Below are 101,298 nucleotides of genomic sequence, written 5' to 3' on the forward strand. Positions count from 1 at the left end.
GCATCAGTGTACATATATTGACTCTTTGTTAATGTTTTTAAAAGCTTGATTTAAGAAAACAAAAATACCCTTGTGCACTTTTTTTGTGCGCAGTTTTTTCCGTTGCGCAGTTTTCCGTAGCACATCTTTCCGGTCACCCACAAAAATACGGACTTATTTACTATCACAGACACTTAACATATTTTCGTAAAACTTTTACTTTAACAAAATAACACAATGCACCTTTACACCTGCTAATGAGTCAAGCTTTAATGGAGATTAGGTAGGAGGAGCCAACTTACAAGGCACAATGAGGAAACACGCGAACATAAAGAGCAGCTTCATGACGCCATGTTGCTTGTTGTTTCTGAAAATTAAAAACAAGCGACAGACTCTAAAACGTTAGGAATTGAATAGAGTTTGTAGTGGGATGGCTAACACACGAGAGGCATTGTGTTACTCCATCTGCCGCTTATTTAAAACAAAAAAAAACTAGATTATTATGTTTGCCTTTCACAAGATGAGTCTCAAGTTCGGATCCCAGACTCAAGTCCGTAGGACGTTGCTTAGATCCCCCATCTATGACCGGTATCTGATTTAAATTTGGGAAAATATAGTTGTATAGATCTCTCTCGCTCGCTCTTCGAACATGCACGTGAGTTTATCGTTCAATTAGAAACCGGACAATATTGTGTTAAGGGGTCGTCCATAAATGACGTCACATTCGTAGGGGAGGGGGGTCCGTAATTTTGTGACGGTGTGTGATTAGGGGGAGGGGGGTTCATATGGTGTGACGTCACACTTTTGTATTATAATTAAGAAATTAAGAAAAATTTCAACTGCAATTTGAGGGGGTTCGGCAGAGGTCAAGACACACATCTGACTTATATGACTTGCGATCGGATTTTGTCAGTGCGGACAATAGAACTAGCGGCCGCGGACAATGATAGTTCAAATAGGACAGCAGGACATGGTATCAAAGTGCGCGTGAGCCTGATAACATGTATCGGTATCGTGATATTTCTATATCGTGGAATCATACACGTCACAATACACATACGTCACTTCAGGGGGCGCCAAAATGGGTTGGAAAAATAAATTGAAAGCTTGAGGGGGGGGGGGGTGCAAATCGAAAGTTTGTCCCCGGGCGCCAGGAAGGGTCGCTACGCCTCTGTATACCTATGTTTTGAATTAAGATTGAAAAGCATAATATTTTATCGTTCATATTATGAAGGGTATAGTAAAGGCGCATATGAAGCTGATGGGTCTCGGTGCCCCTAAAAAAGGTTAAGAACCACGTTTGACTAGGGTCTAAAAGTTTTTTGATTTTTGTATTAATATGATGGAAATAAAATTTTTAACGAGATTTTCGTATAGCTTTATTAATTATTTTAACGAAATAATTAGTTAACTATACCTTATAAAATCATCACTCGGCATACATTTTATTTACCAGTAGGCCTGTTTATAAATTGATATTAAAGTAACTTGTGTTGCTTTTAAATAAATACAGAAGATAGCTAAAGTAACCCGATTTGTTCTTCTTCAAATGTCAATATTTATGTCAATATTTATAAGAAAACAGGAAATGAATTTTTTTATAATAGCTCAAATTACGTTTAATAGTAGTGTTATTCCCGATGCTAAATAGATGCGCATTTTAACCATACACTATGATTATACCACACCCCCCCCCCCCTTCGCCGCAAAATTGCAATTTTTGTATATTAATTAAACAGCGTTTTCTTTCTCAACTTATAGTATCGAGCTCGATCATATTACAAATGTTTTGAAAACTCGAAATAACGGCTTAACTTAATTTTATTTTCAAAAAAATTTAAAAGTGTGTCTTCATCTTTTGTAAACACAACTCCCCCTCGTCAAGCCCCCCCCCCAACACCCCTATGAGTATGACGTAATTTATGAATGACCCCCCCCCCCCCCCCCCCCCCCCCCCATAAGAAGATGCCTACATAACCGCAAAGAAAGGTGCATTTAAGTAAGCGCTTTGGTTTAGAATAGACAGAGGCAAGTTGGCCAGAAGATAATGCCTGCATGTGATATTTGTTGTAATGCTAGCTAGATAAGTTCTAAAAGAAAATCCCCAACAAAATAAAAAAAAAACAATAAAATAACATCCGGGTTGGGTTTTTATACAGTGTAGTGTAGGCCACAGATTATTTTATGGGGAGAGAAAAAAGAGACGAAAATTCCCTAAACTATAAATAGATCATTTTGTTACTTATACTTACAGTAGTTCCTAGCAGTTTTATTTTCAAAATTATCATAATTATGTACTTTTCTTTATATGCCTATTTGCATTTTACTAAATTTTAATTTAAAATTATAAAGAAATGTAAGATATCAATCAAGATATTTGATCATTTAAGAATTCAGTTTTACATTTTCACAGTAGAATTTAGTTGCTAATATTTTTATTACATATTTAATTAAAAAGATAGGCCTGGATGAGTAGTCTGTTATTTTTTAGCACTACTTGTTTGTAAAACAGCCCACTCTATTGCAATGAAAACAAAAGTTAGCAATATTGTCATAATTTATCTAACCAAAACTTATCAATGATTCTGCGATTGAGGTAAGAGACTTTTCAATAGCCTGTCTAGATTTATATAATATTTAGAAAGACGACAAATCGATTTAGATTGCTCGTCTCCTATGACGAACATTGAATGAAATGGGCGAACTTCGAGATTTTTAATAGATCGAATAACTCAATGGTCGTCAAATGACAAATTACAAGAAATTAGGCCTAGATAATTGTAAATATAAATCTCGGTCATGTGACTCATTTTTTAAAATAGCACTGTCAAAACGATAATCATAATGCAGTCCTAACTAAACCACAGGACCATAGGCCTAGGACCCTACGGCATAGGGCTATAATATCTAGAATAGGTCTAGACTCCTGGGTCCTAAACTCCTAGCTGCTAGAGTAAATCTAGAATTCTAGATAATGTAGATATCAGATAGTAGATCTAGCTAGAGTCTAGATCTAGAGATCTAGACTCTATCTACTTTCTACTTCTAGATTAGATTCTATATCCCATGCCATATTGATATTTCTCCTAATTACTTTTTTCTTAACTAGGCCTCATCTTAATATTATAAAATTATAGGGCCTAACCCTTAATAAGTAAGAGGCTAAGCCATAATATTAATAAAATAGTAATAATACCCCTAGCTAGGCCCTAGGTCTAACCTACTACTAAATAGGCCTACCTGCTATTAGGCCTAATTATTAATAGTAGTTATTAGCCTAATACTAAAATACTAATAAAAGACTAAGGAAGACAGAGCTAGGCCTAAAGTTAGACTAACTAAGGGGTCGTCCATAAATGATGTCACACTTGTTTGGGGAGGGGGTCCATAATTGGGCTGTAGTTTTGAGGGGGGTTGTAGGCTGAGGTGTGACGTTATTTAGAGGGGGGGGGGGTCTGGCTTTTTGTGATGATGTGTGATGGAGGGGAGGGGGGAGGTAAAAATCGTCACAAAAGCGTGACGTTGTTTATGGATGACCCCTAATCACTAATCGAGTATAAAGTAATAATCAAGACTAGCTTAAATAACAAAGTATTAGATCTAGTCAGTATTAGCTTTTTAAGACTTAATATTAAGCCTTAATAAAAAATAATGAGTAATTAAATTATAGGAGGCTGAGAATAGTGCTTACCACTTTATCCCTTTCCCTTCGTGTGCCGAGGTTACAGAAACAGTTGAATTCTACTTCTCTTACCCCATGGACCATCAGGTTCACTTTTTGATGGGGCTTAGCTGGACAAGGTCTGACATTTTTAGATATGAATCTAGATCTGTTTAAATTGTGACTAGGCCTAAATAGTAAATAAAGAGTTTTTAAATTAGCCTCTTAACTATATAAGGGCCAAACTAAATCGTTTTTATTTTTACTTTTAGTGTTTAAGTTTTAGCCTACAGACTAGTAACTAGCTTAGGAAACTTCTAGATAGTAAAAAGTCTAGTAGCTAGTCGGCCTATCACTAACTAAATTAAATTTCTTACAGTTAGACCCACTTAATTCTTTCACCATATCAATGCAATCACAGATGACAGTTCATTTAATAATAAATAATATGCTAACATAGCACACAGTGTACTGGCACTATAACCATTGGCACAGTACAGTTGCAATCCTTTAGTTTATTTAAAAAAGCTATTGGTAAGCACAGATACAATGGGCCTACTGATGTTTTAAAATAAGATAAATCATGGTAGTCTTACAAGTTTAATTGATTATAAATCTTATTATGTAAACACCAAGGGGGTAGTGGTTGTTATATCGATACATGAATTCTTTGTTCTTAATGTAATGTTGGAAGGGATCTCCTCCCAACTGTCCCAACACAATTACGTAATTAAGTGTCAACTTGTTATGAACCAATTAGGCCGTTGATTCCAGCGTTGATTGCAATGTCAACCTGCTTTTCTTCCTCTATTTGCTTCCATAGCCTTTATCCAACCAAGAACAAACAATAAGGTAGCAGTTTGATTTTTTTTTCTCTCCTAGATTGGTTGCTGCCCCCAGCTATTGAGCTTCATCTGCCCGGGGGTTCGAACTTGGGACTTTTCTGTTTATCAACCTTAACATTTTACCAACCTGACAATAATATTTCACATCTGTTAATAGTTTGCTTTATAGTAAAGCTCTAGTTGGTCTTACTAACTTTCAAGTTTTTAGCAAATTTCAGAAGTTATTTTATAGACCTAAGTGCTTTTGATATTTCTGTGTTAAAGACGAAAAGTTTACTTAAAATATTTTTTCCATCTAGCTTTTAAGATTCTGAATTTGTTCACAATATCGTTCACCTTATTTCTGCTAGTGTATGTACTGTTCAGTTTTTTATTGCACCTACAATTTTCCATTAGTATTTGTTAATATAGTTCACTGTTTTCGTCATTCTCAGAAAACTGTTTCATTCTGAAGTCACTGCCATGAAGTTTTAACAAAATAAAGAAACAAGTTACCTGCACATGAGGGTAAGTGGCCATTTAAAAATGTATTTCTTTCTAAAAGTATTGTGTCAAGAATGTATTTCACAAAATTGCATCTACTTTAGATATCTTTGTATTATTTTATATTTTGTAGTTGATTTAGGTAGACAAAATATCTTTATCATACCTCACATGGTAACAACATAGAATTACAAATAATGTGGCCAGGCATTTACTTTTCTACGTAATAAAGGTGGGATGTTGTGTTAAATGAGACTTCCCTCAATGAAGTGAGGCGCTTTGTGCCTTGTACATATAAAGAATTACAAGTAATCATATACATGTACATATGTTCTCAGCAACTAAAGCTGCTATATTATGCTGCACTGCAGGGGTATTTTTTGACTAAGATGGTTCCACACTGTTTTTATTCCATACGCTCAGTAAAAGATATAATTCTTTTTCAGTTTCAAGAATTTTATACTTTACATTAGAAATAAACATTGAACTTATTTGAAATACTAACAAAAAATAAAAAACACACTAGTGTAGTTTAAAAATAAAATAGCTGCAATAACTAAACATAGTGCGTGTTTGTACAGTCACTATTTTTCTTTAGCGTGTTACCTTATAGATCTATTTAAAACATTACTTCTATGTTGTATCAAGCTAGTTAGTGTTCAACACAATGTTAATCCTAACTGATACAGGCAGAATAATCTGATGATAAAATAATGTACTGTCATGCTGGCAATGTATTCAGATATTAGTATCAATGTTTCCTCACCTATTTGTACTCCAGTAGGAAGGGAATTCCCATGAAAGTTTTATCACAGGAATTGGTAGTTTTACATTATACCAGAAAGGATGATTATGAATTAGTTGTACAGAATGATGGAGATGAAGAGTAGGTGAATGTCTGGAAGAGCTTTGCTGCTCAGTTAAAGTTAAAGGTACCAATTGATCATGTGGTGCAGCGTCTTCTGTATTTTACTTAACTTCTATTGCTACAGCTAATTGTACAGGTGTAACAGATCTCTTAGTGTGATTTATGACCTTAGTTATAGTAAAGGAAGCTGCAGACACTTCTTCTTTGCCTGGGTGAACAATTTTTGTATGCTGACATTAAATTGTCAGTTGAATTTTTAAACTGTGGAGAAAAAAAAAACACATTAGAGTTCCAATATTCAGCAAGTTTCTGGAGTTCTGCGCCTTTCACACCAAATTGGCAAGATGTTCAAGTGTTAGACCAAACTCCTTCTCTTCCTCATCCAGTTGTTCCTCATCCTTATCCTCTTCTAACTTGGTCAGCTCTTCTAGGACTTCACCCATCCAAGTTTGAATATGGATGTCATTCACGTCTTCAGGTGTCACATCACTAAAACCCTCTCCACCAAGTTTTTATACTAGCCTCACCTGCAGAATAATGAATTTCATCAGTATAGTATTGCTTGTAATTCTGCATTACATTGAGTCTGTAGGGGTTGGCATGGATGAGTTGGTAAAGCCTGTGGTTGCCTAACTGAAAAAGTCTCAAGTTCAAACCCTCCGACATCTGGGGATAGAAAATCTTCTAGGAGAGACAACTGCAAAATCAAACAAATGTTGTTCTGTAGTTTGTTCTTGGGTGGACAAAGGCTATGGAAGCAAATCCAGAAAGAAAAGCAGACTGAAATCGTAATACTCAGTTGTGTTGCAGGAAATCCCTTCCAATACTAGAAACTAATAAGGAAGAAGAAGTGAGTCTGTAATGAAAAAAATACTGCAAAGTAATGATTGGAAAATTTGATTCATATACTTTTTGTGTGTGCACAATCTTTGTGATTCTGTATAAAGTTCCTTTTTTTGTTTTCTGTATTGTATACCTCTTATGTAGTTTTGGGGATAGGTTTTGTTTCCTGATATAAGAAAAGAATTACTGGTGAAAATTTGTAGATAAATGTTTAAGTGATTGTGATGGCCATAAATATAATATAGTACACTGAATAGTGTGTGAAGATTCACTTGTCTTGCTCGACCATGTAATACTTTATTTTGATATTCTATGGTGTGGTGGAGTTTTTAAATTGTGCTGTACTGTAATACTTTGTTTTGCTATTCTAGATGGTTTAATAGAAGGTTAAATTGTGCTGCACTGTGTGTACTGTACTAAAAAGTTTAATATGGTCCTATTGTATGATGTTTACTGTATTTGATATTATCTTTGCTGTTTTCTTTTCTTTTAATTTATAAAACTTGCATATCAAAATGAATATATCTAATGTTATTTATTTAATTAAATTTATTTTAAAGTTGATTTTTGCTAGAAAATTAATGATACCAATCTATTAATCAACTGACAATACAATACGTTTTAATTTGATAGTAATCACTCATTACTTAACTGCTATATCTTTACATAAATCTGTTATTTAAGCTCTCATGAAATGACATTGCAAGTATTTATAATATTTTACTTGACAAAAACAGCTCTTTATTCAGCTGTTTTTTTTTAAAATTTGAATCAGTTGCATATTGTTAAGAAAAATAATTAATGATTCAGTGCCATGAACTGACTGACATGACAAATTCACTTCACCACCTGCAGCCGTTCGTAAAATGCCAAAGTCGTCTAGTACAATTATCTTCTTTACAACAAATGTCAGAGCAAAGGTTCCTGTGTTTTGTGTAAGGAGAATAGGAGGACACTTGCTGGATGATTGTAATTATCTTACTAAAAGCTTAACATTGCTGCTAGCTTGGAGACAAGCGCCTGGTGCACGTTCTGTAAAAAAGAAATTGGATTGGCTGTACTCAATTAATTGCCTTAATTACTTCTAAATTTTTTGTGGACAAAATGGTACCTGTTTAGTTTTAGTAGGTTAACAATCTACAATCCACAATATGACACAGACTGCTGATTAATACAGAAAATAAACCGGGAGTGATCTCCCCTAAACTTTCTCTAATCTATATATATAATTCTCTTCTGGGAGACGCTAGAAAACAAGCTGTAAACGCGCTCCCTACCAGCCCCACCCCTACATGGTCTGGTGAGATGTGTTCACTCTAAATGTCTATAAACAGAGCCGGGTTTAGTGACGACTATTAGGGGCAGATAATTTAGTTTGAAACGATTTTAAACTGGGGGGGGGGGTAACTAAGTGGGAGTTTACTTTAGCGGAGGGGAGGGGGAGGAGGGGGGGGGGGTTTGTCCTTAACAAGCTACTTATAGTGTTTTAAAGAAATATTTTCAGTGGCAGCATTGGTAGTGTCGAATTCACAAATTATGAATAACTGAAAAGTAGAAAAAACAACAACTAAATAGCGGCGTATGATATGCCGTGGGTATACTTATATAACACTACAGGGGATGGCAACTCGGGATCTAGACATGATTTTTAATAGATTACTCAAACTTTTAAAAATAGAATAGAATCTTGTAGAAAAAAGAATTGCGCACCAAGTGAACAGCAAACAACATGTGTGTAACTGTGCTGAAGATTAGTACTTTATAAATTCAAATACTTTTTAAGAAATAAGAAATAGCAAAAAATTACTCCTTCCGGTCAACGGAAATTACTCAAAATTTGATAGAAGTATTAGAAAGCAGACGATTAGATCTTTTAGTTATAAGTGAATTTTCATTTATCTATCTAAAACAATACTAAAGTAATAAGCTTTTAAAAAAACAAAATTAGAATAAGTTCCATTTCTGGTTATCAGAAATGTCTGATAAGTTGAAACAGAACCACAAATTTGATATAATACTTATTTCATCAACCTAGCTATAATGGTGCTCACATACACACATAAATACACACACACAGACATACAGACATAATAGCAAAACTATGTTTTTCTGACTCAGGGAGGTGTAAAATGCAAGATTTGTGTAAATCTTGATTTAGACTTTTTGCACGATTAAAATACTTCCTCCATACTTCGTATATGAGAAAAAAAACATTACTATCTAAACCATATAGGCTCTATTTGAAGCTCGAATCATCTATTGTGATCTATTGTTTTGTGTTAAGTTAATAATTGACTGTCTTAACCAGTGTTCTTACTCTCTTCACTTCAAGAATCTAGTTTTGATCAGTGTTAGGTTTAGGTTTTTGGGCTATGCTAGTTAGCACATCACATTTTTAGGGTAGGTAACATAGTGTTTTCAGGTTACACATGTGGTTTAAAGTTAGGCTACGCAAAAGGGTTTTGAGTTAGGTAATACAAATGGTTTTGGGTTAGGTAACAGACATTTGGGGTTAGATACAAAACAAGGATAAGAGTTAGTGAGTTTCACTTGAGGTTTTCCACTGATGTTTTTCTCTTATATGTCTCTTATTTAGTTTAATGCATTGTTATTTTCATCCATTCAAGCTAGTAATCCTGTTGTTTTTTTATTTGTATTAGTTGTAGGGAACTGTTTTCAAATTTACAGGACTTGAATAGACATTTGTGTTATAGATGAGACACTGTTAAATGTTAATGTTGATTAGGGCACTGTCTTTTCTTGTGTTTAATGGCAGTGTTATTTTCATCTGTTTAAGACCAGGACAGTGTTATTTCCATTTGTTAAGACCAAGGCAGTATTATTTCCTTCTGTTTAAGGGCAGGACAGTGTTATTTTCGTCTTTTCAGACCAGGACAGTATTTTCTTTTGTTTAACAGCAGAGCAGTGTTATCTGCATCTGTTAAGACCAGGGTACTGTCCTTTTCTTCTGTAAAAGTCAGGGTACTGTTGATTTTCTCTGTAAAAACTAATTTGTTATTAAATTGTTGTTAAGCCAGAACTACCAGCCAAGTTGTTTGTAGATTATGCAGCTCAAGAGGCTGAGCCCAGTGAATTGTGTAAAGGTTCCAGCATCTATAATTCATGCTAATGTTATTGAAAGCAATTCACACTTGCAACCTAAGACAGCTGTTGGGGAAATGTGCTGCTATCTTCTCCACATTAATCAATCTTTCTATTCTGCATGCTGCTTTGCTTGTGTATTTCTTAAATATTTAATGCCCTGTCTTTTTTCAAATTAAAAAGCATAAACAAAAATTCCCAATTTTGAAAATTGATTTTATTTCAAATTACGATGAAAGGGTAATTTTTAATGACATCTCCCCTGTTTTTATTGACAGTGTACGTCCTCCCTTGTAACCAGACATTTTATTGCTGTCAGAGTGATCCCCCCCTTGCTCCTGTCTCTGAGCCTCCTTTGCATGCACAGGGTGAGCGGAGCCAGGAAGAAATCAATACTTAGCAAGCCACCCCTAAGCCTTGAATGACGTCAGCCACATATTATTATCATTTTTTATCCGGCCTCTGCTCTTTCCACATTCTGAAGCCCCCAACGGTTGATATCTGTTGCATTCTCATCCTTGTTTTCTTGTCGGGCAGCCACACTGCTGAGCTATACTTTGATGGTTAGTAAGATTTGGATTTTTAAAATTTGTTTAATTCTATTCCTATGATTCGTTAACAAGAGGAGTGAGTTATTGATTAATCTATTCAAGCTGAATAATTTCAACTCTTTTATGTGATCTTTAGTCAGCTGGGTTGATCTTTCAAGAAGTCCTGCTGTTTTGCTGATCTTTCCGAGATATTTTTAGTATAAATTCATAACGTTCTGTACAGGATTATTAATAAAAATATTTTAAAATCTCTAAATGACTCAGCTAAATTGTTGTCAGTGAGTGAAGTCTGTGTTTATTTTTAAATCCGTTGAATCAATTTCTTGTGGGTTCAGTGGTTTTGTTGAACAAAGTTTGTAATTCCTGAACCAGTTTGAGGCTGATCAATATGACGTCACTAGTTGATGTAACCTGGTGTTACCACGCTAGAGATTTCTTCATCACAAATTGTGTTGGGAAAACAAGCTCATAGTTTGTGTTAGATCTTCTCCTTTTTTGGTTGTGCTGACAAACAAATGCTTCAATTTTCATACAGATTTAATATTTTATTGTGGGATTTGAACTACAAGAAAATATTCACATTTTAATCACTTAATAATGGAAAGAAAGACATATAATGTTAATTTACAGATTTTCTTGTATCTGATTGTGTTTTCCTTTTTACTTAAGTTATGCTCATTACATAAAATTAAAGATAAATTATATGAATTGTGTTTCAAGTGTTTGAGATAATTTATTTTACAGCTAATGACTAAATAGCTGTTTTCTAGCTTTGAGTGAAATAGGGCTTCTTGATTTCTATTTACAAAGATGATGAAGAGCATATTTATTTCTAGTTAAATTCAAAGAAATGTATTTACTTTCTATTTTTTTAAATTTTTACTGCCTTACTATGAATCTAAAAAGTGTTTCTTTTCTTTCTGCTTTCAGATAGTTAAACTACTTAAGGACCACGTTACTGTGGTCTCTCGTGTGATATGTTAACACAATGGACTTCCATCAAAATCTATGATACTTAATTTTAAACACTAGTTTCTGTTCAATAACTTTTTCATTTGGTGCTGTATTCACTAGTCAACAAGTAAGTAGCCTACAATTTTCATATTTTAAAACATTTCTTGAAAAAATTGTTTGTAAAAAGAATGCTTAATTTAAAATATTTTTTATGACTTGTCTACTACTTTTAACTGACTTGTAATGAATAGTGCTATGCTTAACATTGTAATGTGGACTTAATATAACATGGGTGGGGTATTGTATTGTTATACAACTTTTATAAAGAACAGTACTATATTAACTATGTAATGAATATATCATGGATACTGTAGACATAAGTCTTGTACTAAGTATGACAAAAGTACTCTATTAACCTTATATTTACTAAGACAAGTTTACTCTATTAGTATTGTACTATGCATGACAAGTTTACTGTATAAACCTTTTACTGAATATGACAAGTTTACTGTGTTAACCTTGATCTGAATATGATACGTTATTATTAAGCTGATACTAAATTTGACAAGTTTACTGTTTAAACCTTTTACTGAATATGATAAGTTAACTGTATTAAGCTTGTACTAAGTATGACAAATTTAATATGTTAACCTTGTACTGTATATGGAAGGTTTACTGTGTTCACCTTTTACTGAATATGATGCATACTGTTTATTTCTGTATGTTGTATGACATGGCATGCTTGAGCCTACACAGCTTGACATACACTAGATAACATGACATATTTAACATTAACTTGTTAATATGGCTAGTCTATTATATTCTTTGTCACTGTATAGTCCATACACATTTTCAAATGTTACTCATTATTTATGTACAAATAACAAAACAAAAAACAAAACATTTTTAATGTCATGCTTCACCAGCTATGACATGTTTGATGGAAATGTTATTCCAATATTATGCATTATTGATGGATAATCCATTTCTTGCCAGGGATAATTATTATAAAACAAAATTGGTTTTTGTTAGTTGTCATAAAAATGCTTGTATGGGCTTAGTTTAGATTTCGTTATATTTTTTTATTTTTCCTGGGGCTTGATCCAACATTTAATTGACTGTCTTTTCTTACACTTTCCATTTATCTTAATGTGCGTTTTGAATATTGTTTAACTTACATTTTTTTCTTGACACTGACTTAAAGCTGCTGTTTGTATTGATACATAACACTGTTACGTCTGCCTTGTGCTTGCACTTGACATCAGATGTCATCTGTTTGCAGTAAACATGTCATCTGTGAAAGTAGCTGTGAGGGTCCGACCCTTCAACAACAGGGAGATGAGCAGGGACGCTGAGTGTATAATAGACATGAGTGGCAACACAACTAGTGAGTTGGTTCTTTAAATACTTGTTGTAAATTGTGTGTAGCTTGTAGATGAGCAGGGACGCTGAGTGTATAATAGACATGAGTGGCAACACAACTAGTGAGTTGGTTCTTTACATACTTGTTTGTAAATTGTGTGTAGCTTGTAGATGAGCAGGGACGCTGAGTGTATAATAGACATGAGTGGCAACACAACTAGTGAGTTGGTTCTTTAAATACTTGTTTGTAAATTATGTGTAGCTGAGTGTATAATAGACATGAGTGGCAACACAACTAGTGAGTTGATTCTTTAAATACTTGTTGTAAATTGTGTGTATAATAGACATGAGTGGCAACACAACCAGTGAGTTGGTTCTTTACATACTTGTTTGTAAATTATGTGTAGCTTGTAGATGAGCAGGGATGCTGAGTGTATAATAGACATGAGTGGCAACACAACTAGTGAGTTGGTTCTTTACATACTTGTTGTAAATTGTGTGTATAATAGACATGAGTGGCAACACAACCAGTGAGTTGGTTCTTTACATACTTGTTTGTAAATTATGTGTAGCTTGTAGATGAGCAGGGATGCTGAGTGTATAATAGACATGAGTGGCAACACAACTAGTGAGTTGGTTCTTTACATACTTGTTGTAAATTGTGTGTATAATAGACATGAGTGGCAACACAACCAGTGAGTTGGTTTTTACATACTTGTTTGTAAATTATGTGTAGCTTGTAGATGAGCAGGGATGCTGAGTGTATAATAGACATGAGTGGCAACACAACTAGTGAGTTGGTTCTTTACATACTTGTTGTAAATTGTGTGTATAATAGACATGAGTGGCAACACAACCAGTGAGTTGGTTCTTTACATACTTGTTGTAAATTATGTGTAGTATGATGATATATACACGCAACACATAAAGTAATCTGAATCATCAGTTCAGATATTTGTAAATAAATTGTGTGTAGATGGTAAAAAAAAATGCATAAAATACGTTTTAATAACAAGCTTTTATGTAATAATGCACTAAAAAAGTGAAAATAAATTATTTTCTTTAAATATATAAAAAAAACCATCTACATTAGTGCAGTGATAGTAAATTTAAAACCACTTGGGGGTCAAACTGATAATGGGAAATCCTTACAACAACAAGTTACTATGTGATTACCTATTTAAAGCTAAAGTTCCTACCATGTGATTACCTATTTAAAGCTAAAGTTCCTACCATGTGATTACCTATTTAAAGCTAAAGTTCCTACCATGTGATTACCCATTTAAAGCTAAAGTTCCTACCATGTGATTACCTACTTAAGTTCCTACCATGTGATTACATATTTAAAGCTAAAGTTCCTACTATGTGATTACCTATTTAAAGCTAAAGTTCCTACCATGTGATTACCTAAAGCTAAAGTTACCCTAGCAAGACTCCCTGGTGCAGCAGCAGCTGATATGTGCAGCACTAGCTGTTAAATTATTATTGATTATCCTGATGCAGGCATAGCATAAGCATTTGAATAATTAATTTTCACAATGACTCAGAACCAAATCCTGGTCAGGGCTTAGAAGCCTGTTGCAGAAAACTGATGGCACTCTGTGTAAATAGCTATTGACATTAGTGATCATATTATTTTCTATTATCCACCAGGGCAGCTTTATGTTATTCTGGCACTTATCTTAACCTAAAGCAGACAATTTACTTTTGATGTACTACTAGCTCACTCTAGAGAAAACAAAAGTGGTTAGGCACTATCCCTTCATATGCAGAGGTAATTGAAACAGATGAACTCTGCTTCATCTGCTTCATGTGTCATGGATACTAACGAGAAAAGATGATAATGACAGATTATGGGAATGGTTGATTGGATTAGTCTGGGACTTTATAATTAGAGGTCCAAATTGTCTTATTGCTATGACTGGACATGTGTTTTAATAGACACAGGTGTAAGATAACTTAGCTCAAGCTTCATCTACCATGTGTACTGCAGTAGTAAAAAACACTCTGAGAAAATTTTTTTGTATTTGTTGTAGTATTACATACTAAAATTACACACCAGAAACAAAATGTCATAAATCATATGTAGCAAACCTTGTAAAAATAAGAATTTCTCACACTGAATGTTGTACTACATCAGCCACAACTACAGAGAAAATAAAATTTCTGATATTTAATGTTGTACTGGGGTGATAGCATGGTTGTATGGTAGAGCTTACAACTTTTTGTAAGGTGTCCCTAAGTCCACCCAGCTCTGATGAGTACCTGACTCACATTAGGGAAACTAAGATGGCTGGGCAGAATGCTGACCACTCTACCACCTGTATGCCAAGGTCACTAAAACAGATGAACTCTACTTCATGTGCCTAAAGTGTCCAGGGTTCAAAAAGGGAAAATATGATGATGATAGATGTTGTGCTACATTCACAACAAACCCAGTGAAAAGAAAAGTTCTAACACTATGGTTGAATGGTTGAGCTCTTTTGGGTACCTCACATACCAAAGCCACTGGGCAGAGTGCTAACCCATGTGTCTTGGGTTCTAGAAGTGAACAGATGATGATGATGAATGTTATGCTAGATCAGTGGCTAACCCTGTGAAAACATTGTATTTCAGCAATAACCAACCCTAAGGCCGGCCCTAAAGATGCTCAAACTAAAAGCTACAACTTTGATTATTCCTACTGGTCTCACACTACGGTAGGTCCACCTTGTTTTATCCATAATCTTCTGTATTTGACACTATGGTAGGTCCACCTTGTTTTAGACGTATTTTTCTTCTTTTGACCCAATATGTCCTTTATTTTCTGTGTTTAAAGCATCTTTTGATGCTTACACTTGATGGGGTCCCTGCAGCTAAAATTATTTTTGTTGAGGAATTACTGTTCAGCAACCATGTCTTTAGTTTTTATTCTATTACACAAAAAACAATATTTTTTTATATTTCAAATGTTGATTTTAAAATCAGTTCATTCAACTCATGTGCATTAATAAGCTAAACAAGCATTTTTTTAAATTTAAAAGTTTTTTATTCATATTTTTCTGTGATATAAGCTACGCTTATTCCGTTATTATTCTATTATTAAATAATTTAATTTTTAGTAAAATTGTTTACTGTTTGACATTGACCACTCATTGATGTTCATGTTTCATGTTTAGCCTGAAGATCCGAAGTTCGCCGACCAGAAGAAAGTGTATGAAGATATAGGACTTGAGATGTTAGACCATGCATTTGAAGGCTATAATGTCTGTATATTTGCTTACGGCCAGACTGGTTCTGGCAAAAGTTATACCATGATGGGCAAGAATGAGCCTGGGCAGGAAGGCATTATTCCACAGGTGAGTTGCATGTTTGACCAAAGGCATAATTCCACAGGTCCACATATTTGACCAAAGGCATATTTCTGCAGGTGAGTTCAATAACAAAAGTGCCAACTCACCAATAAAGTGTTAATAATAGAACATTGCCTGGACATAGAAGAGGTTTTAAAATTTTTTTTTAACAATATCACCTTTGGCTTTGTGTCTTAAGGTTTTTGAAAATATTTCCACATTTAAAATTTAATGTGCAGTTATAAAAATGAGTTACAGTAAATGAATATTTTATAACATAATCATTTAGTATGATGAGTTTTTAAAAGATACTTTAAGCTTTAATGGCGCATACATTGGTTTTAATTATATATTCTATCACAATATAATTTACTTGCATTTGTATATATTGTTTAGATCAGTATAGTAGCAAAGTAAAATAAGTATGCTTTATTTTGGAAATGTATGAAAGTTTTTTTTAACATAGATAATCACTCTGTCTAATATTGGTTAGTTAAAAAAAATTGTAATTATAATCTTTTACTTTCAGCTGTGTGAGGATTTATTTCACAGAATTTCAGCCAAGAAAAACAATGTAGACTGCACATTTTCTGTTGAGGTGAGGGATTTCATATTTTCTTTTTTAATTTTATATGATAAAACACTCACTAGTATTCACAAGCTACACTGAATAGGCTAATACCAGATACACTGAGTTGGCTAATACCTGATAGAGTAGGTTAATGCCTGATAGAGTAGGTTAATGCCTGATAGAGTAGGTTAATGCCTGATAGAGTAGGTTAATGCCTGATAGAGTAGGTTAATGCCTGATAGAGTAGGCTAATACCTGATAGAGTAGGTTAATGCCTGATAGAGTAGGTTAATGCCTGATAGAGTAGGTTAATGCCTGATAGAGTAGGCTAATACCTGATAGAGTAGGCTAATGCCAGATAGATTGAGTAGGTTAATGCCAGATAGAGTAGGCTAATGTCTGATAGAGTAGGCTAATGCCTGATAGAGTAGGCTAATACCTGGAGTAGGCTAATGCCAGCCAGATACACTGAGTATTCTAATGCCTGATAGAGTAGGCTAATGCCTGATAGAGTAGGCTAATGCCTGGAGTAGGCTAATGCCAGATACACTGAGTATTCTAATGCCTGATAGAGTAGGCTAATGCCTGATAGAGTAGGCTAATGCCTGAAAGAGTAGGCTAATGCCTGAAAGAGTAGGCTAATGCCTGATACAGTAGGCTAATGCCTGATACAGTAGGCTAATGCATGATACAGTAGGCTAATGCCTGATAGAGTAGGCTAATGCGAGATACACTGAGTAGGTTAATGCCAGAGCAGGCAATTTGAAGTTAACAACAATTTTCTTTTAGCTTTGGGATATTTTAAATAAATGTCTTACAGATGCTGTAAATCTCTTATCAATACACTCTTAGGATCCCATGTATGTTGTACATAATTTCAGCCCTCATTTTTTAAATGTAGAATCAAATCTATGTGCAAGTTTTCCCACTTTGAAAACTGTACATAGTATACTATGTTAATAAATTTGTTTCATGGTAAGTGATCCATACTTTACATAATGCTTGGGAAAGGGTAGTCCCAGGGTCTTACATGAAGGTTGTTACTACGGTGTGGCATAGGTAGGTGGCCTCACAATTTAAGGACTATCCCAACTACAGCTGTGTATGAGAATAGTGTTTTAATATTTTTTTTTGCAGTTCTTATACAAGCTTGTTATAAATGTAATGCTCGTTGATCACCTTGTTTCATCTTGAAGAAACTTAATTATTTTACAATGATATAATATCAAATTGTGATTTCAAGATAAGGATACTTGCTATTTAGGTGTTTGTGGGGGAGGGGGGAGTTAGCTGAAGTTTGACATGACATTAGGTGAATGTGAAGATTGGGGAGGGGGGTTTCTTTTAAAAACATTAAAACATTTATAGACGACGCCGGAAGGGGGGGGGGTGTCAACAAAAATTCACTCACTAATTTTACTACTCAGTAGACCTATATATGCCTTTTGTTTCAATACTTGCATCGTCTGCCTGCTATTCTGCCAGGCACGCTCCTTAGTTTTTACACCGAAACTCATAAATAGAGCCAAAGGTTTGGGGGAGGGGGTGGGGTCATCTCCCTCATTAGGTTAGTGAGATGTGTAGAGGGGGCTGTAAGTGCCACCTGACGGACCCGCCTCTCCCCCAGGGGCTGTCGTCACAGTCTGCGACTACTAATTGGGTATTTACAGCTGATCCATCATGTCTGACAGCCACACAGTGACCCACCAGATTGTGAAAATATTACAGTTAAGGATTTATTTTCTGATAAATAAAAAAACATAACATTTCAGTTAAAAATACGAAGCTAATTTCAAGTGTGCTTTTTAATTTTAGACCTGATTGGGGTTTTATAGGTCTATATTTTACCACATCTATAAATTTCACTTATTCCCCTAAACGTACTAACAGTAAATTTCTTACCCCTCCCTCCCCCCCCCCCCCCCCGAGCATGTCCACCATCTGTTTGACGCAATAGAAACAATATATATTTTACATACTAAGTATATACTTTATCTAGTGTCCGCCATCCAGGAAATTTTAAGTCCGCCTCCCGAAAGTTTAAATCTTTTCCTCCACCCTCGGAGAAAAAAATTCTGAAAGAAACCATCGATAATATCAAACCAATCAATAGATTTGGGTTCACCCTTTACTGAGCTTAATTTGGCCTTTCCACGTAATGAATTACCCATCACATTCCGAGCATTCAACCCAACCCCTTGTAGCCTAACAAACCGCGGCCCTGCTCACTCATTCATTTTCATACTCCCTACCCACAATGCCTTTTACTTGACGCCGACACCGGAAGCCGCTTCCGACCCCTGCTCTGCGCTCGAGTATATTTACACCGCGCACACACAGCCCCGATCTGGGTAACCTATGCTCCGTTTCCTATCGGTAATCGATTACAGAAACGGACGATATTAGCAATAGCACCCTGGTCGTTTTTTTGAACGAATTCGAAATCGCTGTAATGTTGACAGTGAAAACAGTATCGGCCGTAGCAACTATTATTTGGTCCGATCGGCGTTATAGTCGACGGAGGAGGTTTCTAAGCTAGGCAGTGCATGAATCACAGAGTTGCCTAGGACTAAATGACCGACGATTTAAACCGACGTCCCTAATTGTAATATTGGAGATTGCTAGGCTATGCAGTGTATGAATCACAGAGTTGCCTAGAACTAAATGACCGACGATTTAAACCGACGTCCTTAATTGTAATATTGGAGGTTTCTACCAACATAATTAAGTATCATGGGTCAACGCTCCCTCCACCCCCCCCCCTCCCCTAAAAGTTTCTTCTTCTTTGTCCTTAATTGTAATATTGGAGGTTTCTACCAACATAATTAAGTATCATGGGTCAACGCTCCCACCATCCCCCCTCCCCTAAAAGTTTCTTCTTCTTTGTCCTTAATTGTAATATTGGAGGAGGCTTCCACCAACATAATTAAGTAATATGGATTAACGCTCTCCCTCCCGTCCCCCCCCCCCCCCTAAAAGTTTCTTCTTCTTTATCCTTAATTGTAATATTCGAGGTTTCTACCAACACTACTAAGTAATATGGTTCAAGCCCCCCCCCCCCCCCCAATCGGACTACGCGACCATTAAAAGTTTCTGAACAATTTTCTAATCCCATATCAGTTTACAGTTACAGACCAATTTAACCAGGAATGAGCATATGTTGTTAAAATGTTAATAACTATGGAAACTAAACTACTTTGAAACTAAACTACTCAGTCTTGGAAAGGGTTAGGGGGTATCTACAGAGATCTCCTGGTAAAGAAGAAAGGTTTACTTGATTATATTCAGAACGGGACCTTATGCTGCCTTGATGTTTAGTTACAATAAACGGTGAAAACAGGGATATTTAAACGTCAACAATAGACCCCCACAATAAATGACGTCAAAGAAATATTTTGTTTGGCATGAATTCATGGTCAGCGACTAAATATTTTAAAAGTTAGATCATGTTGTACAATCAGATGCCGAATTAAAATTGAAATTTTATTGTTGTATTTCGTCTTGTTCTGAAAAACAAAATTTAAAAAAAGCTTCTGGTTAAGAATATCCGTCATCTTAATCGTAGAAATGAGTTCTGCATTGTTAACATCGTTTGCATAAGTTTTACTAGTCAATTCTATAGAGTCTAGTCTATAATATTGGCTCTCTAGTTCAACTGCTGATTTAAAACTTTTCAAAGTTCGATACTAATTATTGTTGTTCGATACTGTTGTTCGTAGTTCGATACAGCTGATTTCGTTATTCGGTACACGTGATTTCTTTGTTCAATACATCGATATATTTCGTTGTTCGATATTGACATTACCCGTGCCGCAAAGTTTGGCGAAAGACCTCGCGCTTTGAGACGTGTGTACCTGGTCGTTGAACTTTGAACTTGGCAATGTGTACTTTCGGTGTGAGAAACTTGTACACATTGATTGTGTGAGCACGTGTACACACATAGGTATGCTTTACACAATGTCAGGGATCGTGCACATATTATGTTACACGAGCATGATATATTGTTGACCGCCCTACTTCATATTAATGTATACTATCTGTATAAACATATTTTTATCATAGTCACATTGCGTATTTCTCTCATAGTCACATTGCCTATTTCCCTATCCCAACCCGCTTACTATGGACTTTTAAAACTCTGTGATTTTTAAAATACATAATAATATTGACATCATTTTAGATAAACAAAAAACACGTTATATATTTGTTAGAAAAAAAATCCTTAAATTGAAGCACTGTTTTCGAATCTTGTCTCTTTTTCCGTTACTCTTTGTTGACTTGAGGCCGAGCTCTTTAACTCGACCAGTCAAACTCTATGGTAAAACTTTAAGAACTGGTCTGGTACTTCTGAGTAATTCTCCATCATATCCTGTCGTAGAACTACAATAATTTCTCCTAAGTGGGAGAGTTTCTCTAACTCAGGTTAATATTCTATTTAATATTGCTATATACCATTACTATCTTTATAACATTTTATGACAAAAAATAGCAAACCACCCCATACCCCATTCATGTTATGTTGACCTACTATGCGCGTACTCCCTAAGTATAGTTCGTGTTAAAAAAAAAGAGAACCAGATTATGCTCGTGTAGTTCGATAGTATAATATCTTGACATGCAATTTTTAGTTGTTGAATAACATTTGGCAACGTTATGTTATGTATGATTGTATGGTTTAGAATTAGGTTCCCACAATCACGTCTTGTTTAGGGCTACGGGCTATATGGTTAAACTTTGTGAACTCACTGTACAGGACCTCATAGGGTTCGTTGCAAGACACACAAACAAACAAACACACAAATAAACTCACACAGAGTTTTAATCAGTAATCAATGGCTGACAGCCGCCCGGACCAAAATAGCGATGACGTCACGAGCGCTCCCCCAATGTGACATTTGCCAGTAGATAACCTAATCGAGCTGGGTATCGATTTCTTCCCTCGGAGTGCTGTCCCTTGGCTTTTGTAACGCAATTTCTCCCCTACTAAGCCAGTTTGATCGTATTTTAGAAGGAAAAAAGTCTGTCTATTGTTTTTTTTTTATTTAAAAGGCTGGGTAGGATGTGTAGCAATAAGTAATCGGTACCCGTTTATTTACAACACATTCATGCATATAACTAGCTGGTATCGTTATCCGCGATACCAGCTAAACAAATATACGATCCAGACAATCCGATAAGAAACACTCTTATGATGCTATTTTTGTCCTCTAGCCGTACCAAAATCGTCAGCTGAAAGAGCACATAACTCAAGGTCTTTAACTCAACCCCCTTCTACGTTCCCAGTCTCAGTATCTCAAATTTCAATCTACAATACTTTTTCCCTTCTCAAATTAAAATGAGGTTTGAGTATAATTTGTATATTTTTATTTAAAAATTATTTTATAATCCAAAATATTAGCTACCATGAACTGTCCTCGCCTATCTACTACCCCCCCCCCCCCCCCTTCTTCTGTTTCTCCAGTTCTGTTTCCCAGTGTTGAATATTTTACACGTTACTCCTAATTTGTTAAATATTTGATTTCCAACAGAGTTACTCCCTATTAATGTCATAGCCTATCTATAACAAAAAATCTAATAGTTTAACGAGGCTTCGCTTGATGACACAATATAACTCTATTATTTTTATGGGAGGGGGGGGCATCGATAAGGACCGGTCGATGCATGGCGTTTAACTAGGGCCATATATCATATTATCAATAACGCCATCTGGCTTTACCTGAATCAGTTGATGTTTATTTTTTCAATACTTGTATTCACGTCGAGCTGCCTGATGTACGATATTTTACCGTAATTATGCCGTTTTCTGGTATGTGGAATAGGGAATCCATACACATTGTCCTTTTCTCTGGGTGTGTATTCAACAATATTGTAGATGTCGTGTTTCTTCACGGGGCACTATTTTAATTGTCCTGTTCTTCTGCGGGTGAAAACATTATTTGAATCACTCTACTTCCTCTGGGGAGGAAAACAATATTTCAATCACTCTACTTCCTCTGGACAATAAGAAAATATTTGAATTGTACTATTTCTTTTTTATACTACTGCTAACCCGAAAGTCCCGAGTTCGAATCTGGGTTAAAATTCGTAGAACGTCATTGAGTCCACCCAGCTGATGGGTACCTGACTAACGTTAGGGAAAGTTAAGGTGACGACCTGGCATACTGCCGACCACACTATCCGAGCTCACAGAAACAGGCGAAATCTGATACACCTGCCCCATGGACTTGACTGGTTTCTCTGCGTGGGGTCGTGCAATTATATTACGCGTTACTGCAATTGTTAGCCGGTGATTTATTTCACGCTAAAAAAGGTGCTACAACTGTCAAACATTGTTCGAGTAATGAACCAGTTTATCGGAAATATAAGCATGGCGATTATGACAGTTAGGCTATTGTTTTGATTATCTTAATGACTTAGTTTGATTGAGCCTTGTATCTATTGAAGGGGTTGGGATGGGGGGTGGGGTCCATGCAACATTCGACTAGCCACCCAAAAACTCTCCTGTGGTCAATGGCTGGTTAACGGCTTGACCATCGTGTCTTGAATCATGTCTATGAAGGAACGATGTGTGTATAAATTGTATCTTCTCCTTTATCTCTTAAGTTTCCCATAAAGCCCATTTTCACGGTCAATATTGTCTTGTTAACTTTATACTTTATACTGATGTACTGAAAACTACAAACATACTACCTTCTATATTCTATACGGTGCTCAGATTTTTTTTTCCGCGTCCTATCTCTTTATCCATTGCTCTTCGTTTGGAGTCCAACTCCATAATAAAACTTTAATAGTAATGGACTGGCACTTCTGAGTAATTTTCCATTACATCCTATTGGAGAACTACAAAAATTTCTCCTAAATGGGAGAGTTTCTCTAACTAAACATAATGTGTTACCATTTCATCATAGTCACACTCTACCCTCACTATAGTGCCAATCGGTAACCAATCACGCCATTAAAAGCAATTAATTAAGTAGTTTATAACAATCCGTTAATTTATCTCTCTATTTCCGGAAAGAGTTGACGCACGCAGAACACGTGGGTTGTTGTATAATTAGAACCACGTCATCGGTCACCTTGTTAGCATCGATCGTTAAATCACTCACCAGGTCGAGTGTTACGGTCAGGCGGGTAGTTACAGGTGTGTTCACGTGATGTAATAATGCTACCAATGAGGGCGTGATTGTTGGGAATTAGGAGTTCCTGGAGACTGGAGATGCTTTAATTACAGGTGTAGACCAGGGGTTGTAGTCAAGGCAGCCTACTGTCAGAGGCGTAGCGACCCTTCCCGGCGCCCGGGGCGAACTTTCAATTTGGCGCCCCCCCCACCCCCGCTTATATATATATATATATATATATATATATATATATATATATATATATATATATATATATATATATATATATATATATATATATATATATATATATATATATATATATACATGTGTGTGTGTGTATAATTATGTGTGTGTGATAGTGTGTTTATATATAAGCTTGTGTGTGGGTAAGAGTGTATTTGTGTGTGTAAGCGTGTGTGTAAGCGTGTATGCTACAGTCCGGACAAGGTTTAATAATTACATTGTATGATTTTCATTCCTTAAAACTTTACGACAATTTAATTCCCATTAAGATGCGTTTAATTTTTTTTTTGCGAAAGATTAGTAATGTCAGTAAAAAAAAATAAGCCTGATCTGTGTTAGAGGGTAGTTTGTAGCTAACGCTAATATGTTTAGACCAGCCTTTTATGTTCTAGTTTTGGAACGATCTCTGTTGTGATATCATATGGTACATAGTTGGATTCGAAGTTTGTTAGAGTAAGGACACACAAGTGACATACAAGAAGAAGTTATCAGAAATATTTATTGTTCACATTGGAATACGATATGGGTATTTCGTTGATTGGTTGATGGCATGACAAAACAAGCTAGAGAAAACAAACTGGAATCCAACGGATGTTAACAACTTGTAGTCTTGGATTTCGCAGATTTGCCCTGCCTTCTCTCACACAGAGTTTCTTCCAGGCATCTCTTCGGGGGGGGGGGGGGGGGGGAGCGAAGCCCCCCGAAAAATTTTTACCGCCCCCCCCCCTCGAACGAAATGAAATTTATATAATTTATATATAGAAAATATATACGTTTAACAGTGTCCGCCCCCCCCCCCCCGAAGAAAGTCTACCGCCCCCCCCCCCCCCTCAAAAATTTCAAGTGCCCCCCCGGAGAAAAAGTCTGGAAGAAACACTGCTCGCACAACGTCAACAACAAATGCAGAACTAATTGTATTGATTGAAGAAGCAGTAACAATCAATTTAATGATAGCCCATGACGTTCTGATTATAATCAGCAGCAATAAAACGCGTTTTAACACTCTAAGAAAATGTAGAATTCAAATGCATTGTCAAAAAAATTCAATCAGGATCTATAACTAAATGTGGTCTCTTTTACTGTATGGCTTGGAGCTAGATTACAGACAGTGGAGAATGAAATAAGAGCATGGAAAAAAGTGGTAGTTAGTGGCTTAGGGATTCAAGAATCCGTGATATTTAGTTCTCTTTAATATAGTTCAGTGATCCAGGTAAGATGTAATGCAATCAATCAAAAGTATCTGATCTCTCACGTTGAAGTTGAGAAAATCGTAAGAATCTTACAAAGAACTAGTCGCGTCTTTTTTTTTAAACAAAACTGGCTATTGAAATTGTACATTACGCGTTAATACACTTGGTTTCTTTACTAAGTGTTAAGAGAGTTATCTACTCACCAATCCAGTACAAATACTTGCGATTTTTGTTAGCGAAAAAAGCGCCCCCCAAACACACACTCATCACAACCATCTTGGACAAAGTTTGTAGAGCGGTTTTTAACGTAACTAACTTTTTTTAAAAATGTTACACAATTATACAATGCACAGTACAATTCGTTTCTTTCTGAGAGCTAAAGGTTGTTTACTTAGAATCCTGTGTAATTTTGCTATTTTATTTAGCCTAAAAGCGCCCCCCTGCACCATCTTGATAAAAGTCACTAACGTATTTTATAGTTCAACAATCGCACAATACGTTTTAATACAATTGGTTTCTTTTAATAGCGGTAACGTTTATCGACTCAACAATCTAGTGTAAATTCTTCCGTTTTAAGTCTCGAAAAAGCGCCCCCCCCCCCCATCTAGGAAAAGCTTCAAAGCGGTTTTGCCGGTCACTGTTTCTTAAGAGTATATGTTTTACATTAAGAAATCAAGGTAGAAAACAGTTAAATCAGTATGTAAAGGCGTGTAGCCATTACATTTCTTAACTTAGACAGTTTATAATTCAAAACTGCAGCATAAAATCAGCTTTAAAAAAATTTTCCCACCCCTTTTGGCGCCCCCATAGGGTCGGCGCCCGGGGCGGCCGCCCCCCCCCCCCCCGCCCCCCCCCCCCCTCGCTACGCCTCTGCCTGCTGTATCACTAGGATTATGATATAGACCGCAGACAGAGGCTTTCCGGGCAACTCACACTTGGGGCTATTTTCTTAAGCTGCTTCCAGATAACCCATCTTTCTTGTGCTAGTTTCTCAAACTGCCCTAACTGCATGTTTTTGTTGGCCGCCTCTTTTTCTTTGAGCAGTCAACGTGATGGCTTCTCTTGATATCAGGTCGTTGGCTTCCTTTTTCTTTTGAAGATGTCACAAGAAAAGAAAAACTAGGTGTTAATATTCTCCAGCAAACGGAAAACGTATCATAGTTTGGGTTAGACATACGGTTTAGGCTAGGGTTAATATTTAGTTTGTGATTAGGGATACGGTTTAGATTAAAACCGAGGTTACGTTAGCGCTATCAGAGAAAAAAAAAACGGCTTCTGCGTCCTGTCGACGTTCATTGAATTCCCGTGCTACGCCGTGGCAATAATATTTTTGAAAACATGTTCGCACTGAATGAACCCCGTATCGTGTAAATAAAGCCACACAACTCGGGCTGGCTTTTGAAGCTTTTAACCGACACCTCTCTACCCAATGACAATCAACCTAACAAAATATGAAATATTTTTTTTATTTAACTTTCTTGACCTTGGGCACACTTCCGGTGCAGGAGAAAGTGTTTTATCCTTCTGTGGATATCCCAAGCGAGGCTGGAATGAGGTGCCCACGATTTGAGAAACCTCCCGTCTGTCACGAACAGTTCCAGGGCGGTCCCTTGATAAAGGCTCGTGACGAGATTTACATTTTTTGGGGCTCGTTTTGTTTAAGCCAGGGGAAAACTCGTTACATTTTATATTATGAATTGACGGTCACGAGTAGTATTTGTAAAGTAATTACTAGTTATTACTTAATCAAAAGGTCGTTAAATAATACTTTTCTCCTTTAGTACGTAGAATAAAAAATTAAATTACAATTATCCAAAATAAGATTATTTTTCTACAGTTTTCTTTTGTCTCTTTGTACTTCAAGAAATTTAATTATTTACAATTATTTTTAGGTATTTTGAAGACATAAGTAATTAAGCCTCTTGCGTGTAATGAGTCTTCTAAAATATTTGCGGGGATTAGCCAAGCTCGGCACTATTCAGCATATTCCCCTGATCGTAGGAGCTGTATTCCCCTGATCGTAGAAACTGTATTCCCATGATCGTAGAAACAGTATTCCCCTGATCGTATAAACTCTATTCCCCTGATCGTATAAACTCTATTCCCCTGATCGTATAAACTCTATTCCCCTGATCGTATAAACTCTATTCCACTGATCGTATTCCCCTGATCGTATAAACTCTATTCCCCTGATCGTATAAACTCTATTCCCCTGATCGTATAAACTCTATTCCGCTGATCGTATTCCCCTGATCGTATAAACTCTATTCCCCTGATCGTATAAACTGTATTCCCCTGATCGTAGAAACTGTATTCCCCTGATCGTAGAAACTATATTCCCCTGATCGTAGAAACTGTATTCCCCTGATCGTAGAAACTATATTCCCCTGATCGTAGAAACTGTATTCCCCTGATCGTAGAAACTGTATTCCCCTGATCGTAGAAACTGTATTCCCCTGATCGTAGAAACTGTTGGATTGACCAACTACCACCTCCTAACACTTCGCCTTCTTTCGATTTTTTGTTTTTGTTTCTCTGTCCGGGTGATTGTGGTTCTAGCTCGTCTTTCAGTGACGCAATCTTCAACTTTCTACCATCTCTACACTCAAATTTAACTAACGTCATTATCCACTTTTAAAGTCAGTTTACTATATTTGTTTATTATATTAAAGAGTAACGTCTCACTTTACGATTGTTTAAAGTGATGTCTCAAGTTATTTTTTTAGTAACAGTTAAGGGAACTCGTCTGAGATCAGTTATCACATTATTAGTTTCGCATTTGAAAGTCTCAAATCGACATACGCTGTTAGTTTATGTAAGGAATTGTCAATTCACTTGTCTGTTATTTGTTATAATAAAAAAATAAAAGTCAATTTTTTAAATTAGTTTTGCACTGGGTAGTCCCTAGTCAATTTTTTATTTAAATATATCACAAGACGGTCTCAAATCGAGTTTCTCTAGGTTTACCTTAAGGAAGACCCAAGTCTATTAGTTTAGCATAATGAAGTCTTCAGTCAGTTTTCTATATTAGTTTAACATAATGAAGTCTCAAGTCAATATTCTATATTAGTTTAGAATAATGAAATATCAAGTCGAATTTCTTTATTTAGCATAATGAAGTCTCAAGTCAATTTTCTTTATTAGTTTAGCATAATGAAGTCTCAAGTCAATTTTCTTTATTTAGCATAATGAAGTATGAAGCCGAATTTCTTTATAAGGTTAGCATAGAGAAGTCTCAAGTCAATTTCTATATTAGTTTAGTTTAGCATAATGTAGTCTCAAGTCAAAATTTTATATTAGTTTAACTTTAAGGAAGTCACACTATTGATTTCCACTTTAGCATAAGAAAGTCTCAAGTGAATATGTCATTATTAGTTTAGCAATAGGAAGTCACACGTGTATTTTCCACTTTAGCATAAGCAAGTCTAAAGCGACTATCCCTATCCTAGCTCAGCACACGGAAGCATCAAGCGGGCCCTCCGCTTCCTGCCCAGTACGCCCAGCGCCGGCCACCGATGACTCACACAATGTTTCCCCCGTCCATCCGGGCCAGCTGATATCAAGTGTATTTTTATCCCCTGCCCGAACGTGCCCCGCGTGCGAATTATCCTCGCCCGAGCTAGCTGTCAAGTGCCTGTATTCACCCATCCACATGTGGAGGGACGCGACAGTGCCATGTTTACATTCTAACACTCCTGGACCCACTTTTGGGCATTCCTCATCAAATTTTGCGCATGATTTTTGTACAGCTGAGGTTGTCTACTGTCTGTTCAGTGATGGATTCTTTAGTTTTTCAAGCATTTTAGTTACCAGTTATTCCAATGCATCTATATTTATATGCTGAAGATTGGGATACATGCAGCACCATGACTGATAGTGATTAATGTCCCTAAGCCCACAACTGAAACAAGTACCCAATTCAATAAAGAAAGATCTAGCATTTGCGAATTTTTTGGTGTCGACACAGCCTCGTTAATTAAAAACCACTGAAACGTTTTCATGGTGGTTTATTTGTCAGCTGTCTAACCACCTGTTCTATTGTATTTAGGAGACGGCGTGGCCTATTGGTAGAGCGCTATACTGCTAACTCGAAAATCACGAGTTCAAATCCGGGTTCAAGTCCGTATAACTTCCCCGAGTCCACCCAGCTGTGATAAGTACATAACTTACGTTAGGGAAAGTAAAGGCGACTGGGCATAGTGGTGACGACACTATCACTTCATATGCCTAGTTTGCGGAAACAGGTGAACTCTACTTCACTTGCCCCATAAACCGTCTTATTCGGAAAAAAAATAATACTTACTAATGTATTTTATCTACTTTAAGATATGTTGTTATGCTTCAAGAGCACTGGCATAAACCCTCTAAAAACACCCCTTAGTTACTGTAAAGAAGCGTGCTGATGTTTTCTAAAAGCTTTGATATTGAACGCTGCCATAACTACGCTATAATCCAGAACTTCCGTCTTATTTATTTAGTAACATCACGCCAAACACCGCCCGCCCAGTGTCGTTTTCTGTTATCATAGTGCGGCATGCACAGCTAACAAACAATTAGCCACGCTAGCGTCAATTTGACATAAACAACACCACCCCCACCCCTTCGCTAGAACAACACCAACAACCCTGGCACTGGGTAAAAAATAAACCCTGACGTCTGCAACCAAATCGATGAACTCTCCCCAAACCATAATACACCCTCTTCCGAAAACACAAGCGCGGAGTGATACCGCCAGCAGAATAGCAACAAAACAAACGCGTTACTCATCCTCTGTGAGTTGTATCTCACCGCGCTCATATAAAGTCCATTCATTCACTGTAACATTTAGAAAAAAAAAAAGAAAAAAAAAAGAAACGCCACTAATTCCTGCAGACCCCTTATAGAGAAATCAATATCTCCCGTCTTGTTGGCGTGCATAGAAAACCAAGGTAAAAAAAAAAAGTTCTCTGATAGAAGATCGATACAGCTTTATAGCCGAGGAGAATAAGGGACGTTTTGGTCTCCTGTTGGCTTTCTAGTGCCCTTCTTCCCTGCCTTGAAATGCCCCTCCCTGACTACAATACGGAGATTGTGTGTTCATTTGTTGCCCATCTAACCACTAATTTATCCCCCCCCCCCGTCTTTATTTTGTCTCTGTTAACAAGTCTGGTCAGTTCTGGTCTCTCCTTGGTCAGCTAGAACTGGTGCACTTGAGTTGAGACGAACTTACGTCATTCCCTTAGGTCTTCATCAAGGACTACACTCCCACGCTAACAAGAGATCTAAATAAAGCTGACAATACGATCTGCTTAGCTATTAATAATATACAGTGTCGTTTAATAGCATTTGAACTTTCTAAATATATACGACTCGTTTTTCTTTTATATGTAGAATAGATTAAAATGTAAAAATAAACGGAGGGAATATTGTGAAATGTTGCGTGTAGTTTAAAGAATATGTTGTGAAAGACTTAAATTTTTTAAAAATGTATATTATAGAACAGGCAGGCTTTGTTTTGGTAAGGGATTTGGGTATACATACGGTTGCCAGCGAATGGTATGTGGTTTGGTTATACATACGGTTACTAGCGAGTGGTATGGGGTTCGGGTATACATACGGTTACCCGAGAAGTGTGTGGTAACACCAATCTTAAATTCCTAGAATACGTGATATGGGGTTTTGGGTACCCACCCGTCTACCAGCGAGGAGCATGATAACACTCATCTTAGATTCCATAGAACCTGTTGTGATATGGGGTTTGGGTACCCGGGTACCCACGAGTGTGTGATAACACAGCTTAGATTCCATAGATCTTGTTGTGATATGGGGTTTGGGTACCCGGGTACCCACGAGTGTGTGATAACACAGCTTAGATTCCATAGATCTTGTTGTGATATGGGGTTTGGGTACCCGGGTACCCACGAGTGTGTGATAACACAGCTTAGATTCCATAGATCTTGTTGTGATATGGGGTTTGGGTACCCGGGTACCCACGAGTGTGTGATAACACTCATCTTAGATTCCATAGATCTTGTTGTGGTATGGGGTTTGGGTACTCAAGCGGCTACCCGCAAGGTGTGTGATAATACCCAGTAGAAAAAGTTATAAAGACCAGCCAAGCCTTGTTGTGTTATCGGGCCGAGGTACCCCACCCCCACACCCGGTTACCCGCAAGGTGTGTGGTAACACCCAGTAGAAAAAGTTCTATAGACCAGCCAAGCCTTGTTGTATTATCAGGCCGGGGTAACCCCCCCCCCCCACACCCGGTTACCCGCGAGCTGTGTGATAACACCCAGACTGAAGGAATTTCACAATGTCCGTAAGCTCGCGCCTTTTCCCTCGCGATTATGTTGACGTGAGCCTCCACGCGCGGGTCGACTGCTGGTGGGCGTTGGGAGTTTCACGTTCCCCGTGGCCGGGGAGAGTCTTGGAGGAGTGAGTGGTTTCCTCCGAGTGAGTGGTTTCCTCCCATCGATTGGAATTTTTCTCCATCCATTGAACATTTTTCAGGATGTATTCATACGCGACCGGTTCACTCCCCTTTAATCGGATCTGTCCTCATTACGACCTGGAGAAAATAGAAGACGATAAATTGTGTACTGCGTCACTGAACGTTGAATCTGAATTTAGACGTTTAAATAAATTGAGTAATAAAACCGAATAATAGAACAGATTTGTCAACGAGATTTATTTTTGCAAAACAAAAAATAAAGCAGATTGGCTTCTTTCTATGGGTTTGTTTTTGCGAATAAAATTAAACATAACATTTTTCTTATGTACTAACTCACAAACACATCTTCCTTCTCTCAAAGACAACACACCTTTCTCGTCTAAATACCAACACACCTTCGTCATTTAAATACCAACACACCTTCGTCATTTAAATACCAACACACCTTCGTCATTTAAATACCAACACACCTTCGTCATTTAAATACCAACACACCTTCGTCATCTAAATACCAACACACCTTCGTCATCTAAATACCAACACACCTTCGTCATCTAAATACCAACACACCTTCGTCATCTAAATACCAACACACCTTCGTCATCTAAATACCAACACACCTTCGTCATCTAAATACCAACACACCTTCGTCATCTAAATACCAACACACCTTCGTCATCTAAATACCAACACACCTTCGTCATCTAAATACCAACACACCTTCGTCATCTAAATACCAACACACCTTCGTCATCTAAATACCAACACACAGCCCATGTTCCTTATCTAAATACCAACACACAACCCATGTTCCTTATCTAAATACCAACACACAGCCCATGTTCCTTATCTAAATACCAACACACAGCCCATCTTCCTTATCTAAATACCAACACACAGCCCATCTTCATTATCTAAATATCAACACACAGCCCATGTTCCTTATCTAAATACCAACACACAGCCCATGTTCCTTATCTAAATACCAACACACAACAACACACAACAACACACAATTCACTTTCCTCATCTAAATACCATCTCACAAGACATCTTCCTCATCTAATTACCATCTGACAAGACATCAACCTCATCTAAACACCATCCGACAACACACTTTCCTAATCTGAACACAATCGTCTCCTGACCGTTAAATTATTCCTTCTGTCTGCCACGTCTTGTCTACGTGTTGCTGCGTCTTGGCCGTTTTCACAGCTCTGTTGCTTTCTTTAACCCTCTGGCGTCCAAATCAGAATTCTCCTGTGTGTGAGTCAATTCAACCATCAATGGACAGCCCTTATTTTACTGCACAGTCCAAGCTCCCAAGTATTGAGATATATTTACCCAGCATTCCCCATATTTTTTTACCGTATATAACCTCCAGTTGCAATTCGATTTTAACCAATAAATAGCTTGCTTCATATGTCCGTCTTTTCCATTATCTAATGTAGCTGTTCGTTTTGTTTTAAATACTATAAAATGTGTGTTGATTCTTTAGTGGGATTAGTTTGAGCATCCCGTCTATTGAAACTCAGCATTTTGCGTCCCATTTCGTATTCCCTTGCATCAATATTTCTCCACAAAAGACAACCAGCGCCATGCCTGCAGTTACCTAAATACCTATGCATATTGCCGGATCCGTTATATCGATTAGCTCCCCTTCCTTTATTTTTTTTCTTCCAAGACCATAAATCGTTTGACCCCCCTCCACCCCTCTAACGAGCCCTAATCACGTGACCCCCATCCAACCCCATTCACGGGTTGATAGTGGAAACTTGGGCTGATTATTCCACAGCCAATAAGGGCCGAGGGTCTGCGTGGTGCTGACCAGTCTAGCATAGCGATCATTGATCCGTGTCGTCACGTAACTGTTGTAGGCTAGCGCGGTGACGAGTACACAATCTTGGCAGGTGCGTGCTGAGTGAGTAAACACGTGACGCGCAGGAAACGTGGATATTAATACAACTAATTAATTAGCTAATCACATGTTTTAATTACTTTTTATTTTCCGCGTTGAATTAGGAAAAGTATCTTCAAGTCGGGAGTTAAAAAAAAAACACAGTCCAGATAACAAAACGATGCGAAACACTGTCGCTTTAACTGTGCTTCTTTCAGGTGTATCCACAAGAACGTTCATCCCACCCCTTCCCCCTTGACGAACAAAACAGAAAATATAGATAATAGATACACTAACCAGTGTCCGCCCCCGGAACTTTACATTGGCCCTGCCCCAGAAGTTTTAAGTTCGTCACCCCTGGAGAAAATGTCTAAAAGAAATTTGCTTGTAACAAAATAATAGGTAAAGATAAAGAAATAAAGTGAAAAAGGCTAGATCAATATGTCTTTCCTTACACAGTGATATATTGAAGTTTGTCTTCATCTCGTTGTTAACATTGCTAGGCCGCTACTGTTTACATGGGATAATCCATAGTAACTTCTTTGGCTAAGATTATTTTTTTAGATAATTAAAATACTACTTGAACTTGATGGCGATAGAAAAGTAGTTGAAGTTAGTGGGAGAGGGTCGAACTCAGAGTGGGACGGACATGACGTGAATAGTTTACGATAAATCTGTGAATGCTAGCTCAAGAAAAAACAACAACTTTGTAGTTGCTTGCGTGATGTGCGTGATAACGATGGAGGAAGATGAACATATTCTATTAATTGGTATTATTCGCTTGTCGTATCTATTTGTCCCTTCCTCTTCTTTTATTTTACTTTGGTCTAATACCACGACAAATCAGTTCTAGAATCGGATTCACTCGCTTGAATTATTACTTGGCTAATGGGTGTTGATCATCATAGTTCTATGCGCTAGCAGTTGTTAATTTTAGTGCAGTAGTGTCAGACGTAGTATCTGGTTCCTTTTACAAAGTGCTAGTGAACGGAGCGTCCTCCTCGTACCTTTAACAATAAAACTACAAACAAAATGGCCGTGTTTTTGTGACATTCGCGCCTTATGAAAGAAAACATTATTAGTAGATTTGCTCCCAGGGTTTCTTTTAGACATTTTGCTCCCCCGGGAGTGAGGCTTGCTGGGGGGGGGGGGGGGGGGAGTGTCAGTGGTTGGATTATATATTTTATTTTAGAGTTCAATTTTTTTTACTGTTTCGCCCCGGGAGGGCGGTGGACATGGTCTGGGGTAATGCCCCCCCCCCCCTCCTCCCTCCATCCCCGAAAAATCACCTCCTCACTGAATCAAATGCCTATTAGATTGTCTTGATTCCGACTCCACACTCAGCTTCTCTTATAACAGAATCCCCGCGTATCGAATCACATCATCCTCTCGCAACCTCCTTTGTTGTTACCCTCAGCCCCTAAAAAAGCCTCTCTCATCCTATCCCCTACAGACCCTCACTCTTGCACTATACTTGCTACAATCCTTTTATCCACCCGACCATCTTATCTTACTTTCCAGCTAATCCGATCACGTCCACGTTTTAAGCTACTCTCGGGGCTTGTTGTATTGATCCCTCGGCCAATCCCTCGGCTATTGAGGTAGCAACAGTTCTAAAATTAGCTGTCTTTATGAAGGTGATACCTCACGTTTTATCGTGTAATTGATGGCGGATGATTTCGTATCATTCCAGCTTAAATGGTTTTCACAATGGCTGGCACAATAAAAGAAGTATAACAAACTTTCAGTACATGACAGTCGATGAAGTAGTGAAGTAGAGTTTGACTGTTTATATACCTTCATTAGATAGAATGATATTGTGCCTTGCATCGCCATCTACTTTCACCCACCTAGATTATCCCATCAGCTTACATGTTAATGTAGCCAACGAAAACAAAGAGTGAGAAAATGCCTTTTTATGACGCCTTTTAGTATGCTAATCACTAGAATTTAACTATTAAAGTATCACATGAAATAAAAATAACAATGTACCTGTTAAGGCCTTAGAAAAATTAAATGATTGTATATTGTACCATGTGCAATGCAAAAAAAATGTTGAATGACAGTGTGCCCTGTACAATTTCCTTTGGTTTCTGCGACCTAGAAGCACACTCCCAGTATATAAAGCTTGGATGGAATTCGAGAGTCTCGAGTTCGAATCCGGGTTCAAATTATTGGAACGTCCCTGATGAACGTACCCCAACTCTGGTGGGTACCTAACTTACGTTATGGAAACAAAGGCGGCTGGGCATAGTGCTGACCACATTATCCCTTCATATGCCGAGGTCCATGAATCAGATGAACTCTACTTCATCTGCCCCATGTGTCTTGGGCACGAACGGGATTAAGAAGAAGAGAGATCCATGCAAAAATTGGTTGAATGAGTCAGGCTGTATACAATAACCCCAAACATCCGGTACCCTCATGTCTTTGCGTCAGTCTCGTCGCAATGTCCTCTGTTTCCCCCTCTTATAGTACCACCCGAAGGTCGCAGCCACAGGAACACTAAATTCACTCGGTCACGAAGTTGGTCGAGGCACGCGAGCGTGTAATCTCCCCTGTTTGGTTATTCACTTCTTTACCTCCCCTGTACCGGGCTCTCAGTAATGGCTTTCCATTTCCCCGTCCGTCTCTACGGGTAGCGAAGTAGGAGCTGTCACTGTTCTGTCAGGTGAACATTAGCTCCAACTGCGTGACAGGGGGGGAGGGGGTGGGGGGGGGGTGGCGACTCAGGGGTGGGAGGGGGGGGGGGGGGGTGGCGCGATGCCAGTGCTTTAGGTTGGTCACATTCATTAACAGTTTGTATTGTGAGCATTAGTTCCAGCATCGGGGCATTGGGGTTTGGTGGAGGGGGGTGGCGACATTAGGGAGGGAGGTATGGCGACGTGGGGGTGGGGATGGTGGCGACATGGGGAGGGGGGGAACGGCGACATGAGGGTAAGTGGAGGGGGGTGGCAACATGGGAGTGGGAGGGGTGGCGACATGGGGGTGGGGGGGTTGGCGATACGACATTTTAACACGTTTTTATTAACTCAGCTTCGCGTGGATGTGTTTGTTGTTAAAATTGACATCGAAAATTAGCCCACTTCTGATTGCTCTATAGATCTGAAATTTGGCATGCAGGTTACTTTCGCCTAACAATTTCAGATGCAATCATAAAAACTAGCAATTAGAGACCGTAATTAGCTTAATTTAATTACGCCCAAAGGACCATAAAATTGAGGACATGATTTGTAAAGATACCGACAAGACTGGAGGCTTGTTGACAGTTACTTCGGCCCCAATCGATGTGAGCGCGCTGGCCGTGATCGTATAGTGGTTAGTACTTCGCGTTGTGGCCGCGACAACCCAGGTTCGAATCCTGGTCGCTCAAGATTTTTTTAGTCCGTGTATTTATAAACACTTAGTCAATTCATACTTAATCAAGTCATTAGATAAAGTAGAAAATAAACTATATAAAAAACTTTTTAAAAAAACACGTTTTTCATGTGTAGCAACGGACTAAAAAGGAGAAAATAAAATACTTAAAAAAAACTTTTTAAAAAACCACGTTTTTCTTGTGGACTAAAAAGTAGAAAATAACTATTTACATACATTTGATGACAAAAAACGTGGGTCGGGCAGATGGGTCGGGAAATTTGATGGTGAACGTACCCACGTTTTTTGTCATCAAATGTATGTAAATAGTTATTTTCTACTTTTTAGTCCACAAGAAAAACGTGGTTTTTTAAAAAGTTTTTTTTAAGTATTTTATTCTTTAGGTTGGAAGTAGCAGTTAACCATTTGTATTGATGCCATTAGTCCCAGCAACGTGAAAGGAAAGGGGGTGTAACGTTTACCTATCTATCAGCCAGATAGATGGTGAACGTCCCCGGATTCTTTTTTCGGGGTTACATGCAAATGACTTACAGCCTAAATGGATGAACACTAACACAACGACACACTAGGGCTCGAATTCGATGTCTAGGGAAAACTAGTGATACTATTGAAATTAACACTCATCCAATCTGCATACAACCTTTAATAAGCGAACACAGTTGTGGCAGAACACAAGGTTAAACTGGATAAAATATTTAATTTATAAAATATCAAAACCCAACTTACAAAGTGTAAGAAAAAACACTATCACAGATTTCAACACTGTATAAAAATAGCCACAGGTCACACAACACTGCTATAGCTTCAAGAATCACTTGGCGACAAGTAATATTATACTAGAAGACTAAATCAACTTAAGAAAGCATAGCACACACAGGACTTAAGTTCTCTCACGTTCAAATGGTCAGAATCTATTGCCGGACAATATGGACGGCTTGGTCCTAATAGACCGCTTAATCAAGGAAGACTGCCACGTGTGGCGAGTGTGCGGTGCAGTTAAAGACTTCTGCAACAGGGGAGGTTATCCTCAACTCATGTAGCCATTGGTTGGGATGGTCATCTGATCAGAATCATTCAATCATATCTTAATGGAAAATTTCTACGTCTTAGACACCCTTGGTAAGACAGTGGAAAAACCCCAGGAGTTGCACCATCACTCCCTATAAGGAATTATACAATGTCAAAATAAAAATGGAACCTGACTCGACCTAAGTAGGTCACAGGGGGGGGGGGGGGGAGACACATGACAGTTATCTAGATCCACAGCGGTGTGAGGGGGGGGGTCCACTTACCGGGATCGGGTGCTTTATCTCACATGTTCGATGGGTTGTCTTCCTCCATGTTATCGCCCTTCAGCTCTCGACTTCAATTGACAATTTTGCTACAACAATCCCTTGTTTTTGGAAAGAATAGCTACACAAATTATATCCCTTTAAAACTAAACAATGCAATTTTATTGAGACGCGCTTAGAAAAAAAAAAAAAAAAAACAGACCTGTGTACTTTAAAATTAATATAAACGTCTTGGTCTGTTTACCTTTATTAATTAAGATTAGCTAATTACGTTTGGGAACCACTTAAAGAAAGCTGACGTGTTTGTCAACAATAGTTTGTGAGCTCTTGGTAAATGAGCAGATGTATCATATTATAGATAACTAAATCATTAAGACTTTTTAAAAGATTAAAAACAAACCTGTAGCTATTCTACTCGCATTAAATTTAGTTAAAAAAAAACAAACAAATTCTTTGCTTTTGCTAATTATGTTATCGGCCATTATATTGGTAACTATGGCAACATGTTAACAAGAGTACTTTATTTTTTTTTAATGTAAAAAAAAATCTTTTCAAATGGATGAAAACACCGCAAGTATCCACCGTTACGACATTGTTCTCATACTAAACTAAGCACATTCTGTATTGAACGGCAGCTACCCCCAGTATTGTTCTTATACTAAACTAAGCACACTCTGTATTGAAAGGCAGCATGTGCCCAGTACTGTTCTTATACTAAACTAAGCACATTCTGTAATGAACGGCAGCTACCCCCAGTATTGTTCTTATACTAAACTAAGCACATTCTGTATTGAAAGGCAGCATGTGCCCATTACTGTTCTTATACTAAACTAAGCACATTCTGTATTGAAAGGCAGCATGTGCCCAGTACTGTTCTTAAACTATAATAAGCACATTCTGTATTGAAAGGCAGCATGTGCCCAGTACTGTTCTTATACTAAACCAAGCACATTCTGTATTGAACCGCAGCAACCCCCCCCCTTCACCACTACTACTCTCACAAACTATTCTCTACGACTCCGACAAAGTTAGTTGACATCCCGTCATACACCACAGGCCCCTCCCCCAGAGGATCCCAAAGACTTTAACCAGAGTCTTTTACCCAGTTTTACATTTCTGAACAACTTTGTGTGGGCTGGCTAAGACAACTAATTAAAAATGTATCAGCTTTCTTTGCATAATTAATGTGGGGGTATTTGACGTCGGAGAGTTCACGTAGTTTGCATTGTTTAGACTAGTGGATGAAGCAAACTATCAAATACCCTCTGGCTGAAATACTTTTGGTGTGAAAGGCTTGATAGATAGCATACCGGATCAAATACGGATGATATACCTTGTAGCGCGGTACTAAAATAATAAGTTATAGATTAAAAATACGAATGATTATGTTAAATGTAGGGGTGAGGTGCTAAGATAGAGATATAAAATGGATTAAAATGTTAGTGATAATGTTTACTTTAGAGGTGAGGTTCTAAGTTGATGAGTTTATGATTAGAATACGAGAGATACAGTTTTCGGGCGACGTACTAGGTGGATGAAATAACGGCTTAAAATACAAGTGATGTTTTTTTGTGGGTGAGGTACTAAGTTGATAACTTGTGGGTGAGGTACTAAGGTAATTAAATAAAGGCTTAAAATACGAGTGATGTTTACTTTGGGAGTGAGGTACTAAGTATGACTATATGTACTTTGAACGTAGAAGTTTTATTGTCAACCCGAAGACTGCTGCATTGTTATTTGACGAAGACCTTGTATTCCAACTTCGTTTTACTCAAGCTTATTACAACTATTAATTCATCGCGTTATTGTGGAGGTTCATACACTTTGTCCAAAATCGCAGGAGAACTGCGCAGTCGTCTTTAACTCAACAAGCACCCCGTACACATTTGCACATCATCAAATGAATTCTCGTTATTTGTTTTGTTTCTCGGACTTTTAAATTTTTTTAACCATTGACAGCCCATAGAACACGGTTGCAATCACTTTCCTTTTTTTCAAATACCAAGTTCCGGCGTTGAAAACCAGGCAGTTTCCGTAATAATGGCGGCTCTTTGTTTTGTTGTTAAACGGGAGGCTATTTTTGGTTCCACTTATCGATTACTTTATACTCTTGCTGAGGGCTTACAGTATAGAAAATGGTCTTTGATGGCATAGTGATGATAGTGGGTTATCTTTAAATACTATTAAATTTAATTTGTTTTCTAATAGCAAGATTGCAAAACAGCGGTTTTTTTTTTCTACTCAGTAAGGTGTAAAAATCTTGAGTTTCGATTTTCTCCACTATAACATTACTTCCCCTATACTTCACTTACGACAAAGTAGAAACAATAACGTTGAAACCTATACTGATGAGATCATACATGCTGATGTCAAGGAAAAAATACGTAGGTCCTACCTGTATTTGATGGGTTTGTGTTCAAACCCCTGGTTCTAGTCTTGTAGTGTCCTGTGTCATTAGTATTTGAGAATGGGGAGATAGGAATGTATTGTAAAATAAATGATCTAGCGAGAAAACATTCGCTAAACTAACCATACATGAAGTACTCCCGTGTTTAATTCTGCAAGAACACCACTGGTATCTGCACCCTTCCCAACCTCATCACGTGATCACGGGGTACAACACTACATGTTTGAATGCTGTTCAATTTGGATATTTAATGTGTCTTCTCACGCACCACATACTTACACTGTTTGAAAGCTTGTCTTTGCTTTGTCTTCATAATGTTTAATTTTTACAATCTTACTGTTAGCCTAGTGTAGACGTGGTTCCCCCCCCCCTCTCCCTTATTTTACGAACCTCCGCTGCTATTGTTTTTACGTGGAGTAAAATCCCTTATTTTAAGAGCCTCGCGTTATATTACAGACACCCTCGGTGGTATAGTTTATTCAAGTAAGTCTTATCTATTATTATACGAACCCTATGCTATAGTCTTATCATAGACCAATTAAGCCCCGTATTCTAATCAACACCCCCTGACCCCTTATTTTAAGAACCCCTGTTGTAATGTCAGCGGATTTAATTAATGGAAAACAAAGGCAGTTGGCTGCACAGTCCGCTTGCATGATTTGACCACATAAACAGACGGCCCTCCCCCCCCACCCCATTTTCCGAGCTGTCTTAAAATTGTACTCAATCCTTTTTTCCCCAACTTGACTCTCCTCCAGTGTAAAATAAAAACAACAATCTGTGGTGGAACAATACATGTTTTTCCCATTTCGACTCGACTTAAGTCATGTTAGTTCCTCGACATCGAATAATTAAAGATGATTTGTTTCGTCCGGCCGGCCGGAAAATTAATTCCAGTTTATAAATAAATAAATAAAAAGTTAGTTAACGCTGAGCCAAATTGAATATCTTGCGCATGTTCGATGAAGAAACTGACTACGGCATTGGATATTTATGTGTCGGCTGTTCGTAAGATGAAATACTCTCCAGAAAGATACTTACAAGATACTCTTTAGACCTAGCGATCCATTGGGCAGAGCTGAAATGTTTCTTGACCTCCGCATATGAAGGGAAGGTGTGGTCAGCACTTTGCCCAGCCGCCTTTACTCGAGTTAGATTTGAACTCGAGACTTTCTGATTACCAGCCTAGCGCTCTACCGCTTAGGCCACGCCGTCCCATAGAAAGATAGTTGCTGTTGTTTCATTGATACTTTTTCGTCTCTTTTCGCCTTGCAGTTGAGGCAGTTCAATTTTGTCCGTTGATTCCCCCCCCCCCCCTCCTATTACTTCATGACCTGACATGTCGGTCGTTGACCTCTAGATAAGACAACAGACCTACTTAAACCCCGTGCTCTAGATCAGGGGTCTCCAAACTTTTCAGTCCGAGGGCCGCATTAACTATCAAATTTCAGTTCGGGGGCCAGAATCTTCCAGGCATGTCTTTGATTTTTCTGGGAAAAGTTCCTCAGCCATCACCAACAAACGTTTTTTCCGTGGACAAAAAGATCTCCGCGGGCCGGATGAGAGGACCTCGCGGGCCGCATCCGGCCCGCGGGCCATAGTTTGGAGACCCCTGCTCTAGATGTATTTATTTGACGCGCACGTCCATTAGTACGTGTCAACTGTGGGGACAGTTTTTGTGAAGGGTTAGTCAGAGGGTCGGCGTGGACAAGGGTAGCCCACAAGACAGCTAACCCAAATAGTGTTTCTTTCAGACATCGGGGGTGGTGGGTGGAAAGCACGTCCAATACCCCCTCCCCCGCGGACGAAATAGAAAAAAAATTAAATTTAAATATTAAATATATATTTTAAACATTCTCTCTCTCTCCCTCCCTCTCTCTCATTCTCTCGCTGCCCCCCCCCCCCCCCCGTCCCGTCCGGAGGTTTTAAGTGTCATGTGAACCGCAATGTCTTAAAGAAACTCTGAAACCGATGAAACAGAGTTCGGTTTTAGTTGAGTCTACCCAGCCCTGCTCAAAACATGCATCGATATTTTTTTACCAGACACACACCACATAAAATTAAAACTTATGACATTTCTAATATAAGTTTTTTTTGTTAGCGCTCTTAACGCCACACATAAAAGCACTACATAATAATCATAAAGTGCGTTTACCTTATAACTGCTATTTCTATTTATGCATTGATTTGTTTTTAAAACGTTAAAAGACGTTTTCTTTTTTCACTGAATTTCGAAACTCTTTGGAGATTAACGTTCTAAAATTAGGGGTCACGTGACAATATCTTCAAAGAAATGGTGTATAAAGTGAAAGAGCTCACAACAAAACTGAACGCGGTACCCGCACATGCGTATCAACGGGGAGAGAGATTTCGAGACATTTCCGGCGATGGCTTTTGCACGAATGTCAGTACAGAGCAATCGATAAAGCCTGGTTATAAATGCAATGGGTGTAGTTAAGTGACACTGAGGGATGAGAAAGTTGGAGTGGTCGATTTTTTTCTTTTTTTTTCTGCTTGTCGGCTTTAAGCCCGCTACCACTGGGCACTAATCTCAGCCGTTAGGCGTTTGCTTTTGATGTCACACATGTGCTGAAGTTGACACAGTGTGTGAATGAAACTTTTGATTTGAAGAAACCTTTTTTTAACCCCCCCCTCCCCCACCCCATTCAACCTGTTAGTAAGGAGATTCAGACTGAATATCAACAAAGATTCAATAAGGGAAGTCCATACGTCTTTTAAGTTATGTGACGGTTATGTTATGTAGGGGGGGGTAGGGTGGTATGAGGGGGAAAAAGTGGAAAAAAAAATGTTTTACCTCATTTACTGACGACCTCGTATAAGTACTATCACTTTCTTCAAAACCTTGCTACAACATTCCCGAGTCTACCCAGTTCTAATGGATACCTTACTCACATTAGGGAAAATAAAAGCTGCTGGGTATAATGCTAACCACACTATCCCTTCTACTTTTGAGGTCGCAGAAACAGGTGAACTCTACTTCACTTCCCAAGGGACCATCAGGCTCAAAAATACAACTTATCTTTTACAACATTTGAGCTTTTTAACTTCCACCTAAGTGACTTTTCTCAACAATCTTTACAATTTTGTGTAAATTATCGTTGCTTGAACATGAGTTTTCTACAAGTCTTAGAACTAATGAACTGACCAGGTATTTGGTTTGCTGTACTTGCAGGTGAGCTACTTTGAAATTTACTGTGAGCGTGTCCGAGATCTCCTGAACCCCAGCAACAAGAACGCCCTGAGGGTGAGGGAGCACCCCCTGCTGGGTCCTTATGTGGAGGACTTGTCCAAGCTGGCGGTCCAGTCCTTCGAGGACATCAACAACCTCATTGATGAGGGCAACAAGGCCAGGACGGTGGCTGCCACCAACATGAACGAGACCAGTAGCCGCTCCCACGCTGTGTTCACCATCATCTTCAGCCAGAGGCGCTACGACCCAGACACCAAGATGGTGGGGGAGAAGGTGAGTTGTCTTTCCATAGGTTAATGTCCTTATATGGGATGTGGTGGTAAAGGGGTAGAAAGTATGGCCGCTGAACTGAAAGTCTTGAGGTCAGTTCTCATTGGCTTCCATGCTGTGTTCACCTAAATACCAAATTGGTAAATAGTATACTGCCCTTATATAGGGTGTGGTGGTAAAGGGGTAGAGAGCTAGACTGTTGAGCTGATATTCTTGAGGTCAGATCCCAGGGAGCTTGTTTACTTCTGTGGGTAACCAGTTCTCAAGGGTACCCTGAGTCTCCCAAGGAAAATAAAGATGGTTTGACATAGTACTTACCACATAACCTCTGAGCTCATCCAGCTCCTGATGGGTTCTTTATAACTTGATGAGGAAAAGTAAAGGTGGTCTAGGTCACATAAATAGGGTATCTCTGCTTCATCTTCCCTAGAAAGCTTCAGATCCAAACTCTTAAGGTGTTTTCCTATAACTTGGACCTATTTGCTTGTAAGAAGGAGGGTTATTTTAAGTCTCCATGGAAACTGTTTAATGTACATTTCATTTGAGGAGACGATGGTTCAACCCTGTTTTTTTGTTCTTACTTGTAGAATTTGATGGGATTTTCTTCTACACAATGAAGTTAAAGTATTGTGTGTCAACATGTTATGTGTCCAGTTGACTCAGCCTTCAACCTTCTTTTCTTTCTGGATCTGCTTCCTTATCCTTTGTCCTGCCAAGAGCAATCTGCAAGGCAGCAGTTGTATGATTTTGGATTTTTCTCTCCTAGATGGGCTGCTGTCTCCAGCTAACGAGCTCATATGCTCATGGTCGAACTCAAAAGACTTTTGGATGATAGTTCACCCAGAACTGTTTGTTGTGATAAAAAAGTATTTCCCTCTCTTTAGGTCAGTAAAATTAGTCTGGTGGATCTGGCTGGCAGTGAGAGAGCTGACTCTACTGGCGCCAAGGGCACACGACTCAAGGAGGGTGCCAACATCAACAAGTCTCTAACTACCCTTGGGAAAGTTATTTCAGCACTGGCTGAAATGGTGAGTCATATTTTCACTGTTTCGTTTCTTCACATACTTTAAGCTGTCTACAACTTAAGACAAACATTTAATTTGTTTTCTTTAATAACACCAACACAGTCGACTACGAAGTTGGAAGTGCTGTTGAAAAGGATTTTAAAAGTTTGAAAATGTTATGCATAAAGTCATGTCTAGCACTCTAGTTTCATGACTTTTAGATATTTGAATCTACACACTTCTTTTGAGTCAAAGACGTTAAAGTCTCAAAGTGTGGCATTGGGTGTGTCCGCTGGGTTATATCATTTAGGGGGTGACAACAGTTAGAAAAATTTTAAACTATACAGTTAAAACAGTGTTTTATCGAGTTGGAATAATAAAATAGTTGGGGAAAGTAGTGACACCTAACTAAAAATTGATAATTATTTGAGAAGGGTGGGGTGGGGTGACACCCTCAATTATCATGTGGGTGACACCCCACCTAGTGACACCATTGTGTGTAACTAAAAACAACTCATTGGATTCAAGCCAAGTGAATATGATGACTACTTTAGGGCTATGATGATTATTTATGCTTTATAAAAGAATAAAATTAAAACAGTTTTATGACATTTAAATGATCATAACATGTCACATATTACAGGAGATGAACTATTGAGGGAATGACGTTATTTAGGTCTAGCTACTTTTTAATTTTAAATGCTTTGAAACTAATATACATAAGCTTCACAGCTTTTGATAATTACCAAAGTATAGCTTTGTCTTTATAATTTGTATGCTAATCTGGGTTTTCAGAGTGCTATGGACCCAAAAGTAAGGGGAGTTAATAAGTTTTCTTTGTTGTCATTCATTTTCTTGTTTGAGCTACCAAGGCTTTTAGATGATTTGTTTTGTTTCATTATTGCATGTGAAGGTTTTGTAGTCTCTGCTTCCGTTTTATGTATGCACTATTTTTGTGAGTTCCATATTTTAAGAAAATAGAGATGGGGGGTATGCAGTTTAAATTTATATTTCGATGTTGTTAAGCTGGTGCGTTATTTTAATCTACGTAGTTGCCCAAATTCTAAATGTAACCCTGATCCAGATCTAAAAGCTAGTCCTGATGCTAATTCCAAGTTTGACCTGTTTGCCTGTCACTCTGGTCCCAACCCTAGTCTCTAATTTAATATTCAGACATTAATCCTGACCCTAGTCCTAATGCAGACCATAGTCCTAATCCTGACCTTAGTCCTATTCCTGGACAGTCCTAATCTGGGCCCTAGTCCTTATCCGGACCCTAGTCCTAATCTGACCCTAGTCCTAATCTGATCCTAGTCCTAATCCTGACCCTAGTCCCAATCCTAACCCTAGTCCTAATCATGACCCTAGTAAAAATCCTGACCCTAGCTCTAATCCTGACCTTCGATATAGCACCAATGAAGGTTGTACTTACTCCTCAATTCAGTACTATTTTGTCTTATTGACATCTGTACATGTTTGATTCCTTGAGTTAAGAAGTTGGTTGAGTGGTAGAGCACTTGATTGCCAACCTGAAGGACTCTAGTTCACAGCCTAACTCAGGTTTTGGCTTGTCCAATGCTCCAGAATCAATCCATTACAGATGAGCTCAGGCAACAAGTTAGGGATACTTTTTGCATTTTTTAAAGGCAAAAGAAGAACATAGCTTCTTACTCTTCAAAGGGGGCTTTGCTTGATTTTTCAGCCTTTTTAATGAGGAACCCAATTGTATGAGCATGCCCTCAGCTTTCAAATGAGATAGGAGACTTTATGTTTATGGCACAGTTTCAGATGTTGCTTTCTTTGTTTCTCTCAGTTAAAATATGGGTCTAGTTTACAAGATTCTTTGACAACAACTGAGAAGATTCATTAAAAAAATGTTTTTTAGGCAGCCTCCATTTTTAAAGCGAAACTAAGTTAAAAACAAGAAAATGCAAGCTAAACTAAGTTAAAAACAAGAAAATGCAATAAAAGATCCACTAAATTTATTTAAATAAAGATAAAATTTCAAATTAAAGTGAGTTGGATATTACTAAATACTTTATTACGGTGAATAACATCTTCTGAAGACTAGGTTACATTAAAATATAATACTTAACTTGTTTAGTTAACGATAAAATAATTTGAGTCACTGTATATTTTAGTAAAATAATTTGGAAGTACAATTTTATTCAAAGTATAGAAGTTCAGATTTTACATATAAAAATTTATAGAAATATTTGTACACAATATAGAAGTGTACATTCTTTTATACAATAAAGACATGTAGGCCTACATTTGTGTACAAAATATAAATACTGTCTAACTAAATGTCTTAAGTTTATATAAAAACTTAACATTTCACTTACATATGAGTATAGATGGAATTGATTTTAATATTTGCTGTTTTATTTTTTATTTTATTAGTTGTGCATGAAGATGCAGACATTTATCTCTAACGTAGCCACAAGATAACTGGAATTATCTCAATGGTTAACTCTAGTCTCAGATAATGAATTTTTATAGGCCCACATGAATAATGTTAAAATACTTAAATTGCTTACGCATTCATTTTTATAATTGTTAACAGGGATTAAATGCAAAATGTAAACATAATAATTATGATACAGGGAGACATGCATTTTAAAAATGAAAATGTTATTATGTTGTTTTCTGTAAATAAAAGAGGTCAAAATTTATTTTTCTTTTTAAAATAATTAGATATTCCTTTTTAATTTCAAAATTAATGTAAAGCTATATAAAATTGTTATTATTTAAACATTTTTTAAAAAGTAAACATCTATTATGTCTGCCTAGAAACAAATTGTTGTAAGCTCATAGCTGCTGTTGACTGTGTTTGAAGTTAGTTTTGGTGGTTACAAAGCTGACACCGCATGCTTTGAACTCTCCACAGGCCAAAAACAAAAAGAAGAAAGCTGATTTCATTCCATACAGAGATTCAGTGCTCACCTGGCTACTCAGAGAGAATTTGGGTAAAGTTTTTTTTATTTTACTGTTGAACATAATTACCTTAGGATATTTTTCAATTTGTTTTCAATTAAAACATCACGCGTTGTAAATGGATTTTGGATCTAAAGTATTTAATGTTGAGAGGGAGAGAGAAAATAGAGAGTATAAATGTTATTTTTGTCATGGTGTTTCGGAAAGAAAACTTGGTGAAGATTGGTTTTTCAAGAAGTTTAAATTATCTATTTTAAAATATAGATTTGCTTTGATTTTATAGTAAAATAAATTTTAAAACTCATTAACAGATACATTTAAAAAAAATTTTGTTTTGTTTTTCAAATGAAAACAATTTTTTAAGTAATAGTTACTATAATATAGATTTAAGAAAAAAACAACTTTTTAAAAAGTGAATGACTAAATTTGTTTTTCAATGCAGGAGGTAACTCTAAAACAGCTATGGTTGCTGCCCTTAGTCCTGCTGACATCAACTATGATGAAACCCTGAGCACACTGAGGTAGGTTCCATTTGCTCCACACTTATTGAACTTATTGATTGCCCTGGCTGTGACTCACCCCCTGATCCCTGTAAATAATCAATCACCAGCTATAGGGATTGGCTCTTCACATTTGAATAAAGCTTTGACCTTGAACTTTGTCTCGCATGGCATCACTCTTTTTTTTTTTTTTGAAATACTAAAAACAGTTATATAAGGGGCAATAACAATTGTTAAAAATTTAAATTGATTACGTCTATGGTTTATCTGCTTTTATTTTTATTAAGCCCAAATGGAATAGAAAAAAAAAAAGGAATAGTTCCACTAAGGCAAATACAAAGTGATGGTACTTTGTTATGTATATAAGAGATTTGGATGGTCAAATTGTGTTATTCGTTGTGTAATGTCTAAACATTCCACTACCTTTTTTTTTCTTCAAATGGTAGGCAAATGTTAATTTTGTTCATTCAAGCTGATGATACCTTTAGTTTTTCTACTAGGATCTTTATTTAGTGCACATAGAGTAGATAAAGTTAACTAAGATCCAGCACTATTTTTTTTCCAACCTTGTTTTCACACTAAATACACTTCTGACCATAGAATTAACACACTGATTTTGATTCCTTGTATTGTTAACCCTCTTCCTTGTCACTAACAACCCTAATCCCTAGCATATCTTATTGTATAGCAGGTTTAGTTTAAACCTCGCCTAAACCATATTTTTGTGCTTTCAGTTACACAACATTTAAACAATTGAAGCATTGTTTTGTTAAAACATACATGTTTTAGCCATATAGTGTTAATACTGTATCTTTGTTTCTTAAAAAAAAAAAGCTAAAACTTTTGAAAAAAATTGTGCTGGTCTTTGCTCCACTAACACATTTTCTGGATCTATAGTCTGTACTGCCAGAGGTGTGAGTCACTCCTGAGTCACACAGATAAGAAAAATAGTGAGAGAAACTGTAGGGGGGGGATGAGATCAATAGTGTGTGTTAGATAATGATTCATCTAGCTGTGTACAAAGACAGGCAGATAGTATGCAGCTAACTGGGTACAAATACATGCAGCTGATATATAGCTAGCTGTGTGCAGACAGACAGCTAAAATGTAGCCAGCTGTGTATAAAGACAACATGCAGCTAAATTGGTACAAATATTTGCAGCTGACATGTAGCTGTGTACAAAGACAGCTGACATGTAGCTAGCTGGGTGCAGATAGCTAAAATGTAGCTAGCTGTGTACAAAGACAACATGCAGCTCACTGTGTACACAGACAGCTGACATGTAGCTGTGTACAAAGACAGCTGACAGGTAGCTAGCTGTGTACAAAGACAGCTGACATGTAGCTAGCTGTGTACAAAGACAGCTGACATGTAGCTGTGTACAAAGACAGCTGACAGGTAGCTAGCTGTGTACAAAGACAGCTGACATGTAGCTGTGTACAAAGACAGCTGACATGGAGCTAGCTGTGTACAAAGACAGCTGACATGTAGCTAGCTGTGTACAAAGACAGCTGACATGTAGCTGTGTACAAAGACAGCTGACATGGAGCTAGCTGTGTACAAAGACAGCTGACATGGAGCTAGCTGTGTACAAAGACAGCTGACATGTAGCTGTGTACAAAGACAGCTGAAATGTAGCTAGCTGTGTACAAAGACAGCTGACAGGTAGCTAGCTGTGTACAAAGACAGCTGACAGGTAGCTAGCTGTGTACAAAGACAGCTGACATGGAGCTAGCTGTGTACAAAGACAGCTGACAGGTAGCTAGCTGTGTACAAAGACAGCTGACATGGAGCTAGCTGTGTACAAAGACAGCTGACAGGTAGCTAGCTGTGTACAAAGACAGCTGACATGTAGCTGTGTACAAAGACAGCTGACAGGTAGCTAGCTGTGTACAAAGACAGCTGACATGTAGCTGTGTACAAAGACAGCTGACAGGTAGCTAGCTGTGTACATAGACAGCTGACATGTAGCTAGCTGTGTACAAAGACAGCTGACATGTAGCTAGCTGTGTACTCAGACAGATCTGATAGCTAGATTGTTCAAAGACCAGCAGCTTATATAGCTGTACTAGACAGACAGCTTACATGACTCTAATCTAGATAAAGATATACCCTTGTTGAAATAAGTTGTGCAACTGTGTTTATAGAAGCCTCACTCATGCTTCATGTACTGTAATGAAAATACTGTAATGACCAAAAACATCATCCCTTATAAAGTACATTTTCTTTAGTAGAAGTAAAGTCCAATATTGATTTAGTTCCACAGTTGCTGGCAGAAGCCTTGTTGATCAGTTGTTTTTTATTTGTTTATTGATTAGTCGCCCTTGCATCATTAGTGGATGAAAATAAATATTTAATAATAGCTCCTTGCATTATTAAATTACACAGCATACACATAACATTAGGGTGGGTTATGCTCTGTAATAAAATATGGTGCAATAGCTAGATGATTTAAAAGTTTATGTAATACGTTGAGAACATGTTATTAAGATATAGCCGATGTGATTTAGTCATTAAAATTTTGTTTCGGAAGAAAAGTAAAATAATATTTTAAACAATTATTTGTTAAATAGACAACTAGGCTTGCACCCAGGGGTAGATATAGCTGCTGGAACATGAAGAGAATTCCTGGTGGGCCACTGAGACATTGGTCCTGTGGGCCGCTGAGACATTGGTCCTGTGGGCCACTGAGACATTGGTCCTGTGGGCAGCTGAGACATTGGTCCTGTGGGCCGCTGAGACATTGGTCCTGTGGGCCGCTGAGACATTGGTCCTGTGGGCCGCTGAGACATTGGTCCTGTGGGCCACTGAGACATTGGTCCTGTGGGCCGCTGAGACATTGGTCCTGTGGGCCGCTGAGACATTGGTCCTGTGGGCAGCTGAGACATTGGTCCTGTGGGCCGCTGAGACATTGGTCCTGTGGGCCACTGAGACATTGGTCCTGTGGGCCGCTGAGACATTGGTCATGTGGGCCACTGAGACATTGGTCCTGTGGGCCGTCAGAGACTTCTGTAGTAATCCTATTATTGCTTGACTTGACTTAATCCTTTGTGGCCCCTGGGGAGGAAAGGGCTACAATCATACCTTTCTAACAGACTCAGTTTTGGGCAGCTCTCCTTATCTCTGCACCTACTTGAGGCAAGTGGCCTTTTCCTCATCTTCTACCATTTCTCTTAAGCTGTCCCACTTTCTTTCTTCCCTGGGGATTCCAGTCCCTAGCTGTCTTTGCAATAATCTCTGCTTCTCATCTAAGGGAATGTCCAATCCATCCCAGTATTCCTATTAGTGGTTTGATTAAAACACATTTTTTTTTAACTAGCCCCAGTACTAGGTGCGTACTTATCTATGTTACCATTTCCCTTAATTCAAGCCCAGTTGTGTAAAGTTCATGGATGAAAACGTGATATGAAAATATTATAATTTAGTCTGACTGGCAGATTTCTTTCTTGACACAACCGGCCCACCCCTGCTTGTACCCTGTTTTCAAGCACCTTGCCATCTGTGTGGAACCTCAGCAAAACCCAGCGAGGTGGTTTTATGCTGAGCATCAGGAAGGGCAAATTGAATGAGATGTTTCAGCCTGCATGGCTTGCCTGAGATGTTTCAACCTAGAGCTTGCCCCACTGATAAAAATTAACATCAGGGAAGGGCAAATTGAATGAGATGTTTCAGCCTGCATGGCTTGCCTGAGATGTTTCAACCTAGAGCTTGCCCCTCTGATAAAAATGAACATCAGGGAAGGGCAAATTGAATGAGATGTTTCAACCTAGAACTTGCCCCTCTGATAAAAATGAACATCAGGGAAGGGCAAATTGAATGAGATGTTTCAACCTAGAACTTGCCCCTCTGATAAAAATGAACATCAGGGAAGGGCAAATTGAATGAGATGTTTCAACCTAGAGCTTGCCCCACTGATAAAAATGAACACCAGGGAAGGGTAAATTGAATGAGATGTTTTAGCCTGCAGGACTTGCCCCTCCCCCACAGAAAGCAGCTGATGAAAATGTTTAACAGCTCAATTTTTAGCCTGATAAATTAATTTTCTTGATTGGTTTTTCTCCTGTTTCCTGCTTGTAATCCCTGGTGTATTAAGGGAAGGGGGGAGAAGTCAGGTTGACATGGAAAACAGATTAATGTAAAAAAAAAATGAAAGATTTGTTGTTAGCCTGTAAAGCTGGCTTTTCGGTTATTTTTGTCTATATGGTTTGAGCTTAGATTATGGGTGTTTTCTATAGTTGTTTTGCAATATAATCCCTGTAACTCTATTCTAGTGAAAAACTATTGTGTATTTTATATCGCATTCCCAGTCAATAAATTCTCCATTTAGAATAGCTTTGTATAGTGTTCATATATAACTCTTTTCAAGTAAAATTGTTTAAACCCATCAGTTAGGAGAGGAGGACATTGTTTAAAGTAGATATTTTCAATTTAAATTTTTATATTTTCTGTATGTTTTTTTTAAGGGGGGGTGGGGGGAAGTATGCTTTGGTGGGGGGGGGGGGTGGGGGAGGGGGGGGGGGGCAGTGACCTGTCCTCTCAAGAAAGATGCCTGTTTGACCAATTGTTGTGTGGGAAATCCTCCTAAGCCTGCTTGTGATTTGATCCAGGTACGCAGACAGGGCTAAACAGATCATGTGCAAGGCTGTGGTCAATGAAGATCCTAATGCTAAACTTATTAGGGAGCTGAAGGAGGAGGTGGCTCGTCTCAGGGAGATACTGACCAGTGAGGGCATTGACCTTGGCGAAGGTGAGGGACGCTAGACTGTCTATACATTATGATCAATTAAATTAAAAGTTTAAAGCTATTGCTCAGTTGTTGAATTGTTAGAAAATTTTTAGTTATTTGTTGCATAGCTATTTAAGCATGAAATTTCATATTTTTAAAACATAAGTTTAGCTTTTAAATTAATAAGATTGAAATATTTTGGATTAAAAAAATATAAGAAATATTTTGGATTAAAAAAATTGTACAAAATATTTTGGATTCAAATAATTATACAGTGAGACTAACGTTTTTATGTTCCAAAACTTAAAAAAATATTCTTTTTTCATTATAAATATGTAAATTAATGGTCAATTAGTTTTTGTGTGCATATTTTTGCAGGACAAAGCATGCAAGAGTTTTTAGAACAGCGTGGTAGGTCAAGGTCAAGAAAAGAGTCCGTGACCCTGGAAGGTGGGGATGATGCCCTAGAAAGGCTGAAGGAGTCAGAGAAACTTATAGCAGAGCTGAACTTGTCGTGGGAGGAGAAACTTAGGAAGACAGAATCTATCAGGAAGGAAAGGTAAGGGAGAAATGTTATTTGTTTTGCAACAAGTTGCTTGATTAGATTTGTATTGCAACAAGTTGCTTGGCTAGATTTGTATTGCTGATGGAAATTTGTTTTTCTTTGTTCTTGTATTGCTAATTTAGCACATTTTGTGATTGTTCTTGTGATGCTAATAGAACAATTATTTCCTCAAACTCAAAAATAATTGGAACAAATTTTAGTTTTTTTTCCTTTTTGTGTGTGTTATATTTGTTAAATATTACTGTTAGAATAGAGCTGAATCTAAAATAAGCATTTGAATTTTTTTTTTAACAGAGAAGCAATTCTAGCTGAAATGGGTGTTGCTCTTAAAGAAGATGGTGGAACTATTGGTGTCTTCTCTCCAAAGAAGGTGTGGTTTCAGTTTTTTTCTTGAGAAGTCTTCAGCTTATAATTAATGTCAAGGTTACTACTCAACAAATGATGGAAAAAATTCACAGAGTTCCCAAGTAGATAAAAGATTCAAAGTTCAAAGGTTGATAAAGAGAACACATGATATATCCAAAAGTCTATATTTTGACATCAACATCAATTGTAACAAACACACATGTTCGATTTAATTATTTTAATAGTGGTTTTAGAAAATTGTTTTACAATATGCCATTTAAAAAAAAATAATCTGCCCATATATCCAGCGTTAGTTAAACTTCAAAATAAATAAATCAACATATCAGCAACTGTAATGCCACGGCATGTCTTGGCGAAATTTTGATGGGTTCCATAGAAAAATATACTGATGACGATTAGTAATATACTTTAGTACAATGATATATAAGTCTAAAAATATGTTTGTTTATCAAAATTGAAGTCATTTGACTCTTCTGTTATTGTTTATAGTCCCCACACTTGGTGAACTTGAATGAAGATCCTCTCATGTCTGAGTGCCTGCTGTATTACATCAAGGAAGGAACTACCAGGTCAGTGGGGATTGTAGAACAAATGTTAGGCTAGTCTTTCAAGTAGAGCTTTCATGGGTTCTAATCAAACACTGGCAAGATAATATAGTATCAACTCAGGTCCTCTGTAACGATTAAGGTGGTGGTTAGGGTACAGGGTTAGGTTAAGTATTATAGTTAGGGCTAGGTTATGGTAATGTTACTAGCTTCAATACGACCTGCCATTAATGTTACTGATGATGGGATGGTGTGGCCTAGCTAACCCCAGAGTCTCGAGTTCAAATCTAGATTCAAATCAGTGGAACATCCCTGAGTCTACCCAGCTCTGATAAGTACCTAACTAAACAAATTCCACTGGGCATAGTGCTGACCACACTATCGCTTCATATACCAAAGTCTCTGAAGCAGATGAACTCTACCCTTGTGTTAATGATGATGTTACCAGCTTTGATATGACCTTGCTGTTTGGGTTAGGGCTACATAATGTTAGGGATAATGTCACCATGTTGGATCCACCTTGCTATTAATGTAAAGGCTAGTGTATGATAATACTACTAACTTTGAATCTATCTGCCTAGTTTTTTATAAGCACAAATTACTTTCATCTAGCTGATAGAAAAGTTATTCTGAACACTTGATGAAAAAACTGGTTAATTAAATACTTGATTTTTTGTTATTTAGGGTTGGACTTCATGATTCAGATAAATCCAATGATGTTCAGCTGAGTGGCTCAAATATTTTGGAGGAACATTGTGTTTTTGAGAACCAGGATGGTAAGAATTGGATGCTTTAAATAGTTTAAAAAATGCCTCTGGATACTCATAGGGCTTCTGGATGGGCATTTGTGTGTGTGTGTGTGTGTATGTGTGTGCTCTCAGACTCAAGCTTTAAAATTATGTATGTGCATTTATGTGTGTAATCAACAAGTCAAGGCTTTGAACAATGGTTACACAAATTTCCTGACATTCTTGAGATTATCCAGCAGTAAATAACATAATGGGGTAAACCAAAACTGGTTAGATATTGTGTTGCCAGTGTATTTTTCTTGTATGCAGCGGATGCAGTTAAAGATGTTTGACTTTCCACTTTCATTGCCATAATTGCTGATCTTAAAAAAAAAATAAACACACCTTATTATAAATTTTGTGTAGTAACATATCCAATTTATTCATAAAAATATGTTTTTAAAAGCATACTTTTTTCTACGTTAACTTTAAAATAAAGCAGTTTTGTGTTAAGATTTTAAAATGAAGTTGATGAAACTAATTTCTTTTTACCTATCTGAAGGCAATGTTACACTGATACCATGTGAGGGGGCTTTGTGCTATGTGAATGGGAGACAAGTGACAGAGCCAGTCAAGATGAGAACAGGCGCCCGTGTTATTCTGGGCAAGCATCACGTCTTCAGGTTTAACCACCCCCAGCAAGGTTTGTCTGCTGTTTAAACATTTAGTTTACATTTTTGACATTCTGAGCAAGTATCATGTGTTTAGGTTTAACCACACTCAGCAAGGTTTGTTAGCTATTTACACAATATGTTTTTTGACAATGCTAACTCCCTTCAGAATCTTGTGTTTTTTAACAGCATCTATTTCCACAATAATTATGTTTTAAAGTTGTGCACCTGTCTCTCTGGGCATGTCAAATATATTTCATACAAATATTCTTAATAGATCTTAAAAAGTCCTTATGTTAATCATATTTTTAAATTTATCTGCTTTTCTCTTTTAAATAAAAGTACATTATGAAGTATTATATTGTATTATTGAATAGATCTAAAATTTAATTAATTTTTTATTGTTCACTTTCCTCCAGCTCGTGCCAGTAGAGCCATGATGAGTGAATCAATGATTGAGTCCACAGATAATCCAATAAGTAAGTCATTCACATTTTATCTGTGAATTTTTTTTTGTATTACTAGGATCTATGTTTTAAATTTGTAAAAATAATTTGTTCTTACAAACAGCATGTGTACTTAAAAAATTTAACTGATTAAATATTTACATTTTGAATTTAAAAACTTAATTTTTATTAAAACTTGAATAAAATGCTGGTTTAACAAATAATATAAGTCTTATTCATGGGAGAAGATGGTTGAATGTAGAGCTCACCAATGCTAACCCTTAAGTCATGAGTATGGATTATGGGCTTGAGTCAGTAGGATGTCCCTGAATCCCCCCAGCTCTGATGGGTACCTGACTCACGTTATAGAAACAAACATGGCAGGGCATAGTGCTAACCATACTATCCCCCTGTTTGGTGAGGTTATTGAATTAGAACTCTTCTTCCCCTGCTTCATGTCTTGGGCACAGACAGGAAAACATGAAAATTTGTTCATTAAACTGATTGTGTTCAATACGTTATGTTTGGCTAATTATGTCAAATGTTGTTGATTGTGTTTCCCCCAGCTGAGCCAGTGGACTGGACATTTGCCCAGCTTGAGCTGCTAGAGAAACAGGGCATTGACCTCAGGAAGGAGATGGAGAGCCGTCTGGTGCTCCTGGAGGAGCAATACAGAAAGGAGAAAGAGGAGGCGGACTTACTCTTTGAACAACAGAGACAGGTATGTTGTTACACTAGTCAACACATCCTTTTCTTATTTAAATGAGAAATGCTTGAATGAAGTCTGCAGTTTTTAAAAGTCATAGGCAAACACTGATAAATAAACCGGGAGTGATCTCCCCTAAACTTTCTCGAATATTCTAATATAACACTACGGGGGATGGCAACTCGGGATATAGACTTCTAGACATGATTTTTAATCCATTTTAAATACTCAAACTTTTGAAAATAGAATATAATCTCGTAGAAAAAAGAATTGCACACCAAGTGAACGCTAAATAAAGATGTGCATAATAGTGCGCAATATTATTAGTACTCCATAAATTTACATGCGTTTTTTGAGAAATCGGAAATAGCGTAAATAAGTACTTCCGGTCAACAGAAATTACTCAAAATTTGACAGACGGTAAAGAATTAGATCTTTTACTTACATGTGAAATTTCATTTATCTATCTGAAATAGTACTCAAGTTATAGGCTTTTGAAAAATTTAAAGTAGAAAAAGTACCACTTCCGGTTATTGGAAATCGCTCAAAAGTTGATACGAATCTACGATTTTGATAAAATACTTATATATGAAATTTCATCAACCTAGCTGTAACGGTACTCAAGTTATCGTGTTTACACACACACACACACACACACACACAGACAGACACACAGACATACGGACAAGATTGCAAAATTATGTTTTTCCGTATCAGTGAGATGTAAAACGTCGAGATTTGTAAAAATCTCGATTTTTTTTTTGCATGATTACAAGACTTTCTCTATACTTCGTATATACGAGAAAGTAACAAAAAACGAGAAAAAAAAATTTTCTTTGTAAGTAATTCTGCAACAGTCACCCCAGTCCATTCCATGATTTCCTAATGTACTGTTTCAAATAAGCAGCTAAATTAAAACAAGTTATGTTGTAGTAAAATACATAATTCAAAATGACCATATCATATGTTGCTTTCTCTGACCACATATGTTGTTGTTCGTAACCATAGCATAAGTTTCTCTCTGTGACCACAGGACTATGAGAACCGCATCCAGTCCTTACAAGAGCAGGTAGAACGTCACTCCATGATCTCCAGCGTGGCCACCACAAATATCTTTGATGAAGAGGAACAAGAGGAAGGTAAAAGATTATTTATAGGGCAGCCTGGTCAAGTGGTTGGGCATTCACTGACTAACCCTGTTGTCCAGAGTTTGATACCTGGGTTTGAGCTGTTTCAATGACTTCGTCATTAAAAGGTTTAGTGTTCCTGGCCATGTTTACTTTCATGGGCTAGGAATTCACCAGAGCTGAGTTGATCTACCACCCAACCACACCATCCCACACCATCTAACCACACCATCCGACACCATCTAACCACACCATCCGACACCATCTAACCACACCATCCGACACCATCTAACCACACCATCAAACCACACCATCCGACACCATCTAACCACACCATCTGACACCATCTAACCACACCATCTAACCACACCATCCGACACCATCTAACCACACCATCTGACCACACCATCCCACACCACCCAACCACACCATCCCACACCATCTAACCACACCATCCCACCACACCATCCCACACCATCTGACCACACTTCCCACACCATCTGACCACACCATCCCACACCATCTGACCACACCATCCCACACCATCTAACCACACCATCCCACACCATCTGACCACACCATCCCACACCATCTAACCACACCATCCCACACCATCTAACCACACCATCCCACCACACCATCCCACACCATCTGACCACACTTCCCACACCATCTGACCACACCATCCCACACCATCTGACCACACCATCCCACACCATCTAACCACACCATCCCACACCATCTGACCACACCATCTGACCAAGTCATCCCACACCATCTGACCAAGTCATCCCAACCATCTGACCACGTCATCCCAACCATCTTATCATGCCATCCCACACCATCTGACCACACCATCCCACGCCATCCATAAACCATTATTTAACTGACAGACCAAAAACCTTTCCATGTTTATCTAACCAGAGGTCCAGTGGAGTGACAGGGAGAAAGATTTAGCAGCCTGGGCCTTCAGGAAGTGGAAGTACCACCAGTTTACCTCCCTTAGGGTTAGTCTCATTTCTTCTTTCCAGTGCTAGTTTTTGTTTATTCTTCACACAAGATGAGATATTTTGCTCACATTTTTTCAGATTTTATTGTAAGACCAATTTTTTAATTCACAATATGAAATATTTATTTTCTTGTTTTTTGTGAAATATTAACTGAATTAAAATAAATTAAAATGTCTTCATATTAAAAATATTATAAGAATATAAACAAATTATCTTACAAATTATTTTAGTTAAATTATATGGGTACATTTGTATATTTTTAAATTTAGGAGGTCTATTTTATATATATTATACATTTTACATATTTTACATATACATAAATATATCTATGTATATATAAATATACTTCACTATCTTTTTCTTTATTCTATGTATGTTAAAACTACACTGGTGTTTACAATTAGTAAATGATTGATCATGATGTGAACATTTCTACAACTTTCATCTTATTCAACTTTTCTAGGATGATTTATGGGGAAATGCAATTTTCCTGAAAGAAGCTAACGCCATCAGTGTAGAGCTGAACAAAAAGGTCAGTCACTGCATGAGTATGAAAAAGTAGCATGGTGGTAAAGTGGGCTAATGGCAGTAATTTTGGTCTAAGAGGCTGGATCTGTTGAGTACAAAGTGTTAAAAACAATAGCTGTGTGGTGAAGTGGGATAATTTCTGTAATTTGGGCTAAGAATCTGGATCTGTTGAGTTTAAACTGCCATGAAAGTACTATATCTAAGTGTGTAGGTAAAGTTAAAAATTATTTGATCTGGTATAATTGAAGATTTTAATACCATAAGAAGAACATAAGAATGCAGCCAAGAAAGTATAGATGAGGAATTTCAAAAAATGTCTCTCTTAATAAATAGCATAATGTATTAAAGTATTTTTTATAACCTACAAAAAAACATCAACAGAAATTATGATTCTAATGCTGTTTTAATATGACGTTATAATTTTAATCATTCGGCATTGTCCCTTTACATTTTTCAAACCATTTTGACTTATTTTAACTTGTCCTCCGCTAGGTCCAGTTCCAGTTTGTCCTGTTGACCGACACCCTCTACTCCCCACTCCCTGCTGACCTACTATCTGCTGAAGACCGAGACGACTCTCGCCCGTTCCCCAAGACCATTGTAGCAGTGGAGGTTCAGGACACCAAAAATGGTGCCACCCACTACTGGAGCTTGGAGAAGCTCAGGTAAGATTGATATTCAACCTAGCAAGCCAATTTTTCTAACTGTATAATCATTAGATTTTTTGTTTGTTTTAGTTCTGACCTCATGGCTTCATATTATTTTGTAAAAAAAAAAAATTATAATTAGCTCAATAATATCATTGATTTTTTATAAAATTTAGCTACAATATGAAAAAAAAAATGACCATCTGAGTTTTACAAAAAAATGATTAAAATAAAATATTTAAAATTTTAAAAAGTAAATATTTTTTCTTTACACAACTACTTGGCAAGAAAATTTAGAGCTAAACCTCATGTCATGTGCAGAGCATTTATTCTTTGTCTTCTGTTGTCTGTTGATTTTTAAATCCCTTCCTTGGTCATTAACTTCCCTAGACTTTTTAGGAATGATCAAAGGGTTGCATTCTTTATAGGCGTTAATTCATTTGTGGCATACGTGTTAAGTTTTTTAAGTTCTGGTTCCTGCACATTTTATTTTTTTTACATTTAAACGGTGAATCAATTTTAAACACTAATATTTGTGTATTAATTTATTAGAAAATGCATCTGTAATAAATCATTATCTAAAGTTATATTTTGTTTTGTTAGTTTTATTGCAAATTATTTAGATAAAACATTTTTAGCATTTTGTTTTGTTTCGTATGCTGTAATATTTATAAAAAAAAAAGATAGCTGTTTTGTATTTAGCTGAGCATGAGAGTTAGAGTTGTCATGAGCAAAAAACTTCACAAGGTTGCTGGTCATTTTTTTGTGTATGTTTATTTTTTATTTTCAAAAGTGCACAAAACATAAACAGTTTTCAAAGAATATTTTATGGTCCCCACTTCCTGTTCATTTTTTTTTTATTACTGGCTCAATTCAGGGAGAGGTCAGTCTGACTTTACCTTTGCTTGGCATCTCAGTGTTTTTTCCTTTAGTTGAGTCAACTTTTTAGTTTGGAAATCTTATTTATTTTAGTCATATAAATGTATGTTGACAACCATATTAAATCCAACATGGCTTCCCTATTTTTTTTTTAAGCAAACTTATTTACTATAGATTCTCAATACTTTTAAAAACTTGAATTATAATCAAATAGATGTTTTTTTTTATAGAATAAAATATAAAATTGATTTTGTGATTTATAAAAAGAAAAATTTTAAAGATGTAGAACTGTTGTCTCAGTTTGAGAGGATAGAGTATTCGTGTGGTCACACCTGACGCAAATCAGACGTGAAATTAGCTAGCACAATGTGTGTTCTTCGTTACATGTTCTCTCATAGGACTACATCTCTTCCAATTCAAAGTTAAAATTCAAAATTTTTCTAAAATTTAGAAAAAAAAAAATTTAATTTGTTCTGTTTAAATGGCTTCACATTTTAGCTTAGTCTCTTTCTGAATTTAAGTGATCTCCTTTTGACTGATCAGAGAGTTTTTTTTTTTATTTCTTTAAATGCTGCCTACTCGGACCTTCCCATACCTCCATCACTGCCCCTTTCCTACACCTCAATCTAATTTTAAATAAATTAATTCCTCTTAAAATCTTCCCGGATTTAATAAAAAAATAATTTAAAACTACTTCACATCCATCTATCCTTGGTGTTTGGAATCCATTCCTTCAATCCTATTTTCCCTACCAATCCCTCAATCCCTTTGAATTAAAATCAATCCCTGGTGTATGATGGATGGATGGGTAACATAGACACCGTCTAACCATGATGCGAGAAATTTACAATGAAGATCTCTCCCCGGACACTCCTGAGGCTAAGCAGGACATATTCCACTGCCTCTCTGCCTGTGGCCAACAAAACGTATTTAATTTTCGCACCCTCATTCCTTCAAGGTCAGGGAACTTTATATATTATTTGTGTTTAGCTGTGTACACTTTGTTGTTCTATTTCAGTTTTTGTTCCATATATTGAATCCATATTTTTAATTTCTGTTTTCTTTTTGTATTGTTTATTTTTGTGTTCTATATTATTTATTCAGTGGTTTTTGTATGCTTTTTTGTATTTAGTTTATTAATAGCTTTTGTTTGTATATATCATTATATATGTATTATTAAATGCTTTAACTGTGGATGCTTCTATTAAGTAATATCTATTTAAATATTTTCATTATAAAGATTGTTTTTTTTTAAATTATGAAATAAAACTAATTGTCTAGTTAAGTACTTGGTACATGAGTATGGTAGTCTATGATCAGTACACACAAACTATGGCTTTCAATTTAAATCTTTTTTGTTTGAAAACTGGCCAAACTGTAATTTCTACACTCTCTCTTTTCCCAAACTATTGAAAAAAGTTATGGTTCCTGGACAAGACCTTGGTGAATTAATCTTATTTAAAGCAGTGTTTATAGCTACATAATGCTACTCTCTAGGTTTTATTAAACTGCCAGTTCATCTAAAAAAAATGTGAGGTCGTGTAATTTTTATAAATAAAAATTTATAACAGCTTTTCTTTGTAATGACTCAATTTAAAAAAAAAATTCTTTTATTTGATGTTTTTTGTGTAAGCAATGTTTATATGTTTTCTAAAGCTAGATATGTATATACTTTTTGTATTTCCATTGTTCCATGTTTTTTTTTAATAGATACTTTTGTAAAATGTGCTCAGAAATAAGATCATTTCAAATTAATTTTAAAAAAATCATCACTCTGCTGACAAACATTTTCTAAGCAACATTAATATCAGTTTTTTTTTATGTTTAAACAATTAAAATAAAAGATAGAAAATCTGCAACACAGTTAAAATAAATAATGGTTAAATTGCTTTTTAAAAAATCTGTAATGAAATTTGGCAACATTATTTAAACAAACAGTGGTTTTTAAAGAAGGAAAATTCTCGAAGTAGATTGGCATAACCCATCCAGTACTTGGAAGGCTTGTTTGTCTTTGTCAAAATACTTAAGATAACTCTATATTTTTTATTTTGGTTAATAATTTTTTGGAAGAATGTTGAGAAAATTGTTTAAACCTTCTTCTATAAGTTACAAATTTTTACTACGTTAATAAAGTCTTATGTAAACAAGAATATTTTAAAATAATATTTACTGTCAAAAAAGTAAGAAAAATCTTAGCTTTAAATGTTTTATTTCGTAATGTAGCATGCATGTGTATAAGTTCATGGACATTTTTTGTGGTATTCTGTCTGAATGTTTGTCTTGTCAGTATTTGCTTGTACTTTGTCTTGTCAGTATTTGCTTGTACATGCTCTGTCCATGGAATGTATTACATATTTTTGTTTGTCAGCGTTTTGCTTGACATGCTATGTCTATTGAATGTATCACAAACTCGTGTTTAAATGTTTGTCAGTGGTTGCCTGTATGTAATATGTATGTTCTATGTATGTATTACAAATTAATGTTTGAATGCTTGTGATTGTTTGTACTTGATATTTCCATGGAATATGCCTCAGATTCCTGTCTGTTTGTCTGTCTGTTTGCTTGTACATGGCTTGTCCACTAAAACCTTGCTGATGTTAATTGCCCATTGGAACTCTAGATAAATAAGGAGTTTGTGACTAAACTCAGAATAGCACATAGTGCAAGAAGTGGAATTGCACAAAGGTTCTTGCAAGAAACAAATGAGCTGCTCGCCTCTAGAGATTACCTCACATATCACTTTTTACTTTTGTGATTTAATTAAAATCCAACTTTTTTAGATTCTGTTTTTAAAATAAACCGGGAGTGATCTCCCCTAAACTTTCTCGAATATTTTTATATAAAATAACAGGGGATGGGAACTCGGGCTATAGACATGATTTTTAATCCATTTTAAATACTTAAAGTTTTAAAAATAGAATAAAATCTCGTAGACAAATTAATTGCACACCAAGTGAACGCGAAATAAAAAAGCGCATAATAGTGCGCAATATTATTAGTACTTTTAAAATTTACATTAGTTTTTTGAGAAATCGGAAGTGGCGTAAATTACTACTTCCAGTCAACGGAAATTACTCAAAATTTAACAGAAGGTAGAGAATTAGATCTTTTACTTACATGTGAAATTTCATTTATCTATCTGAAATAGTACTCAAGTTATAGGCTTTAAAAAAATTCAAAGTAGGAAAAGTACCACTTCCGGTTATCGGAAATCGCTCAAAAGTTGATACGGATCTACGATTTTGATGAAATACTTATATATGAAATTTCATCAACCTAGCTGTAACGGTACTCAAGTTATCGTGTTTACACACGGACAGACAGACAGACACACACACACACAGACATACGGACAGAATTGCAACGCCCAGTTTTTCAAACTGGATTACGCATAAAACCTCTTAATTTTGATAAATCTGGATTGATAATTTTTGCCCGATTAAAATAAGTCCTCTATACTTCGGATGTGATGAAGGACTGAGGTGTAATACGGTAAAAATTGTTAAAATTTCAATTGATTTTTGTGCACGATTACAATACTTTCTCTATACTTCGTATATACGAGAAAGTAAAAAAAAGAGAGCAGCTGATTTGTTTCTTTGATAATGTGTTATGAGTTTTTAGTTTTTCTCCCCTTTTCATATTTGAAATTCTGCATTATTTAGCACACTCAGTTTTTGTTGCTACCATTTTGCTTGAAGAAGAAAGAAACATGATAAAGGGGCAGTTTCTATTTTATTAGAAATATTTAAAAAATCTAATTCTATCATTTTTAACCATACAGCCATTTTCGGTTATTTTTTTTTTTCATAGTCAGTAAAAAAGCAATATTCTCATCCTTCATTTAGCTTAATTAAAATTCTTTTTTTTTTCTTCGCTCAGTCATTTTTTTTTATCATTGTGTATCATATTTGCTTTTTTTTTCAAGCATCCATATCTTTTAAAATCATTTTCATTGAGTGTTTTTTAATTTTTAACTCTTGAAGAGTTCTACTGTTATTTATAAATAAAATCTGTAAGCTTATTATAGATTAAATGTAGAGTACCCCTATCTTGGTGAAACTTTTATTCTACAATAAAATATCAATTTAAAAAAAATTTAAGATAACGTTTTTTATTACTTCAAAAAATAAATAATAACTCCTAATAATAATGTTTTGGAATAAAATACATAAATGTAAAGCCATGTTAGTTAGCTACAGTTTTTAAATACTATATTTTTAAGTTGTACGTTGCATTGTATGCACATTGCTTAGCATACAAATATAACTTTGAATCATATTAACTAAATCTGTATTCCATAACTGTTCTAACTGTAGACAAAGGCTGGAGCTGATGAGAGAAATGTACCACAATGAGGCAGAGTTATCTCCTACTTCTCCTGAGCCAAACATAGACAGTATGACTGGTGGTGACCCCTTCTATGATCGCTTCCCTTGGTTCAGATTGGTTGGGAGGTAAAACATTTTGTAAATGTCAAAAACAACACATTTAAAATTAAATAAATATTTTACACATTGTGCTAAAACTATTGAGACATTTTTAATTTGCAGAATAAATTCTAGCCTGAAGTTAAAATGTTACATATTTAAAAATGAAATTAATTCTATTCAGTTTATCAACTATTACAATAAAAAAAAGAAATACAGTCAAATATACTCATTTTAAAATGTAATAGAAAATTTAAATACAACCAACAAAATTATGTTTTTACTCCTATTTATTCCTGTTTGCGAATGTGCTTTGTTTTATTCATGTGTGTGAATGTGCTTGCATTTTTATGCATTTTATGACTGTGACCTAATGAAGAAACCATTTTGTTTCCCAGAGCATTTGTCTACCTCAGCAACCTGTTCTACCCAGTACCCCTGGTACATCGTGTAGCCATTGTCAACGACAAAGGTGATGTCAAAGGTTACCTGAGAATTGGTGTTCAAGCCATTACAGGTGAGCTGTCTTTACCCCAACTTCAAACCTAGATGTCATAATATGATAGTCATAATTCACACAGTCAAAGATCACAGTATTTTATGAAAATAAGCTAAGTAGTCTATTCCTATAAAGGGAACAAAGAAAAAAATACCAAACACGGGACAAACCCAGAAAAGTTAAAAAATGAAAAGGAGAGAAAATAAAATGATTATTCAGAATTAAACATTTATTTTTTATGCCTATTGCCTGATACGTTTTTTGAGGTTTTTGAATAATAAAAGAAATGAAAAAGATGTCAACGCACAAAGAATATGTTCACTTACACTGGCAAACGAAAAAAATTTAAATTCACACCTTGTTAAAATTAGGTAAATTTTGCCTATCTGCAGATAAAGATGACATGCAGGAATTCTCACCTGGCATCAAACAGTCTGGAAATGCCAAGATCACTTTCAGTGATGAAGAATACTTCAACAAGGTAAGCACAACTGCAGTTGTTATCCTGCTGTCTAGCCAGATTTTTGTCAGAAATAAACTTACGAAATGCTAAACATTCTTGTTAACGATTCTTTGGAAGAGTATATCCAAACAGAATTCTGAGGGAAATGAACATCCAGCACTGGTGATCAGAGACTAAATGGATGGGAAAATTTGATTGTATAATGCCTAAATATTTTGGTTAATCTGTTTATAAAAATAAAATTTAAACAAATATTTAACATACTTGAATAAGTTAAAATACAATAAAAAGTAAAAAAAAATATTCACCTCAAACAGAAATGTATACTCTTCACCAATACCCATTCAGTTAGCTGGAACACCTGTTTATTGCATATTTCTTTTATTTGGCTTTAGAAAACATGTCAAAATTTTTCTCCCATAATGCATCTTAAATTTTTTTTTAGAAACAGGTGCATGCTCATAAGCTTCACTACACTGTTTTATACTTACTTTTAGAAGCAGGTAGAAACCATAAGCTTCCATACATTTATCTGCAATATGTGTTATTTGCTTTTATGAATGTTTAAGCTAAGAGCTTCCTTAAGCTTTAATAGACTATTTTATTCTTAATTTTAGAAGCAAGTCGGAACCACAAACTTCCATACATTGAACTGCAATGTGTGTTAAATTTACTTTTAAAAAGAGGTCCATGCTACAAACTTCCATAAGCTTTTTTTTTCAATACACTCTATTTTATACTTGCTATTAGAACCAGGTTGAAACCAAAAACTTCTATATATTGAACTGCAATATGTGTTATACTTTCTTTTAGAAACAGGTTCAAGCTACAACCTTCCATACATTGAACTGTAGTGTGTTATACTTTCTTTTAGAAACAGGTTCAAGCTACAACCTTCCCACTACCACCAGGGGTAGATAAGCCTGTAGACACCATGGTGTCATCACTGGAGGAGCTTAGAATTGTGGAAGGGGAAGGGCAGACAATTGACAATGCACTGCTTGCCTCAGGTATAGATTTCACATGGTGGCTTTAAAAGTAAAAATTTTTTGCGGGATATTTGATGTTTCATAACAAAACAATAAATACAAACTTATTTGTTTTGTAATCTATTTTTGTCAAATTTCAATAGTAAATGTTCCCAAAAAAAATTAGTACGAAAGAAATTTTTAAAATGTTTTAAATGATTAAACACATTTTTTAACAAATAGAAGCCTATATGATTTATTTATTTTTTCCTTCACAAAATGAATGTTTGTAAATTGATTAGCTCAGCTACATGTTTTAAAATGTACACAGTGATGAGTTTGAGTTATGCATTTAAAACGCCTACCTCAAAAATATGAGAATAGCACACAAAAACATTTTTAGTTAAAAAAAAAAAACCAATGAATTACCAAGAACTAAATATCTGACCAGAAAACCATCACATGGATTCAGACAACAAGACCAACAGTCAGTATGGAAAGTTTGATTACTGTCCAGAGATGAGCACCACTGACCTTCCGGAACATCTGACCATTGGGAGCCAGTTCCAGTTTAGGGTCACCATCCTGCAGGCTTCCAACATATCTCCGGAATACGCGGACATATTCTGTCAGTTCAAGTAAGTACTGACATATGGTACTGACATATTCTGTCAGTTCAAGTAAGTACGGACATATGGTACTGACATATTCTGTCAGTTCAAGTAAGTACTGACATATAGAGCTGACATATTCTGTCAGTTCAAGTAAGTACTGACATATAGAGCTGACATATTCTGTCAGTTCAAGTAAGTACTGACATATGGTACTGACATATTCTGTCAGTTCAAATAAGTACTGACATATTCTGTTAGTTCAAGTAAGTACTGACATATGGTACTGACATGTTCTGTCAGTTTAAGTATGTACTGACATATTTTGTCCTGTTCTGTTTGATGCTAGCATAATTAGTTCACTCTTAGAAAAGGAAGATTATACCTTAACATATTTTATAGTTAAAAGAAAACTAAGGTAAATATTAATTGTGAAAATTTAATTGCATAAAAAATTTATCTAATAAATTATCTCAAAATGTCATTGTGAAATTGTAACCGGATATAAAATTAACTTTAATAAACCGGGAGTGATCTCCCCTAAACTTTCTCGAATATTCTAATATAACATTACGTGGGATGTCAACTCGGAATATAGACATGATTTTTGTTTACTTAAACTTTTAAAAATAGAATAAAATCTAGTTGAAAAAAAAATTGCGCACCAAGCGAGCACCAAAACCAAATGTGCGTAATAGTACGCAATATTATTAGTACTTTATAAATTTACATGCGTTTTTTGAGAAATCGGAAATAGTGTAAATTAGTACTTCCGGTCAACGGAAATTACTCAAAATTTGATAGAAGGTAGAGAATTAGATCTTTTACTTTCATGTGAAATTTCATTTATCTATCTGAATTAGTACTCAAGTTATAGGCTTTTGAAAAATTCAAAGTAGAAAAAGTACCACTTCCGGTTATCGGAAATCGCTCAAAAGTTGATACGGATCTACGATTTTGATATAATACTTATATATGAAATTTCATCAACCTAGCTGTGACGGTACTCAAGTAATTGTGTTTACACACAGACAGACACACAGACACACACCCACACACACACACAGACATACGGACAAGATTGCAAAATTATGTTTTTCCGTATCAGTGAGGTGTAAAACATCGAGATTTGTAAAAATCTCGATTTTTTTTTTGCATGATTACAATACTTTCTCTATACTACGTATAATATACGAGAAAGTAAAAATGTTAATGTATTTGAAAAAATTTCATTTGATATTTCAGCTTCTTACATCGTCACGATGAAGCTTTCTCCACTGAACCACTGAAAAACACAGGGAAAGGCCCTCCATTAGGATTCTACCATGTGCAGAATGTAAGCAAAATATTCAACTTTTTCTCCTTATTCTCATACATTTGATTTTTTGTTGAAATAAACAAGAATTCTTGAATTTCTCCAAAGAAATCAAACAAAGCACTAAAAAAATTTTCAACAAAGGAACATTTATTTTCCTTACACAATTAAATATTTTGAATTTTTTAAAGAAAAACAGAAATCACTAAACAAAATAAAACTTAAATTTTTGATGTTTCAGAACAATCTTGTACTGTGATTTTTACCACACGTATCTTAGAATCTTTATATTATATGCTAGCATTTACATACAGCTACAAAAAACATAATAAATCAAGTTATTCTATATTATAAAATTAAAGTTGATTTATTGATTTATATAATACATTTTCCTTAGTGATAATTTCTTTTATTTATTTTTTTCAGTTCACTGTGACAGTGACCAAATCTTTCATTGACTACATCAAGACCCAGCCCCTAGTGTTTGAAGTTCTGGGACATTATCAACAGCATCCACTGCATGAACAGGCCAAGGACTGTCCATAGTTAGTGATGTTTTTTTTTCTTCACTTGACTGCTTACTTTATTTTTTAATCTAACGCTCAAAGGGATTAAAATTACAATCAGCTATATCTTGATGTTGAGGGGACAATGTGCCCTAGTGGTTGAACGCTAGACAGCTAATCAGAAAGTCTTAAGTTCGCATCTGGGTTCAAGAATGTCCCTGAGCCCTCCCAGCTATGATGGGTACCTAACTTACGTTAGTGCTGACCACACTATCCCTTTATATGCCCAGGTAACAGGAACAGGTGAACTCTACTTCACTTGCCCCATTGACTGTGAGGTTCAAAAAGGGAACTAACTACTACTTCTACCATATCTTGATGTTACAGTTAAATTGTATTTTCCCCACGTTGTGAAGACTACATTACAGTATAATGTTGATTATGCAGCAATTTCATGTACATGCAATCCAACAACAGTTAACACACTTTCCTAATGATGATTTTTGCAATGATGTTTTAAGTAAGTTTACATTTCCCATCTTTATGGGAACCCCACAGTAAGGGTGAAAATATTTTCTTAGTTTATTGATGGTGCATTTCTTACTTTTGCAAAATATTAATATTATATTCTTATTACTTTGTTGGCATAGAAGTGATCTAACAGGATGATAACTGAATTCATTTTCTAATCATCACTTGTATTTCCTATTGCAGAATTTCCTATTAGAGTGTCTTACAATCCCTTGTATTTGTCTTACCATCACTTGTATTTATCTTACCATTACTTGTATTTGTCTAATCATCACTTGTATTTGTCTTACCATCACTTGTATTTGTCTTACCGTCCCTTGTATTTCCTATTACAGTGTAAGACCCCCACTTGTATTTGTCTTACCGTCCCTTGTATTTCCTATTACAGTGTAAGACCCCCACTTGTATTTGTCTTATCATCCCTTGTATTTCCTATTACAGTGTAAGACCTCCACCAAGCCGAAGCTTCCCAACAATGCCAGTATCAAAACCAGTCCCCTCTCCAAAGTATGGCATCATCGCCCCATCCAGGTAGGGCACCAAACACTTTATGTTGTAAAACTCCAGGGTAAATTTGCGATAAGTGTGTCAATGTTTTTATTTGAGCTTGTCAAAACAAGGCAGAACAAGTACTGTTGTGTTGTTGTTAGTCTTCACAATAAAAGTGCTGCAAATTTCTCAACTGATGCATTAATGCACTATTTAAATTTTCAAACAAATTTTCTAGTACGGTTGTGTTGTGTTGGTGATAGTCTTCACAATAAAACTGCTGCGAGTTTTTGCAACTGATTCATTAGTGCACTATTTAAATTTTCAAACAAATCGTCAAGTCTTTAGTCAAAAACCAAATCATAAATTAAATCACTGGTTGTATAAAATTAGCACTAGGTTTAATGATGTGTAGTAATGAATATTTTAAAAATAATTTTAAAAAGTAATTGAAAGTAATACATTAATGTGTAGTTGAAAATATTACACTTGCAGCATTTTATGTGAGCCTAACAAAAAAATACATCACAAGTACTTTTTTTAGCTTGTCTTATTTTACTTTTGTTAAAGTTTAAAAGTTTTGCTCTGTGATTGATCTTATACTTTTACAGTTTACTTCTTGGTGTGTTTTTAATAAAAGTCATTTATTATTTTTTAAATTAAGTTATTATTGAAAATTATGAATGTAATTAAGGCTGATTAAAGAATTGTAAGCTGACAGAAATACCTGGCAACTGTTTCTATTGCCTGTCTGTCTTTGCTCAATTTTCTGACAAAATCCCAACTTTGTGGGTGATTTTTTTTCCTGCCCCCTTGACCATTTAAAAACTACAATAGACTGTTCTATTTAAGCCACCACTGACCTGTTTGAAAGAATTAATGGTTAGGATTAGGGTCTTTAGCCATGAAATTATTTCTGTTGGTAAATGTTGTTTGGTAAAACACTTATATATCATTGAAAAAACTAGGCATGGGTGTACATAATCTATTCATATGTGGTCGCAAATGGTTCATGATTGTATTTAAGAGTTTAGATTTAATTATAACGCAGGGAAATTTTAAAAAATGTTGTAATTGTATTTGTATGTGTGAATAGCTTGCAGCCTTAAAGATTGCAGCTTGAGCATGTTGATTCCACATTATTTTTACATTTGCTTTAAATATATTCCCCTTTTAAAATTGATGATCTATAGTCTGTCAAAAACAGGAGTGAATTAAGCACAAGAAAAACATGCATGTGTGTTGTTAAAACTTTTCTTGTTTTTGAAATTTGGTTGCATTTGTTTACATACAAATCACCTGAATGTGTGCTAGCTGTTGTAGTAGGCTTGCAGTTTTTTTTTGTTAATTCGCTGTTTGTCTAGTTGTGCCCCCTACATGTTGTTTTGCAGTAAAACAGAAGATAGTAAAGAAGAGAATGTAGATGAGGAGAAAAAGAGAAAAAGGAAAGAACAAGACAGGTATTATCTCCCTTGGTCATTTTAAACTAGATTTATTCCCCCTGGATCACTTTTTAAAACTTTAGCTCTGAAGTTTAGTAGAATGATATCATAAACTGTTTTAAAAGAACTTAATTTCGAAGTACAAAAAAAAAGAATGAAGAAGTAAGCTACTTACTTATATTAAAAATTATTTCATGTTCAGATTTAAACACAATTTTTTTATTACTTTACTTATTTCATCAAACTGATTATTAAAAAAATCCAAAAAAAAAAAGTTACCACCTTGATGCAACATTTTTAAAATTTAATTTTCATTGTTGGCAAGTAAAAGATCAAACTATTTTTGCTGATGAAAAGTTGATGAAAAAGCAAATTATTTCTTACTTTTGCCAAATGTTTTTTATTTACACCCCCTGCATGTCAGAAGCTATTTCTTACTAATTTTGTATTCTACAAGTTAAATGAATGAAATAAATATCCTAAATTTCCCCTTTTAGCATTTATCTCAGCATTAAGAAATCCCTTGCATTTTCCTATTTTCACCAAGAATGTTTCAAACCAATTTTAACCAATTAAAGGAGTATATTTTTTTACTTAAAAGCCCAAAACAAATTGTTAACTTTTTTCACCATTAATATCTAGGTCATTAATACTGAAAGTGAAATCACCAGTAAGAGAAGGGTAAGGCTCATGCTAACAAACTTTGCCTACTCATAATTTGGGCTTACCAGCATGGTGCGCATGGGAATGGTGCGCTTTGCTATTTTTTTTAACTTTGGTGCTGTTTATTCTTCATTACAAAATGGCTACTCTGTAGTTAAAGCTAGGAACAGGTGTTGCTTTTTTCTTCAGACACATTAAAACTTATTAACTTCTAATAATATACCCTGTAATACAATTAAATTAACACCTTAGTATGAATCAAATATATTTCCTTGTGAAAGTAGGATTATTTGTATTAAAAAAAGACTGAAATATTTTGTTTGCTAAGAAAGCAAATAATATATTACTAATATATATATGTATATATATATATATATGTATATATATATATATATATATATATATATATATATATATATATATATATATATATATATATATATACACACATTAACCCCTTCGCTGTACATGACTGTAATGATGAATTGTTGTACAACAATCAAAAAATGTTTTTAAATGTTCATGACAAATAACATAGGTAAAAGTGTTAATTTGTTCATGTTTTTTTAACATGTTAAAGCTACCAACTGTACTGTATTGTACCAGTGCTCTGGTACTTTATATACAAAATGTGTACTCTAAACTTAGACCATCTCATTCAAGTGTTTGTCTTATGAAAACACATGAAGGTGTTTTATATTTTATTTTACTTATATAATGACTGGTTATCACAACTCAAACTTAAATTCTTGAGTTTATGTGACCTATACTGGTCTATGTATAATTTATATTCTGTTCAATTTCTTATTTGACTATTAAATGATATATGATTAATTATGAAAAACAAAACTAGTCAGCGGAAACTAAAATAGTCAGCTATAAGCTGCCACAAAGATGGATTATCATAATTGTTTCTTTAAAGCTTACACTATTACATTACTATCTGAAGCTGAGTTTTTAAAAAAATGCCAAAGGAAAAAAACAAAAATAATTGTTAATTTAAATGTATTAAATAATTTAACACAAAAAAGAATGCATGCTTCTGTTGTAATTATTACATAAGGCTTATTAACTAATTAGCTAGAACTGGCTTTTTATTTTAATGACAAGTTTGATTGACATTAACACTATATGTGTTCTCTGACAAGGATATCTCTCTGAAATTACAGCATGGAAACATATTTCACCCACTAATTGTTTTACTTAACTATAAATATTTTCTGATTGGATTTAATAACAACAAGCACAATATTTGCAAACAAAAGAGGTGCCTTATCTAATTAATTTTGAGGTGTCATGCATGGCTAACTTTTTCTTTACTAACTAGAAGAAAAAAAACTAATATTAATTTCATATTAATTTTCCTCATTAGTTTAGATTATTTCAAAATCAGTTAATAGCTAAGTCTTCTTTAAGTTAATTAAGCTTTGATGCGAATTAACATTATTGATTTCACATTTTTTTTTTATATCACTGCTTAAAAATATGTTACGCTTGCTTTTTATGTAAATGTACTTAATGCTATTTTTCAATACAATTTTAATAATGATTATTGCTTATGTAAATAATTTCAGCAACCTTGTGTTATTATATGTTACAATTACAATCTGGTAGGCCTATTATTAAAAATTGTTGCATTAGTTCAATATAGTAGTAGTCAAAATTTATAATTTAAAAATGTAGAATAAGTGTGCTCGTAAATGCTGACTATATATTTATGGTCAATTTTTTTTTCTCTTATATTTTAGCTCCAGCCCAGTCCACTCCCAGTGTGACCTGCTGGTCTGGTTTGAGATTTGTGAGCTGGCACCAAATGGAGAGTAAGTCATGTTTTTGTTTAAGTGCTCTGAGATTTTAATTACAATGTGTCACTATAATTTTACCATAGGAATTAATTCGTTTATTTAAGGTCTGTTTCATGTGGCACGTATCAGCAACCCCAACTCTGTCGTACCTAATGTTATTATTTTTAACAAAAGTGTTGAGAAACATAAATTTTGATCGTAAATATGAATTTCCTGATATGAACACCATAGCTCAGCATTTATAAATAACTTTGTGTCTTTGGATTTATTCAGTCCAATATTTTACCATATACCCACATATTTTTTTACATTGAGGTTGTATTATTGAATGATGTATCTAGGTATATTACTATTGAATTTGTATTATTGACTGATGTGTCTAGGTATGTTACCATGGAAGTTATATTATTTAATGATGTCTCTGTTTTGATTGTGGTTGTATTATTGACTGATGTTTCCAGGTATGTTCCTGTGGTAGTGGACCACTCTGATGATCTGCCCACTCGGGGCATATTTATGCTGCATCAGGGCATCCAGCGTCGGCTAAGAATCACCATAGTTCACGAGAAGAGAACCCACTTTGCTTGGAAGGATGTCCGTGAACTGGTTGTTGGTACGTTTTAGTTTGTCAACTGTTTAGACATACTGAAAAAAATAGGTCAAGTATCAACCCATTGTCATTTATCAATTAAAAATTAAAGTTCCCTAATTTCATAGTCAGCAAGACTAGCAATTTTTGCAATATACAGTATCATTTGTCTTGCTTTTATGTTATAGTTGTGTTTTTTTATATGCTTTTATTTTTATCAACCATATAAAAAATTTCAGACGGATTTCTTAAATAGTAAAAAAGTTTTCAGAAAAAATTGATGAAATAATCAATTACATTTTTAAAAGCAATTTTTTAAAAATAATGAAACTATTTCAGGTCGTATAAGGAACACGCAAGAGTTTTATGATTATGATATTGAAACGACTGTGTTATCCCTGGGACTTTTCCCTGCACACTTCCTGCAGTATCAGAATGATGACAGGTCAGGCTTTTTCTTTTCTAAATGTTCCTATTGAACAGTCTAGAACACAGGGGATGGTGTGTTTGCGAGTTGAGTTTAACCCCGGGGATGTTTATGTATTTTTATCCCAATGTCAAATGCAGGTATATAAAAGTTGAGTGAACAGTTGTATGTGGGGGTGGATTTTTAGATTACATCTAGGGCATTACTGTGTAGTGTGTTGAAACAGGAAGAAATAAAGTACTTAACAGTGCATTGCGTCATGTTGTGACGTGCATAAAAAGGAGTCTCAACAACTGTACAACTGTGGCTAATTTTATATTCATTTAGTCAAATAAAGTATTAACTTGAAGGTAATTTTAGTTAATCTAAAATTAAATTTTTTAAATTTTATATTCATTTAGTCAAATAAAGTATTAACTTGAAGGCAATTTTAGTTAATCTAAAATTAAATTTTTTAAATTTTATATTCATTTAGTCAAAGTATTAACTTAAAGGCAATTTTAGTTAATCTAAAATTAAATTTTTTAAAATTTTATATTCATTTAGTCAAATAAAGTATTAACTTGAAGGCAATTTTAGTTAATCTAAAATTAAATTTTTTAAATTTTATATTCATTTAGTCAAAGTATTAACTTAAAGGTAATTTTAGTTAATCTAAAATTAAATTTTTAAAATTTTATATTCATTTAGTCAAATAAAGTATTAACTTAAAGGTAATTTTGGTCAATCTGAAATTAAAATTTTAAAATTGTATATTAAAGTTGTGTTTTGATATGTTCCAGAGTATTTTTCCAGTTTGAAGCAGCCTGGGACAGCTCGCTGCATAACTCCGTCATGTTGAACAGGGTGACAGCCTATGGGGAGAAGGTTTATATGACACTGTCAGCATACCTCGAGGTTTGAGTTTTATTTTTTTTTATTGGTTATCTTGGGTTTTACAAGATGGACCTTAAAGTTTTACTTAGCATTTGGACCTTAAGGTTTTACATGGCATTTGGACCTTAAGGTTTTACATGGAATTTGGACCTTAAGGTTTAAAGATAACATGGTTGATGGAGAATTTGGATTATCTCCTTTTCCTTTATATGAAAAAAAATAGTATAGTTTCAATGTAATTTTAAAAACACTAAAACTAATTCTATTTTTATTTTGCATTTTAAAAAGTGTAGTTTTTATCTATTTAAATTATAAAAGAAATGTTTTAAACAACTATTTATTGTTTAAAAAAATGATTATGAACATTCTTTATTTCACTTTTTTCTTTGTTTACATAATTTGCAAGGTTTTACAGTAGCTGTATCATTAAAAGCATCATCTATCTCTCCTAATACAAAACTGCTGCTGTATAAACAATTAGCATGTATTCTACTAGCTGTATCACTAAGACATCTTCTATCTCTCCTAACCATTTAGAACTGCTGTTTAAACAATTTACATGTATTCTACTAGCTGTATCACTAAGACATCTATCTCTCCAAATCATTTAGAACTGCTGCTGTATAAACAATTAGCATGTATTCAACTAGCTGTATCACTAAGACATCATCTATCTCTCGCTACAGGTAGAGAACTGTGCCCAGCCTGCCTGCATCACCAAGGACCTTTGTATGGTCGTCCACTCCAGAGACACCAAAATATCTGCTCCAAGGTACTTTATGGTCACAACATCAACATAATGTACACAACATCACCTCATCTTACCACACTACACCCTCATCTTTGTGAGCTGTCTAATAAAATGGGATGTAAAAAATTTATAGAATAAGTGGTGTACCTGCGCATCTATACCCAAGCTGTCTGATAAAATAGGATGAAAAAATATGTAGAATAGGTGGTCTCTCTCCTGTGGTATTGTATGGTCACCACATCAACACATTTGTTGCTGGTTCTAAAGATATGAAATTAAAAAAAAGCAAGAGTCTTACCACATCTAGGTTATACTTTCTGTAAAGTGAGTTAAGTTCCCTTTCAAACCTGATGGACTATAGGGCAAGTGGAGTAGAATTAACTTGTTTCTTAGACCTCTGCATAATAACGGATGGTGTGGTCATCACTTTGTCCAGCCGCCTTTATTTTCCCTATCTAACATGAGTTAGATACCCATCAGAGCTGAGTGGACTCAGGGACAATCTACTAACTTGACCCCAGATTCGAACTTGCCACTTTCGAGTTAGCAGTCTAGTGTTCTACCGGCAGGCCACAAGTCTCTTATACTTTCTATGAGACAGATGATAGTGTGGTTTCTAAGATATGTTTTATTTCCTGATCAATTATCAATATCATTAATTGAAAAAAAATGTTCTCATTAATTTGATGGTATAATTATTCACACCAATCATTTCCTGTGCATTATATACCTATGAGTCATTCATTTTGATATTTGTTGGTTTGCCTTGGACCCCTGTGAAATTTGTAGTTAGTGATGTTTGTTTTATAGACCATCTTTATCTTTATTGCAAATTTACAGTTTAAATGTCAAAGAAAAAAAATAATTTTTGTTTAGATAAATGTAACTGTTTTTAGAATAATTATTCTTATTTGATTACTAGTAGTTAATTTTCTAAGTTTAAAAAAAAAAGTAAAAAATAATATACTGCATTAAACTTTGGAGTATGGTGATTTATAGTTCATGTGTACTTAAATTCACTAATTAGTTTTAATTTTTGATGAGCAAAAAATCACAAATGCAAAACTTTTTAAGTAGGCCCAATAGCTAAGGCTGCAGTTTATTTTGTTTCGTGATTATTTTGTTCCCAGTGATAAGTGACATTCTGTTTTTCATTAGTGTCAGTGAATTGAGTGGTTATTTTTTTTTCTTTTGCTTGCGGCCACTGTTTTAAGTTAGTCAAAAGTTGTTTAACCAAAGCAGTAATAAAAATTTAACAAAAAAAAAATTAAAAGTAAGATTAAGTGTTTAAACCTAATGAAATGGAAAAAGAAAATATCTGTTTAGCTGCTAATTTTCTTTTTCTCTTACAGAATATTATTTATGGGCTAACTGTTTTCTGGCTTTATCAACAATGTTTTTGTGAATTACAGCAGAAATATTCATATACTAAAATTTGAATGAAAATTATTTTTATCTCATTAATATATACACAATTCTAGAAAAAAAACCAAGTTGTTAATTGCACAATTTGAAAAAAAATATTATGGCTTTTGAAATTTTTACTAACATAAATGGGTGCTTTACAAAGACATTTAGAGATTTTCTTTTCTTCTTCTTCGTATAGATTAGACGTATTTTATTTGACTTTGTGTTAATTTTCCCGCATTGCTTAAGTCAGCAAGCGTGGTGGCTTGGTGTTGCATGTTATCATTAAAGAAGGGGTTCCCTCCCCTGACCGTCTCCAGTCCCCGTTTCAGGGCCCTGAAGAGTCTGTTTGGTGTGGCCAGGAACCCTGACTGTGGGAAAGTTTCTGGCATCTATGAGCTACTGCTGCGTCAGTATTCAGAATCAGGTAACTGACTCATGACTTTAAGTAAAGACATTATTCAGAATCAGGTAAATGACTCATGACTTTAAGTAAAGACAGTATTCAGAATCAGGTAACTGACTGCTGACTTTAAGTAAAGACAGTATTCAGAATCAGGTAACTGACTCATGACTTTAAGTAAAGACAATATTCAGAATCAGGTAACTGACTCATGACTTTAAGGACAGTATTCAGAATCAGGTAACTGACTCATGACTCTAAGTAAAGACAATATACAGAATCAGGTAACTGACTCATGACTTTATGTAAAGACAGTATTCAGAATCAGGTAACTGACTCATGACTTTAAGGACAGTATTCAGAATCAGGTAACTGACTCATGACTTTAAGGACAGTATTCAGAATCAGGTAACTGACTCATGACTTTAAGTAAAGACAGTATTCAGAATCAGGTAACTGACTCATGACTTTAAGGACAGTATTCAGATTATGTTATATGACTCATGACTTTAAGTAAAGACAGTATTCAGAATCAGGTAACTGACTCATGACTTTATGTAAAGACAGTCAGAATCAGGTAACTGACTCATGACTTTATGTAAAGACAGTATTCAGAATCAGGTAACTGACTCATGACTTTATGTAAAGACAGTCAGAATCAGGTAACTGACTCATGACTTTATGTAAAGACAGTATTCAGAATCAGGTAACTGACTCATGACTTTATATAAAGACTGTATTCAGAATCAGGTAACTGACTCATGACTTTATATAAAGACTGTATTCAGAATCAGGTAACTGACTCATGACTTTAAGTAAAGACTGTATTCAGAATCAGGTAACCGACTCATGACTTAAAGGACAGTATTCAGAATCAGGTAACTGACTCATGACTTGATATAAAGTCAGTATTCAGAATCAGGTAACTGACTTATGACTTGATATAAAGTCAGTATTCAGAATCAGGTAACTGACTTATGACTTTAAGGACAGTATTCAGAATCAGGTAACTGACTCATGATTGTAAGGACAGTATTCAGAATCAGGTAACTGACTCATGACTTTATATAAAGACAGTATTCAGAATCAGGTAACTGACTCATGAGTTTAAAGACAGTATTCAGAATCAGGTAACTGACTTATGACTTTAAGGACAGTATTCAGAATCAGGTAACTGACTTATGACTTTAAGGACAGTATTCAGAATCAGGTAACTGACTCATGATTGTAAGGACAGTATTCAGAATCAGGTAACTGACTCATGATTTTATATAAAGACAGTATTCAGAATTAGGTTACTGACCCCTGACGAAGTAATGACAGTATCCAGAATCATGTAACTGACTTCTGCCTCTAAGGACGACAGTATACACAATCAGGTAACTGACCCCTAACTGTAAGGACTGACACCTGACTCCAAGGACAGTATGAGTGATCAGGTAACAGGCAACTGATTATAATTAAAGACCAGTTTATACCAGTTCTAGTAACTATTAGTCTTTTCAGCTTGTGTTTTACTTTGATAATTCTTTGAGTACTTTATGAATCAGAAAACGAAAATTATTTTTTACAGCTTCACATAGTATTAGCCAAGTAATCCTATCATAGGCTTTTTCCTTTTAAATAAATGCAAAGTTTAAAATGAAAGTTTAATTCATGGCTATTTTAACACCTTGTGTTGTTGTCGCGACATTTTATAAATGGCAATGTCTCCCAGGAGTAGAGCGCAGACAGAGGAGAGTCCTGGACACTTCACTGACCTACGTGAGGGGTGAGGAGAACCTGAATGGCTGGAGGCCACGGGGTGACTCCCTGTTAGGTGACCACCAGTGGGAGCTTGAGAAACTGACCAGACTGCAATTGGTGAGGGCCTTGTTGTGAATGAAAGCAGACATGTTAAAGGGCAGTGACTCTAGCTTAAGATACATAACTCTGGTTACAGAAACAACTCTGGCTTTAGAAAAAAAAGAACTCTAGCTAAATGAAATCAACTGGATGTTTTTAAAAAAAAAACAACACTTTTAAATAAAGGTTATTAAATCCTACTGAAGAAAGAACATCTCAGCCAGTGAAAAAAATTAAGCAAAAAAATTTAACTGTTTATAATTCCCCCCCCCCCCTCTTCCATTAAAAATATGAACTTAATATCTTACAGCTTTGTAACATCAATTGTTCAGTTATTTCTTTTTTCAATTTATTCTAAACCCTTTAAAGACATCATTGCCAAAAACATACCATTAGCTGAAAATATATTTTTAAGTTTTTATTTTGTGGTCGCATCAGGCACGATGTATGAATATTTAGATTAAATGACAAAATTGTTTGTGTGCAGGTGGAGAAAACAAGACATGTGATTTTGTTAAGAGAGAAGCTGGCAGAACAGAACAAATCCATGGAGCTAAGCAAGTTGGACAAGGAGATTGTCAACAGACAGGCCAAGGTTGGTTCTCTATGGTGTTGGTTGTCAATAGGCCATGGTTGATTCCCTTTATTGTTGAAGTCTTCTAACACATCACGTAGATTGTGTGCTAATTGCTTGTGTAGAATGACACATCTATAGGTAGAAAAATCAAAGGGGTTTTCTATATGTTTCTTAATGTACATTTGTCTAAATATGTTTAAATCTTTAGAGGGTCATGTATAAATATATGTAAGATCTAGGATAATTCCCCCCTCCCATCAATTACTACCTGGTCATTACCTTCCAGATTAATTACCCACCTGAATATCACACTCCCTCCTATGCAAATTACTGAAATAGGACATTACCCCCCAATCAATTACCCCCTGGTAATTTCCCTCCAAATCCAAATATTGGAATTGGATATTAAACCTAACCCAGTATGGTAACGCAAGTGCTAGGTTGATGTAGGATTCATCATGTTTTCTGGCACTCAACAGATTTCTGGTACTCACCAGGTGCAGAGCCAGCGCATCAAAGCCTACGACCAAACTGAGCTGAAGTCTGATGAGAACCCCAAGGATGTTGACATCAAGGAGAAGAACACCCAGATCCTGTGTCGTGGGGAGAGCTTTGAGCTGAAGACAGACGGGGACCCAGAGAAAGAGCTGGCTGCCAAATGTGTTCGTTACATGCTGCAGGGTCGCCTCCCTCTAAAACCACCTCCAGTCAAGGTACACGTTAAGATCATTGTTTGTTTTTTATGAGCGGTGATGCTGCATTGCAATAAAATTAATCTTCTACCAGCTAATGGCTGTATCATACACCTTAACCAAATAATACTGTTTGTTTCTTGGTGAAAAGCACATGTAATGTTTCTTCCACTGACTGTTTAACACATATTTTATCAATGTTTCATCTATTCACAGTAAGACACATATTTTGTTAATATATCTTCCATTGAGAGTAAAACACATATTTTATGAATGCTTCTTCTGTTCACTATAACACATAATAAATGTTTCTGTCCCTGATAGTATAAACACAAACTTAATGTAGAACTTAGTTTTTTCTCGGATAGTAAAAGCACACATTGAATCATATTTAATGTAGAGCTATTTATATTGTCCACTGAGAGCAAAACACATATTTAATGTAGAGCTATTTGTTTTGTCCACTGAGAGTAAAGCACATATTTCATGTAGAACTATTTATATTGTCCACTGAGAGTAAAGCCCATATTTAATGTAGAACCATTTGTTATGTCCACTGAGAGTAAAGCACATATTTAATGTAGACCATTTGTATCTCCTCTGACAGATGGACTCCATGATGAGCTCAACCACAACTGTTACCTCTGAAGAAAGTGAAGCCAGCTCAGACTCACTGGGCACAAGTTTGTCCAGCTCTATGGTTTCAGACATTGTCAAGTAAGTTGTCTCACTGGGCACAAGTTTGTCCAGCTCTATGGTTTCAGACATTGTCAAGTAAGTTGTCTCACTGGGCACAAGTTTGTCCAGCTCTATGGTTTCAGACATTGTCAAGTAAGTTTTTTTACTGCCCAGAGGTTTATGTATTGTCAAGTAAGTTTTATACAGTTGAGGGTTTCAGACATTGTCAAGTAAGTTATTATTCTGCCCAGTTCTATTTACTGTCAAGTAAGTTTTATACAGTTGAGGGTTTCAGACATTGACAAGTAAGATATTTTATACTGTCCAGAGGTTTATATAGCTTCAAGTAAGTGTTTATAGAACTATTGAGTAAGATTTCACACAAATAATTGTGTAACTAGTGTAGACCTTAAGTGGAACATTGCACAAAAAATAACTGTGAATCTAATGGACCCTAATAAAATATTCATTAAAATTAAATAGCAGTGAATATTATCATTTAAAATGGAATTTTTGTTATGTTGTTATATTTGCTTTCTTGATTTCTTGAATGGGATGTTGATAAGTGGAAAACCCTAATCCTTCATCAATGCAACAATAATAAAATCTATGCTATGCCTTTTTTTACCTTTTAAAAATATCAATTTGAAATGTTTTTTCTTCAGATCTGTTCCAATTCAGTCAAGTAAGTCATGTGACAGCCTGCTGACCACATCCCCCTCACCTTCAGGGGAGTCGGCTGACCGCAAGCTGTCACTGCCCATCAAGGCCATCAACTTGGACACGCCCATGTTTGTCCCTGACATTGAAGAGGTCAGGCCCAGCCCGGTTGTGTCACGGAGGGGATATCTCAACTTCCTGGAGGACAACACCAACGGGTGGATCAAGAAATGGGTGGTGAGTACTTCTGACCAGTGGTCAGTTTTAAATTTTTCAAGAAATCGGTGGTGAGTACTTCTGACCAGTGGTCAGTTTTAACATTTTTCAAGAAATGGGTGGTGAGTAATTCTGACCAGTGGTCAGTTCAAATAAAATGGGTGGTGAGTACTTCAGACCAGTGGTCAGTTTTAAATGTTTTTAAGAAATGGGTGGTGAGTACTTCTGACCAATGGTCAGGTTCAAATAAAAATACAAAACTTCAACACTCCCAGCTTTCAATCCATTGGCTTTCAGTACTGTTATGATGCTCCTAACATCTGATAAAATATTTTCTTTATTTAATTTTTTGCTTTGACTAGTTTTTAACCATAAATCTATGTCATGATATCACCAGAACTGCCATTTTTAGTTGTGTTTATTTCTTGTAGTATTCCTGCTTAGTTGATTTTTCATTTTTTAGAAATATTTTATGAATTTACACGCAAAGCAGCATTTTTTTTAACACTTGAACCCCATTCAGCTGTCATGTTTAGACAGGTACTTTGGCAAATTATATAATTAGCCTAATTAAAATTAAAGTATTTATTCTAATACTAATCCTATCCATGATTATGGCAGGAAAATTACATTAATTACATTCAATTACTTTAATTTGTATTAGTAATATGTGGGTTTTAAATAAATGGGTAAAAAGATAAGGTTACAGTGTATTTCCAGTTAACTTAAACATCTTGTCTTAAAGAGTTATAGCAAAAATGTGGTGGTATTTACGAGATAATGTTAAAGTTTTGAAATGTTATCCCCTCTGCCCAGATTGTGCGCAGGCCATATGTGTACATCTACAACAGTGAAAAAGACCCAGTAGTGCGAGGCATCATCAACTTGGCCACAGCTACCATTGAATATTCAGAGGATCAACAAGCTCTGCTTAAGGTTGGCTCATTCTTCTTTCTTTAGTATGAACAATTTCAGCTATAACTGGTGAATAAAAGTGAATTTCCTCTTTATTTACAATACAATACCATACAATACTAATATTTTATTCTTTTTTTTTAAGTTCGTCATAAAAAAATTAATTTATTTAAATTTATGACAAACCTAAAACTAGTCATAATTTGTTATAATTTCTTCAAAAATATTCTCACAAATCAGGCAAAACTATCTGCAATCTCTAGTTAATAAATGAGACCAGTTTATTTTATTGTATTTACCATCCAGTAGAATGTATATGATGATTAACATGTGTAGTAGATTGGGAGCAATAGTAGAGAGAACCAACTTAGCTGTTAACCATGAGGAAAACATAAACATTTATTTTCTCTTTAGGGCCAGGATAAGATCCTAAGTTAATGTCACTGGTGCTAATCACTCAAAGTTTAACATTACATTTATTGTTCCTGCTTCTAGATAAATAGATAAAAGTAAAATAGTACAATAGCAATAATTTTTCTTTATACAGAAACGAATACTTGTATGCACTATTTACCCTAATTTATCTTCCCTTATCTAAGGAGAGAGCGTTTAAATAAATTCTGATGTATATAACAAGGTTTTTTTATCTCCTCTTGTCAGACACAAAATGACCAGATAAATAGATGACTAGATAAATAGATAAAAGTAAAACAGTACAATGGCAATAATTTTTCTTTATACAGAAATGAATACTTATATGCACTAGTTACACTAATTTATCTCCCCTTATCTAATGAGAGAGTGTTTAAATAAATTCTGGTATAAAATGATTTTTTTATTTTCTCTCGTCAGACACAAAATGACCAGATAAAAAGCTGACTAGATAAATAGATAAAAAGTAAAACAGTACAATAACAATAATTTTTCATTATACAGAAATGAATAGTTTTATGCAACGCTTACCCTAATTTATCTCCCCTTACCCTAGGTGAGAGCATTTAAATAATTCTGGTATCTAACGAGGTTTTTTTATTTCCTCTCATCAGACACAAAACGCTTTCTCTGTGATGACCAAGCATAGATGTTTCCTGCTGCAGACCATTGATGACAAGGATTTCCATGACTGGCTCTATGCCATCAATCCTTTGTTGGCTGGTCAGATCAGGTCTGTTCTATATTTAGTCTACACTCTTCTAGTCTGATTGCAGTATAAAAACATATTTTTAAATAGTTTTTTTTTTCCTTTTTGAGGTATATAATATTACCATCATTTTATCATTTATTTTTTTTTCATAAGTTCTGTTTTTTTTTTTTAAATTTGACAGTAACTACTAATCAATTTTTTATCAGTAACTAAATCAATTTTTATTAGGCCTAACATTTCCATTAATAAAATGTTTACTTTTAAAGCATCTAGGCTACAATTGTTATGTTTTTTAAACAAAAGATAAAAAATGAAACAATTTTGAAAGGTTTCAGAGAGAGATTTTAAAAAATAGATTTCTGTTTCTTGCTCAACCTAACCATTTTGTTTTGTTTTCTATTTTTAGATCAAAACTATCCCGCAGAAAACAGCCAATGAAAATTTAAATCACTGTTGCATCACAGTCCAGCCAAGATGGGTGTCAATGTGGTCATCTTGTGTGACCAGCGACCACCCCAGTGCTCTCACCCTCATCACTCTCATCTCATGAGTCGTACAGATAAACTTTCTTTGGTCACTTCAATAACAATGTGTTCTCTGGGTCAGGGGGTCAAGGGGTCAAGGGAACAGCTAAAAGTATTTGTTGACAACTTGTTTTAATCCACAGTGATATGGACAACCATTTTTTTTTTTGACAGGAAGTTGACAAAATTGTCACCTTACTAGTTTGTGAAATCAAAGATTGGACATTTTAGGAAATGAAAAACATATTTAACTTATGTTGAAAAAAAGAAGTGGAAATTTAAAGTAGTTTTTTGAAAAGAAATTATGTAATTAAAAAAAATATAATTTAAAAAACCTGGGCTGTGAATAATCAAAAAAAAAAAAAAGAGAATTTTTCTGTAATATGTTCCAGATTCAGCATTTTGGGATTTAAAAAAACAACAACTTGTTCAGAAAACCTTTTTGGTTCAGCCCAACATAGCTATTTAGCAGGGGAGTGAATCCACTGTTACTTCCATTCATGACGACAAAAGTCCCAAGGTTTCACACCATCCATTGTTATATTTCTTGTTACTCTATGTGCAATACCATCAGTCTGGTGTAGCAAGCTTGTGCTAACTTAATGTTGTCTTGGACAGTCTTTTTTTTTCTATGTGTAACATCCATTAGATCCATCTTTTAAAAAAAAATGTATCCATATGTATTATTCTTAACATGGTATTTCATTTTCAAATCATGAAGTATATTATGAAGTCGGTTATTAGTGTGCTATCTTTACAAGCGGGTAATTATTTTATTTAACAAATGTCTGCATAATTAAAAAATTTAAAAATTCCGAGAAGGATAAAATTCTGGTGAACAAGTCCAGGTGCTCTTTCATTGCTACCTCGGTAAAAGGTATCTGAAATTTTTAAAACTCAAACCCATTAAGGATGTATTCTAGGGATACCTTTACAAGATAAATCAATTGAGCTGTTAAAATCTGGGTACTATACAATTAAATAGATTTCAGTAGACACGTATACTGTTAAAGTTTAGATGGAATACACAGGTCTATGTGGGATGTTTTATATGGGTTCATACGCAGGATTCTACTGAGCTATGTTGATACATGATTTGAAAGTTTTTGAAAAACTACAGCATACAAGATTTGTTAAAACATTCTCAATGCCTTAAAGTTGACAGAACTAGTCTGCAGTTTCTAAATGGAACATTCTGCTCAAATTTTAAAAAAAAGTAAACACTGTACTTTTAAAAAAAATAGTGTTGTTAATGTATCTTTTTTAAACTTTTAAAATTGTATTGTGCCTTGAGAATAGGCAGGAATTTTGAGTCATTACTTTAGCTGTTAATATCAGCTTTAATGTGACAGAATTGGGTTATGCAAGCAGAATATTTTTATCTTGTTTAAAATATAGTACCCAGATTTTAATCAGCTCAGTGAAATCATGCTAAAGTTTCATACAATGTATGTAATTTCAGACTAATTTTTCCACCAATCTGGTTCAATTGCATTTTTCTGTACCTTACAAGAAAAAATTCACATGGTGTGTATTAATGGAAATTTTGAATCAATCTTTAGATCTATGATAAAATCTAGATTTTTGTTTAAAAATAATTTCTTTTCACCACAAAGGAAATATTTTTCTTTTTAAGCTGGATATATATTACATGTAACATATTTAGGGTGGGAGCGGTTTTTAAAAAATCTTAGTATCACTAACTAAATATTGCTGTAGGTACGGCTTTCATTATCGATGTGACGATTAGATTTGTATATATAATTCACCATCATTAATTTATTTTCTTCTTTGGAAAAATAAGAATCCTGTTTTTTAATTGTGGTGTTCCTGTAATAATTTTTCGGGCGAGTAGGTCTTTGAGTGTGTCTTATAGGAGTTGTGAATTTTTTTGTTTATCCATGGTAAAAATTATTGATTGTTCCATGCCTTTTTGGAAATATTTTACTTGTCCCATGTACTTGTTTTTCAACAAGGTTTAGAATTCCAAATTTTTATTGGCTGTGGGTGTTAACATTCCTAAACCTGTAGAGGTGTGTACTCGTGTAGCTACTTTCATTCCTCCCACTCTTATAAAGTAGAGAAATAAGTTTTTAAAATATATTTCTGTGTACAGTGACCTCTCGCCCAGTAAATTTTTTTTGTTTCGTTTCTTTTTAAAGAACTAACATTGCATCTCTGGCTGTGATCTTGTAATTTTGCCTCTGTAATTTATGTACAGTTTTATTTTTGTGTGCGCTATATTAACGTCCAGGCCTGAATACATGCAAGCAGAAACTGTAATTCTAGTGGTTTGATTAGAAGCTAAGCATAGCAGTTTCATTTCTAAATATTTTCACATTTTTAAATCTATCATCAATAATTAGAAAATTAAAATACCAAATTTTTTGTAAAAAAATAAATAAAAGTGATGTTAAAGGTAAACATCTTAACTTAGGAAATTAATTCATCAGAAAATGAACCTGAGTTCCAATGCAGCTTAACTCTAATCAAACCACAATGTAATTTTAATGTTAATTATTTTAGCTTTAGTTTAGAATTAGTTTTTTTCCCCATTTTGATAAGTTTCCCAAAAATATTAATTCAGTGTTAGCTCTCAGCTCCATGTAGCTTCATCGACCATAATTCAGCAAACTTTTGTTTCCATTTTTCATAAAAAATAATACTACGATCAAGTATTAATACATCAGATATGTTTCATCAATCGGTTTTCTAGTATCTGCGGACAAAAATTGTTCAAAAAGTTAAAAAACTTGATGCAAAATGAGTCTAGACAATTCACTTTGGTAACTCATTTCAGAATTACTTTTCAAGAAGTTTTAGTGTTTGAATATTTGGTGTACACAGACAATTTTCTGTGTCTGTATAATATTTCATCTTAATAGTTGTGTAACTTGTGTGTAGTTATCGTATATATAAATATATATAAAACACTCGTACGCACAGGCGTACATTCATTTTATGTCCATGTATATTAAACATTGTACATTAGTAACTGGTGTATTATTGTGACAAAAAAAAAATCAAATGAACAACTTACATTGAATAACTTACAATCCCCCCCACCCCCTTCATCAACACACAGTGATCTGGTGTGTTCTTTGTATCTGCTTCTTATCTTATGTTTAGAGATTTGTTTTGTCCTCTCACTGTGATCTTGCATGTCTAGACACATACTTTATAACCATCAAAGTTGTGCTGCATACATAATTTTCCATGCAGAGATTTTTTTTCTGGAGAGTTGTGGTTCCTGGCACACTACAATTGGCCAGATTTTTTAGGGAAGTGATGCCAGATGAAATCTTAGTCTTTTAATTGCGGTGGAGAGAATTTGTATTTTTTAAATAATTTAGCAGAGCTTGTCTTTTTTTTGAGGTTAGAAAATATCTATTTTTAAAATGCCTTTTGAAAAAGATATGCCACAGATGTTTGGAGGTGTTAATACGATCTTACAAAATTTCATGCCTAAAGTTTAATTGCAATCACAAAGATTAGGCATAAAATACCATGTACCAGATTGTTTATGAAAACAAAAACAAGCAAACTCTGCTGTAGAATTTAAAAGAAAATTTTCTGGTTAAATTTCTTTCTGGTGTTAAAAATCCGTTTCACCATCAGTTGTGGTCTTGTGATGGGTAGCAATATTGTGCTATTGTTACTGTTGTTTTTTTGGTGGAAATTTAAAAAAAAAACTAGGATGATCCATTGAAAGCCACATTTTTGGTTCTTTGTGAAGGATAGCGTTTTTAAAATCGCTATTACTCAGGGGAAGTAAGCCGTTTGTGATTTTCCGAGTTCTTTCATTACCTGTTATTTACTTTGAGTGTGGCTTTCAATGGCAGTCATGATTGGTTTTTTATCTTCTTTGTGATGTCTATTCCAAGTCGTGCAATATTAGATCAGTGAAGTTTTAATGGTTATCTGCCCTTTGTACACCGTGAGCACTTCATCCTACAAGTCACGTGCACACCCTCATCCCATTGGTTCCTTCCGTGGCTCCAGTTCTGTTGGATTATGTCCCTTTATGTTGGCTTCTGTCTATTCAGCAAAATGTATGTTTTTTTTTGGTTGTTTTTTTCCCATTTATTTCACATGTTTTTATTTAAAGAACTGACGTTCATTAAAAAAAACAACTAAATCTTATAAAAAACAAAACAAAGTAAATGAATTATAATTGTACTGATTTTGCTCATACAGATTTTTGTAGCTCTTTTTTGTAAAAAAAAAACTTTTTATAAATTTGTAACATGACTGTATTTTAAAATTATGTACAAGTCAAAATAATATTCTACTTAGGCAATGCTATTTGTAGCAAGTCAGATAATGCCCTTCTAAATTAGAAATCAAATTTGTATCAATAATTAATTCTGAAATTATGCTATTTAGTCAATAATCTCTATCCTTGAAAATGATATTATGTATTATAGTTTCCTAAATTAAGAAAGTTTTTTTTACAGTAATATTATAAGGAAAACGAGAAAACATTATAATTTGAGACTTTAAAAACCAATCAAAATCTAACTTATATGATCACATATCAGTACTTAAAAATTTCATTACATTTTAAACAGCCTATACAATTTGAACTCAGCGAGTGCTAAATTTATTTTAAACATTGGTAACTATTAGTCTTATACGTAGTTGATGTAAAATGTGGATATATTGTCTTGTTAGCAATTACCTTCCTTCATTGTTGTCTCTTTAAGATTTGAACTAACTTTCAACCAATCCAAAGAGAACAACTACCTTTTGAATTTTTCGTTATTGTTGGAAGGTTAGACTAACAATTTATCAGTCAAAAAAAAAAAGCACATTGGTTTCTTTCATGTACTTTGACTTAGCGGAGAGATAATTTTTGGGATGTTTAATTTTTTGTCAGCTAGTAATTTTTCTAGTCTTGTTTTTCCGTCTGGTTGCAGTATTGCTTGTGCATTTGCGCTCCTAAAAATAAACATTAAATTTTTGCGAGTCAAAAAAAAAATTAAACTGATGAGTTGAGTTTACTTTTTGGTGCATGGTTATTTTTTTTAAATTTTATTTTTGAAACTTATACAAATATGTCTTGGTTTTGATTACATGGCTGGTCACCCATTGATTGAGGTATGTCTGTGTTGGTAGTTTCAGTTATGTCACATTATGTTCCGCTGGCTTTATGTGATGAAGAAACTGAAACTGGTAATGGATTAGCTACACGATCAGAAAACAGACAACTGACTTGTTAAGACAAGATTTCACGATTTCAATAGGGCTGGTAAGTAGGTCACCAACCAGTTCTACGGCTCAATAAAACCTGCATGAACCATAGAACTGGTTGATCTACTTACCAGCCCTATTCCCAGGGTAAAAGAAAAGTAGGTAGACCAAGAAAACGCTGGGGACTTATTTCAGATATAACACAGGAGAATCTGTTACCACATGTGATAAGTAGAGAGATGGGGAATGAGTAGAGAGACAGGAGGCAAGTAGAGAGTTGGCTTAAATGTTTGGGTTCATTCTAATACATTTTTGGCCACCTAATACTACTAAGATATTTTTAAAGAAATAAAACCAAAACGAGACCTATTGAAAAGATGATAAACTTCAAAGTAAGATGTGATGAAGAAAAAATCACACAAAACCTACACGTGTAAAAGAACTTACTACACAAGATAGGGAAGATTGGTCTAGTCAATATTTATTTGCTTTAATTATCAGATACATTTTAGTTATACTCATCCAACATTTTTTTTTTATCAAACACATTGGTAGGTCCTATGAGCAAGTAGTACGGGTATATTAAGAACACACTATATTGTCCGTACTGAGCTGTCACATGCTGTTACCTCCCTTGTCTATTGGCGTAGTTCATTTCGCATTAGATCTTTTAAATTGGTGTTTACAAATTTACTCTGTGAATTCCATCCTTTGCTTCCTTTTTCTATGATTGTTTTTCAGTCCCTCGGCGAGCTGGCGTTGTTGGGTTAAAGGTTTGCCCATAATCTGCCTCGAAATATCCGAGAAAGTACATTTTTTAACAGGCCCTTCGCCATATTCCTGTGTGTGAGTTGTTTCCCCTGAGTATCTGGCCGCGCTGACGACATTTTCGCGCACTTTGCCCTCAATCTTTGAAGAGTTCACGCCCCTTGCGTCGTCAAGAAAGTGACTGACCCCCAAAATGGCCTCTTCCACCGCCGACCCTCTTCTTCCATGCGGCGTAACTCTCAAATCAGAATTTATTTTATTTTTAACTTCAGAGTTATGTTTTCCTTTCCCAGCCATTTCGGATGTTAAATGTGACGCAACTGTAGACTTTACAGAACTTTCAACGCTACTTTTTGACTCGATTCTATTTTTTAAATTCTTCTCCGAATGGGCTTTTTCTTCCAAAGATTGATCCTTGCCAATATTTTCTAAAACCGAGACTTTTGGTTTCTTAAATTTCAAGTCTTCATCTTTTATCTTTACTTCTTCAACCGTCGGCAAAAATTGATCCTCTTCCATTGAATTCACCTTGACCGTTTTGGTAAGCCGACTTTGTTTCGTGTTATCAACAGCCATTTTGATATTTCTGTCATCTCCAAAAGCTACACCCTCATTGGACGGTTTACAAGAGTGGCCATTGGAATTCTCAGCCCCATGAAGAACCTCATTGACCCAGATAACATTCTTATTTGATTTATTATCTATGGTACTTTTACTCTCAGTCCGGGATTTCCCGAACTCATTTTGAGTGTCAGCTATTTTTACCACAGCACTAACTGCATTTGAGGCGCGTCGAAAACTAAAGTGTTCACGGTCTTTTTCCACTTCCGCGCCGCCATTTTGACCTAAACTTTCACCTTTGACCTTTGCACTGTACTCATGACTTCCCGTATGTGACTCTATCATCTTATTCCTGATTTGGACCTTCTTTTCAGATGTGTTGGTAAATTGCCATTGGTCCGCCCTAACGGAATTGTTTCGACGGACATAGTCCGCGATGTTCAGGACCGTCCCGAGAAGAAACGCCCCAGACGACGCCATCATAACAAACCTTGACCAACCGATGGTAACTTTTGTGACCTCTGACCTGTCTTCGCTTGCAAGGTCAAGCTCGTATAGGGCCAGTGTCGCGGCTATCAGAAGCGCTGAAACCAGTACACAAAACAAGAAATTAACATTTTTTTTCAACTTTAGGGACTAGTAATCTGACAACATTTGGACGGCGTGGCCTAGCGGTAGAGAGCTAGACTGCTAACCCAATAGCCTCGAGTTCGAATCACGGTTCAAATCAGTGGAACGTACTTGAGTCCACCCAGCTCTGATGGGTCTCTAACTTACGTTAGGGAAACAAATGCGGCCGGGCATAGTGCTGACCACACTATCTATTCATATTTCAAGGCCATTGAATCAGATGAACTCTACATTTGTCCAATAAAATATGCCTAGTTTAATATGTGTTTGGTCTTAGATGTATGAACATAATTACGTATACAAACATAAATTAATTAATTGACATCTGTTTCCGTGGCTTCACTTGGTCAGGTGTCACCCGGTACGGTACATTATGATATCACCCCCCCCCCCCCCTGCAAGAGTATACATATTGATTCTCTATAGTTAGCAAATTTACGACATGATGTCAGGATGTTTCTGTTTGTACTCAATTGAATATTTAGTCATTCGGTGCGGCCGCACCCCCGCCCCCTTTGCGACGCCACTGATCTGTATGCCTACATTTTTAATGCATTTTTTTTTCTGATACCTTAACCATTGTCCGGTTGCAATTTCCCCCTTAACTAAGACAATGTTTGTTTAATGAAGGTGCAATCATTCATTTAAGTCTTAATTTATTTTAAAATGGATGTTAACTTAAGAGCAGTTGGCTATAAAACTTGCGTTGACTTGTAGTGTGATCCAACTTACCCGTCAGCAGGGAAGGGTAGGACATCCCAGCTCCCACATTACGGCTCCGGCAGCTGCTGTTGCACACGGCCAGTGCCAAGGCTTGCAGTATGAAGACAGAGAGGATGATGGCGGCTGTGCACATGGCGAACACGATTGTAAACACAGCTGGGAAAAAATGAGTCAATGAATAATCTTGAATGTGTGCAATACAAGCTAGAGGACGACGTGAATTGATGAAGGAACTTATTAATAATTGTGAATGACTGTTTGCAATACAAGCTAAGGAACGGCATGGATTGGTGGAAGAGTGTATGATCATAACTCCAAAAGTCTCAAGTTCGGAACCTCGGACAGAAGAGGCTCGTTGGCTGGGGACGGCAACCAATCTAGTAGCGAAAACTCAAAAAAAAAAAAAAAAAAAAAACAACAAACAAAACAAACACACCAGGAACGCGATATTCAGAGGCGTAGCGACCCTTTTTGCAACCCCCCCCCCCCCTCAAGATTTCGATTTGCACCCCCCCCCCTCAAGATTTCGATTTGCACCCCCTCAACCTTTCAATTTATTTTTCCAACCCATTTTGGCGCCCCCTAAGGTCGGCGCCCGGGGACATATGTCCCCCCCCCCGCCCCACCCCCCTCGCTACGCTACTGGCGATGTTGATTGCTCCTGGGTGGGCAAAGGCTATATAAACAAACCCAGAAGGAAAAGTAGGCGGAAATTTGTTAAAGGGGTCACATTGAGCACGAAATATTGATATGTATCAGTATATTGATAAGTGAGTTTGAGGTAAGGGGTCGTTCATAAATGAAAGAAAGCTGGAGAGAGATAGAGAGAGAGAGAGAGAGAGAGAGAGAGAGTTACTCACTTCTGGTATCATTCAAGTCCACCATTCTACACCCACCCTTGTAGCAGCTGACCAACACACCCTGAGCCTTGACCTCTCCCGTGTTGACCTTGACCAGTGTCCAGTAAGGTGTGCTGTAGCCACAGATCAACGCCGAGAAGCCCGCGACGTGACAGATGAATGAGACGTACAGGAGACAACTTGGTGAAGCAGCCATTGTTCTTGTAGGTTCAAATACAACGGCATCTGTGAACTGTGTACTAACCTATTACCTGTGTTTTGTGTTTGAAAAATTAATAAAAAACTTTTCTAACGCCATAAGGATAGTGTGGTCGGATGGTAGAGGTGACGATTGCTAACCCGAACGTCTCGTGTTCGGACCCCTGGGATCGAGTACTTAGGACGTCCCTGATTCCACCCAGCTCTGATGTGTAGGCCTACCTGATCGCGTTCAGAGTTTCTTCCAGGCATCTCTCCCCCCCCCCCAGAAAGTCTACCGCCCTCCCCCCCCCCCCCCCGAAGGAAATGAACATATATACTTTTAACAGTGTCCACCCCCCCCACCAAAGTCTACCGCCCCCCCCCCCCCCCGAAAATTTCAAGTTCCCCCCAGAGAAAAAAGTCTGGAAGAAACACTGCTCGCGTTAGAGAAAATAATGGCGGCTGGGCATAATAGGGCTGGTAAATAGGTCACCAACCAGTTCTACAGCTCAATTAAACCTGCATGAGCCATAAAACTGTTTATTGACCTACTTACCAGCCCTATTATGACCATACTATTCTTTCATTCGCCAATATCACTTCAACAGATGAACTTTACTTCGCCTGCCCCATTGACCGTAAGGCTCGAAATAGTACTTAACATTTTTTTACAACAACAAATTTGACATCAGCATATCATCAGAGGACTGAGTCGCCAGCGCCAACCAGCCTCTTCTCTATCCACGGGTCATAAAGACGAAGGGATCCCCAGAGGCGTAGTGACCCTTCCCTGCGCCCGGGGACAAACTTTCAATTTGGCGCCCCCCTCGGGAGCACATTTTCAATTTGCACCCCACTCAAACTTTCGATTTGCATCCCTCCCCTGCCCCCCCCCCCTCAGACTGTTTATAATGCAAAAATGCAGCTAAAATGACATTTTAATTAGTTTTTACAACCCATTTTAGCGCTCCCTAAGGTAGGCGCCCGGGGACAAATGTACCCCCCTGTCCCCCCACCTCCATCGCTACGCCTCTGGGGATCCCTTCAGTGATTGTTCCAACATTTTCCTGGGGGGGGGGTAGACACTGATAAAAGTATATGTTTTCTATATAAATTCCATTTCGTTCGGAAAGGGGGGGGGGCGGTAGACTTGCTTTGAGGGGGGGGGGGGTCCGCCCCTCCGAAGAGATGCCAGGAAAAAACTCTGTATCCCTTATTTACTCAAGCCTGGAGAGCAAACTCAATATTTTCGTTTTACATGTCATAAATTCGACCACAAATCTACTGAATACCGAATGAGATTTTCCGCAAATTTGAAACACATACATTCTTCTAAATAAGATTGTGCCTAATTAACTTCTAACAAATCAGTTGTCACAATTTTAATGCTCAGCTCCCTGAAAAAAGATTTTAAGCATGACAAGCTCGCATTGTCACAATTAATAAATCATTCCGAATGATTTAAGTTAAAAGTGCTTGGTTGTCAGACAATTAGTTCGGGACTCCGATTCTTTTGTCTACAGCCTCAATGGTAATAACGAACAATGAAACTTGCTTGATGTGGTTTGATACAAGAGCTTTGCTCCTTCATTTTACCTTAATACGATTATTTTTCAAGTTATATTCATACGGCTGGGCATAGTGCTGACCACACTATCTCTTCATATGCCGAGGTCACAGAAACAAGTGAACTCTACTTCACTTGCCCCATAGACCGTCAGGTTTGACAGGGAAACTTTATATTTCATAACTTAAATTTTAAATACTATTTTACCTTTATTATAAATAGTCGTGGTTATATCCCACAAGTTTTATATATATATATATATATATATATATATATATATATATATATATATATATATATATATATATATATATATATATATATATATATATATATATATGTGTACATAGTATATATATATATATATATATATATATATATATATATATATATATATATATATATATATATATATATATATATATATATATATATATATATATATATATATATATATATATATATATATATATATATATATATATATATATATATATATATATATATATATATATATATATATATATATATATATATATATATATATATATATTTATATAGTAATAGGGTGGGAAGGGGAGTGTCCGGAGGTAATTGAAGTGGGTGGGGGGGGGGGGGGGGGGATAATGTCCTCCCTATTTCTCTCCCAGTCCCACAAACCTATAAATAATCAAGTAGTCTTCATGCTTCAAGTAAAAACTTCTAACAATGTTCTGACTGCATCGAGTTAAAACTTTTTTTTTGTTGGCTCGTCACTAATTAAAAGTGAAGAAAGAGTTTCAAAACCTACCTGATCCCTTGTACCAGGTATTGAGCAATCTACCTTTCAACCAGGTAGCAGTGTTGTACTCAAAACAGATGAATAACTCAAACGTAGATACAATGAAAGATAACAAACGTAGTTATTTTTTACTTTAATTATCAAAAAAATGTTAAACGTTTGCTAAGGAAAAATATTTTGCTTTTAAATTACGCGAGAAATATAAACACATCCCCATAAAAGATTTCTGTTACTGAAAAGTAACTCCAAAACCGACTATGCAAGAATGATTTCATAAACATTGATGTAATACCAGTTACATCACTTGTGTTCTCAGTCATCAGCGAAATGATTTATGGAATAGGCGAAAGTGTGACGCCCTAAACACAAGTGATCCAACACATCAACAACTCAACAATAGAAAACCCTATTGTCATTAACATTCCCGAAATGAAGAGAAAGTAGCTGTCAAGGGGGAATGCGTTCGATTACGATCGATTTCCTTTTGATTTCGACCACTAGTTTCGCTGTTCCGTCATAAACAAGCGTGGAAGACATCACAAACATTCCAGTGCTAGAACACATTAGCGCATAAATTCATATCTAGCTGAGAATCTATGTTGTTAATTTGATAGACATTTAGAAATAAATATTTTAAAAGCCATATTATTATATATAGGCATATATATATAGGCATATATATACAGGCATTTATATATATATATATATATATATATATATATATATATATATATATATATATATATATATATATATATATATATATATATATATATCTAGGCATATATATATATTTATATAAATGGGTAAAATTATTTTTTTTTAAATATAAATTCCATTTCCTTGTGGGGGGGGGGGGTAGACTTGCTTTGACGTTTATCGATTGGGAGATGGGGGTTAAACATTTGTACATGACGTCATTTATGAATGGCGGAAATCATTGTTGAGAACGTAAATTTACGTAGATCTATATCAGGAACACGAGTCTGCATAAGTAAAGTAGAGCCGATATAAAAAAAAATATACGGGTTAGTTGAACCATCTGTAAGTTTTCATTATTTGAACAATTTAATTTATATTTTTAACCAGAACATGGGACGGCGTGGTCGGGATGTAAAGCGCCCGACAACTAACTCGAGAGCCTCAAAAACGCATCCCGGTCAAGAGTTCGTAAGAAGTTCATGAGTCCGCCCAGCTCTCAAAAGGGAAAGGCGCCTGGGCATAGTGCTGACCCCGCTACCCTTTATTCTGCTGCAGAGGCGTAGCGATGAGGGGGGGGTGGGTGGAGGGCGGGGGGGGGGGGACATATGTCCCCGGGCACCGACCTGAAGGGGGGCGCCAAATTGAAAGTTTGAGGGGGGGGGTGCAAATGAAAAGTTCGAGAGGGGGGGTGCAAATGAAAAGTTCGAGGGGGGGGGGGTGCAAATCGAAAGTTTGTCCCCGGGCCCGGGAAGGGTCGCTACGGCTCTGCTCTGCTGAGGTCATAGAAACAAACCCCGCGGTCATCTTCTTCATATTCCACCAGGTTCGAAAGGGTAACATAACTACAAAAATAGAACACGACCAATTTTAAAACTTTTAATGCTAATAATTAATTTTTCTTTTAATGTAACATCACTGACACTGACATTATCATTACATAGCAACACATGACAAAGCTAATTTCAGCAGTTCCTGAAACTCAATCCGAAAAGTCAGACAAGTCGACCTTCTGTATGGCTATCATACAACTTAGAATCTGCTGTCTGCCATCGTCGTTTGGGTTTGTGCAGTTGAGCGTCTTGCAGCACGGATCGTAGACCCGACTACAGGTCGACTGGCACTTTTTGATATCAAATCCTGGCTTGTGTCGACGTTTATGGTGATCAAAACACCCTTGTTGTCTGTGGTGCGCCTTACTCTCGCAATCTGTTGTTCAAGGGGAGAAAAAAAACAAAGAGATATAGCTGTGAGTATCGTTGTTTAAAAATAAGATTTGTATGTGTGTGAATTTTTAAGCACTAATCAAAACTGAAATTTCAAGATTAAACAGAGCAATGTGATCAGGGGTGATTTCCAGTCAATACTCCTCCCCCTTACCTGGAGATATGCCGCCTCTCCCCGAACATCAACCCACGGATACACCCCCCCCCCCCCCGCTCACGTGACCATAATCTAGCTATTTAAGTATCTAAAAAAAGGAAAAATAAAGTTTTTTTTGTCCATAGGTTCATTTTCGGGGGAGGGCGGGAGCAGCGGCGTAGCAATTCATTCCGGCGTCCTGGGCGAACTATCAATTTTGCGCCCCCAGTTATATATAGCTATTCACGGTGGGTGAAAAAGCATCTGCCCTTTTCTAAAAGTGTAGTAGGTGTCGGTATAGGTGTAGGTGTAGGTGTAGGTGTGTTGTAGGTGTAGGTGTAGGTGTAGGTGTAGGTGTAGGTGTAGGTGTAGGTGTAGGTGTAGGTGGAGGTGTAGGTGTAGGTGGTGTAGGTGTAGGTGTAGGTAGGTGTAGGTGTAGGTGTAGGTGTAGGTGTAGGTGTAGGTGTAGGTGGTAGGTGTAGGTGTAGGTGTAGGTGTAGGTGTAGGTAGGTAGGTGTAGGTGTAGGTGTAGGTGAAGGTGTAGGTGTAGGTGTAGGTGTAGGTGAAGGTGTAGGTGTAGGTGTAGGTGAGGTGTAGGTGTAGGTGTAGGTGTAGGTGTAGGTGTAGGTGTAGGTGTAGGTGTGGTGTAGTGTAGGTGTAGGTGTAGGTGTAGGTGTAGGTGTAGGTGTAGGTGGTAGGTGTAGGTGTAGGTAGGAGGTGTAGGTGTAGGTGTAGGTGAAGGTGACAGGTGAAGGTGTAGGTGTAGGTGTAGGTGTAGGTGTAGGTGTAGGTGTAGGTGTAGGTGTAGGTGAGGTGTAGGTGTGGTGTAGGTGTAGGTGTAGGTGTAGGTGTAGGTGTAGGTGTAGGTGTAGGTGTAGGTGTAGGTGTAGGTGTAGGTAGGTGTAGGTGTTGTAGTGTAGGTGTAGGTGTAGGTGTAGGTGTAGGTGTAGGTGTAGGAGGTAGGTGTAGTGTTGGTGTAGGTGTAGGTGTAGGTGTAGGTGAGGTGAGGTGTAGGTGGTAGGTGTAGGTGTAGGTGTAGGTGTAGGTGTGGTGTAGGTGTAGGTGTAGGTGTAGGTGTAGGTGTAGGTGTAGGTGTAGGTGTAGGTGTAGGTGTAGGTGAGTGTAGGTGTAGGTAAAATCCTTCAAACATATACATTGCGTATGGAAACAAA

General features: G+C 35.9%; 1 protein-coding gene across 15 annotated transcripts; it reads left to right on the forward strand.

Annotated features, from left to right (window-relative positions):
- Positions 1-4,841: 4,841 nt before the first annotated feature.
- On the forward strand, positions 4,842-91,420 carry LOC131958241 (kinesin-like protein unc-104). 15 transcript variants are annotated; one of them, XM_059323144.1, is made up of 48 exons: positions 4,842-4,992; positions 11,263-11,413; positions 12,569-12,673; positions 15,265-15,347; positions 15,807-15,986; positions 16,510-16,578; positions 43,703-43,993; positions 44,875-45,018; positions 45,790-45,807; positions 47,885-47,963; positions 48,374-48,452; positions 53,040-53,179; positions 53,537-53,717; positions 54,018-54,093; positions 54,579-54,658; positions 55,319-55,410; positions 55,925-56,065; positions 56,453-56,512; positions 57,046-57,200; positions 58,219-58,324; positions 59,237-59,319; positions 59,786-59,854; positions 60,343-60,515; positions 62,194-62,334; positions 65,696-65,833; positions 66,205-66,323; positions 66,698-66,786; positions 67,643-67,778; positions 68,188-68,374; positions 69,593-69,683; positions 70,089-70,207; positions 71,141-71,230; positions 72,580-72,648; positions 73,273-73,311; positions 75,042-75,113; positions 75,560-75,711; positions 76,027-76,132; positions 76,897-77,011; positions 77,677-77,762; positions 79,469-79,575; positions 81,269-81,414; positions 81,884-81,991; positions 82,453-82,686; positions 83,273-83,382; positions 84,009-84,240; positions 85,036-85,155; positions 86,181-86,299; positions 86,685-91,420. In XM_059323144.1, exons 3-48 carry the CDS (start codon positions 12,574-12,576, stop codon positions 86,722-86,724), a joined length of 5,364 nt encoding a protein of 1,787 aa, XP_059179127.1. In that variant the 5' UTR covers positions 4,842-4,992; positions 11,263-11,413; positions 12,569-12,573; the 3' UTR covers positions 86,725-91,420. The 15 variants fall into 15 exon arrangements, with proteins under 15 accessions (XP_059179127.1, XP_059179131.1, XP_059179129.1 ...); XM_059323148.1 differs by having other exon boundaries at positions 82,471-82,686; XM_059323146.1 differs by having other exon boundaries at positions 81,275-81,414.
- Positions 91,421-101,298: the final 9,878 nt, after the last annotated feature.

Source organism: Physella acuta, unplaced genomic scaffold, assembly GCF_028476545.2.
Source record: "Physella acuta isolate Inbredline_101_S28 unplaced genomic scaffold, ASM2847654v3 ptg001305l, whole genome shotgun sequence".
Lineage (NCBI taxonomy): Eukaryota > Metazoa > Mollusca > Gastropoda > Physidae > Physella > Physella acuta.

What these genes read in the sequence shown, in the direction of transcription:
- LOC131958241 (XM_059323144.1), top strand. Translation starts at nt 12,574, where the DNA reads ATGTCATCTGTGAAAGTAGCTGTGAGGGTCCGACCCTTCAACAACAGG. An exon ending in GAATCTATCAGGAAGGAAAG is followed by an intron (nt 53,718 to 54,017) that starts GTAAGGGAGAAA and finishes TTTTTTTAACAG; the next exon opens with AGAAGCAATTCTAGCTGAAA. An exon ending in ACCAAAATATCTGCTCCAAG is followed by an intron (nt 77,763 to 79,468) that starts GTACTTTATGGT and finishes GACCGTCTCCAG; the next exon opens with TCCCCGTTTCAGGGCCCTGA.